This window comes from Maniola jurtina, chromosome 22, assembly GCF_905333055.1.
Source record: "Maniola jurtina chromosome 22, ilManJurt1.1, whole genome shotgun sequence".
Taxonomy (NCBI): domain Eukaryota; kingdom Metazoa; phylum Arthropoda; class Insecta; order Lepidoptera; family Nymphalidae; genus Maniola; species Maniola jurtina.
The window spans coordinates 5532336-5657800 of NC_060050.1; the positions used below are offsets into that span (position 1 = coordinate 5532336).

General features: G+C 36.2%; 10 protein-coding genes across 16 annotated transcripts; 5 read left to right on the forward strand and 5 right to left on the reverse strand.

The window, feature by feature from the left end:
- Positions 1-549: 549 nt before the first annotated feature.
- Positions 550-4512, forward strand: LOC123876890 (inhibitor of growth protein 1). The gene is made up of 5 exons (XM_045923291.1): positions 550-811; positions 1205-1411; positions 1950-2138; positions 2391-2510; positions 2973-4512. Exons 1-5 carry the CDS (start codon positions 676-678, stop codon positions 3293-3295), a joined length of 975 nt encoding a protein of 324 aa, XP_045779247.1. The 5' UTR covers positions 550-675; the 3' UTR covers positions 3296-4512.
- Positions 4513-7055: 2543 nt separating this feature from the next.
- On the reverse strand, positions 7056-15989 carry LOC123876889 (ras association domain-containing protein 8). 4 transcript variants are annotated; one of them, XM_045923289.1, is made up of 10 exons: positions 15719-15989; positions 15321-15431; positions 14866-14990; positions 14279-14467; positions 12815-12968; positions 12155-12271; positions 10384-10586; positions 9614-9728; positions 9296-9422; positions 7056-8686 (listed from the first exon to the last, which is right to left on the reverse strand). In XM_045923289.1, the coding sequence occupies exons 1-10, from the start codon at positions 15788-15790 to the stop codon at positions 8586-8588; spliced, it is 1314 nt and encodes a 437-aa protein (XP_045779245.1). In that variant the 5' UTR covers positions 15791-15989; the 3' UTR covers positions 7056-8585. The 4 variants fall into 4 exon arrangements, with proteins under 4 accessions (XP_045779245.1, XP_045779243.1, XP_045779242.1 ...); XM_045923287.1 differs by having other exon boundaries at positions 12815-13022; XM_045923286.1 differs by having other exon boundaries at positions 12815-13043.
- A 259-nt stretch (positions 15990-16248) lies between these two features.
- Positions 16249-20225, forward strand: LOC123876893 (dynein light chain Tctex-type 1-like). Its single transcript, XM_045923296.1, has 3 exons — positions 16249-16425; positions 16769-16937; positions 17633-20225. Exons 1-3 carry the CDS (start codon positions 16402-16404, stop codon positions 17785-17787), a joined length of 348 nt encoding a protein of 115 aa, XP_045779252.1. The 5' UTR covers positions 16249-16401; the 3' UTR covers positions 17788-20225.
- On the reverse strand, positions 19903-45013 carry LOC123876888 (histone-lysine N-methyltransferase trithorax). Of its 2 annotated transcripts, none has more exons than XM_045923285.1 (13): positions 44064-45013; positions 38730-39963; positions 38215-38406; positions 37238-37575; positions 36258-36803; positions 35520-35693; positions 35068-35277; positions 34383-34544; positions 24781-34284; positions 24481-24704; positions 24274-24401; positions 23581-23771; positions 19903-22846 (listed from the first exon to the last, which is right to left on the reverse strand). In XM_045923285.1, exons 2-13 carry the CDS (start codon positions 39814-39816, stop codon positions 22673-22675), a joined length of 12930 nt encoding a protein of 4309 aa, XP_045779241.1. In that variant the 5' UTR covers positions 39817-39963; positions 44064-45013; the 3' UTR covers positions 19903-22672. The 2 variants fall into 2 exon arrangements, with proteins under 2 accessions (XP_045779241.1, XP_045779240.1); XM_045923284.1 differs by lacking the exon at positions 44064-45013 and adding an exon at positions 42210-43176.
- Positions 45014-48746: 3733 nt separating this feature from the next.
- Positions 48747-51483, forward strand: LOC123876754 (deoxyuridine 5'-triphosphate nucleotidohydrolase). Its single transcript, XM_045923101.1, has 3 exons — positions 48747-49057; positions 50471-50607; positions 51219-51483. Exons 1-3 carry the CDS (start codon positions 48954-48956, stop codon positions 51419-51421), a joined length of 444 nt encoding a protein of 147 aa, XP_045779057.1. The 5' UTR covers positions 48747-48953; the 3' UTR covers positions 51422-51483.
- On the reverse strand, positions 51432-52385 carry LOC123876753. Its single transcript, XM_045923100.1, has one exon. The coding sequence runs from the start codon at positions 52006-52008 to the stop codon at positions 51547-51549; it is 462 nt and encodes a 153-aa protein (XP_045779056.1). The 5' UTR covers positions 52009-52385; the 3' UTR covers positions 51432-51546.
- Positions 52386-53579: 1194 nt separating this feature from the next.
- Positions 53580-57806, forward strand: LOC123876660 (RNA exonuclease 1 homolog). Its single transcript, XM_045922955.1, has one exon. The coding sequence runs from the start codon at positions 53722-53724 to the stop codon at positions 57043-57045; it is 3324 nt and encodes a 1107-aa protein (XP_045778911.1). The 5' UTR covers positions 53580-53721; the 3' UTR covers positions 57046-57806.
- A 722-nt stretch (positions 57807-58528) lies between these two features.
- On the reverse strand, positions 58529-61128 carry LOC123876661 (ubiquitin-conjugating enzyme E2-17 kDa). Its single transcript, XM_045922956.1, has 3 exons — positions 60822-61128; positions 60172-60457; positions 58529-58865 (listed from the first exon to the last, which is right to left on the reverse strand). Exons 1-3 carry the CDS (start codon positions 60863-60865, stop codon positions 58740-58742), a joined length of 456 nt encoding a protein of 151 aa, XP_045778912.1. The 5' UTR covers positions 60866-61128; the 3' UTR covers positions 58529-58739.
- A 637-nt stretch (positions 61129-61765) lies between these two features.
- Positions 61766-66007, forward strand: LOC123876651 (coiled-coil domain-containing protein 174). The gene is made up of 7 exons (XM_045922948.1): positions 61766-61986; positions 62070-62275; positions 62449-62631; positions 63172-63304; positions 63782-63932; positions 64475-64696; positions 65182-66007. The coding sequence occupies exons 1-7, from the start codon at positions 61942-61944 to the stop codon at positions 65940-65942; spliced, it is 1701 nt and encodes a 566-aa protein (XP_045778904.1). The 5' UTR covers positions 61766-61941; the 3' UTR covers positions 65943-66007.
- LOC123876652 lies at positions 65999-79025 on the reverse strand. Of its 3 annotated transcripts, none has more exons than XM_045922949.1 (4): positions 78880-79025; positions 78367-78442; positions 68284-68445; positions 65999-67002 (listed from the first exon to the last, which is right to left on the reverse strand). In XM_045922949.1, the coding sequence occupies exons 2-4, from the start codon at positions 78440-78442 to the stop codon at positions 66197-66199; spliced, it is 1044 nt and encodes a 347-aa protein (XP_045778905.1). In that variant the 5' UTR covers positions 78880-79025; the 3' UTR covers positions 65999-66196. The 3 variants fall into 3 exon arrangements, with proteins under 3 accessions (XP_045778905.1, XP_045778907.1, XP_045778908.1); XM_045922951.1 differs by having other exon boundaries at positions 78887-79001; XM_045922952.1 differs by having other exon boundaries at positions 78367-78446; positions 78915-78994.
- Between the last annotated feature and the right edge of the window lie 46440 nt (positions 79026-125465).

A 125465-nucleotide genomic window follows, 5' to 3' on the forward strand; every position in this document is an offset into this window, starting at 1 on the left:
CATGTGATTTCTACAGAATTTCTATGCTTAGATCACAGATCACCATTATTATAGGTCTTGTTATAAGGTTCTAGTCTAGATGAAATATTACCACTATCTTCAGCTTAGCTTTTTATGTTATCTGTAAATAGCCCCATCTGTCGCGTATAGGTACTAATGTTACCCATCTCGACTGTGTTACCTAATGTGATTTCATCTGGTTTCATTGAGTTTCATTGTTTATGCTCTATGGTTTTGATCAGAGTTTATAAATTCTAGTTTTTATAATGTTGCCAATTTGGTGCTTTGCGTAATTTAGTGCATTTTTTGATATTTTAGTACATTAAAATTAAAAAAAATCATTTATTTCTAGTTAATCTGGGGACACACGACTATTTTTTTAATTTGCCAACATTTACCATGATGAGTAGGTATGCTTCGATACCCTACAAAACCATTCGCATTATTATGGTTTCTTTTCTACTATTCGCTTTTTAAAAAAAAATTTAACAATCTAGTGCATTTTTGAGGTTGGTTTAGCGTATTTTTTTGAATCAGTTGGCAACACAGTATAGTTTTGACTTATGACTTTTGTTGACGGCTTGAGATTGTAATAACTTGTTATTCATTTTGAAAGTAAATTAAATATCATTTCTCAATAAAACGATAATGAAAACTGTGTAAAAATCTATAGCGATGTTGAACCAAACTTCGACGGAAGCTTTGCTTTCGGCCACTTATGTTGAAAATTACTTGGATTGCGTGGAAAATCTGCCCAATGACCTGCAAAGACATTTATCGCGTATGCGAGAATTAGACGTGACTTATAGAGGTAATATGAACAATATCTAACATTTCTAACTTATATTTTACAAATACACAGCTTTCCAAGTAAATTCTATCGCGCACAAACCATAAAATCATTTTGATTTGTTGTGTTGACATTCCCTCATTTAGCCATTTTAAACGCATTTTTCGCCCACAAACGCGCTTTATAGACAAATTCGAATTTATTTTAAACCGTTTTTATCACGGCTTTATATTTTGGATGATTTCATTCAGTGTTATTAAAATATTAACCATCTTTTTTTTTACTGTTTATGTACTAAAAAAAACTATTTTTTATTAGTTTTTCTTCTTGAATTACTCACGTGAGTTTATATTAACGAAATTGTATTAGTAAAAAGTATTTTAATTGAAGTTTTTGTTTTTCTTTTTGTTACAGAATGCCTCCGAGATGCTGAAACACACTTGGCAGTATGCATAGGGACTAACACGGAAGAGCGTCGTCGCGGAAGGGCAGCGATACGCTTACAAACTGCTCTAGTAGCTGCACAAGAGATAGGCGATGAAAAACTACAAGTGGTACAGCTCCTGCAAGATCTTATCGACAATAAGCAACGTTCACTAGATGGTGATCATAAGAAACTCGGTAAGTGCTATAACAGTTTCCATACGATACACATATACTATACACATATCACATATACTATATACAACTAATAACTAATACAACTATTCAAATCTTTAATATTTCTTCTCAGTTTGTGCAAGAGCATGTAGTATTATGCTAAGCTGGGAATTTTTCAAGTTGTGCCACACATAACACAGTTTTTTCTGGTGCTTCTTCTGGTTAGGGCCTTAGCTTAATACCTAAGTGGTGGTAGTGCCCGGAAAACCTACCTATAGCTACAATAATTGGTGATGTGTGGCATGTGTGGATCAGCTGCAAGGACTATAAGCAGATTTAATCAGTGTTCTTATGGCATATGAGGTTGTTCACACACTGAAGACTCTTCCTTTTAATAAATTATTTTAGCTTAAGGTGAAGTCCCATATAGAAGTGTGTTTAAGTGTAAGCTCCAGTGGAATACTGAACGATGTAGCTAGTTTGATGTTGTAAGTGTTTTGTTATTTATTTGTGTTATTCTTTTATTGTTTTAAATAATTATATGTTTTCTTTCTTCCAGTTTCCTGTCTGGAAGTAAATACTAATGGTGCAACAAAGGAAGCATCTCCACCCCAAGTGCCCGAGCCTCGTGCAGTGGAGAAGGAAGTAGTCACACAGCCGGTGCAGCCTCAGCATGTGCCTCCTCCTCCACCGCCTGAGAGGCCCACTGAGAAGGAAAAGGAGAAGACGGAGAAGGATAAATCTGGAGGTAAAGATATTAGGTTTTCTTTCTTCATTGTTGAGGATTCTTACCCCTTTCCATTAGTGACATAATTGCACTAGTTTTATTGGAATAAATCATATATTTTGTAGGAATGCACTATATTGAACATGAGCAAGTTCATACTTCGACTCGCACTTGGCTTATTTTCGGGTGGTTGTGACCACAGCCTTTTTTGAGGGCTGGATCTGCGCCTGATAGACTGGGGTATAGTGTCTTACAGATATGTTTATTGGTCAGGTGAGCGGTGGTCGAAACGTGCTCGGCGCTCGCGCGCGACGGTGGGCGCGGCGACCGACGGCGCGGACTCCAGCGAGCGCGACAGCGAGCGACACACGCACAACACGCAACACAAGAAAGGTATGATAAATTTTTTTTCATCTTACCTATTCGAAAAACTAGCAGGATCCCCAGAACAATCTTCTACAATCCATTGGAGATGATTATGTGGTTATTTACAATTTTCAAAAATGTCATGTAATTGTGTTTTGATATTATTATTAACATATTTAGATAGATTCGACTTTTTGATCCTGTTTGGCCATCACTGCTTTATTGCCATCCCTTTCTTGATACTCTATAGTTAATCCTTCCTACATACTATCCTTCTTATATCTAGTTCTGATCTTTTAAAATCAACACCTTACTTTACTACCTGCTAATCTTTTATAATATCACTGTACCTAAATCTTCTGTACTAGCCATTTATTAACGTTTATATAATGTGTCTTTTAATTATAAATTATTATTTTTTGTATGTATATAAGTTGTTGGTAAATCAAATAAAATAAAAAATACAGTAACACAAAACTTTATTCACAGGCATGGGTAAAAAGAAAAAACGCAAAGCGCGCCAAACAGCGCAGCGCTCAGAGACGCCGCCCGAGGAAGCGGACGCGATCGACCCCGACGAGCCGCGCTACTGCCTGTGCGACCAGATCTCATTCGGAGAGATGATCCTCTGCGACAACGACCTCTGTCCCATAGAGTGGTTCCACTTCTCCTGCGTCTCGCTCACCACCAAGCCCAAGGGCAAGTGGTTCTGCCCCAAGTGTCGCGGCGACCGACCCAACGTCATGAAACCTAAAGGACAGTTCCTCAAAGAACTAGAACGGTATAATAGGGAAAAGGAGGAGAAGGCATAGTGATTGCTCGAGAGGAAGTGAGATGACTGACTGTAATAGCCTCTAAATAGTTTCAATTTTTTGATTAAACTTTTTGTTATACAAGCAAATCTGAGGCACGCTTTATTTTACTCCACGCACTGACAAGGCTGTGCTACGGCCGGATAGTTACATTCATGCGGGAACAGAATGCGATTGTGACAAACAGACAGACAGTAAAGTTCACAGATTAATCAAAAATGATTGATCAAAAAAGCGATGCACCTAATATATTATTTCAAACAAATAGGTAGTCTTATACTTTATTGACACCAATAACAAAATCTTATTCAGAGTTGCTTCTGATGAACAATTTTACAGTTCAACTCTAAAATTGTTCACGTTAAAAGTTTCATGAGAAGTTAAATATGTAATTTAATTACTTAAATAGGTATTTTTTTTTTGTAGAATACCATGAGAAATGAATGAAACCAGGCACATAGCCAGGAAGGGATTGACGGATTTGATCCTTGAAAGTTTCTAATATTATTGTATAATTTATGTATGTGTCGTGTGTATATGGATTAGTTAATTAATTATTATTTATTAGAGAATAAATAATTTCAAAGATTTACTTTTTTATTTATTAGAAACAATTTTATTTTATAACGCAATTAATCGTCAGTTTATTGCAAGAACGCCTTTATTGCAAAAATCTTCAACAGAACATATTTACTGTAGGGAGGTATTATGACGTCATCTCACTTAGCCCCAATAGACTGGTGTCTATCTGACATGAGTATTTATAATGTGATGAATAAAATATTCATATTTTATAATGTGAACAGAGAATTTAATATTTTATTGCCAGAATAAGAAGTGAATATTTAATATTTTGATTTTGTTTTTTATTCTAAGATCATTCATTTATTACATCCCACATTAACATTAATATAACAATATATTATTACACCCTTCTTTTTACACAGAGGTAATATAACCATTTTAACATAACCATACGATATTTTCGCTATACTCCGTCGCCTGTACTTCAAAAGTAAGTGTGATGTAATTTATGAATGTTCCCCTGGCAAACTTGTAAATATAGTATGTTTCCTACGTATTTAGGAAGTTAATGACATAATAATAGTGACTTAAGTACAGCGGATATGTATAACAATTCTGTACAGAAAAGTTTTCTAATGCAGTTGAAGCTAACAGATTTAATTTCGTCAATTTAAATATAAGATTCTAAATTATTTATTGGTTTTCATTTATTCCCCTTTTATATAAAACTGCTTGTCCACTGAGAAGACATATGTTCAGCGGACCAATCAGATTATTAATAGCATAAAAGCTCATGAACTTGGATGAATTCATCCAAGCTCATGAATCATATCCCATACCCTGTCCTGTGGCGTGTAGGTCATAGAGGCATAAAAACACTGCTTACCCAGGTTGAAGTAGCTCAGTGCTCATTTCTTAATGAACTTCCATTAAATAGATACCTCTGCCTAACTAATGCCTACCCTGGGAACGAATCCAGTGCACGTTACTGTTCCGGTCCCATTAGAAAGGTTAAGCTGGAGCACATTTTAATCAACTTTTTCTAGCGCTTGACTGTTTTGTCATTGGAAAGTGAAGACTAGCAAAATATCGTATGGTAGAACGCTAAATCGCTTTCCAATAAAAAAAGGCGAGGCTGAAATTATTTTTAAAAGATTTAAACAAAAACAGTTTATAGAGATTAACGTACCTAATAAAATTACCACGTCAACACATTGGTGTGCTGCGAATTCAAAAGAACACATCTCCACTTCAATGGAAACGCACCCTTAGATAATAGCCTAATTTAAAAACACCTTTCTAGGTATTATAATTTAATAGTGTTTTTAAATACTCTAATTATATCTCAAAGAGGATAATATAATCACTACTGGCCCATCCGTTTAATCGATTTTGATGAAAGGGTATGGATGTAGCTTGCATCCCGGGAATGCAAGGGCTACTTAAATCAGAGTTCCCAGGGATTTTCAGAAACATAAATCCAATCCAACGAAATCGCAGGCATCATTGATGTGGTACAGAGATAGTTTGCATTCCAGATACAGAAGACTATAGATTATTTCAACGAATAGTTCCTATGGCATGAGAAGACGTAGATTTTGTTTATTTTCATTTGATTTCCATTTCATTCATTCATGAAAATCAAATGAAAATAAACAAATCTGCGTCTTTTCATGCCAATATAGTGCCAATGACTTAGACAGGGGGGCCAACATAACGCCATAGGAACTATTCGTTGAAACGATCTATACTTTAATAACGGAAAATTGACTAATTGGTATGTAAATAAAATGACCAAACTTGTTCTAAATTCAGTATATTTTGTATAATACACAAATTGTCTATTAGTAACCATGCAGAGTACACAGAGTGAGATAAGTACAATCTATAAATATTTAGGACTTACAAACTTGTATTATGCTTGAATACATTTCAAGTGAACCGCTAAGGTTGTAGCTCATTAGACCCACCCGGCACTCGACCAGCACCCCTCGCCTCGAGTGGTTAGTATGCGTTGTATGGAGTACAATGGATATACTCTCTCTACATCAACTCCGGAGCTGATCAGGCGCGAACGGCGAGTGGTCACGCGGTGACCACTCATTGTTCGCACGCTTGCCTTGCATTACCCACTTGCCCACCACTCGAGGCGAGGGGTGCTGGTCTGGTGCCGGCTGGCTCTAATGAGCTATGACCTTTAGGTCTCATGTATGTCTATATGAAAATTGTCTATAAAATATTGCAATGGCTTATATTTCCGACTAGATTATTATTAATATCAACACACTATTTCTATATTGCAAATTTCAATTAAGTATATAGTCCGATCAATTTAAAATTATTTGAAAATAGGTACTTTTAAAATATTTTTTTTAGATAATAATTGTATAAAAATTTTGTTTGTACTCATGGCACAATATTATTTTTGATCAACTACTTACCCAATTTATTTGTATCAACCACTACACTTTTTAAGCCAATTCAAACGAATGTCCATGTCCAATGCCAATATTAATTGAACCAAAAAATATACGTAGGCCTCAGAATTCGAGTAGCAATTACGCGAAACTATTGCATCAAAAACCTGTCGCACTTATGACCTTTTTCTATAAACACGCCACACACATCTAACACATGTGCATAACGGTGCCACGCGAATATGATCATTAAGGTGCTAAACGACTTAAGGCCTTTGACTGCACATAGGATATAATTTTATTTTAGGAATTTGGCTTTAGACAGCAGAATACTGATGGATTTAATGGTCAGCTGTGTTGAGTTTTTGTTGGACCAAACATTGGAGGCTTATCTATTTATGAAACTGTAAATACATATTTAAATGCTTCAACATTTTTATGCAATGCACTCATAATATAGTAAAAACACCGTTTATACACGTCTAATTTGACAGAAATGTCTCGAAGTCATGTATAAACTGTGTCGTAAATATAAGAAAGGGCCAAGATAATATCGTTATGATCGTAGAAGAGTGAAAGGATTTGCATTTAGTGAAACTTTACAATATAACCATTTTACTTAATAAATTCTAAAGATTTTTTTGTTAATTTTGTGTAATTGTGTGTGTGTGTTTAAGTAGGAACATCCAATAAAAAGGTCTGTTTTAAGAATATGGTAGATTGATATTTTCATGTAATATTATCCAAATATATGTACTGTTCTACGATCATGACGATATTACTTAAGTACATGATTTCCAAAACTTGATTGTTCCCTTATTAAAATTATATCTCATTTCAATATCACGTCAATATCTAATCAGACGGCAAGATGCGCTAATATATTTCAAAATAAGCACAAAACATAATTTGTGACAAAGATTAAATATGACACTAATTTGAACACAAATCTAATAAATTATCTACTAAATAATAACTTACACATAAATTATATTCTGCGTTACTAATAAACATAGAAACCACCTAATGAATGATTAAATCTTAAAACAAAATCAAGATTTTATTTATGTTCAGCTAAGTATTTTATAAGTCACCATTTTGCTGGGTTTTATCACCAATCACCAAATTATATTTGTCATCTTTATGATTAAGAATCACCATATTGGTCAGCTTTATGATTTACAATAACCATATTGGTCAGCTTTATGATTTACAATAACCATATTGGTCAGCTTTATGATTTACAATAACCATATTGTCAGCTTTCGGATTCACAATAACCATATTGGTCACAGCTTTATGATTTATAGTCACCATATTAATTAGCTGTATTATTTAGTCACCATATTATTGCTAGTGGAGCTAGAAAGTTTCCACGTTTATTAATAAAACAGATTATGCAAATTAAATAACATTAACTAAAATAGCATTCACACAAAATCTATGGCAGTACAATACATTGTAATTATTATTATTTAGACTTTAACCTTCAATAGCGAAAGTTCGCATAAAATATTTTTGTACTGTGCAAGGATTACACATGAAAACATCATATTAAAAGCAATATTTATAGTAAATTCCTAAGAACTTTATTATCACATAAAAAATTTCTTCAAATAATAATAGCTTTCTTCTACTTATTCATTTCAAGCTGAAATACTACTTATTGAAGCAGGGGGAATTATGGAAGTGAGGCAAAAGAAATCTCAATTAAAACTCATTTCTTTATATCTTAGGCTCAAGGCACATTGGACCTGCTAAGTTTACTTCGCAATGTGTAAATGTATGTATTCATGAACTATTTTCCCTCGCATGCAACCATTGTTTTATTATTTTGCTACACAAATTATAAGCACTAGAGATAAAGTGCAGTATATTTTGAAACATTTTAGAAAGGACGCGTTATTTTCCATCGACTCTGCACCAATATGCCTCAAGCCTTAACCGCAAATCACTTTCATAAAATACCTATAAAAATGTCACAATAGTAAATAAAACTGATTAATACTTTAAAAACTTTGCACTCAAACACATTAAATACATTTAAACAATAAAAAAAATTATATAAACTCTTGTTTGCACATCCATCTGTAATAGAATCTAAACTTCTCTTTACAGAAGCATTGTTTCACGCCAAACGGTTCAGAGTTTTGGATATACTGTAATCTGTGGCTTGCAGCCGTGAGCCGTGGTTTGCAGCCGTCTAAAATGCGGTTAACTGCAAAGAATACAGTCCGACAAGGCTCTTTTGGCGCGTAGCCAAAATCGGAACTAAAGCCGCCATCTTGAGAAGAGCACTTGTTGATAGTTCGCTGTGTCGGCATAAAGCTACAGCTACATATATTCACTTACACCCACACACCGTGTGGATTTTTATTAGTCGGTGCTGCGTTTTCTAGTTGCCTCGGTGAACCTATTATCCTACGTGCACTTCCTGCCTTGCATAAACCTGAAACAATGATTGGATATCGTGAGACTCGAAACACATTGCAACGGAGAGTAATAGTACAGTCATTTGGTGCTCAAAGTATATTCGTACTATGCAAAATTTCAGAAAAAACGTGTCGCGTGACGCATCGCTTTTACTCCAGTCGTTTGATAGTTTTACTTGGATAGTTTTCCGGGAGTTTCAAAAATTGATAATTTTATAGATTTCGCTGTGCTTTTTTCAAATTTTACACTTTCCCACCCCATCCATATCTTTGGCGCTGAATATCTCCTTTCAGACTCATTTTAAGATGAAAATTTAGTTATGTAAGTGATATCATATTAAACTAGAGAAAATTCCCAATCTTTTTTGCGTAAAATGAATAGTTTTAGCGTACGGGAGTCGCAAATTTGACTCCAGTACGTGTTTTGACTATAAAACTCATTTCCACACCACCCTGAGGTAGAGTAAGAGTCTGTTAAATATCCATAAAAATTGGCAATTGGACTTTAGATTAAAAATGAAGAAATATTTGCTTCAGGATTTTTGAAATTCCATCCCCTCGTCGATTTTCAAAAATTTCACTGGAGCAAGCTGTGGCGAGTCAAAGTATTTAAAAATAGCAATTACCATCTAGTGGATGTCGTAATTCATCCACGCTGCCCGTGAGACTCTGCAGATTGGCTTCCTTCATCTCCTGAACCAAGCGCTCTACTTGCCGCTTCTTTTCCATTATGGCATTCTCTAGGACACCGACCTAAAATGGATAGTTACGGTATTTTTTAATATCACACTTATATTATAAAGGCGAAAGTTTGTGTGTATGTTGTTACTCTTTCACGCAAAACTACTGGATGATTTTGCTGTTTGGAATGGAGATATATTATACCCTGGATTAACACAATGTGATAGTTTCTGCCGCGTACTGTATTGGTAGTAAATACGCACCTCTCTTTTGAGGTTCTCTGCAGTGAGATGGTTGATTTCAGTGGCGTGTTTTGCTTGCTGTATCTGAGTTTGGAGATTTTCCACTTCTGCTAGCATCGAACGCTCCAGTGCTTGTCTAAAAGTCAAAGACAAAATCATTTATTCAAAGTAGGTACTATTGTACTTCTTTTGATGGTCAGAATTGTTATATTTGTAGGATATGGTGGTGATAATTATTAATTACGTAAACTTAAAACTAAATCTACGAGGGTTCCAAACGCGCCAAAGCCTGAGCCCAAGAAATTCAAGGTGCATTCGAAATTATTGACAGAGTATTGCATTAAAGCCAAGGCTAAACTTAAGATCCCGCTAGACTAATAAAATAAGTCAGAATCGTATTCAAAGGGCCTGTTATCCAATAAAAAAAAAGATTTAGAATAGGTTTATAAAGTCATGCTATACTCCACAGAGACAATTTTAATATAGGGCTCTCTGTTACACAATCCCATACAAAGGACAAAGACAAAAACTTAGTGGGCGTTACCCATTTTGAATCACCAAAAAGCAAAACTGTTTTCGAATTGAATTTCGAATGTTTTGCACAAATATTTTCGAATTGAATTTCGAATGTTTTTTTGCAAACATGACTGCGATTGGTTGGCCATTCAAAATTATTAACGCCCACTGAGTTTTTTGTCTTTGTCATTTGTATGGGACTACGTAACAGAGAGAGTCCTATGCTAACTTCTCTCAGTGGATAGAGTATAATAATTTTTTCGTTACTTTCTTACCTATTCTCCTGTTGACGACTGCTAACAACGCGCTGTTCATTATGTATATCCTCCATAAGCTTCCGGATTTTATTCTTACACTGCAGCAACTCGGTTTCGCAGTTTGCGAGTTTGGATCGCACTAACACTATCTCAGACTTTAACGTTTTTTCATTTTGTTTTGCTATTTCGCTTTCTTCTTCCACGTAGTTGAGCGCTTGCACCTGCCGACATATTATATCCATTATAACACACGTAATAGGTCTTAGGAAATTACTTATTTTGTAGAGTGGGATAGAGTGGGAGTACAATTGTAGTCCCACTCTCCAAAATATGTACCCTACTGTACTCTAACCGAAAATTTTTTTTAGAGTTAGGTTAGATGATTTTCTGGTATAAAAAGTAGCCCATTATGTCTCCAGGATATAAGCTCCAAACTCTGTACCAAATTTCGTCAGCATCGATGAAACTGTTAGGCCTTGAAAAGGTTACAGACAGACAGACAGACACACTTTCGCATTTATAATATTAGTATGGATTTTGCATGCCTGCAATGGCTGATTACATTTTTAAAATTTACCTTTACCTTTAAAATTTTACATGTGATTGTTACATACATGTTTTTCTAGCAAAATAAATGATTTATAATTTATGATTCAGTCGAAATTCGACGAATTCCTACAAAGTAATTCGCTTTCCTCGTTTTTAGTATGTACTGCTAAAATATGGAATAATTATGATTTTTATTTTAATATCCTAAAAATGTGACTGAATGTGTAGCATTTTTGCTAGGTATTTTATGTAGGCCGTAGAGCATATCTAGCTAGTATAAGTTGTATTAGACGGTGGGAACTGTTTCATGAGAACAGAAATCTTAGATGATTGCTTTGTATTGTGTTAGGTCTGACTTTATTCTTAATGTCAAAGGTTAATTCAAAGGTGTACGCTGATTCATAGCAATTATCTAAACAAGTTCATACAAATTACAAAGGACGTAGCAAGGACAAAAACATTACATAGCTTTTTGTATCAATTATGATATAACTAGCTGATGCCCGCGACTTCGTCGGCGTGGATTTAAGTTTTTGAAAATCCTGTGGGAACTCTGTGATTTTCCGGCATAAAAAGTAGCCTGTCACTTTCCAGGTCTTTAACTATATCTACGCAAAAACACACATAGTTCCGTTGCTCCGTTGCGGCGTGATTGAATGGCAAACCAACAAACAAACACACTTTCGCATTTATAATATGTGTAATGATGGCTTCTTCATACTTAAATAGCTATAATTTTAATGCCACGCCATGTTATTTATGATATACTTAATAACTTTTATATTTTTATTATATTTATTTATATTTAATAACTGAACTAAGAGAATAATATTATGTTGCTGTTTAGAATGAAAATTATACTCCTATAAGTAGGTACTTAGGCTATAGGTAGGTAGGTTGCTGGTTCTTCTTGATATGGAAGGCATTCTGAACAAATGGTAAATGCATTTGATGGTTCAAAGTATGTCTTAGTTAAATTAGAAACCTTTCTGTTCCTATTTCATGACAAAACAAATGTTTTGAGAGATTATTTCAGTACACCCCCAACTTCATCTGCATGGATTCAAAAATCCTAAGGGAACTCTTTAATTTTCCAACATAAAAGTAACCTATGACTGTGTTCAGGTTGCAAACTATCTCTGTAACAAATTTCGGCAAAACTAGTTACGCCGGTGGGCTCTGAAAAGGACAGACAATCACATTTTTATATTTATGATATTAGCATGGAATATGCATTTACCTGTTCAGTACTGATACGAAGTTGATTATCAGTAGAACTGATCTGTTGCTGTAATAACTCTACTTGTCTTTCTTGTTCCCGTCCTTTGTTCTCCCAAAAGCCAATTTCAGCATCATACTGCGAGTACAAAATAATTAAAATATCTAAATTCCAGAATAGGAGGTCAGCTAGTGTCAATAATCAATTAATCAATAATCAGATAGGATTAAAACCACCTCTAAATTGGTACTAAATATTTATTATTCTGATAGTCCTTGTTTACAACAAAACTTGAATCTTCTGTCTTGGGGTAAACTTAGGAAGGTGGTGGGACTCATAACAGGGCATAGCCCTCTAAACAAACACCTTTTCCTTATAGGTGTCACCAACAGTCCTCTGTGTAGGGTCTGCATGGAGATTGATGAAACACCGACGCACTTGCTCCTGGAGTGCACGGGTGTGGCTGAACAACAAGAATGCCATTTGGGAGCCAAAACCTCACTTCATGAAGCCCTTGGCATCCTGGGTGGTCTCGGCTTCTGGAGCGAGCTTGGATGGCTGGAGTGAAGACTTCGGCGGGGAGGGGCAACACACGCACAACAGACGGAAACGTTTAAGTGCGGAAACCAGCCCAGAAGGAAGAAGAAACCTCTGTCTTACACTGAACAATTTATTATTTACCTTGATTAGATCAACTTGTTGACTGGACAGTTTCTCCCTTTGATAGTTCACCAGTGACACCAGTTCCCTGTATTGACTGTTGTAGCTCACAGCCTCGGGACTGCGCTCTTCCTCTGGTCTCTCCGTCAGGTTGACAGGAGACATGTGCGGAGGCCTGCGAGTAGTGCGGTTAGGGGACTTTCTTAAAGCTGAGGGCGGTGGGGGTGACCTGTATGGCGGTGGTGGGTCTCTGTTAAATGTTAAAAATTATTGACATTTAAGCGGATATATTGATTAAAGTTAGAAGGGTAGTGATTATACAACAATAATAGGGAATACATATTGATGCAAATAAATTGTAAGTATAATATGATGAAATTGTCAAGTGTTAACAAATAATTTAAACTTTTTTTATAAAATGAGGAGCTAGTGAAAAGAACTTTTTAAGAAGACCTCTTTTAACTAAAACTAGTCCTCTTTTAACTCAAACAAATTTTTTTAATTGCAGTGTCTTCAAGATTCAGTTATGTGGATTGCTTTAATTATTTTTAATTAAAAAATACTCTATGTGAGTTAAAAATATATTCTATAAAAGTGCATTTTCATAACTAGACTCCAATACTAAAGAACTATTACCGCTTACTCTTGATAGATGGGTTTGAAACTAGTCAGGCTTACATCAACTAAATATGTGAGTATAGCCATAGCAACCTATACTCACTAAACAACTTAAAATGCAATCGTAGTCCACCATCCTGTACAATTTTATTTTGTGGACTAGTGTGGTTCTGTATGCCCAGCTCCTCAAATTATAAGTCTCTAAACTAGCATTGATATTATGTATCATCTGTGAAAAATGGCGTTAACTGGTGTAACTGTTATGATAAAAATATAACTTAATAACATGATATTATTGCAAATACAAATAGATATAGCAAACTGAGGATGAGATCAATAGTGGGCTTTGACTTTAAAGAGTTAAAATGAGACAAACTTATGGCTCTGACAAAAATCTGTCTTGTCTTAAGTCTAAGGAAAGTCAAAGTGCATTCTTAAAATCAAAAGCAATATTATTGGGTTGATGATTTTTATCGCCCTAGCACACACTTGTCTGTTTGGACTGCAAATTACAAACGTCAACCTCAGTTTTTTCTTTAGTGTTATGGACTGTGGAGTAACTTATGTTCACTATTCTTTAAGTCTATAAATAATAAAGATTTCAGCCGGACTTCATCTGTGTTGGTGTTAGTTGGCGGGCGTGCTCTGCCTTTTTGGAGTGTTTTTTTTTTTTAAATACTGACTGGAAAGCCCTCTAAGGGGGTGCCGTGCGTATGTCGGCGAGCACCGGCACAGACGGGGTCCATACTTATACAGTTTAACTAACTTGTTACAAATAACTACAAATTTGACATTGCCTAATCTTTGTAAAGCCAGACGAATGAAAAAAAAAGATTTCAGCCTGAGTACTGATAGCTTGATCCTTACCTATAAGGTGGGACATCTTTAAGCACGGGGCTGTTAGACTCTGGGGATTTGGCCTGCTGCACCCCCTTTACCACACCCACAGGGTTCCCGGGGGAGGTGTTATTTACATTGTTATGTGTGGGGGTTGTGTTAGTCCTGTTCGGTGAGCTTTGCTTGTCTGATATGTTTGGACTTGATGTGTTATGACTCCTGGCGACAATAATTAATGCTATAGTTGAGGAAACTAAATATTAATGATCAAGCCAATCTCTCCGGACCACAGATGTTACCAAATCATTGCATTTTTATAACTTTACGGCGTGTATTCATTAAGAAATAAGTTGCAAATACATAGTTTCTGAAACACCATGTAGATGTTCACGGAAACAATGTTTAAGAGATTTTGCTGTCTACATCATTCACTTGTTTTCACACTCAACAATATCATACACACTGTCTTGCTCCTCAAAAAATTGTTTTCTTTTAGTGTAAAGAAAAATATTAAACAGGATGAAAACTCAAAATCGCCAAAAACCGAGATACAATGTTCTTCTTTGCAGATGTTAATATTTGTAATTTTTCATAATAGCCATGTAGTTCACACATACCCATTTCCAATAGGTGATCTAGAGTTATTGGTAGGTTGTACTAGTTTTTGGTTATTGCTGCTGTTGTCAGATCTTCTTAATATAAATTGTATATCATTAGAGTATTCACCCCATTTCATCAGGATCTAAAATTATAACATATGCTATAAAATCTACACATACAAATGGAGAAACTGACAGATTGACATAAATCAACCATGCAGTTCAAGCCTATGGTTGTATAAAACTTGGATTTTTGCATTCAGATTTTTTATGTAGCTACTTCTACTAAAGATTTTTTTAAAGCTACCTGAGAAATGCAAATACCTGAGAAACTTGTAATATACAATGCAAAAGAAAATCACCAGAAATGGCAGTGGAAAGTAATAATACAAGTGATTCTTTTGCTTTTTAAGAAATGAATGGAAGGCAATAGATTTATGACTTTTATGATGAATTAGTAAATAATTGTTTACCTTTAGTGGAAATTCCTGTGGAGCTAAAAGTCGTTCATTATTTCTCCATCTCTCTATCAAAGTGAATCTGCCCACTTTGCCAGTGGCATGAGCCAAAGCAAACACTACATCCTGAATGTAAATAAAAGTATTTTTAAACAAAGGTTATTAACAAGTTCACTTTTATATCATTTTGGAATCTAGGATTTCAGGATAGGAATTCTTATGGATCTAAAATAATCGCCTATTTTAGGACCAAAATAAAAAGAATACAATTAGGAAAAACAAAACGTCATTCGATCATTTTTTGTTGGTTTTGCATTTAATATCCTCAAATGTATATAACTAATTATGCTGGAAAGTGAGATTAGAAAGCTATGCTTTCATAATAATTAGCGATGAGAAAATAATCTACTGACCTGACAAGTCGTGGTCTCCGTCACCCCACAAACAATCCTTTGTATTCCCTCGACCCAGACCTTTAACTCCATGAATTGCAAACTAATGTATCAATTCACAGAACACTTGTGTTTACGACACCATTCTATAATGCAATCAGTCCGTATGCAACTGTTTTTCTATACGAAACATGTGGAAATATAACAAAAACATTACGAATTTGTTACAAAATACCAAAATACGCTGATTTGACCAAACCTCAAACTTCAAAGCACACTGCACAGCAGTAGCACCACCACCAAACTCCAAAGTAAAGAATCGTTCGGAAATGTTGGAACAGATTGTGACAGCTCACATAGATTTTTAATATTTCAACAATGTTATTTGTTTAATCCCTAAAATAAATTATTGAAGCTATGTTTTTTTAAGTTTCATTAAAATACTGCAATGATAAAATTATCTACAATTAAAAAAAAAAAAATTTATCTGCAATTTCAGAACAAAAAATTTAAAAAATAACGTTCATAGATTGAATTTGAAATTATTGGCATTCTCTTTCAAAATGAAATAAGAATGTACCTAAACATTAAACAATATAGTTGTTATTACAATTCTATATTACTGATTTTATTCACACTAAAACTAAGTAGGTAGATAGATACATACATAGTTATAAATTAATTTATTTCACCGTAGTTTAATAATGGCGCAGGAAGACGATGAAGAGGTAGGTATATTTTATTTTTACGTAAAAGACAGACTAAGCATCTAGGTATCTAGGTATTTAGGTAACTTTAATTAATTAAATTCGTTAGTAATTCCTTACTTACATAGAATATTTACCTGCTTTAAGAATAACGGTAACTGGCAAATATTGTAAATATACAGGCTACATAATATTATTTCAGTGTACCTACTAGACAGGCAAGTTTTAGTCGATTGACGTCACTACAAATCCAACATGGCGGATAATATTCTTGAATGACCGTTACCACCAAGGGTTGCTAGGTTCCTACCTTATTCCTACTCTCTATCTGACCTTGATGCTAAAAACAGTATTTTCCTTCCAGGATCTCACTTTTAACGTAGAAGAAGTGCAGAACATCGTACGGGACAATATAGAGTTTTGTCTTGGAGGGAATATTTACAGTCATTCACGAACGCCTCAATGGATCACTGTCATCACAGAGAAGACGCTGTCGAGGCTCAATAAACTAAACAAGCCGTTCAAATACATCAGTAACATACTATTATTATAATGCATCATAATTATTCTTTCCAACGTCGTATTAAATACTAGTGACCTGCCACAGCTTCGCACGGGCAGCTTATTACAATTAAAAAAAAGCCTAAATCACTCAGGAATAATGTAGCTTTCTACTGGTGAAAGAGTTCTCAAAATCGGTTCAGTAGTTCCAGAGTTTCCTTCTTACAAACTTCAAAGTTTACCTCTTTACAGTATGGTTAAGAAGCTGAAATAACCTAATGGTTAGGACGTCGGCATCCTAATTAGCATCCCGGACACACACCTCGAACTTTTCGGTGTTATTACCATCCATCCATCCATCAAACCAACCATCCAGAGGAAACCATCGTGAGGAAACCTTCATGCCTGAGAGCTCTCCATAATGTTCAAGTCTGCCAATCCGCACTTGGTCAGCGCGGTAGAGTATGCCCAAAACTCTTCCCGTTCTGATAGGTGACCGTACTCTGTAGTGGGCCGGTGATGGGTTGATCATGATAATGACATACCAATAAACTCATTTCTTCTTTGCTTGTTTGGTGGCTTTTTGTAGGGATCTCCAGATCCCATATAATCCAATACGCGGTAAATACTAAACTATCCTCCTTATTACAAGTTTGAAACTTTTATTTTCTGAATTGCGATGAATAGAGCCTAGGGGCAACGTACGCCATATCTTATTTGCTTATAGTGAGGATGACGGTGACCCAGAAAAATGGCACGGGTTTGCACACGGCGGCCGCATACTTTTGGGATACTGCCACGGACGGAACTTGTACCGTGCGTTGGGAAAACAAGTACATGTATTGCATAGTTAATATTTGGGCACTAGCGCTACAGCTTTAATTTTAATGTCTATATAATTACGGTTTCCTTAAACAAGTTATAAATAAAACAAAAACATAAAGCACATTTTAGTATTTTTATTTTTGGTAAAATTTACCACAATACAAAATAATGATAGAAATAAATAAAGTAATAAAATGTATAGACAGGTCATAGAACTATGCATTGTAAAATTGGTGCTTTTAAAGCAATATAATATAATTTATAATAACATTAGGCAAAATGGCATGTGTACATTAAAAATAAAAGCATTATTTTAACACAAAATAATATCAAGAGCAGACATTTCTTTACTTAATACAATTAACGAAATTATTCATCACTAAGTGATTTGGTCTTTTAAAAAATATATTTGTAGGACTAATAAAATGCACATGCGCTTAATTTAAGCATGATCTCATTTTTACACAACTCAAATATTAAAATATAAATCGATCGATGATTAACAACACTGTCAGGGTCAAGAGATAAAAACTAGAGGCGTTTTTGTGTCGTGGCGTAGTGATAAACATTGCAATGTGTATAGACGCGGACGTTCTAATAACGGACCTTTAGATACAGAGATAAGAAAATCGTGTCTATCACTCTCGAACCATTAGTATTGGGAAATAGGAACTATACATATACTTGAGATAGGCCAATTCTCAACTACATTACCCGTATTTTTGACCTAGTGGTCTTTTGCAGGGTCGAATACTGGTACAAAATTTTTAATGTTAAAACTGCCAAAACATATCGTTTTATTATGTTAAAAAAGTGGTGTATAGTAACGGTACACCAATATGATAAGTTATATTTTGATCGTTATTACAACGGTAAATTGCCCATAGATTTATCATATCAATGGTAAATGTGCGTTGAGCGAGGATACATTGTACATGGCATACAACATAGATATAGATTTATAATTACCGGTATTAATATATACCGGTATAGTAAAACGACACCTAGAAACCGTTAATGGATATATGGGTATCGTTATTTTGTAATGTTAACATAAAGGTACTTTGGTAATGCTACTAAAAAATACCGGTAATTCTGACCCTAGTTTTTTGTTTCAGTTTGATATACTTAAATGAAACTAATTTCCCGTTTATCGAAGGACTAAATTAAAATATGGGATGTTTAGCTCATGTACAATCGTTGGTATGTAAACTACTGTGTCAATAATTCAGAAGTTATATTTGGGACACATGTTTGTCGTGGGCTTACAACAAAAAAAAAAAAAAAATTTTCCATAGAAACTATTAGCCAATTTCTAGTACTTTAAAAGAAAATGATGAACTCATGTTCCAAGAGTGATAAAATACAGCTACTTATACACGGCACAAAAACGCAACTTCATAAAATATACGGAACGTACAAAGAAAAGAAGTAAAAGAGAAAATAATAATAATTCAGATTAACATTATTTGAATAAAAAACTTATATTAAAAATAGATGTTAATTATAGGTCATATTGATTAAAATTACCTGTACTTTGTTATTTATTATCGTTACTCGATGTACAACTTCTACTATGTTTACTGATCAATTTATTTGTAACATGTATTACAATTAACTAATGAAAATATACTTGATTGTATGGCTATATAAAAATTTTAATTCCTAAAGACTAGTCCACAAGTTAATTGTTTCAAAAATGAGTGCATAAAAAAATAACAAGGTGAAATAATATAAAAAATCCCAACATCCGGTGAACCTAAGACTTGGCTAACACTACAGTACCACTACTTTTTCTTTAATGTGGTAAAGCTAGATTAGACGGAAATTCGACAGAATGGATGAAGCCATAATAATATAAAAATTGTTAAGATTTTTTAAATTAAACACAATTTGACGTGTAAACTCTATAACAAGTATGTCCAGAAGTCCCAACAAGATAAGTAAATAAATTGCATATTATTGTAATTGAATTGTCAAAAAGCAACATTGCTTACAATTACTAGAGTTGCCATTCATCCAGATAACTTATTTAACGTTTTAAGCATTTAATTACACTATAAAATGGACATAACTACTGTTGTAAAATTGTACTCCTTTCGAGGTCAAATTCATAAACCACCGAGTCCTTATTTAGCTTATTTAGAAATGGCAACCCTAGTAACAGTTTCCAGTAAATGAAGTAATCAGTGCAGTTCCAGCTGTACAGAATGTATTTTTATTACTAAAACTATCATTTAAACGGTTTTACTGGTTCACCTATAGAATATGTTAATACTGCTTAATAGATGCAGTTACTGTTCGGTCTTAAACTAGTTTCGCATTCGGTTCTGCATCTAATATTATTATTATTAACTAGAATTGTGAAAATTTCAAAAGTCACTGGTACTTAAAATTTATAAAAACTGTGATGACACTGTGATGCGTTAAATTCTATTTCTCTACACATAAAAATAAAATCACACGAAAACCGTATTTTATTAGAAAATAAAAATTAAAAAATTGGTACTTTTAATATAAATTAATGTTTTAGTTTTAAACTCAAGGCGTGTTGAAACAAATATTAAAGCTAATTATGTGCATTTTCGTGTTAAATCGTTCCGGCCGGGAGTGTGTCGGCATCTCATTTAAACCGTCCGTTAAAACAACCTGTTCTGACCTAACCCGCACACCCAATAACTTATTATGTACATGATGTATGTAATGTTCCTTTAAAGTACACCCTACCGCTATGACTACGATAAAACGATTTGTCGCTTAAACTCATTATTATGACAGATAATTTCTCTTATTTACAAATTAGCTATACAATACTTATTAAAATTACAAAAAAAAAGTAACATTGTACTGTAACTTTGCTACCCTTCATTCGAATGTATTATTTATCTTAATTAATAACTAATTTCCATCTATGTACACGTACGCCGCTATGTTAGTCGAGACTTAACTGATCACAAGAGGAGAAATAGAACAAATGAGGAACAAATATACTACGCACTAACCGTTCACTTATCCCGACTTGGGTTTACGCATATCACATCAATATTAAGCCGCGTCCACACAAAGAAAACTACGTTTGCATATATGTATGCATCGTGTTCCAAAAATTATTGTGTTAAACATAAATTTCCATTAACGTGGAATTCTTTTTGTCCTAAAATTTGTATCCACACAATATTTTTTGGTGTACACGAAACCAAACGCAAATTTTTATTAGAGTGGACGCGGCTTTAGGCGCTGACGATAGCCGCAACAGCCACACCTAAAGCCGCTCAAGAACCTCTAACAGACCTAGCTAAAACGATACAACTTAAAAAATATGTACACAATGTATAAAAACTTATCACAAAATAAGAAATATCTAAGTATATTAAAACCAATATAATATAAAGTGTGTTCGCTTAAAAAATTCTAACCACCAAAAAACCACATACCATACATCTAAAAAGCGGTTAACTGCAAAAATTAACTTTTGAGTTATTGCCAAATTTTCAAAAATATTTCTAAGAAAGAATGCTAGGTTAACATAGGACCAACGTTTTGCAGTTACCAACTTTTTAGACAAACGTTTTAGTGCGTTTTTCATTCGGCATAGGGCCAAATTAAAAACAGCAAACTTTTTTTAGAAACATCAGTTTTCCTAAATTCTCATATTATTTGGTGATAACTCTTTAAACTATTTTTGGGAGTCAGCCGCTTTTTAGACCGTTTTCAGTTTGACCCTACGTAAATAGCAAACATTTAAGAAACATCAGTTTTTCTAAATTAACCAATTTTTAGATACATGCAGATATTTAGATAGAATGGCAGCATTTACGATTGAGATTTTCAAAATGTTGCTTGGCGATGTCGCCATACTCGTTTATACATATAGTTGGATTTCTTAAGTGAACACGCCTTACAATCCAACAATTCTAACACTGGGTAGATTCATAAAGAGATCATAACAAGATTCATGAAAACTTCCGTGACCATTGGCGCTAGTGGCACTAAAATGTCAAGATACGAGGTGGGAATAACGCGATATGTGAATTGGACTTATTGTCTTAATTATGTACATATAAAAAATTGTGCTCGACCCAGTATTTCCTTCCACACCTTAACATTCCGCAAACTCTTAAAATTTCATTTATATTCTTCATCAAACGCTTAGTTCTTCTAAAAATACGTCTAAATCAGTAATGTACTTATTTGATTATTATGCTATTTAGTAATTAATCCGATATATTATATTGTAGTGTTTTTGCTCGGGAAACCTCGTAGACTAAGGCCGCGTCCAGGTTGACAATCGCATACCTTTGTTCTTGTAGACGACCAATGTATAGTCTGTACAAAATGACTTCTCACACGCCATTTTAACTCTATGGGTCAACTGTCATTTTAAAAGTACGGTTCACCTTTAAAATTAGAACTAAAATCGTACTTTTGATATGATATTTGACACATGAAGTTAAAATGGCGCGTGAGAACTCATTTTTTACTCATTATACTGCACATTAGGTCTAACTACAATAGTGCGCGTGATCTTCCATCTAGATTTTCAACTTGCGTTAGACGCACGCGCTAACCACCCAGACGTATGCCTGTACACATGCCTCATGTTCGCTGGCACATGGATCAAATCATGTGGTGCACGCAATAGTGCATGCATTGCTTTAGTAAATTGCGTGACGCATAACCCTTATCAAGTTCAAATACAATTTAAAACACAGTCTGAAAGCACATTAGTGTAGTTAGACTAGTAGTAAGTATTTAGGTACTCCAGCGTCCGTCAATCTAGACGCGGCCCAAAAACACTGCAAAGACGGTAGTTTTACACGAAAAAACGACATATATTTAAGTGACGTAATCACTTCAGTAGTATTTTCATTCAGTACACCGCACTTCGCTCTGAAAGCCAGTATAATTGACACAATCGAATGACTCACTCTCGTATGATTGCTCAGTTGAGATACTTGCGGCACTTCTTCGCGCCGCACGTGCACGGTATTTTGACTTCTTCGAAAGGGAACTTGTAGTCGTAAGTGAGCTCTTCGCCGATGGTGATCCGTCGGAGAGCGAAAATCAGGATGTGCTTGTGGCCGTGGATGTCAACAACGCGCGAGTAGCAATTAGGCTGAAAAAGAGTTAAATTGTAAATACAAATACCCAAGTTCGGGTGCGCGAGTTCGACTAACACTTAGCCTGATTTTAATGTTCCGTAACCTCACAAGGACAAAAGGAACCCTTATAGGATCACTTGTTTGTCTGTCTGTCAATCGTGTCTGTCAAGACCCATTAACGGAATCAAAACCTATAAGGTACTTCCGGTTGACCTGGAATCATGAAACTTGGCAGGTAGCAATGTCTTATAGCACACGCCGAAAACTGTTTTGAGGTTATAATAGCACAAAAAAAATATTAAAATGTTATTTCTTCTACGATGGTACAGAACCCTTTGTCTGTGAGTCCGAGTCGCACTTTACCGGTTTTTTTAATTCATAATAGGCACACGCCTGACCACAATCACATTGAGTGGTGATATGGCCGCAAACGTGCGTTTGCCTGGATGCCTATTGACTCCTGTTTTAAAGATACCCAGATTGTAATCTATACTAATATTATAAAGAGGAAACCTTTGTATTTTTGTATTTTTGTATGTTTGTATTGAATAGGCTCAAAAACTACTGGACCGATTTCAAAATTTCTTTTACCATTACTTAGAGGGATTCTTCCGAATCCGTATAGGCTATATTTTATCCCGGAAAATAGAAAACATAAATGTCCACCCGTGCGAAGCCGGGGCGGGTCGCTAGTTGGTAATAAAGAGATTGCTGAAGAGTATTTTTAAATAGAGTTGTATATACTCACATCACACGAATGGTTAATGAATCTCGCAGCGTTGCCCTTGAGAGTGGCGTCGACGACAAGATGGTCGTCGATGCGGAACATGTAGCAGCCGCCCACGCCGCGGCGGCCGCTCATTGCCTCGTAGTTTTTCTCGCGCTGATCCGCCAGCACCGCGCGTATCACTTCGCCGGCGTACTCGATTACCATGTCGCCTGAAAATAAGGGAAACACCCAATACAAATATTATTTACTCCCATTTGCTCGTAAATTGCTGGATTACAGAAAGAGGAGGGCTTAAGAGGTAATTGGTTCTTTACTGTCCTCACGCCAGCAACTTTCAACGGCTAAAACTATCGACGGCTAAAACTCACTAGGGTTCATATTCATCCATACTAATATGCTAAATGCGAAAGTGTGTCTGTCTGTCTGCTAACTTTTCACAGTCTAACAGTTAACCGATTTTGATGTAATTTGGTACAGAGTTAGCTTACATCCCGGGGAAGGACATAGGCTACTTTTTGCCCATGCGTTTAATCGATTTATATGAAAGGTACAGAGGTAGCTTTCATCCCGGAAATTCACACAGGCAGCTTTTTATTCCAGAAAAAAAAAGAGTTTCTACGGGATTTTTAAAAAACCTAAATCCAAGTGGACGACGTCGCGGCAACATCTAGTACAGTAAAAACACTAAAATTTGTTAGTAACTATACGTACCTTCTTCAATATCTCGTTTGCAAAACAGTCCACGTCCGTGAATGTGTGATCTATAGACGCCCACAGACGCCTTGGAAGTCTCTTTGAGCTGTCTAAACCTCATCGCCGGCGGCAAAGTTGCCAAGCGTCTGAAACAAAATCAAGGATTTGTTTACTAGCTGAAAATTATGAGCATTAAAGAACAATTAATTTGCGTTAAATATAAACCTTGAAATGGAACTTTCTCCCTCTTGCCCACCAAATGGCGGAGGTTCCTCTCTGAAAGGAGATGCCATCCAACTAAACATGTCATGATTTTGTTTCCTCGACACAGGTCCTGTGCGTGCGCTTCCCCACGGGCTCTCCTTGAAACCTTCGCTCAGATCCAAATCATTGTCCCAGCTATTCAACGGACGATCTTGACGTATCTTGTACTTCGTGCATCGATTTGCCTGCAAACAAAGCGCCATTGTAGAAAAATGAAACTTACTAACTCATGAATTTTACTTATAAACTCAAAAAACTCACCCCAGGCAATTGTTCAATTAAATATCTCAAGGCGTTATTATTTAAGCCTAGTAAATGAGCTCCAGATAAAGTAGATGGTAAGTTGTATTGAATGAGCGGCAGCCCGGCCTGTTTCCTGGCGTTCTGCACAGCCTCTATAACTTTTGTCCACAGATCTGTTAAAGACGACGAGGAATAGATGAATCCATCCTCTGAGGACACCTCGTATATGAGTTTTGGGCCATCATCTTTTGGTGGGTCGGGCGCCTGTTTCGGTTGCGCTAGCTTGTTCTCTTGCCCCTTCGCAACTTTAGTTTGTTTCTTCATAACGACTGTCTCTGTGTCGGGTTTTTTATCTGTTAAGGGCCGTTTTAAAACTTTGGTCGATGGATTTGGCATTTTAGTCGGTACTGATTTGTTAGTGTCCTTTTCTATTAGCACTTTAGGCGGTTCAGGTTCTATCACATCTAAACTGGGCAGTGACGTCATTTTCGGAATATTTTCGATGGTTTCACTGCGAGCAACGGCAATTGCAGACGAACCTGAACTTGTGTTTGCTTGTTGCATTTCATTGGATAGTTGTATGGCTCGAGCTGCGTCCCTTTCTTCCTTTTCTCTTTTAGCTTTTTCTATTACTTGCATTCTCTTAGATTCTTCGATCGCCTTTTCAAGGTCACTATCAATACTCTCGTCTTTAATATTTAAATCCGGCATATCGTGACTCACGGGTCTTTGCTTAGGTACTGTGGGAGCTTTGGTGCCGGAAGTCTTTGTGGATTTGCTTTGACCATCTCTATGTAATGGCAGAACTCTATTCATTGGTCGCATTGTCATAGGGTTTACAACGTTTGTCGGTATACCAGATTGCTGAGTAGGAGGAGCCTTTGGCAGAGTTATACTAGAACTGTTCTGGGTTGGTAAATTAATGGTACTGTTGTTGTTAACAGGTATGCAAATCATGTTATTACTACTACTTTGATTTTGTAGTAAATTACTGTTAGCTTGAATTGGAAAGTTCAAGTCCGCTGCAGCCTTAGTGGCGATTTTCGGATCGACCAAATTATTTTGAACGGTTATATTAACAGTATTATTACTCGAATTTACGTTAATATTCATAGGCGCGCTATTGGGTATTGCTTGGAAAGGAACATTGATCATTGTACTACTTTCACTTTTCTGCTGATATGCCAAAGGATCATTAGAGATTCCAGCTACATTATTGTTACTATTATTTGTTACCACGCGTATGTTGTGCTGCTGTGGTACATGCTGGCTCATATTATTCTCGACGTTTGTATTGTTCAGTCTATTTCTCTCTGGTAGATTGATTATTCTGTTGTTACTTTGTGAATTCATCTGCATGAAACCCATTTGGTTATTGCCTGGAACCGCATGATTTTGTTTATCGGTAGTCCCAACTACATTAACTTTAGCACAGTCGCTAACAGGCATTGTTGTGTTAGGCGGTGGCCCCATGATATTTTTTCCTCTTGCTGGTTCTTGTACAAACTTAGGTTGCTCGTTTACTGCCATGTTCGTCCTGTTTATTTGGCTTTCCATATTAGTGATTGGCGTTTGGGTTAAGTTGTTCCCATTCATACTACAGCTGCTCAAATTTATTTGCGAATTATTTGAAACTTGACCCGTCAACATTTGATTTTGATTATTAGTAGTATGAGTTTGTGAATTGTTCATCATCATGTGATTGGAATTCGACATAAGATTAGTTACTTCTGTAGAGTTATTGCAACTCATCAACAAATCGTGACCGTTGAGAGAGTTTTGATTGTTTGCGCCGTAAATAGAGCTGTTATTGATATTGTTCATCATCATATTGTTAGACATATTTGTATTATTTACGTTCATACCATGCATTATGTTTGCATTGTTGCTTATATTCATATTATTACTAGTGTTCATATTTGCACACATTTCAAACGAAGACTGATTGTTAGTAAACTGTGAGCTGGTGGAACTTGAACAACTGCCACTGCACGAATTTTGGAGTTCATTTTTTATATCTGGTATATTAGGCATATGCATCAGTGAATTATTCAGCGATTGATGATTAGCATTAGACATTTGCATAGCATTGTTAAGATTATTATGCATATTCATGCTATTCATTGAATTGATATTGTTCATCTGATGTTGCATCAAATTGTTATGTTCCATCGAATTTCTATTATTTTGCATTTGATTCATGGTGTTCAAATTTTGCATTGCCATAGAACTATTATCGTGTCTGTTACTATGCATATTGGGTATAACAGTTGAACTGTCCAATTGATGACCAAGGCCCATATTGACGTTATTTCCAGACATATTATGATGCATGTGCATATTGTTGTCTGTTTGTTGTCTATTATGCATTTGATTTGAAACATGCTGATGCAAACCCATCAAAGTATTATCTATGTGAGGACGAGTATTTTGTAACTGCATCATGTTAGACATTTGATGTTGGTGATGATGTATAGAATTATCCATTTGTCTATTTTGTTGTTGCATGGTCATTTGTTGATTCATATGCAAGTTGTTATCGATTTGTGAACGGCTATTATTACCAGTCATGTGATGATTTATTTGTTGCATGGAATGCATTTGCTGATTATGTAAAGATTCCATAGATCTGTTATTTGAATGAATTTGGTGGTTAGAATTGTTTATATTATGAGACTGCATGTTTTCCATCATCATTCTATTATTTTGCATATTATTCATATTAGATAACGACTGATTCATGTGCATGTGATTCAACTCACCCAGGTCAGCACGATTCATGTTGTGATTATTTCCAATATTGTGCATACTAACATTCTGGCCCAAGGCGTTGCTGTTGTCTGGTGTGCTTCGATTAGAAATCATATTGCTCTGGTTATGACTTGGCTGACCACTAATAAGATTATCATGATAGGATCTGGTAGTGAGTCCTGGATTCAACTGTTGCATTGATCCGCTATTTTCTACATGACGATTGTGTTGGATCTGTCCATTCATAATATGAATTTGGTTAGAAGACGTATGCTGTCCATTATCGTGTGATATCATTTGCATACTACCATGTGGCAAATTAGATGTGTTAGTTAAATCATGCTGCTGATTGTTTTCGCTAGGCGTATTCATATTAACTCGATTATTAGCTAGCTCTTGACATGACATATTTACATTTTGCATTGAGGTATTCCCAGAATTCATTAACTGTACTTGTCCATGTGACGAACTGTTCGAAACTGAACACATTTGATTTTGGTTATTAGAAACAGTCATTGAGTTTTGATTACTTTGCATCTGCGGTCTAATCATGTTAGACGGAATGATACTTATTGATGGCGAATTGTTCATATTTCCTTGAACTTGGCAACTACTCAACTTGTGTATATTTATTTGATTTTGAAAATTATCATTATGTTTATTTTCATTAGAACCGATATTTTGATAATTGGTTTTGTCATTTTGTGCGTTGTGTTGAGAATGAGATGCCATTATTTCCTGCGAGAAATTCAAGTGACCTCCTTCAGTCTTGGAAAGTGCATTTATCTTACTCAACTTCAATGTTGTATCAGCGTCGAAATTACTATTCATAGATGATGCGGGAGGGTAAATATTTCCCGCTGTAATTTGTATTACATTATTGGAGGTATGAGCAGAGTGATGGCTAGCATTAATACTGGACTCGAATTGATGGATATTATTTAAAGAATTTCCAGTGTTGTTCATTGATAACAAACAGTTCTGATTGTCTTTTCCAAGTTCAGTATGTGCCATTTGCCTTCCAGAAAGCAGGTTATTATGAATATTCATGGCAGAGTTTAATTTATTTTCTGTTTGTGTGTTTCGCCATGGAGTCGGCGACTTAATACTCTGCGTCACACTGATCGTTGGTAGACTGGAACAATTCGAGGTATCATGTAAATTACCACTTATTTCGATCATATTGTGTGAGTTTTCAATCTTCATTGTGTTATTTTTGCTAGTAGATGGTGCAATTGAACTTGATACGATTGGCTGTGACAAAGGTATTGACTGCATAGAAAACGACATAGTATTAGGGATAGTTTGTGAAATTGCCATTACAGGTTGACCTATTGATGATACGAGAGTCACATTTGGAGACATAGAGACGATATTAGGTTTTGAAATGTTAACCCTCTGCAAACTTTGTGTCGTATTTGACAAAGTCATACTGTGTATCTGAGATGTGATTGGATTCAAATTTTGTTTTCCATTTAATATAGTTCCTTGTTGGGATCCAATTGTTAGCGGAGCTGGGCTCATTTGAATAACTTTTGGCGTTTGTCGGTTATTATTAGATTGTTTATCTGGTAAAGGTTGCAATGTCAAATTAGGGACAGAAGTTTTGACATTTTTCAAAGCTTGTGGTGATGACTGAACTGATTGTGCCGTTACAACATTTGGAGTTGATGAAGTGACTACAGTATCACCAACATTGTTCACGACTACATATCCGGTGGGAACCTCGACAATCGGTTCTATTTTACTAGCTTGGAACACTTGTGTGGTAGTTGCAGAGAAACTACTGTTCTGTGCGAGTACGCCTTGCATTGCAGTAGATACGAATTGTTGTGATGACATTACAGTATTCTGTACAATAGTTTCTAAACCATAATATACAGGTTGCGTTGTTGTTAAATACATGCAACCAGAGGGATCTGTAACCATTTCCAGAGTCGGGGCTGATCCTAAAATGACCTGATCATTGCAAAACTGTGGTAATATTGTCCCTTGAGGAAGAATTGTCGTGCCCGGTCCAGAAGTAATTATGGTATTTCCTTGGGACGATAATGCGTTCGGAATTATAGTCGTTTGTCCATTTCCGATACCACTTTGAGGTACCACAGTCCCCGTTTGTAAAGTTTGAGATGTTATATTGCCAGGGGTCAGGCCTTGAATAGTTCCTTGAGGTATTATCGTAGCTCCGTTTTGAGTATGTATGGCTTGCGGTAATATCGTCGGCCCGTTGGGACCCTGAGATATTATGCCTTGTGTTTGAATAGCTCCTTGAGGAAGTATCGTAGCTCCTTGTTGAATGGCTTGCGGTAATATGCCCACGTTTCCCTGAGGTAACAACACAGGTATACCTCCACTAGGCACAGCAACTAATCCGCCAGATTCAGTTTGTTGAATTTGAAATGTTTGAGGCATCAGTCCGCTCTGTGATATAAATTGTGTTGGTCCCGTTTTGAAATCTCCTTGAGGTGCAATAGTTGCGATATATTGCATATTTTGATTCTGCTGTTGAGACAATGCTTCGACATACGCCGACATAATGTTTTGATTTGCAACTGGTTGCACAATAATTGAAGGCTGGCCTGTCTGATTGTTTGTTTGGAGCTGGATGACAGTGTTACCTGGCCCCAATGGAGACTGATTGATCGTTGTAAACGTCTTCTCCAATTTCGTTTGTCTTATTTTGGTGGTTGGTTTAGGAATTGGTCTTCCTCTGCCTCGATTTGCGGCTTGAAAAATTGGTTTTGGTTGCATGTGCGTTGGTTGTTTTTTTGGCGACTTCTGCGGTGTACTTGGCAAGATTAACTGGTGTTTGGTTTGGGCATTCGGCGACGTTAGCCTTTGCGCTGTCATAGCGGGTACAACAATAGTAGGATTTCCTTGAATTTGTGGTCTTATCATAGGCTGAATATTTTGTATGATCGAAGCATTAGGCATTCCCTGAATAGAATTAACCGGTAGAGCGATAGATGATGCACTCGCCATATTAGGAAAATTCGTAACTTGATTCTTGTTTTGGATCATAGGTGTAATATTTCCAGCTTGATTAGAAGGTATCGTCAATACTTGATTATTGGACGACAATACTTGAATTCCTCCCGATCCAGAAAACAAGTGTGCCATATCACTGCCTTGAATTTGCTGAACATTTGCATTGCCAGTACCTGGTTTTACGCAAATATTGTATGGAATCAAACCCTGTTGTGTAATCAATTGTGGAGTCATTATCTTTTGCCCACTAGCCGAACTTGTTTTAGGTGGGAGTAACATTTGCGGTGTTACAACTATCTGCGGTGAAGATAATACTTGTTGGTTGGCAGATACTTGAACATTAGTAGTTTTACTTTGATCGAATATTACAGTGCCTGACTTCATTTGCTCCGTAATCGTCATAGTCATCTCATTCGTTGGACCTGGTGAAGGTGTTTCTACAATTGTACCATTAATTGTTATTTGCCTCGTATTAATAGATGTTCGTCTTGCAGAGATACCTTCTGCTTTTACCGTATTATCAGTTCCGCTTACTACTCCTGCGTGGATTATCATGGGTTGAGCAAATGCACCTTGAAAAGCGTTTTGAAGTGTGGTCAATGTTCTGTTCTCAGGAGATTTCGGATTTTCACTTTCACTTTCACTTGTAGACATCATATCACATGATGGAATATGTCTGTCGTAAGATTCTTTATTTCGGTAAGTGCATTGACATCTATCACACCTTACTAATTGTTCCATCTGTCCAGATGTGCATGAATTGTCGTCTAGAGGCCGCATGACTAACTCTGGTTGGCCACTTATGGAGTTTCCGGCAATAGTCACGGTATATGTGCTCTCGGATCCACTAGCCCTGTACAGAAACTGGTTTGTTTGGCATTTTGATGTGTTATCATTACCTAGATGATTATCTTCAGCACCATCGAGCTGTTGAATCGGCGTGAAATCTTCCTGAGGACTGGTCGGTCGGGAACTGCATGTGCTTTCAGAGCCTGACCAGTCTGCAGCACCATCCAATTGGGAAATAGGGCTACATTGTATCTTTGTGTAAAAATCAATGACGTCAGTGTAGTATCCATCTGATTTATTTTTATCATCTGAAGGAGGTTCTTCTTTCTGTTTAGGTGATGTGGTACGATAATTAAGACCAGACGAATGTGGCGCTTCATTGCATTCATTGCTCGTTATCGTTTCTGGCTTTGCTTTTTTATCGGTGCCATTTTTGTCTAACTCTTTAATTGACTCCAAAGCAGTCTCAGTGACTCTTTGAATAGGGCTAAGTTTGCCAGTAACTGTTGAAGATTTTCCCATTTTGCATCTTTTTATAGTAGATGTCAATAAGCTTGTGTCAAACTTATTATTCCAAGTCAAACTTGTGGACCTTTGCTGTCCTCTTCCAGTTGTTAAGGTTTTAAGATTATGGTTTTGTAAGAGCATCTCTGACTTACTTCTTTTTAATTCTTTGTTACCTGATTCTAATCGTGCATTTAATAATTCATCAATAAAGTCATTCGAGCGAGAATCTGACCTATCATCAGATTGAGCTATGGCTCCATAGAATTCACTTTTTAAATCCATTGCAATGAGATCTTCGTACGACATTAGCTTGGGAAAAATGTCTTGCATAGATATGCCATCTAAAAGATCATGATTGAGGTCTTCGAATATGGCGTCTTTCACTTCGGGTGGGAGAAGATCGGCAGTATTTTGAGGCTCTTCTTCATCTTGTTGCTCTTGCTTGCAAACGTTGTCTAATAAGTACTCAACAACTTGCTTAACAGCCAGATCTTCCAAAGTTACTGTATTTCCAAACTTGATCGGAGACTTATCACTTTTGAGCATGCACACTGTTTTACCAGAGCCAGCTTCTAAGCTCTCGTGCCACGCTCCTATCTCCGCGATAACACGCTCGACAACTTGGATGTCCATGGTGTGATCGACAGTTATATTCACACCAAAATCAAAACCAGGCATCGGCTCTGCAAGTATAAGTTTTGTTTTTATTGTGTACCTCACAATTTTAGTGGGTTTCTTGCATGACCAAAACAGTCGACTGCAAGAAAAATCTACTGGCATCAAAAATTCTTCATAATCAGAGACAGATGGCACTATTTTGCCAAGACTATGGACTGTCAAGGAACCCATCAGAAATTGTACTTTATTTATTTCACTGTATCGTTTCTTTTTCTTATCTAGCTCAACATAAACTGGTCTTGTTAGTTCAAAGTCTGCATCTTTTTGTAAGCTCTTTTTTGGAATGTCTTTTCCATGAGTAGGACAGAATACTCGTTTGTCATCCATAAATGCACAGCTTGCTTTCCTTGCACAGGCATAATGATATGTCTCGCTGCAGTTCTTCGCACAGCAACCCACACTCGCTCCTTTAACCTCACATTCGGCACATTTGATCATTTTTCCTCTTGATATTGCAGAATGAACATTTTGAAGAGAACCATCAATTTCTTCAAATACTTCTGCAGACCATAATGCACAGTTAGCATGAATCCAGTCATTTTGTCCACAATAGAGCAGCCTTCCTTCCATAGCTGGTGGTCCATCGCCAGTACTTTTGCAAAGCACGCAAATTCGCGAGTCAACAACAGGATAGAATTCTAATAGTTCTTCTTCTTCTCGCTCTCCTTCAGATTCGAGTTTGGGCACTAGTTGGTCGAGCGGCCGTTCCACTTGGGCGGTTATTTTCATACCTTTAGTGTCTGCCATTTCTACATCTTTCAAGGAATCAGAATCTTCCAGCTCACCTTCAACTTCTAAGTTAGGTTGAAGACAATTGTTTTCACAGTCAAACCAAGGAAAGGTCTCTGAAAACAAGTCCTTATAAATCGACTGGAGGTCTACACTTGCTGTCCTTTCGATGACATCTTTCATATCATGATTGAAGTCTTTAAGAGAAATGTATTCATCACTGTTTACTCTTTTCTTTATATCAAGCAATGATGGCGACAGAATTCTATTGATATCTTCAAGAGTGGTATCTTCAATAGATATGCTTGATTGCCTTATGATTGCTGGGCTCAGCTCTTGTTCACTGCGAGCTTGAGGGAAGCTCGTTGTGGGCTCTTCATCGTCAGATATCGGCTCATACTTGTCGTCGTGCAGAGTAGTTGGTAACATGGTAGTTGCCTTCTCTGGTTTGTTTTGGGGGGGATTATTTTCATGAACTTCTACACAAGGCATGTTGAACTCTGTTTTATTGTTGTAAAGGCCAGTTGAGAAACATATTTCTTTATTTTGCATTAAGGGCTCTTGGAGATTGACAACTTTATGCAAAGTGTGTGGAATTTCTTCCTTTTCCATATCCACATCAGTCATCAAGGAAGAGCAGTGCCATATTTGAAACGCGTTTGGGTCGTCAAATTTATTTTGCGGAAGATTGTTGTTTCGGCGCCCTCTTGCAGTGTTTCGGTAAACTTTAGTTTCTGTAGTATTCTTCAATGATTCGTCGCCACTGTCGAAGTGTAGTTTTCTAATAGCCTGAGGAGACATGAGCCTGTAGGGTTTATTGGGCACCGGTGTATTCTTGTGGGGTGTCAATTTCAAAAGTGCACAAGCCTTTTTATTTTTAGCAAGTAATTTGAGTAGGTGTAAAAGTCTTCCCTTGAGATGATCAGTGAGCATTTTCCGCCACGGCGGATCATTTGGCATGCACTTGCAGCAAATGTACTCGATCGATGGCGGCAAAGCGGACAGGAGCTGATAGCCTTCCCCGGACAAGCCTTCGCAGCTCGCGTGCACCCATCGCGCGCACCAACCACATTCCATCATCTGTGAACAAACAAATGGATATTATTTAAAAGTTTAAACTTTCAGAATACCTGTAAGTTTTGAAATCATATGCAGAAGAATTTTACATGTTTACATACCTTGCTATCAAAATCATTGTCTCGGTAACAAGCTTGGCAAAGCGGACAGTAGTTGCCCTTTTGACGGAGCTTGAAGCAGGGTCTGCAGAAAGGCAGGCTTCCCACGAACTTATTCACTCGGTTGCTGTCGCAACTCTTGCACTTCAAACATGAACTGCAGATCTAAAAAGATAAATTGAGTGTTAGGAAATACCTCTACCTAAGTCTTGACGGTGTGTGGAAGAAAAAAGAGATACTGGAACGGCTACGCAGCGGGCACCAACTCAGTCATGAGCTTACCCACGGTGGAGATGAGCAATGTAAGGGTGATTTTTATTTTGTACAGTAAAGACGTCAGCATTGATAGCCTAGGTTTTATGCTAGCCTGGTACTATTATTTGTAGTTAATTGTATCAAAAAGGTGCCTTATATTAGAGTGCATTTGCAATAACCAGGTGAGGCGAAGTCAACTACAGAGTGAGGGAATAGAGTGCTCACTAAATGGTGTCTTCTCGAAGTCTATGTCTATACTGCCGGCTACAGCATATTCATTATGCAGTGACCAGCAGAAGTGAAGGAAACTATGAGAGCGAGAGAATAGTTTTCTTTTCAATGGTGGGACAGTGACGATATTTTCTCATTTTACAGACCAGCGCAAAATATTTGAAAGGAATCTTCCCTTCAAAAAAATGGTATAAGAACATACCTGTGGCCAGTCACTGCGATGGTCGGGCGGCGCGGCGGGCAGGCACGCGGCGTGGTAGGGGCGCGCGCACGAGCGGCAGCGCAGGCGCGCGGCCGGGCGCGCGCACGCCGCGCACCACACGCAGCGCGCGCACGTCCACGCGCCGCCGCCGCCGGCCTCCTCCGCGCACCACACGTGGTACCACTCGCAGCAGCTGCCGCATACTAGCATCTGGAAATAGACAAATAAACGAGATTACGATCAAGCAATTCTAACAAGATAGTTTAAAAATCAAAAAACAACTAAAAGTTCTTAAAATATTAACATAGACAAACAGTTCAGTACTTCTGAAAGAAATTATGAAGTTCCACGGGAAGTACCTTACAAGTTAATGAATATAATTGATGTGAATTGAATATGAGTCATTAGGAAAATAAAATAATTCAAAGTAATATTATAAAAAGGAAGTTTACCTTCTCTTTGCCAGCACTTCCACACAAGAAACATAGTTTGGCGATAGTGAAAGGTATAGTGCCGATGAGACCAAAGCCAGAGTTGCACACTTCATCTGGGTCGTAGCTTTCCCAAAAATCGACGCAAATCAATTCCGGCCGATTTTGGCCACATTTTTGAGCGCGTCCTCGGACCTGAAATAAAATAAGAGACATATTATAAAAACGTGAAGATACGGAATGATGACATCTTTTCCGTAACTCAAAAGGAAAAACGGAACCCTTATAGGATCACTTTGTTGTCTGTCTGTCTATCTGTCCGTCCGTCCGTTCGTCCAATTTTCAAAGATAACTATACCAAGTGGGGTATTATATTAACAGGCAGTACCTGTAGATTCTAAAACAGATTTTTATTTATTTTTATGCATAATTTTTGATTTATCATGCAAAATGTCGAAAAAAATACCCGATCACGGAACCTTCGGTGCGCTAATCCGACTCGCACTTGGCCGGTTTTTTGAGTTTATCATGTCATTATGGGCCCAAGGCCCCTAGTCTCCAGCCAAGCTATTCCTATGGTTAAGGTAATGCGGGGGCAGGGGTACAGGCAGCGCAAAACCATGGCATGTGGAAATCTCTACAAGAGATCTAAGTCCAGCAGTAGACATCTATCGGTTGATGATGATGATGATTTAATTTATAATTATTCAGAATCTATCAATATCCAAATCTATATATTATCATAATGAAACAACATACGTTTGTTATATTTGTGAATGGTTTCAAAGTTGATTTTCTTGGTACAATATCCATAATTGTTTCATCCTCGCTTGAATCTTTGCTCTGTTTTGTCACAACTTCCATCTTCCTCTTCTTAGGCTCAGTCTGGACTTCTGGATCATTCTCCTTAGTAGAAACTTCTGGAACAACTTGTGGTTTATTCTCAGAGTCAACTTCAGAACCACAGCTGAACAAGTCTGGGGTGACTCTATCTTTTTCTTCCACAGGCATAATATTACCATCTTCATCCGTTGAGATAGGTTTATCATTCTTCTCTCTCTCTTCTGGAGTAGGGAATGTTGCAATTGGTTGGCCAAGTACAATGGAAGCACTTCTACAGACGTGTTTAACCCTGGGGCCTTTGAGTTCCATTTTCTGGCGTTTGGGATCTTCCGCCTGTTTGGATTCGCCTTTATCTTTCTTGCGGACTTTAATCCTGGTTAGACGACGCTTTCTATTGGTACTGAAATCTTCATTGTTCTCCTCATCCGCTTCTTGATCTTTCTGCAGTTTAGCGTCCTTCTCCTAAGCAACAAAGTAAACATTCAAGAACATGAATAAAATTGTATAATTGTAAAATTGTTCATTGAGTTTTTAATTTTATCCACATTTGTATCCATACTTAATTACAAATGTGAAATTATGTCTGTCTGTACATCTGTTAGTACCTACTCACAACTAAGTTGTTCAAATATTTTATCAAACCACAGAAATAACTTGGATAAGAACAGAAAAATAAACTATAATTTTCTTAAGTTCCACAAAAAAAAATGTTTCTACTTATGTCCTTTATAGACTTTGAAACCCCAACTTATGTGCCTAAAACCAGTTTCATTAGTAAGGCAATAATGCGATGTTGGTTTTAGACCACTAAAATAATGCATTAGGCACATTCTTTTTTAGCGTAATAGCGCACGCCGGTTTTCGATAATTAATAATAATAACTCAACAACTGTTACCTCAGGTTTTTCAATGTCCTCAGAAGATTTCTTTGTTGTTTTTACTGCAAATATGTTGTTCTCATTTTCAGTTCCCAACATATTGAATGCTGATTGAGTAGAAGTTGCATTACTGGCCCCTATTCTTAGGGGGTGGGCTTGCGCTAACGGCCCTGCAGGCTTGGATGTACTCCTCATGTAAGGAGGTAGCATAGCAGTTAATGTGGCTCTTATGTGCGGAGGTACTTGGAAAGCCTTTAGACATAATTTCAGCCAACAAGCTGGGCAACGAGATTTGTTTGTGCATTTCAGAAGCTTCCACTGTTGTGATCGAACAACTGGAGGAACATGGCAGTTACCTGTAAAATAAAAAGAAATAAATTAACATGGAGAAGTGTATTTGCATCAGACATATACTGAACAGTTCATCCATTCTTTTAGCTTTCAACAGTTGCATCATGTCTTATCATTTCATCAAGTCTATATTCACTCTGTCCCGGTGTAAACTGAAGAGTACAGTTGTGTCTACTTTTCTTTACTCTATCCGCGGAAAGAAGCTAGTATAGCGCTCTCTCTATTATGAGAGGAAAAAATCTCAGTAGGCATTAACTATTTTGAGTCACCAACCAATCACAAAAAAAAACTATGTTTTCTAATTGAATTTCGAATGTTTTTTTAAAACTTCTTTGTGATTGGTTAGCTCAAAATAGTTAACACCCACTGAGATTTTTGTCTCTATCATTTGTAAGGGATAGAATAGAATAGAATATTTGTGTTCAAGTAACATGTAACACTGGTTTATATGTTACAGAGAGAGCCCTTTACTACCTTTACTTCTTTCCACTGATAGAGTAAATATTTTGGTGTAAAATCTTTTAACTTTGAATAACATCAAACTTACATGTATAAAAAAGCTAATGACCATACATTACAAGGGAGCAGATGAATGTACCTATTAAGCCAAACTATAGGGTGTTCATAAAAATAAAGTAACCTACCTTCACCCCTAACACAATGTGTGACCACAGGTGACGTCCGCAGCACCATTTTGTCTTTCTTCAGCAACTTGGAGATGAACTTGCGGCACGACTCGCACGAGTAAATGCCAAACTTGCGAGCTTGTCGCACAAATCTGTAGAACCGTACCGCCCCACAGACTCCACATGTCACAGTTGCTGGAGGGTTATTTGCTAAAAATAATATAATTATTATTATTTTTGATATACATATATTTATACTAGCTTATGCCCGTGAGATACCCCTTTTAAACCCCTATTTCACCCACTTAGGGACTGAATTTCAAAAACCCTTTAGAGGATGTCTATATCATAATAGCTATCTGCATACCAAGTTTCAGCCCAATCCGTCTAGTAGTTTGAGCTGTGCGTTGATCAATCAGTTAGTTAGTCAGTCCTATTCTGACATTAGACAGGATTGAAAAGTAATCTTAACTCTACTTAGAAAATAATCCCATATTAAGCATTGGTAGTTATACAACAAAATAAATTCTTACATGAAACTGTTGTCAGTGCAGAGAAAGGTCCATCGAGCCCAGCTGTAGACGGTGCAGGTGTTGTTAACTGCAGCCTTGCCTCTCTTATGATGACCTTTCCACTGAGTAACTGTGACGCAGAAGACTTGTCCTTTTCAGGACTTGCCGGTGGCTGCTTCTCTCCTTCCTCGCCACTTCCTTCAAGACTCTCACTCTCCCAACTCTCTTCAGACTCAGACCCACTACTGCTAGTTGAATTGCTTGCGTCTGAAATGTCCATAAGCTTTCTCATAGCATGCCCCGATCGTTCTTCTTTATTTATTTCCGGAGATTTCAACTTTTCAAGACTTTCCACATTTGAATTTTCATCTGGAGAATATGATTTATCCCTTTCTTCATACGAAAAGAAATCTCGTACTACTTTCCTAGAGCCTGTGCTGCTGATATTAGAAAATGAATTTGTTGTCTTATCTTTGAAAATATTTGAAGCAAGCGAGTGCTTGTCTCTTGCTTTTTCACTGTCATTGGTTTTGTCCAATTCCTCTTCCTCTGGCGTATCCTCGTCGTTGTGAAGATTATTGAAGACGAGTCTCTTTAGTTTTGGTTTCTTGAGGACTTTGCCAGAGGATACACTACTGGGAACTATTGCTTGTTCGTCACCATCAATAAATTTATTGTTAGGCTTAATTACTCGCGAGGAGTGACTGCTTCTCACTGGGAGTACGAATTTAGCTGAATTTCCACTTTCTTTTTCCGTTGGAGAAAGATTTCTGGGTGGGGGAGATGTGCTACGGGTCTCAGTAAACTGTGAAAACTTGTTTGTAGGTTTTGAGAGAGGGTTTAAGTTCTTCCTCAAGTACCCCTCTTGATGTTCCGATGAAGATTTAGAGCTTAAATCTGTCAGCTTTGCAGGCTTCAGTATACTGTTAAATGTAGAATATTCAGTTTGTTTAAGTGAAGATTTCTTTTTGATAATAGAAACTAGAGGTGCATGATGTTTTATTGGAACCTTTTTCAGTGGTAAGAAAATATCTTCACAGCTCTCTACGGTACCAAATGTCACAGTTTTCTTCACTGGTTTTGGTTTATCATTTTTTAGTGGTTCCATTTTATTCTGAGACCTAGTACGGACAGGGGATTTAGCTGAGTCCTTGTCTTGATTATCAGGATTGTTCTTGTCTATACCGTTGGTAGTTTTATCTTCACTGGTTGCATTTGCCTCATTCTCACTGTTGTTTTCCTTCTTTTCTTCTTCCTGCAATATTAATATTAGGCTGTAATGGGGGTTTATTACTAAAAATGAACTGTGTGTATAATCTTAGGTAGGTAACTAAAATGCAAAGTTACCTATAATTTATTTCTTTTATATTTAGCCACTAATACAATTAGCTTGGATGAAAGTCAAGTGAGTCTAGGCCTTAGCCTTTATAATTTTACTTGAATTTTATCTAATCTACCTTCATGACTTTTATCATTTAAGTTTTTGATACTGTATTGATCGAAAATTATGTACCTAAATGATAATAAAGCGTAGATTTCGACTTGCAGCTTGCTTCAGCAGTGCGCGGGCTACAATTACTTGTACAAGACAATGTAATTATAAATTGAATACCTATTTGAAGAGAGCAACTGCCGAGTATCTTGATGATACTTTTCGGTAGGAAGGGCATTCCGATTATGAACCTTTATTATGTATTAGATTCAAATCACTTGAGGCAGCACTTGCCCCTTGTGCAGGAAGTTTATTTTGGTTTTTTTTTCGCAACAACTTTTATCTAATCAAAAATGATCAATGGATCAATCACATTCTTAGAGTAACCCTCTCTGATCTCCATGAACAATCAAAACCGAAAAAGGACTAAAACCAGAAAATTTAAAAGTAAGAAATGAAGAAAACAACCAACCCAAATATCATCAAATTCAATGTTATTGGTTTGCTTATTGGTCTGTGATCAAGTCAATGGTTTTGACTTTTGTATGTGGAAAAAAAAAAACCACAGACAATAATCAAAATTTTGACCATAGAAAAACATTGTCTTTTTTGGGATACAGCTAATTATATTTATTCAGGTGTGCCAACAGTAAGCACACTTGAATTTGATAAAAAAAAAGACTCCTATGTCTTTGGTAGGTAGGTACTTATGTAAATAGAAGAGCTTTATAGGACTGATACATCCAGGGCCGTAAAATAAATAAAATAATCAAAAAAAAGTAAAAAAACGAATTATTTTGATGGGACTCTAAAAGCGTAAATTTTAATTAAAATATTTATAAACCAATAATCTCAATGTGTTTGTTATGGCAAATAAGAACATGTTGCAAAATTATTATTTTCCATAAAATAAAGCATTTGGTGTTAAATAAGATGTTAATTTAATAATTTGGTAAGTACATTTGAATTATTATAAAATTACAATGTGAAACATGTCCAACTAGCTGGTACTATTACAATAGGTACCTAATTAATTTAGAACTGTTCAACTTAGTTATTTTTTTGTTATATTTATAACTAGATGGCAATAAATAAGCTTAATAAGATTATTAATAAGATTGTTAGTGGATGGAATTATCTTAAAATGGTTTTAACAAATCTTTAAAATATCATAAATACCTATCTAACTGAAAATCAATTTTAGATAATAAGATGTATCCATTCAGATAAAATAAATCATAGGATCTAATTACTTCATGATGATTCTACTTCAATAGAATCATTATGTATCTAGGTATCTATCATAACCTAATAATCTATTGTATGTGTCCTTTTGTATTTTATGCTTCATTTATTTTATAATTTAAGTAATTAAAATTTTCTAATTGGATAATTTAAAAACACATAAGATTAGTAAATTGTAAATAAGTATTTTCATTAAAGTCAGATTTATCACTTAATATAATTAGGTGTGTTGTAACAAATTTACTAGTAGATGTTTAATCAGTTCTGTAATTTAAATTCAAAATTCATTATTAATTTTAAACAAAATAATCTTATTTAAAAAACAAACAGCTCTACAAGATGTCTACATGAATTTGGTATTTCTTTGTTTACATGTAATTCAATCAAGCATAGAAGAAAACCATTTTATAAAGTATTTCTGCGTATTTTTTCTAGAAAAACTATTTGAAAGTTATTAATATAGTATGAAAAATCAAAACACTATTTTTGTAAAATGATGAATAGAATAGAACTCTACACTTTGTAGTTTGTGCGTGAAAATTTAGGTTATATTAGATGTTTCTTTAAAGCCAATATTGTAATCCGTTTTAATAGTATGTTCAGCCATTCCTTTATGTGGTGAGTTTAGATGCCTTTGTTGACAACACATATTGTACAGAAGGTTGAATGTCAAAATACGCTTTCGTATTGGCGCTCTACAGTACTCTTGGCGTTTGAGGAGCGCTTTATAGTTATTACGTAAACACAACAGTAACATATCTTCGAAAACATCAGTATTTTATATAACATTCTTGATCTAACAACGTTTTGAAAATGCGCTTTACCTCTTTCTCCCCAACAAAATCATTGGTGGCCGAGCTACGGCTTGCGGAATGGTTCTCAGGAGTAGTTTCATGGTAGACGGCCCCCGATAGGACACTGATACGTTTTCTGTTCTGGAATTTGAGGGGTTTACCGGGGAACCTAGACCTTCCCATTTTGATATGCACGTAAACGAAGGACACTCAGTGTGTTCCCAGCGGTCGCAAGGAAACTGGCGCGCATGCTCGGGCCCGCGCGCTCCGCAACGCCATTCCACTCATTTATGCAATGTGTACGACAAATTACGACGCAGTTCTCTTCATATACACAGTCAAACATAAATACAAATAGCACCCTTCACATTGTTTATTGAAACGAACACTTTACACAGTTTTTGCAAAGGACGACATCATCCATCATTTTAATGGTAGACTGATCGTTAACGCCGTCGTAATGCTTCCATTCAGCGTAGCGTCAACGATAAAACAAAAGAGAATGTAGTAATGCACTCGATTCTATCGCACGACGCATCGGTAATAGTATCTGCGTTTTGTTCCATTTGATAGCACAACCGAATTATTGAAATGAATCGCTTGTAATTTGACAAAGATGGCTGTACGACGCGCTATAACAATAGCGAACACGAGTGATTAACGAGACGAGGCGCGCGAGGCCGCGGTGTGAACGACACCTGGCTCCCAGAGGCCAGTTATGGATTTTGAACCAATCGCGACGTTAATTCGGACCGGTATGAAAACAAACATGTCCGATGTCGTTCGCTACGTCTTGCTCTATATGGTAACTATCTGCATAGACGCGCCACTTCACTCACTCTTCGCCGTTTTTTATCAATAAAAATGTAATGTTTTCATCAATCTGCGCGACTGCTCAGTGCTCCACGGTCATTATTTTATGATTGATGTGATTATACCGAATCGCTATCCGTAGCATTTAAATTGACATGTTTTTGGAGCAGTTATAAATTTTATGTAAGCTTTTAGGGTTTTATTTCAATTAACTCGATCATTTCATGTTTAGTAGGTAATATAGTGTTTTCTTGATAAGTGATTTTAATGTTTATGTATTTACTGAGTCTTCTCAGTATCTAAATGTAATACTTTCAACTATTTAAGGCTTTTGATAAATATATAAATAAATTATTGAAATAGGTGGTAGGTACCTACCTACCACATTAAATTCTTTTTTACGAAATGTAGAGTTCATGAATCGGTACCTACGTTTTTTCATTTATTTACTTATCTCAAAAAATTTATTTATTTTGCAAGGTCATAAATCATAATAGAGTAGGTAGCTATCCATATAAATACCTATCAAAATATAAAATGAACACAATAAATACAAGATAAATTTTCAATACAATAATTATATTCAATACAATGATGATAATTATTATTTTGCTTTATTTAGTTTCTTATTTCATGTAGTAATTTAATTATCTATTAACAGAAATAACAGTATCATACTTAAGTAACTACTCTATACATATTCCTACCTACCTAATTTGTCCTGATGTAAAATATGAAACTGAAATAATAATATTAGATACTTTAGTGCGCCTGCAAGTTGCTATTACAATACAATATAAAATCAGTTCAACGCTAGTGTCTAATATATTCGCGTCCCTAAACGTGTAGGTATAATGTATGTATAGAGCTACCCGCACCCTACTTATAAATGTACCCCTAAACTCTACCGGTCGATCATGCGTAAAGGGCGGAGAAGGGATGCAAAGGGAAGAGCATCGGTACTTTAACCCTAACCAATGCCATATAGCTACGTATATACAAGCTAATCGAAATTTTCGGAAAAAAGCGGCAATTAACGCTTTAAAACCTCTGTTTTAATTCAATACTGACCTCTAGCGTGAGTTACGAGAACATAAAGTTTCTTGCTGAAACGCTTCCTGAAATACACAGAACTAGCATGTCCTCGGTCAGATTTGTTTCCGATCGAAGCGAAACTGTTCTCGGCGAATATTTCAACCGATTTTCACTTTAAACACAAAACTTTTTCACTCCATACACTAACACTCGGTAAACTAAATTTGTCTGTATTTAGTAAACAACAATTCGTGTGTAAATATTGTAGTAAGAGTAATATTTACATCAGTTTCGGGTGCACTGGTGTTGGTGCGTGAAACTGTAGTAGCGAGACTGGCGAGGCGGCGCGCATGCCGCAAGGGACACGGTGTAAATATAAAAATGGACAAACTCCCCTTCTGGGGGCTCACCCGGATGAATCACAGTAATTTACTAAAGTTATTCCTACCGTGCTAAGATTTACAATCCGATTAGACGTAATAAATCGATAGAGTAAGTTTGCACTTTCATTGCGTTTGGGGCCGTTTTTTAAATTTAAGCGGTCTCGAATTTCGATGTTAACTTCCGTGTAGCTCTTAACAAAATATTGATCGACGCGACTCCCTCCGTCTGTGGACATTTTTCACTGAGACCGATTTTAGGAAGGTGGATAATCGCTGTAGATCAGCCGCTTGCTATCCGTATTGTGTCCAAATGTAAGCCAGACCCGCAGAGAGCAGGTAGAAATTTTTTGTGTTATTTGGGACGCATGCTAGAATAGGTAAAAAAAATTAATGATTCGTACCTAACTCTTGAGTCATAACTTTGATAAACATGAATGTTTAAACGGCCAACTGTAAGATTTAATAAAATAAAAGAGTATCACATTAGGTATAGGTCGTTAGTTCGTTCAACTTTGAAAGAAAAAATAAAGTTTAGTCAGAAATTCCATCGATTTTATTAATATTTAAGAACCTGTTGCAGTTTTAACAGAAATATTTTGATGCATAAACACCAAAATAAACTAATTCAAATGCAAATTTAAATTATTCTTATTCAATTAAACTTTTATAAGTGCTTTTGAATCGTCAAAATAATCTACCACTGGTTCGGAATGGCGTTCCTACCGAGAAGAACTAGCAAGAAACTCGGCGGTTGCTCTTTTCAAGTGTTCAAATATAATAGTATATGTAAAATATGCTTACTAAACATATAAAAATAACCATTGCTGTGCCAATCTTGGGGTACCTAACTTCCTACCTATATGACAATTTAGTTCAGTCTGCGTCTTTTTAAGTTTCCATCTGCTATATGCCTATTGCCTACTTACCTACCATTGTCTGTTGAGCTATCGAAACTGTTTCACATAAAGCTTAGTAGAGAGTAGAAGTATCTAGTAGTAGCAGTAGTAATCATAGTTTTCAGATGTCAACAACAAGTTTGATGCTCCGTGATTACAAAGGTACAACCAATCCGGCTCCCAACTTTGATTGTCAACGGTTGTTGACAATCAAAGTTGGGAGCCGGATTGGTTGTATGTTATGACGGGGTGTCTCGGCGGCAGAGAAACAAACTCGAAGTCAAATTAACACCCCGTTTATTTAGTGTTCTTTGTTCATACAGTCGACTTAGTTACTTGGATTATACCGAGCGCGGACCCTAGTGAAGGGTTTAGAGAGCCGGAGTCTCTTCTTCAATCTTTTCCGAGGTCTAACCGGCAGGCAAAAACCGGGTCCGAAGTTAGAGCGGATCGGATTGAAGAGTCGAAACAGATTATAATTAAACGGTCAACGGTATACGGGACCAGCCCATCAGTAGAAAAATTTTGACTTGAATCATTAAAAGGGTTCCGAAACGGCAAGCGGCTTGACGTCAAGCACGTAGTTAGTTTTGTTTTACTTGATCATTAATCAAGCAGCTTGATTAGTTCGCACAGACCACTAGTTCGTCAAGGCTTAAACCAGAAAACAGTACTTTTCTCTTTTCTCGAACACTGTCGGAACGTCACGTCAAGCAAAAATATAACAAGTGTAAATTAAAAATTTATAACACCCCCGACGATCCAAAGTATCTGAGTTTTCCAAAACATCATTTTCAAATAAATAATTATGTATTTAGGCAACGTCCATCTTGACAGCTTGACATTTGTCTATTGACATAATATTATGAACCTAACGGTTATCTAACCTTCTTTTCTACAAGAAAACTAGAAAAGAGCTGATAACTCTTAAACGGCTGAACCAATTTTTTTTGATTATAGCTAAGAACACTCTCGATCAAGCCACCTTTCAAACAAAAAAAACTAAATTAAAATCGGTTCATTCGTTTAGGCGCTACGATGCCACAGACAGATACACAGATACACAGATACACACGTCAAACTTATAACACCCCTCTTTTTGGGTCGGGGGTTAAAAAGGCATCTATCACCGTCAAGTACGTAACTAAATGCTTGATTCAAGCAAAAATCTACGTGCTTAACGTCAAGCCTACCTACATATGTAATACCTATTTAGTTTAAAAAACCTATTAAAACTATGCTCCTGAGAAAAGCATAATATTATACAATCAAAGATTATGTAAATGATAAAAGAGCGTGGATTTGACCTGCAGCATGTTCCGCGGGGCTTCGATTACTTTTGTACATGGCATAATACCTATATCAAATCTTTGAAAAGAGCAACCAGTGGTAGATGCTCTTCGACGATTCAAAAGTACTTGTAAAAGTCCAATTGAATAAAAAATTCAAAAGAATTGGAATTTAAAAAGAATACACGGCTGAGTTTACTGTGGGTTCTTCTCAGACCGTGCGTTTGGAACCCTCATGGTTTTAATTTTAAGTTAACATAATTATTTATTTATCACCATTACATTGTTCAATGGTAGGTACTTACTCGTATTTACTCTACCTATTTTGAATAAATGCTTTGAGTATAAGTTTGATGTGCACTGTATGTTTTTAGATTTGTTGAATATGTTTAGTGTTTAGTAAAAAATAAACGATGATACGAAGCATTATTGTGTATGATTTTCACGTTGAACCTACCAGCGATTTTATAACAATTTTTTTCTAAAACTCAATTGCTAAATTCATAACACTCGTAAGTTTAAAGATTGATGTACTTATTATAACTAATAATTTAGCACTTGGGCGTTTTTCCATATTCAAAGATTATTTATATTTCCCTCCCCTTCGCAAATTTTTCATTCAAAGTAGACGTAGTTACATATAATTTAAACATTCTGCATTTCTATTTTCTACCGAGACTCTTAGTTTTATACGAAAAGTAAGAGGTTTCGTGCGTTTTATAGGTAGGTACTTCTCGTTTGTAGCGCGTAAATGTAAAAATATGAATGGTTCTACTTTAGAAAAATTAGGGTTAGTTAGTAAGTTTAAGGTAGATACCTACCTAATTTTTAAGTAAATTATAACTAAGTACCTAAGTCTTCATAGGTACCTAAGGAACCCTATAAAAATCGAGTGTTTGGTTTGAACGATGTATTTTGAGCCACAGGTTTGAACTGTGTTTTTTACTAATAGTAATACATACTGTAAATGCCAAAGTGTATGTTTGTTGGTTATGTACTCGTTCAATTATGCCGCAACTAAGTAACGGAAGTGGTTTTAGCATAGTTGTAAGTACCTAAGTGTGTCTTAGCTATTTATATCGGAAAATATAAGAGTTGTTCCTGGATAACAAACTCGCGGGCACCATCTAGTTGATCTAGTTCTAGGTACATTCATAGGTACGGTCGGGCTCAGAATTCGACTAGCAATTCCGCGAATCTTGCATCAAAAACCTGTCCCACTTATGACTTTTTTTTGTATAAATACGCCACACACACCTAACGCATGTGCTTAGCTGTGCCATGCGAATATGATCATTAAGGTGCTATTGCTAAGCAACTTACGGCCTTTGACTGTACCTAGTTATGTATATCAATGCATCTATGTGATGAGTATTATTCAGTTTTTGGAATAAAATAATAATTATATAATTATAAATACAAACTTAATTTGTACAAGTTTAATTCGGCCTAACTCACGTAACTTCATGATTTTAATTGGAAACAAGAAGAGATTTAAAACGATCAATAATTTATTTAATAATTTTTCGAAATCGTAAAAGTTTGGAAAGAAAAAAATCTAGTTTTTATCTGAAGGTTGGCAACAATGAAATTGAGTTTTTTTTATCATCTGTGGTTAGGTTAGTGTTAATGTCGTTAATGTTAAAAATGTGATTTATGGTTTTAAGCATGCTATAGACATGCCAACTTCTAGATCGGTGTCTTTGACGGGTTGGATGGTGGCCGTGGCCTGCTACAAAAACTCAATTTACAACAGTTCCAGCTTGGTTCCAACCCAATGTTCCATTACAGTATTCTGTGGCTCTGTTATTAAAAGGATAATTCGCATATAGATCTAATAATAAAGGCTAAAGTGCCGTGTTCACGTAACGAATGATATTAATATTGGATCGAACGCTCAAAAGCACGAAGGGCCACCGAAGGAAATTATTTTTATTATTATTAATATGTTAAAAATTAGATCTAGATAAACACTGCTAGATCGCTATTGTGTGGACACATAATAGGTAAAAATCATCGGCATCAAGTCGCTGCGTGTATACGTAGCTTAAGCAATTTTGTTAAAAAGGCTTTAAAGATCTTGAATTCAAGGCCGAAAATAAATTAAAAAAAAAAAACAGGAGACCATCACATTCACCGTTCGCGCCAAATTTTGACGTATGTTGTACTTGTGATTTTTTAGTTACCTACTTGCTACTTACTTTTGGTCGCTTTCGTCGAGCAAAAATAAGCAATACTTCTTTTTCTCTGTTTAACATAGAAGTGCTAAACTTATTTTTATATTTGACAATACATATATTCATTTACGTAATCCTGGTTTTCAAATTTCTAAAATATCTGAACGCAACGGTTAAGACCATGCCTTCTGAAGTACAAACTGTGTTGAAATTCACACGCCTCAGTGAAAATGCCTTCCCACCTGTAAAAGGCTCTGAAAAAGCAGCTGGATTCGATTTAAAAAGGTACCTATGTTCTTGTTGGCTCACTATCAAAAATAAAGAATTTTAGCTTTTTTATTCTGACAAGTTAGCCCACAACTGCCCAGAAGGAAGAAAGAAACCCTTAACAGCCTAGAAGAAAAAAGCCCATAACTACGATCATACCTGGTTAATGATGCGGTCGCAGTCTAGATGGTAGAAGATATGGCAGTTGCCTATAATAAATTCATAACTATCTGTTTCTACACGGCATCATACTGGAGCGTTAAATTGCTGGGTGGGCACGTCTTTACCGGTAGCGTTTACTGACCATGGCCAAAGCCTCCCTCAAGACCATAACTGAGCCAATCACAAATTATAGAAGAATCTCATTAATCCGGCACTATTTAAAACTAGAGGTTGCCATATTATTGAAACATTCAGATTACTGGATTGTATAAGAAAAATTCATAATCCTACTAATATTATAAATGTGAAAGTTTGTAAGTATGTATGGATGGATGTTTGTTACTGTTTCATGCAAAAACTACAGGACGGATTTGGCTGAAATTTGGAATGACGATAGATTATACCCTGGATTAACACAGGCTACTTATAATCCCAGGAATTCAATAAGTTCCCACTGGATTTTTAAAAATCTATATCCACGGGAATGAATTCGCGGACATCAGCTAGTTACTTACTAGCTGACAAAATAAAGCATTTCACAAATACAAATAAAATGAAATCATTTCATGAAATAAAACTTCATTATTGCACAATGTTCTTGTGTTCCGGTTTTTTACATTTTTTATAACTGTAACATAACTCACAATTAACTAATTACATAGTTTTAAAATAATCCTTAATTGAGATCTGTTTTTATGCAACTTGTAGTCTTTATGTGCTGGTAGCTCCGTGTAGGTACCAGATTATTGGATGTGTTGCTCAATTTAAATGCAGGATTAGTGAGATTCTACTGAATATTCTACTATATTGAACCTAGTCTCCCATGGGTCAGACTATTCAGTATCACCCTATGCCAAAGAGTTTGGCTTCTTTATAAACATATTTCTCATTGCTAAGAGTTGTGACTCTTTTCTATTAGTCACATAATGATAGAAGTTCTCTTAGGATAGTAATGTGGATTCTCAGACTGAGAGAATGAGATTGACTCTTAGGTATTACAGCTATAATCAGATGTTAATGATAGTAACTGAGATTGACAGCTTAGCATGCTCTCTGAGGCACAGAGAACATGAAAAAGCCAAAGTGGGTCACCCATCCAGTAACTGACTTGGGTCAATGTTGTTTAAAATTGCTATGTTATCACACTAAGCCATGCCCCTCTGATAAGAGATTGTCAGACAGTCATCCAAGCAAAGGCTTCATAACAAAATTATTATGAGTATGAGTAACATGTAAAAGTTCATATATTTATAAAAGATCTGATTCTAGTGCCTATGACTATACTGTTTCTGCACGCGGCAAGGAATTGGTAAAGACAGACTTACAAATAGAGTTGCCTTCAGGATGTTATGGCAGAGTTGCTCCTAGATCTGGACTGGCTGTCAAAAACTTCATCGATGTTGGAGGTAAAGAGATGCATTATCTACTAAAAATGCTTAAGCAATCAAGGAATGTGTGGTTTTAGATAGATACTAAATAAATCAAGCAGTTTCAGATTTACTTTTTTTTTATGTTAAACTTAAAATAACTGACTGATTTTTGCACTGCTATTTTGGTTCTTTATTTTGCTTTTCCATCAAAGTGGATGTTTTACAAATGGATATTATTAAGAGGATTTTATTAATGAGGTTTCCTTGAGAGTAAATAAAAAATATAATAATAAGCTTGGTATCATTTGCTGGCTTGCTACCCACCTTCATGGGAAGGACTGGCAGCTGGGTGGAATTGTGGTGAACAGATTTTACTCTGGGATTTTTAGGAGATACTCCGGTTTCCGAACTTTACCATACTTCACGTTTCCATTCAAAATTGAACCTTGAAAGTTTGTTTTCTGTTACAAAATTTAATAGCTTCACTAGTGGCAGAATTTTTTTTTTAATTTTTTTGCGTTTTGTGGGCACAGTTTGTATTGTTTGAACAAACTATAAACTGTAGGTATGTATTAACAGCATAGAAATAAAATAAGCTGAACAAATAAAAATCTTAACAAGTTTTTTTTTTAATTTCATGATTACAGCTGGTGTTATTGATGAAGATTACCGCGGTAATGTTGGAGTAGTGATATTTAACCATTCTGATCAAGAATTTATAATCAAGAAAGGAGACCGAATTGCACAGCTGATATGTGAAAGAATTTACTACCCTGAACTAGTTGAGGTTGCCAATCTTACAGACACAAAGAGAGCAGATGGAGGTTTTGGCTCTACAGGAACCCAATAAAAAAAACTGCTGTTAAGTATTCTTAAGTGTATTGCTGTATTAAAATAAATGTCTTAAAAATACATTTCTTTTGCTTTTGTACTGTCACCTATTAAATAAAGTTCTCACCACATGCTTTTGAAATGTTAGGTATTTGTATTACTGCCTTCAAAATTATCTAATACACTAGAGAAAGTAGTTGTATCTGGAGGAATTATTTGTGGTATGATTCCAGGGTTAGCATCTTTTTTCTTAAGGAATGGTTTCAGCAAGTTTTTTAGTTTATTATCAACTTGCACGCCAAAGTCTGCTTCTGCTTTTTCCACTCGTTTTTCTAGGACTTCCACATTTGTTTGTAACTTGAACACAACATCCGATAAGGTTATAATTTTCTTCGAAAGTATTGTAACTTCATGTCGATAGCGACTAATATCTTCGGTCACGGCATTACTGCAGTCACTGTTTTTTAGTTTGATCATTTGAAGAACACTTGTCAATTCCTCGAGTCTGGTGATCATGTTATCGATAACATCTTGAATCGTTTGAAATCCACTGGTTAGATCTAGCTTGAGATACTCAGCATAATCTTTAGCAACTTCTTGCAACATTTTATTTTTAATTAATTAATAAAAAAGAAAAAGAATTAGACGCCGAAATCGGGATATAAATATTCCAAAACACTGGCTATCTTATCAAATAGATCTGTCACAAGTTTTGACAACCCCGTAAAAGTTATGGGACACAAGTATAAAAGTTTTAAAAATATCTCCATATTGATAAACCGAATAATTCAGCCTTCATTGTATTTTCTACCTCTTCCATCGTAGTAATATGTGAAATAAGTTTTGCAATAGATACAGTCATGACATGATTTTCAAATACCTAGCGAATTTTGAATCATAAATATATAAACGAACGCTTAATTCAAAGCAATAAGGTTGTAATTTGATTATAATTTAAATTTCGAAGGTCCTTGTATGGACCATGAACCTATAAACAGACAGAACCATAGAGTCAGAACCATCTACGTGCATCTACTAGAGTATATCGCTATCTCATTTCGACTGCCGAGCGAGAGCGAGAGATCGCACTTCACTGGGGTCCGATCTCTCGCTCTAATTACTTAGTTGAAGTGGGATAGCGTTAAGATGCATCTGTTTCAAGTAACTTATTACTTCTCTTCATGCCTCCGACCGAAAAAAAACATCTGTGAAAAACTGGCCAAGTGCGAGCATAATATGTATCTGATAATAATGAGCATAATATTAAATGTGTATTTGTATAGATCGTTTCATCGAATAGTTCCTATGGCGTTATGTTGGCTCCCCTGTCTGTTGGGTGGTCATTGGCACTATATTGGCATGAGAAGACGCAGATTTTATTTTCATTTCATTTATTCAGGAAAATCAAATGAAAATAAACAAAATCTGCGTCTTCTTATGCAAATATGGTGCCAATGACTTGGACAGATAAGGGGGCCAACATAACGCCATAGGAACTATTCGTTGAAACGATCTATACTTTTTTTTTTTTTCTTTAAATCTGGCTTTACTCTGATTAGCCAATGTCAAGTTTGTGATATTTTCAAGTTATTGAATTTATAGTAAGTATGGACTCCGTCTGCGCCGGCGCCCGCCGACATACGCGCGGCGCCCCTTTAGAGCGCTTCCCAGTCAGTTCCACCACCAAAAAACACCAACTAACACAAAAACCAGCCACTCTTAACAAAAAAACACTCCAAACAAGAACAGCACGCGCGCCAGCAAACGCCATCACAGACGAAGTCCCGATCTATACTTACTATGTCACGATCACGGTTGCAATCATGAACGTATTATATCTTTAAGGTTGCAATTGGTTGCAATGCTTTGATTCGTGTTTCAAAAAGGTTTCAGCATGAACACCATAAATTCAGCCAAATATTTCCATTTCCGCTAAGATTCCTCTATTTCCCAAAACGTAACAGACTCTTTTTTACTAATTTATTTACGGCTGACCTTTGGATGCACATAATTTTCTTGTTTACTGTGAAAAGTACTCTGTGTAATAAAACCAAAGGACAAAGAGTGGGTCAAAGGGCCAAAGGACCATGAATAGTCCAAATCCAAATCATCAATAGGACCATACATCCTACTCTATGAATAGGACTCTGGCAACACTGCTTACTGCTTAGTAAAATAAAATGTCAAAATAATCCAGGAATTCGTTTTCTGTGGCTAATGCCTGCTGCTGTAGTGAAATAATCAAAAATAATTGTTTTTATTTGTGATTATTATTTACTTAGTACATAGTTTTAATGAATGAAGTAAGACGTTTTTACGATGCTGCCTTCGACAGGCTATTTTAAAGGAATCAACTGTCCCTTCTACGACAGTGGTCTATGCGAGCGGCCCTATTGTCATTTTCGTCATGTTAAGAAAGAACCACAAAATATCGGTAACGATGATGGGATGGGCAGTGGAGCGATGCTGCAGAAGTTAGTATCGGCAGCGGTACAAAAGGTTTTGCAACAAACGGAGACAGGTACTTCTACACCCTCGCAAAATGTTTCCGACTCAGAAAAAAACTCTGGACAGCCCGTTCCATCTAAAGTTACGTACAACCCAACTCCGATAGCTGAACTTAACAAAATAAATAATACAGATTCCGAAAACACTGATGACAGTATTGAACAAAAAAGAAGACATATACCAGTGCCGTACACACCTAGAAAACCAGCCAGTATACCCATCAAAAGACCTGTAGACACAAATGGTTCTAAGCTCTTTACATATTTGCCGCCTGCACAGTATAATCCAGGTTCCGAAACTGCTCAGCTTGATCCCTACACTCCTAAAGGGGCAATAGAGTCTGGTGAGAAATATTTACCAGGTTCAGAGAAGACAATTCCAGAATACAAGCCTAAGGAGACCCAAAACTCTGCAGTTAATTACGTTCCCTCAGACAAAGCTGTAAGCAAGAAAAAAATATTAGAATATAAACCAGCAAAGGTCAAAAGTATACCTTCATCTGTAACATATCAGCCAACACCTAGGTCATTGGTTCCTTGCTTCTCCAGTGATGAAGATGAACCAGATATCAAAAAAAGAAAGCTTTCGAGTGATCTAAATGGCTTAGATGATTTAGGAGCAGAATTTGATATATTAGACCAAATTTTAGATGAAGAAAAAGCAGAAAAGGAAGTCAAAGGTATTTCTCAAAACATCATTGGCAAGGAATCTACTGATAAACTACAAAATCAAAAATCTACTAAGAACACCAATGTATCTGTTAAGTCTGATATAAGCAAATCTGAAAAAGAGAGGTCATCGAGGACAATGGACAAGAAATCAAATGATGAGTTAACAGAACGAACAGAAAAATCTAGTAATAAGCCCACAGAAAGAAAACCAAAATCTAATGATAAGTCCGTAGAAAGAAAAGAAAAATCTTGTGATAAGTCAATAGAAAGAAAAGAAAAATCTAATGATAAATTAACAGAAAGAAAAGAAAAATCTAAAGATAAAGATAAAAAAGATAGAAAATCGTCTGATAGAAAGAGTAGTGACAAAAATTCTAGCAAAGATAAAAACAAGCACGAAAAGACAACCAAATCAGAGGAAAAATCACACACTAGTTCCAAACACTCTAAAAGCAATTCATCAAAACATTCAAAACAGACCAATGATACTGATAAATATAAAGATAGCCGACATTCTAAGTCTCATAAAAGGTCCAAAGAAACAAAAGATAAACATAAGGAAAAACATAAAAGAAGTGCATCAAAAATTATATCTGATGATGACAATCATACCTATGAGGACAATTTAGAAGATGAGTTAAATGAATTATCAGAGTCAGATGAGGAATCTATTGCACTGCAATGTAAAAAAATATTTGAGGAGTATGTTCCAACTGAGAAATCACAAAACATTGAAGAATGCCCTGAAAAATTAGAAACTGGGCCTGATGTTGAAGAATATTTACCTACGAAAAAGAGAATATCTAGGACAATTGATAAGAACATTAAAATATTACCTAAAGCACCCATAAAACCAGATTTTAAAGTAAGTGCTGCGCAAGCTATGGCTGAAAGATTAGCTAAAGTACGTGAATTCCATGCTTTGAAAAGTACTTCTGAAAGTAATAACTCTACAAATTTAGTTTCAAAACCTGATTCCACTAAGCCTGTTTTTTGCACTCCACCTCCCAGTACCAGTAGTTCCAAAATTCGCATTGCTCATGTTCCTTATGCCTCAACAATGCTGACGGCAAAGAAGGTCATAGCTCCTAGTACAATTACTGTAAAGAAAAATGATGCATCCTCTAGTTGCACAATTACACAAACTGTGAAGAAGGGTACTCAAAGAGTTGCTCACATGCCAAGTGAAAAATTCATTGACAGGCCTGGTGTTTTAGAGCCACTTGGCTCAAAAATAGCAGCAAATATTAGATCTACATACTTGAATATGATGATTGATCATTGTTTAAAAATTTACCTATCGCCAACTGATGCCTATGCGCGAGCACAACATGAAGAGTTAGCTACTAGTAAAAAATGTTCCACTGTGCAAATATATAAGAATTCAGCAGTGCTTGCCATCAGCAGGCTTAAAAAAGAAGTTCTCGAGTGTAATGGAGTGAAGAAATCTGGAAGTGACTGTGCAGCACTAAGCAAAGTGCCACAAGGAGCAACGGGCAAATCAAATGTAGTTGGCTCATGGAGTATAGAGAGTAAGATTAAAAGAAATTTTGAAGACCCGCAACAGTTTACAGGTGCAAAGTTTTATAATAACATTAAAAAATGGATCCTAACAGAGGATCAACTCAAAGAAAATGGTTTTCCCAGACCTCATAGCAGTGGTGTGAAAGGGAGGGCGATTATCTATGGACAAAACAAACAAACTCCTCCAAAGGGATATATAAGAACTTGCTGTAGATGTAAAAAGAATTATACTGTGGATAAAAAAGGGTTTCCAACTTTTAAAGAGGAGTGTATTTATCATCCGAATAATAAATATAGAGTTAGGGGTGAGGTTCGTTACCAATGCTGCAGTCAAGATGGCTCATCGGATGGGTGTTGTATAGCTTCAAGTCATGTGTACGAGTATGTAGATTTTGAAAACTTGAAAGGATACGTCAAAACACTGCCTCCAGACAGTGTCATGGAGGATTATGGTGTTTATTCATTAGACTGCGAAATGTGTTACACAACACAAGGTTTAGATTTGACTAGAGTCACTGTGATTAATTCAGCATGTAAAGTAGTTTATGAGACCCTTATTAAACCTTTGCATCCTATAATTGACTATAATACTAGATATTCAGGTATTACTGAAGAACAAATGTCAGAAGTGAAAACCACATTACTAGATGTGCAAGCAACACTGCTTACTATGTTTAATAGTAAAACTATATTAATAGGTCATAGTTTAGAATCTGATTTTAAAGCACTGAAACTCATTCATGATACTGTTATTGATACAAGTGTCTTATATCCTCATAAAATGGGGCCGCCATACAAGAGAGCATTAAGAAATCTGTCATCAGAATATTTGAAGAAGATTATACAAAATTCTGTTGATGGCCATGACAGTGCAGAAGATGCTACTGTTTGTATGGAACTCCTAATTTATAAAGTAAAAGAGGATCTGAAGACAAGATGATAGGCTTAAATGTATTAAAAATTAACACTTCAAATTATTAGTTAAATGTATTTTAAAGTCTGTTATTTAATATCACATTTAGAATTATACCTATTAATGCCTTTTACTGTGTAATTTTAGATTGTAAATGAGTTTTATATATTGCTTTAATATATAGCAATAAATTTATAATAATGTATTCTTGTTACAAAAATGATATATTATTTTCCCTATGGATTGATACTTATCATACTCAACTTTACTCAATATTAGACTGATTAGAAACTGGTGTAGGTACTAATAACATTATTCTCATGATATAATGTCTGCAATATAATGTCAAATTCTTAGTAGTATCCGAGCCACATATTTATTTAACTTTAAGAATAATTGGAGTTGGGTATACTAGCTAGGAACTACCTACCTACTCTTTGTAAATAATTTCCAGAATTTATAAGGAATGAAGTTAATTAAATATAATTTTAAAGGAATGAAGTTAATTAAAACACAAATCTTAAAACCAAAAATAATATTTACTAGAAGACAAACATTATACACACACCTATTTGTAAATGTTGAAACCTGAAACCAACCTGTAAAAGTAGTTTCAGTCTATCTTCATTGGGACATCCATTTCACATATTTTTGTAATATAATAACTGTGTATCTTTTTTGTGTAATTTGCAATAAAATACAATATATCAATAAACAAGAGTGTATTTATAAAAGTAAACATTATAAAATTGCTCATTGCAAATTTAAATAAAAATTATTATTTTTAATTTTTTTTTAAATTTCAATCACAGTACAGACTACTCATATTACCAAAAAATATATCAATGTTCAAAATAAATCATAAATATGATAAATAAATAAAAACATTTTACTCTGAAGATGCAGTGGTAAATAAACGATAGAAGCATGCCTAAGGGTGCCTGTCCACTGAAACAGAGATTTATTCAGGAGACTATGATAACACAGATCTCTGTGGCCTAATAAATTTTATGTCATTTATAAATAATAAGATAAGTCTAGTAAATAAGTTTGCTCCGCTTAGTGGACAGGCACCCTAATGAAAATGAGATGAATATTTTGAGTATGTAATACTAGTTCTATGCTATCAGCTGGTATAGTTAACCCCTAAAACATTGTGATGTGACTTGCAAGATGTGTAAAATGAATAAGTAATGAGTAAACATTTCATTCAATAAGGCAATAGGTAACAATATACACATTGCAAGAAGTCACAAGGCTTAAGGCGCTAAGGAAATTGCAGATGTTCCTAAGCAATACTAAAATATTTTTTACAAAAAAAAGTACAATTCAAATTAGTTAGCATTAATGTGCTATTTATTTCTAACAGTTGTTACATAACAAGTTAATTGTACAGAAAAATAAACAGATATTTGATAATAACATGTTGAAAGCGGAGCTGACTACTATTCTATGATAACTGAATGCAATTTAAATTCCTAAATTTTCGATGTTTACACATTAATGTTGGTTAGTATTATTATAATATTATTCTACTGGTGACATTATTTTCTTTAAAAATTGCTTTCTGTATTATATCTAACTGCCAAAGGCTAAATGGCAGTAATGCAGTTTATGATTAAATATTAATAATTTAAACATGCCCCAATGACTTTGCATAGGTGTAAGCCAATACCAGCAGAGCTTCCCGAACATGTATGTTTCAACTCTGTTATTCCCTGCTAATCAATAAAAGACTGTTCCACACATGCTTTCACACGTTTTTCATATTCCCGCCGATTTTCTTTATAAAGTTGTGCAGCCATAGAGTTCGCTGGCGAGTTCGGGTTGGGGTCACTTAACAATGACTGAAAATACAAATACAAATACACATGAGCACAAGTAAAACTGGTGAATCTATATGAAAAGACAGATATGTAATTTGAAGAGACCAGTGAAATAGATCACAATAATATTATAAAGAAGAAAGTTTGTATGTGTGTGTGTGTGTGTGTGTATGTTTGTTACTCCTTCACGCAAAACTACTGGACGGATTGGGCTGAAATTTAGAATGGAGGTAGATTATACCCTGGATTAGCACATAGGCTACTTTTTATCCCGGAAAATCAAAGAGTTCCCACAGGAATTTTAAAAAACCTACATCCACGCGAACGAAGTCGCAGGTATCAGCTAGTATAATATACACTTGTATATTATTCCAGTGTACTTACACTGGAAGATGTGTGCCATAAAAATGTGTTATTTTTGTGCCAATTCAAAGCACCCCATTGAGCACACTAGGAATTAAAATTGACGCTGTGTCATGGTTTTTATGTTAACAAATGTCTCATCGCTTTATTTAGTTCTGATTATGTTCCCATGATGCACACTGCTGCTATCAGCTTCAAAATGGTGAAGTAACTAACATATGTACATGGGCAAACTTAAACATAAGGCATTTTCATCCTAGCACAATTTCACAGTTAAGGTATCCAGTGTTAAGTTACCATGCAGGAAACTTTAAACCAAATTCTGGTCAAACATGGGTTATAGATACACAGCCTTTTAATTTATGACTTTGGTAGGTGTAAATTAACAAATTAAATGTTAAGGTCCTGAAGTGAGAGTGTCTGTCTGTATGCTCACTTTTTACAACTTATGCATTTCACCTATTTTGATGATATTTGATACAGAAATAGCTTGCATTCCAGGGATGGGCATTGACTATTTTTTCCTTGAAAATCAAAGAGTTTCCATAGAATTCATAAAAAGCTGAAACCCTTGATCGATGTGGATGAAGCTGTGGGTAATTTGGTATTGAGATAACTTGCATGCTGGAGACAGGCATAGGATACGTTTTGTCCTGGAAAGTGAAAAGGTTCCCATAGGATCTTTTAACAACCTCGTCACGTGGAGGAACTCAGGTGCATCATATAATACTTAATTGTAAAGTTTTTTGATGGATAGCTATAATTTACTTTGCAAAAGTCGCAGTACAAAGAGCCATAGAGAAGAGAAGATTATTTTGTTGTCTCTGTTGTATTCAGGTTGCGAGTTGTGATCACTATCCATTCATCACATGGTAAAAGTTTTCCTTGTGATAATAATGTCTGATATTTCCACATTTTGCTCAGTGTATTATTTCTAAAATAGTATAAATGTTTAGAAGTGTACCTGTATTGAGGTTAAAATGGCTGACACATCATATGTAGGACTCCACCTGTTTTGTAATATGTCTAAACAAATGCCCCCATCAGCATATACATTGGGGTGAAACATTTTAGAAACAAATCTGACTGTAGGCGGTTTGTTGGGGTATTCCTCTGTGAATTCAATTGTAAGTTTGAACGTGCCATCCTCAAATGGAGTATCATGTGGTCCAAATATCACAGCATTCCAGATCATAATGTTATTATCAGTGGGAGCACCAGACACACCAGTTGGTGGGTCCTCTTGTAAGCTGGAATTTCAAAAACAAGAGAAATTTGAATACAGTTCATTAAATTCTACAAATGAATATGGTAAGTAGATATTATTTGAAAAACGCTAGAGAATAGGTCCATTGAACTATCTTAGTATTATTTATAAATGAATTTAGTGACTCAATATAAGTACAAGAATGACGTTATAAATATAGTAGGCCACAACCATTTACAGCGCGCTAAGCGCTTGCATGGAAATATAAAAATCGATTTGTAGTTCGTGAATTATGTGGAACAGAATGGAAATCGATGAAGGCGACTATGATGTAACTTGATGAATCAGCACAGTTTCAATGGCTTTTTCCAACTGTGCAAATTGCCTAACTTCCAAAAAATACGTACCGCTTGAAATCTCTCATCAGACGTCTTCTTGCAGGAGTTGACATTTTGTTTCACAATCAATTCACTTCACGGAGAATGGGTAATTACCTACTCAAAAGGGTATAAGTCTTGTGGCTCTCATAGATTTGCTTCCTTGATGAATTTTATCATGTGAGGTCAACTTGCATTTATTTCTTTGTTTGCAAAATACGACGTCGTCACCACCAATAAAAGGTTTGTTAGGATGACCATGAAATTGGCAAAAAAACGACCTATTCACTAGTCACTACGCTAAAGATGAAACTCAATATAATGTTATGTACTCTGTGATGAAACTCAACGAAGAGATATCCGTAATGATCACTACTCTATGGTAATGTCAGTATGTCAGTGCCCAAAGGCCTTAAAGAACTGTTATCCAGGGCCGTAAAATAAAAAAAAAATAAAAAAATCAGTGCCCAAGAAGCGATGCCAAGATCAAAGATGCTATATCGAAAATTAGTACTGCAACAGTCTAAAAAAGTAGCACGAATTTTTATACAGTCTGACAAGGGTCTTGTGGGCTCTATATGGCTGTGGCACTTGGATTGCTTGGATGACATTGGACAGAGAGGCGTAGTTGTAGCACAAAGAAAGGCTGCCAGTAAATAAAATCTACCCAAGTTTAGGGAATATCATGAAAATGTCAATGTTAAAATCAAGTAAGCTTTATCTAATTTTAACTGAAAGAAAAATTAGGAAAGCCGTTCCTGTTTGTGCATCGAAAAAGAATCATAAAAACCATTGATAGGCCAGGTTAGTTCCTATACGCGCCAAAAGATCCTTGTCGCACTGTAGACTATGTACCTACCTATTACCTAATTAATCACTATGTTGATTAGTTTGACTCTGGGTAAAAATTTTATGATTTATCAAAGAGTATGTCAAAGACTATGTAATCAGTCACAGACCACGGTAATCACTAATCAGTGATCACCAAGGAGTATGTAATCACTGCGGGATTTATTTTAATGAAAAATTGTGATTTGTGAAGACATCAACATATTTTAGTTAATTGATTTAGCAATGCTAACATGGAAATTTCATTTATGTTGAATAATATGTTTATCAGTAAGTAGTTTAAAGAAAATATTGAGTTATAATGAACGAACAACCTTCTAAGAAAATTCTGTTCAACAGATCAACAGTGAGTAGAAAGTCTTAATTTTCTTTCAAAATATTTTCCTTATTTATTGAATTATTTAAAGTTGTTATTATTTTTCACATTAGTTACTTAGTCTCAAAGCGGAATTGCTCAAAAAACAAGAGGAGGTGCAGGAAAAAAAACACTTGCCACAGCACAATTTGGAACTTTTTAAGCCCCACCAATCTGCTGAAAAGAAAAATAAAAGTGAAACTCAAACAGAAAAAAAGAGTTTCAGAGAAAAATTAAAAGCTGTTGATGTAGAAGAATTTGAAGCTTGCAGGAAGGCCAAGTAAGTAATCATCTCTCAGTTTTATTCTCATACAAAATACACACACACACACACATAAAACAGGAGAACGCCCACACTGTAGTTGTTGTCTTGATGCTGCAAAGGTGACTCACCTCACACGTTTACATTTCATAAGTACTGTTTTACATTAATTATGATTTTAATTATTGCAGACTAGCATTAGAAAAGAAAGCAGAATTGTATGAGCATTTGGCCGATGGGGCAGGTGACTCACAGCTGGCAGGTCGCTTTCTTGTAGACTTTAAGGGTAAAAAGCAAGAGACAGTATTGAGACCGGAACCTGAACCTGAAGATGAAGAAGAACAGGTTCCATATGAAGATGATCAGGGAGAATGGTTAGTTGATAGTCTCTCTACATCATATTTCTGTGTTGCTACTTTCTCATGTACTATTTCCAGCAGTTGCAGAGTTTTGTCACCCTTGGTGTCACTAAATTATTAGAATACTAGCTGATGCCCACGCCTTTGTTCCCATGGATATTGGTTTGTAAAAATCCTGTGGAAACTCATTCATTTTCCGAGATAAAAAGTAGCCTATGTGTTAGTCCAGGGTATAATTTATCTCTATTTCCAATTACAACCACATCCATCCTGTAGTTTTTGCGTGATAGAGTAACAAAAATCCATACATATAAACTTTCGCGTTTATAATATTAAGTAGGCTTTTTTGTACTATTATTCTGTAATATATGCAATAAAGTGCTTGAAATAAATAAATCAACTTGATCACAGCAACTGGAGATTGCGTATGCAGAGTGGAGCATTCAATTACAGTATCAAACTTCCTAAAAGCAACTAAATCGCTGATCGCTGATGCTAAAAGTATCCCGCTTGCTATGGCCCTAACAAAAACTAAAACCATGAATTCTTTTGCAGGGTGGAGTTCACAGACTTTTTGGGTCGAACTAGAAAATGCTTGAAATCTGATTTGGAGCATTATAAAAAGAGAGATGAACAACTAATGAAGATAGTTACTAATGAAAAACCTCACCAAGACTCTACTGAAAGTGTAAGTATAAGAGTTAACTAAAGGCCTAAATTAATAAATCAATCCTATCTAATATCCTCAGTGCTTAGATCATGAATTGGATAATAATTAGATGTTGCGAAAGCAATCACACTCTAATCAAATTATTTGTTTTGTCTTTAGTTGTTTTTTAGAATAAATCTCTCGATAATCTTTTTACGCCTTGTGAGCTGTGTACCGCGCCCATTTTCTGGGAGAACATTCAATTATTTGTTAAATATATTTGAATGATATCTGCTTTTTCGCAGTGACGCTTTTAATATGGAGTCGTTGTCGCTTCTTACGTGCATATAACACCCGCAAGCGTACGATTTATCTTCACTTTAAAATACCAATGTATGACCATTTGGAAATTTATAATATCTTTCCATTTGTTATATTAAAGCATTTTTTTGTTACTAGTATTATAGCGTTGGGTCCTAGCCCTTTTGAGATTATATAATATTTTAATACTTACAGGAACAGCAGACATCACAAAACTCCGAAAAGCCACTATTAGTGCAAAAGACAAATGACTACCTTCAGTCGTTGCGAGAAAAATGGGAACAAAAAGAAATGGAACTCTTATCAAAGGATAAGGATATACACTATCAAGATTTACTATTCGATGGTCTGTGCAGATCTTTTACTTAACATGATCCATATGTTCTGTTACTAATGTCATTCGTCCGATTGTTTTCTGTATGTCCGTCTTATCGTCTGTCTGTCGAGTCTGTCAAGAAAACCTACAGGGTACTTCCTGTTGACCTGGAATCATGAAAATTGGCAGGTAGGTATGGCACATGTAAAGGAAAAATCCGAAAACCATGAATTTGTGGTTACACCACAAAAAAAATTAAAATGTGGATGAACAAATAATAATTAATTAGTAATTTCAACTTTCAAAGTAAGATTACTATACCAAGTGGGGTAATCTTTTATTACCTGTACATTCTAAAACAGACTTTCATATATTTTTACGCATAATAGTTTTTGATTTATCGTGCAAAATGTCGAAAAAATACGACTGTAGAATGGAGCCCTCGGTGCGCGAGCCTGACTCTCCGCATAGCCGGTTTTTTAATAAACATAAATCTATTCTAATTCTAATTTCTATTGCTATTTCTATTTTCTATTTCTATCATTCTATTTTCTATTTCATTTGTTCATCAGAGGCAAGAATCCATGGCGTCGGCTACTACGCCTTCAGCACAGACGAGACGGAGCGTCGCAAGCAGATGGAAGAACTCCTGAAGCGACGTGACGAGACTCTGAAAGCTCAAAAGCAAGCTGAGGAACTGCGCAAAAAGAGAGATGAGCTCATCGCGGCCAGGGTCGCGGCGGCAAGGGCCAGACAACGCGCCAGGGCTGGATTGCCGCCTGAAGACCCTGAAGGTAACTTCCTTTACTTGAGATAAGCAGATATGCATGGCTTTATTTTTATTCACTAAAGGCGGAAGTGATCAAATCAGAAATGAGCAAAATCCTTAGGACAACCAGAGTAGCTCAAAAATATAAAATAAATAAAATAAAAGCCGGGACAAGTTTGAAAAGCTGAGCGCACTCTGAAATAAATATTATATTCTTTAAAACACCAATAAACTGCCAATCTTGCAGCGGTGATCAAGACTGATTTTTTCAAGTGATGCTGGGGCTGCTGGATTTAGCAGTCCCAGTATCGCTTTGACCGCTGTCGATTTATTGTGATCGCCTTTATCTGCAAAACCCTGAGACATGAGTGTAACTTTTCAAGTTAATGTTTTTCCATAAGCCAGCTCTATATTTCGTGACGTGATCTGCATTAATATTATTAGGAGATTTGGGAGACTCGATAAAATATTACTCTAAAAATGTTTTAAATATTAAATTATATATTACAGAAAAGAAAAAGGAGTTTACCGCATGCCTCCTCCAGTTTCTGACGCAGCAAAGGGACGAAGCGGATAAAAAAGCCAAAGAAGAGGAAAAGAAAGCTCGCGAGGAAGAAGAGAAAGAGAGACAGAAGTTACGTGAAGCGTATGTTCGTGAATGGGATCTCGGAAAGGAAGGGGTTGAAGATAAAGTGAAGAAGTTTAAAGTAATGTCGCAAGAGGAATACGTTGAACAACAAAGAGCGAAAAGAATCGACGAATTCGCCCCGGTTCAAAGTACAAACAGTGATAATTCTATGTATGTGTTTGATACACAAGGCAGGAGAATTGAACCTGATATTGACATTAACAAAGATAAAACTTGGTCAGATGTAAGGCGAATGAAAACCCCTCCACCGCCAGTTATAGGAGATCTTACTGATACAGCAATGAAAGGCCTCTATTTCTCCACGAAAAAAACAGAAGCCATGGTCAAATACAAAAACTTCGTCAAGTTCCAGGAACCAGTTCCTATAAATAATGAATTAAGCGATGAAGATAGTACTATAAACACACAATCTAAATCTGATAAGAGAAAAGGTGGTACCGAATATGTTGAAATAGAACCTCCTTCAACATTTGATTATTATGGTCCAGTTCCTAAGCACAGAAAGGTGGATAAACCCTTCAGTTCGGATTTAAGAGAAGCGATGGCCCAAGGGAACAAAAGCTTAGAACGAAAAGAGAGTAGTAGAAGACTACCACAACATTATGATTTTACGTTCGACTGATTTTTGTTGGTTAATTTTTGGATTAAAATGCATAATATCGTGTTGAATAAAAATCATTATCAGTACAAGATATGTTTTATTTCATTTTATTAAAATCTATAACACTTGATCTTATACATATAGTACTGTGACAATAATAACGAAATAACTAAACTAATATCACGTGAGTATCACAATTCTACGAATAAGGACTAATCAAGTGTTAAAAGTAAAACAGAGATCAATGGTTCATGTACAACAATAAAACTAATAAATTAGATTTGCATGTATTTAAAAGTGTACGTAAGTATATTTAAACATACGAGTATATCAAAGATGTTTTTGTGCATTGTTTTGGAGCTATTTTTTGACGGCAGAGTTGTCTCCGTTGTTACTTCACTATCATCATCAGTGGTAGTTAAAAAAGTAGTTTCAGAACTTGTTGGTGCAGGTGTTTTGTCACTAGCTGCATTGGGACTTGCATTTTGTTGCAATGCCTCTGCTGTTGGTAGCGGTTCGCTTGGTTTCGGAACTTCGCCAATACGCTTTTCAATTTGTTTAACCTCGTGAATATTTTCTACAGAATCTGGAGTTATTTTTTCTGTTGTTGTCTCTGATATTATTTCTACCATCGCTTCTGTGCTTACTTCACCCATGTCATCGTTTGTGGATGTAATGTCTGATAACATAATGTTGTCTTCTTTCATTTCCTGAAAAGTGACCATTTGTTCATCTGACAACATTATGTGTGTTAGTTTATCATTACTCATATCAGTGTTTTCATTATTAAGTTCATTGCTCTCCAACGCTGATATATTAGTGATGATAACAGTTTTTTCATCACCAGAAGGTATGAATTTTACTGTGTTTATTTCGGTTCTTTTCCTTATGCGGGTAGTTCTCGTTTTCGCGACTAATTTGGCAAGGATGTTGAACGCTTCGTTTTCTCGTTCGGTATTTGGGCCATTGCACAAATCTCCGCGGCAGGGACACGTCATTTTCCATGATTTTGTTGAGTTACAGAAGAGCGGGTAACATTCATCTTGGTAAAGTTTTACGCAGAGTCTTGATTCTACGTATGCTGAAATTGAAATTGAAAGTATATTAAACACAAAATGTATTAGTATTACAGTTTTTAAAAGAGGAGGGATGGGAATAACCATCGATTTTGGAAGCGTCCCCCCTAATTACTACGTGAATAACATAATAGTGTAGGGGATTTTTAATATCTACGTGATTATTAAGTAGTTTATAGGAAAAGGAAAAAACACATTATTATGTAAGTAGTTGCTTTGATCGGAACCTTTTTAATGCTAGTTGAGGTCAAACCCGCAAGTGGATAAATGTTGGTCAGTGGGTCGCATACGTCGCATAGGAACTATTTCAATAGGAACAATTTTATTAGCGGATACACACACTTTAAACAATGATTTATTGACTGTGGCTTATTCGTTGTCGTAAATGTTTGTAGAATAATTTGTAGTGTAGTCTAGTGAAGTGTTTCTAAAAAAGAATACCACGTAGGAGTATTCAAAACCTTGATCCTACGTAGCATTCTTTTTTTTAGAAACATCAGTTTCTAATAATTAATAAAATCTAGTAAACCGAAATAGGACGGCAGGAGCTTGTTTGGTGGCACTGTCGAATAAACCTGTGGTCCAGCTGTGGCTGTGGACGCATGCAGGCCGATGGATTGGATTAGGTCAATGTATACAGAAGATTATTACCTACTAGAGAATGCCCGCGACTTCGTCCGCGTGGATGTAGGGTTTTGAAGATCCCGTGGGAACTATTTGGTTTTATTATTATTATTATATTTTATTTTATGGCGCGGAGCTGCACCAGGTGGTCGCCAATATCGTGTGGGATTGAAGAGACACGAGAACGGTTGGAGATAGCTGAGAATTTCGAGCAGCTTTTAAATTTGGGTAATTTTATAACTATTTGGTTTTAAGAGTTGCCTATGTCAATAACATGGACGCAAGCTACCTCAGTACCTTCATACAAATCGGTTGGGCGGATGGGTCTTTAGGAATCCCGTGGGAACTTTTTGATTTTCTGGGATGAAAAGTAGCATATGTCCGTCCCCGGGATAGAAGCTAACTCTGTACCTTTCGTCAGAATCGGTTAAACTGTTGGGGCGTGAAAAGGTAGCAGACAGACAGACACACTTTCGCATTATAATATTACAGTATGGATTGTAACCACGCACCACGCACAAGGCTCGGAGGACGAGTGACTGCGCTACCACGGACGATACTCTTCCCATGGTGCGTCGTTGGTGCGGGCTGGTCCGCCCCGTGGGAAGCCGGTATGAGAGAAGACACGTGCCAAGTAGTGATGATGATGACCGGATACTAACGAGGTGAAGTAGCGACGACAGCGCAGTGGGGCAGGTCGGGCTCGCAGGCGGTCACGTGGCTGGCCGATGCGTCGCACGCCGGGGCTCGCCGACTGCGGTGCACTTGCTCCGCCAGAGGCCCGCACCAGTAGCATTTCCTTGTCTCTTCGGTTACTACGGCAGCTAGAAAAAAAAATGCAATAGGTAGGTATATTCCACGAAAGATTAAAAAATCGGTCAAGTGCGAATCGGCCTCGCACACGAAGTGTTCCGTGCCATCGTACAACAAATAACACTTTTTAATTCTTGATAATTTTTAATGGCGGTCATTTCGAAATCATTACTTTTTGTTGTTATAGCGGCATTATACATACACATTCAGTGAAAACACTCTACCTATCACGACAGCCCGCTAACAGACAGACGAACGGACGGACAGCTGAGTTTTAGCACCTAATTAGGGTCCCGTTGGCAGACATTCCTTTGAAAAAGAACATTATTGAGGGATCAGGCACGCAAATTTCCTCATGATGTTTTCTTTCACCGCTAAGGCGTTAAGGTGGATGCGACGGGTCTGCCCGCGAAATTCAAATTTAATTTGGTTTTTCGCAATTTGTAAACTAATACCATAACGTAGGCTTATGGCATTTTAATTGCGCCAATGGCAGTATCACCCTCACAGGTTTATATAAAAATCTTTACTTGAAAGGGTCCAGTTTAAGAAATTAGCTCTAGTATCGACTAATTTGTGAGTTATAGTCGATACTAGAGCTAATTTCGCGGGTAGACCCGTCTCATGCCCCTTAAGCGAATGATACCTATTTGATTGCTTAGAACGCACATAATTCCGTAAAATTAGAAGCCGTGGCTGGGATCGGACTCCAGATTCCCGCTCTATCGTGCAGATAATAATGTTACAACCTTTTAAGTTCAGTTCCGCCGTTAAAACCATCCGTTATTTTAAAGTTGAGGTATTCATTGAGTAAAAGTACCTATTAATCCATATCCATACTAATATTATAAATGCGAAAGTGTGTCTGTCTGTCTGCTACGTTTTCACGGCTCAATCGCTGAACCGATTTTTAATGAAATTTGGTACAGAGTTAGCTTACATCCCGGGGCCGGACATAGGCTACTTTTTATCCCGGAAAATCAAAGAGTTCCTACGAGACTTAAGAATCTATCCGTTAAACCGATTTATATGAGGTAGAGAGGTAGCTTACGTCACGGAAATTAACTTCGGCAAACTTTTATCCCGGAAAAGCAAAGAGTTCCCACGCGATTTTTAAATAAACCTAAACCCACGCGGGCGGAGTCGCGGGCATCATCTAGTATACCATAATACAACAGACTGTAATTGTTAAGTAAATGGGTAGGTAATAGTAAATATTGTTTCTCCGTTTCTCTCCACATTATACTTACTCCGGCAATTGGTTTCTGAGGTTAGATAGGTACATAAGGACCTACATAAGGTAATATTTGGTTAAGCATTGGGTAAACGCAAATTAGAATTTAGTTTAGTTGGCAGTCGTACTAGATATACTTACCTCGTTAGCATTTGTTTAGGTTTGTTAATAATATCTAAGTAGGTAGAAACTTTGTTCTACGTCTACGTACCTACTTACCTATGGGTAGCTACTTACCTACCTAGTTTTATTTGTGTTGAAATCATTGAAATTAAACAACACTAGCCTTTCGTTCACATGGATTTTAGATTTTTTTATCTGTAGCTTTGCTTTCCTGGGATAAACGTCTAGTTCTGTGCCTTTTCGGGTTAGTTTGGATAAAGGCATTCGGTAGGCACCTACTTATGCCTATTTTCATAACTATCAAAGCTGTTAAATAGGATTAATATGTATTACTAGCTGATGCCCGCGACTTCGTCCTGTGGATTTAAGTTTTTAAAAATCTTGAAAATCCCGGAAAATTGATTTTCAGGGATAAAAAGTAGCCTATGTCACTCTTCAGGTTTTTAACATGAAAAAATCACGACGATCCGTCGCTCCGTTGCGACGTGATTGGAGGACAAACTAACAAATAACTAGTACAGTGTCGCGTTTATAATATGGGTAGTGATTGTAAATCGAACCTTTGAAAAGAGCAACCACCGAGTTTCTTACTGGTTCTTTTCGGTAGGGAAGGCATTCCGAACCAGTGTAGTACGTAGTAAGTACTTGGTAAAGTTTATTTGGAAAAAAAAATATTTTCTATTCTATTCTGCATTTGGTTTCCCCTCCGATAACTGAACGGAAAGCGTGGAATCGCAAAACTATAGGTAGAATAGAATAGGTATAGGTAGAATACATAATATAATATCCCGTAACATTGTTGAATTCCCGTTTGCTTGGTGTAGTGTTATATTTCGTGGTTGTTATTTATTCAGTTAACAATGAACGTCGGTTAGTGCCATCATTTATTCAGCGTTGCGAGAGGACCGTGTGTTGATTACTTTCCATAACATCGCGCAGGGGAAATAATTCTATACGATGTCATTTCTACATGTAATAAATGTTTGTTTTGGAGATCCCTGTGAAGTTTCTATATTAATCATCATATTATAATCCCCGACCCAAAAAGAGGGGTGTTATAAGTTTGACGTGTGTATCTGCGTATCTGTCTGTGGCATCGTAGATCCTAAACTAATGAACCGATTTTAATTTTGTTTTTTTTTTTTTGTTTGAAAGGTGGCTTGATCGAGAGTGTTCTTAGCTATATAATCCAAGAAAATCGGTTCAGCCGTTTGAAAGTTATCAGCTCTTTTCTAGTTACTGTAACCTTCACTTGTCGGGGACGTTATACATTTTTAATTTACTACTACTTCATTAAACAGTAGGTATCTTAGATATTTAAGGGGAAAGCGCAACATCCATATAAACTCGAGAAAATTTCAGGATGTCAAGCGGAATAATGTACACATATTGTTTGGTTTGAATAAAGATTTTTTTTAAAAAAAGCTCAACATAGGTACTCAACGCACGAAGTCTATTAGACACGGCAGGACGTGATATAGAATGCGCGCATAAATGTGTAAGATTTGTATCCTAGTAGGTACGTTTATATTTAGGGCAAACGACGGCTATCGTCAGCTAGCACATCACACTAATATTATAAAGGCGAAAGTTTGTATGTGTGTGTGTGTGTGTGTGTGTGTGTGTGTGTGTGTGTGTGTGTGTGTGTGTGTGTGTGTGTGTGTGTGTGTGTTACTCCTTCACGCAAAAACTACTGGACGGATTTGGCTGAAATTTAGAATGGAGATAGATTATATCCTGGATTAGCACATAGGCTACTTTTTATCCCGGAAAATCAAAGAGTTCCCAGGGGAATTTTAAAAAACTGAAATCCGCGCGGGCGAAGCCGCGGGCATTTTCTAGTGAGTTAATAAAGTTTTAAAGAAAAGTCACCAAGTGTCCTGATTATGGCAAGATCAAGATTCATTTATTTAATATCAAAGTTCTTAAACTATTTTAGCACCATAACTTATCCTAAATGTTATTTTTATTTTATAACATTTTTGTAATTTATTATTTGTTAATTGGTGAGCCCATAACAATATACAATATTACAACTAACTAAGTAGGTATGAACGTATTACAGTGGGCTGACTTCCTCCATTCCTAAGTACTACTTAATTAAATGTGTTAGCATGGTGCGCTAATGGTGAGATTTAGAGAGCGTAAGTCAAAGTAGGTATAGATTACTATCTATACCTACTTTGACTTTGGTACTTACTCTATATTATTTACTAGAAGTAAGTACCCATAGATTTATATATGATACATATGATAGATTTTTTAGAGTAGCCTTTGTAAGTAGTTTTTAAGTTCGCTTGCCGATCACCAACCAATAAAATAGAAGACAATGGCCGGCGTTTGCCCTAAAAACGTAGTTGTAAGACTAGTGTAGACGTAGGTATTCTTTTTCCGTTCCATTTCCAAAAGGATGAAAAACCTACGGAACAGAGATATAAAAACGCAATCTGTATTGCCTTTTTTTACTTTCTTTGTAGTGTTTCACATATTGCGGTCGCCACACGTACGACTATAAATTTCAGCTGCTTTATGGTCTCTATGCTGAATGAAATATGAAGTAAAAATGCAGGAATGCAGGTGGATGCAAATAGAAAAATTATTTTTGTTTATGGTTATAGCTACCATTTAATTGAACTCTAAATAAGGGTTTTCATTCTGCCTGAAATTGCTACTCTGCTCTTGGATGTGTCTTGGACGAATTGAATCGCATTCGTCAAATATATTGTACCTCTTACAATTTCTAGTCGCGTAGGTGTTGTTTTGTTTCAATGAAATCCATACTATCCATACTCCATACTAATATTATAAATGCGAAAGTGTGTCTGTCTGATTGTCTGTCTGTCTGTCCGTCTGTCTGTGTGCCACCTTTTTACGGCCCAACAGTTTAACCGATTCTGACGTTTGGTATAGAGTTAGCTTATATCCCAGGGAAGGACTAGGCTACTTTTTATCCCGGAAAATCAAAGAGTTCCCACGGGATTCCTAAAGACCCATCCGTTTAACCGCTTTGTATGAAATTTGGTACCGAGGTAGCTTGCGTCCCTGTAATTAACATAGGCAACTTTTTATCCCAGAAAATCAAACAATTCCCACGGGATCATTAAAAACCTAAATCCAAGCGGACGAAGTCGCGGGCATCCTCTAGTGTGTAATAATTAAAGTCTTAAAAAGTAATACGAATTAAAGCTCAGAAAAAGCTGTAATTTGTTTGAAAATCGCTTCAATCTTAGTTGGCGTCGAAACGGTCAAATATCTTATTTATGGAAGAACTTCACTAATTTGCGAGAAATCCAATTTAAAGCGGACAGCGAAGACACAGAACTCTATTTTAGGAGATAGTGTAAGCACTTGACGTTAAAGTAGGTACAAGTTTGTCCTTTGAATGTTTTATAGAAGCACGGCGCCCCGGCTCGAGGGAATTTAGCACTTGGGGGATAAATTGTACAAGCTCGAGTCGCGTGTCTCTGCCGTGTAGGGTCGCATTGCTGCCCGGAAAATGTAGTATTTTTTTCTAAAGAGTTAGCTACTCAAATCTAGAAAAATACAGAATCTTTTGTTTCTTGCATATTAGGTAATCCCGTAGCCGCATCCTATTTTAGGTATCGTTTGACAATAAAATTAGCTGAGGTATGCCCTATCTTTCTTTGAGGCATGCCCTATCTTTTTAAAGAAACTTCCTGTTGGCATGGGTACCTAGGTTTAATTATCTACTTAATAAAACTTTAAAATCAATAGTCATTTTATATTAAGGTTGATTCAGGTGACAAGACAAGTTGTGAACCCTTGAAGAAAGTTTTAAGCAACAACAAGAACAACTACTTGTACATATCCAGTATAAGGTAGCTATAGAATCATAATTATGGCAAGTTAAAATATGTTAGACTTTCTGGAAGCCCTATCACACTATAAACTATTAGTCATGACATGAAATGTAAACATTTTACTTTGTACGTTAGATTTATTTATGAAACACAAGCAAGAACATACGAGTACTTGCTCACGTCGCTAGTTGGTTCCGAGTCAAAAAGAGCCAGAGATTTTGTTAAGAATTTATGTTTCAAATACTTTATCTACCTACCTAAATATTTTTTGTAGAAATTCCTCTTTAAAATAATCAATAAAGTCCTACTCATCAACACAGTTTAAGATATAAGATCCCACCAAAAACATTTCATGTAAAATGTTGCCAAGACTCACAAGTTCATAATGCTTTCACTGTTAAAAAGTTATGAGATTTCTAGTAGAGCCAAGCCCCTAGCTGAGCTTAGAATTGCGCTGCCCATGGGACCTATCCCAAGTCCAAAGTATATAGCTCTTAAATGCTCTTGAGTATATCACATTTATAACAATAAAGAACAAATAACTCTACTTACAAGCTCTGATTTTACAAACCCTAAATCTTGGTTAAAAAAGGACGGCTTGGCCGTTTAATGTTCGTGGTACTTTTATCTGATATGACATTTAAGCCCGGAATAGCTTGTGCGACAATCATGAAGAATAATATAAATTAGTAATTGTCGAACAAACTATTCCTTATGACCTTAATATTATAATATGTTATGACATGTAATAGTTTCACGAACATTAAACGGCCAAGCCGTACTTTTTTAACCAAGATTTAGGGTTTGTAAAATCAGAGCTTGTAAGTAGAGTTATTTGTTCTTTATTGTTATAAATGTGATATACTCAAGAGCATTTAAGAGCTATATACTTTGGACTTGGGATAGGTCCCATGGGCAGCGCAATTCTAAGCTCAGCTAGGGGCTTGGCTCTACTAGAGATCTCATAACTTTTTAACAGTGAAAGCATTATGAACTTGTGAGTCTTGGCAACATTTTAAATGAAATGTTTTTGGTGGGATTTCATTTCTTTTTGGCAGGTGCCCTAGATTTTTTTTTTGGATCTATTTTTTGTAGGTACCTACATCATTTTCATGGCCCGCTCTCTATCGTTACCTCTTTTTTTAAAAGCTTTTATTCCACTTGCAATGTATGTAACTATGTTTGTTTGGGTGGAATCTTGCAACTCAATTTTAAAGCAGATATATCAAATTTCAGTCTTTTAGGACTTCAGGAAACACATTTTTTAAATGTACAGACTGGGAAAAGTTTATTTTCCTGTTGTTTGAATGAAATCCCTAGCCTACATACCAAATTTCAGTCTTCTAGGACTTAGGGAAGTACTTTAGAACTTTTGACTAGAGGGGTTTTGAATGGCAATAAATCTGAAACCATAACAGGTAGAGAATTGATACTTGGTACGTTTGATAAGTCTGTCAAGGACATATTATCCTGAAAATATCAGCATTCTAGCGATAGACTTTACAAATAATTTGCTTCCCCCATACGTGGGAGTGGAGGGGGAAAATTTTGAATTTCTTAATTTTCCTGTAGTTTGTATGCAATTTCTAGTGTACACACCAAATTTCAGTCTTCTAGGACTTCGGGAAGTACCCTAGAATTACAGACTAGAAGTTTTGACTGTCAATAAATCTGAAACTATAAAAGCTAGACAATTGATACTCAATGCGTTTAATAAATCTGCCAAGGACATCTTATCCTGAAAATATCAGCATTCTAGCGACAGAATTTACAGATTTGCTTCACCCATAAGAGGCGTAGAGGGGGGGCATTTCCAATTTCTTAATTTTCCTGTAGTTTGTTGTCAATTTCTAGTCTACATACCAAATTTCAGTCTTCTAGGACTTCGGGAAGTACCTTAGAGGTTTTGAGTAGAGGTTTTGATGATCATCAGTGAGGGACGAAATCGGCGTATTTTAGGTATCAATAAATCTGTAACCATAAAAGCTAGATATTTGATACTTGGTATATTTGATAAATTTGCTGAGGACACCTTATACTGCAAATTTCAGCTTTCTAGCGTCATCCAGACCGAAGTTATGACGAGTCGAAAATACGGCGAAACACTTCGAGAAAAAGGTACGTAGCGCCCCGGCCGCCGTTTGGCTCGTCTTGGCGGGGGCACTGCCGTGCCCCCTGATACATACTTATAATTAGTTATAAAACAATTATTAATTTATTAGGTAATCTTGTATATTGTTTAGTTTTATTTTTTCAAAAAGGACTGTCACGCATAAGTCTCTACTATACGAAAGGAAACAGGCAATGTAAAGGACTTTCGTACGCATAGCTCACATTCCTACCTCCTTCTTAGATTACAGGCTCCAGCGGAAGCCGGCTGTAAATCTAACATTATTTGTGATGCTCTGCCGGCAAAGGGACCGCTGTGTGTATATTTATGGAGCTATTGATATTCACGAGGACTTATTTCCTGCATGGAAATCAGTTTTCGGATCCTTTGACTAGATATTGACAAATTACACATTGAAAACAAAATTGACCTCAAAAAATATTCAAAATTCAATTCGGATTTTTTTTTAAAAACATTCAAAATTCAATTACAAAAAAGAACTTTCGTTTGTGATTGCTTGGTGACTCAAAATGGTTAGCGCCCAGTAAGATTTTTGTCTCTATCATTTGTATGGAATTACGTAACAGAGACAGCGCTACACTAAACTTCTTTCCGCGGATAGAGTATAACATCAGAATTGGCAATTTTTGAATAGTACCATTTTTTTTCAATGTTCTAAATAGGTACAAAAATTTTATTTTTTCATATGCCTAGCAGTTAGACTAACCCTTCCAAAGAAAAATCAAGATTGCTGTACCTGAAAATTAAAGCGGTTACTAAGCAAGATAAAGGCCCAGCCCAGTTATATTTCCAGTATATTTCCTAGGAAATACCTAAGGACGAGTATTTATATCTTCATTTAATGGTTTTTACAGAGACTTACTTTTATAGGACCTTGAAAAAAAAACCTTTATGATCTCAACGATAGCTATATAAATACGTGCAATCTCACAACATTTCTTTTCAGCAATTCGTCATTTTATGTGTCTCCCATGTATAATTACCCAAATGCACTAGAAAGAGGATAACTTTTGTACAAGACCTTTCTTTCGTCATCATAAGTAGGTACTCAGGTATTCATTCTACCTATTAATTCAAATCATTTCAATAAAATTATACCTGAGTCGTGGGAGGAAACACATATGCTTTGAAGGTCAAAGAAATTGAACAAAAATTTAACGACACATTTTCGAATGTTTCTTCATACCGCGACCGATGGAAGTTATGAAAATAACCATGTTTGGAAAGCATTCGAGCAAACGACATGGATATATAAAATGTAAATGTTATATTTAGAAATTACGTTATTTTGAAGTTTAAATGAATGTAGCTACCCATTTATAGCTGTAAAATAAAGGTATTATATGATGTAAAAAAGTATTGCTGTAGTAAGTAACACCAACCTATCGCCAGCCCAAAACTGAGCACCAGTCTCTTTTCAGAATGAGAAGGGTTTAGGCATCGATATAATATATAGGTTTAGGTCATCTGCCAGTGCCTAAGCACATAGTATGGTATTATTTACAAGTTTTAAAGCAAATATTATAAAAATATCTTTAGCTTTTTACGAGGTGATAATTTCAAAACGAATTATTTTTCATTATTTAAGTAATTGTAGTGTGGAAATACATATTTTGAGGATGATAATAAATGAATGGACAAAACTTAGTTTTTTTTAATGATTTTATAATTTTCCTAAGACCGACTAAGCAATAGGTAGGTAACAATATCACTATTAAATGCCAGTCGTTATTATTATGGATGACCTCATTTCTATCCATTTGTATCAATCAAATTAAGTTGCGACTAAGCGTTATTGATTTTATTATTATTGATTTCAGAACACAGACATTCTACGACTTAGTACCTAATCCTAGTATACACACTAACTACTATACACCTCACTTAACAACTGTCTGCTGTTAATTTGAATGTGAATTCAAAATTCGGCACTTATTTACCTAACATATTTACGAGACTTGGCTCGGATGACGTATGCGCCGTTTTAACTGCAAAAAAACTGTTTGACGCATATTATGATCAGACATTTCATTTATTGGCTGGTTGAGTGTAAAATGGAATGCTAAATATTTAAGGATTTTATTTTTACATTTTAAAAAGCAAACTAAGGCGCAAAAAGAAGGCATTCGGTTTTGCTCTCAAGGTAACTTTGACAGGTACACATACATTTTACATGTATATCGCTGCACAGGTACTAATAGTACCTATGAAAGTATCTATTTATAAATCCTATTGGCTATTATTTACTTATTTACTATAGTATTATTATTATTAAGGGGTAGGTATTATGTTCAACAAATATTTCCGATAAAGGGACAGCTCTTTCATTCGCTAACTGGATGGTTAGGTAATCGAATTTTTCTCCACATGTTTAAGGAGAATTCTTTTTTCCCTGCTACTATTATCGGCTCAACGTGCTCTCCGAGGCACTGAAGAAAAATAGAAAAAATAGAATGAATAAGTCTAATTCGGACCTCAACGTCCCTTCACCCATTTATCTTGTTTCAGGGGAACTAAGTATTGAGTGAGTCAAAAAGATTTACTTGTGCTAATAATAAATTACTATTATCATGCATTATATTATATAATATCGTATTATGATAATGTATAAAACTCAACTCACCACTGAGCATAATGAAAGTAGGAAAACTCAGTAGAAGCAATCTCGTTGTTGAACCAATTAACTTCGTTCCCGCCATCTGATATTGGAAAAGCATTATAACAGTAAAAATATGAATTAGTTATTTTAAAGTTTATTTAAATATCTAAATAAGTATTTTTTTTGGTTTATTTAAATTCTGTTGTTCAACAACGTGATGAAAGTATCTACTTAATCAAAAATAATTTTAGTAAAAATAATTTTGTGATTAAAATATAGTTTGACCCGAAAAATAAAGCAATAAAAGAAGAGGACCTTTTAAGCATTAAGTAAAAACAGTTACAAATTGATGGCTTTAATAAAATTTTAGGCATAACTCTCAATATTACTAAATTTCTGGTTTCATTTTATTTTGTTTTATACAGTACTTAGAAGTATTATTAGTTAGTTATATTATTAGTAGTAGCACAATTTTTTTTTTGAAAACAACATTAACTGTCAGATTGTCTTAGTAATTAAATAATGATAAAAATGTACCTTTTATGTTAACAGATTCAGTTTGATAAAACTCGAGTTATCAATTCACGGTTATCAATATGACAATGGGACGCCACTGCACGCGACGCTACGCGCCGACTGCACCGCGCGGGCGGCGTAGCTCGTGCCTCGTAGAGGTGACGTAGCGTACATATAAGTGACGTACCTACGCGTTATAAATAACAGGGACATCGGATGTTACAGTCTTCATTAATTGTCGCAGGTACCTTGTAACTTATGAATCAATACTTATTTTTACCCGACTGCGGCAAAGCCAAAAGGTAGGGTTATGATTTTAGCAGTCTTTATATTTATGTATGTATGTTTGTATCCAGATTTATTGTATTCCACTGTAGCGCCTAAACTATTGGGCCGATTTTGATAAATGAGATGTCAATCGATTCCTCGTAAAGGTCCGGGTGACATAGGCTATATTTTATACGAAGAAAATTGACCTAACGGATGCTACATCAAAAAAAGTAGAGGTCTTTTGAATATTTTTTTGCTATTATATCGAGTGGAATGTCAAATGAAAGAGGAGAAAATTCTAAGTTTTACATTAAAATATACCAAGCGACTGAAATACAATTTTACTATAATATTTCAGCGTTTATTAAGACGTTCGTTGTCGAGTTTTAGTTTTCAACTTTATCTTTTATTTACAGGTTTTCTATGCCGGCCATGATGTTGATCATGATAATAAATTTTATTAATGAGGTATTTTGGCTCTCCATCACGGGGAATAATAAATAGTACCAACTAATAGGTAACAATTCATCGGTAGGTACTAAATATCAGTCATAATATAGCATCGATTTTTCTGTTAATAGGTAACTGAAATTACTAAAACTAGTCGCGTGGATCAAATAAAATGAATTTTTAATGCTGGCGGCAATAAATAGTTTTAATTGGAATAGTCTAATGGATTTATAAATAAAAAAGAGCACACGGAGTGTTCGATAATAGTATGGAACCCGTTGAATATATTATGATTTTAAAAAGATCAAAGTTTGTGATAGATATCTATTTAATACGAGATCTTATAGATATTAATTTAATAGATATGACTCGATTTATTTATAAAATATCGTATGAAAAACTCATATTGTGTCTGTGGTTCGCCAGATTTCATTAAAAATTCACTTCAAAGTTTCAAGATTAAGTATGTAAGTCTTGAGCCTATTTAGCATTAACAGGGCTCCCTCCGTCACTCGTTTCATACAATCGTAGTTCCAATTTCATTTGAATATTAAGCAACCAAAGTCCATGAAATTTTGCAGGCATATTCTAGAAACTAATATCTGTGTCTGTGGTGTTTTAGATTTTTCTAAAAATATGTAGTTTTAAAATTACAGGGGCTCAAAGATTTGTATGAAATTTTTTAAGACCGCGTAACTTTGAAACCGAATATTTTAACAGAAATCTGGAAAACCACAGACATAGATATTAGTTTCTAGAATATGTCTGCAAAATTTCATGGACTTTGGTTGCTTAATATTCAAATGAAATTGGAACTACGATTGTATGAAACGAGTGACGGAGAGAGCCCTCTTAAAACTACACATTTTTCAGAAATCTGTAAAACTACAGATACAGATATTATATCCTACAACGTATCTACAAAATATTGAATTTGATTGGTTAATATTCTAGTGCTACTAATATACTCTTGAGAAATTTTAAACATTTTTAACCATAAACCACGAATGTGTATCTTAAATTACGTACTCACTTTGTAGTTTCGTACCTACCTTGGCGGCTGGCGCACTTACGGCGTGACAGTTTATTATAGTTTACAAAATATTCAAGTCCTTGGGGGTAAGTTAGTAACCTGCAGTTCACAGATATGCGATGCACGCGGAGAAGTGAAGTGGCCTAATTAGAATCCTCTGGAGCGACGCCAATGTTTTGAATTACGAGTATTATCCTTAATAATAATAATTAATGAACTACTTAATTCATATTGTATTAAAATATTAAATACATTTTGGTGTCATAACTTTTTCTCCCTGAGTGTAACTTATCAAATTAACGTTAACTGTTTGTTCTATCATTAATGGCCGATTCACACTAATTGCGTATGCAACACGAACACGTGACATGTGCGTAGTGACGCGCGTGAACCCATAGACGTAACTGCACGCATAACGTCTACGTGAACGTTCACGCCACGCAAGCGGTAGGTATGCCATGTCTCATACATTACAACGCAATGGCACGCGCTACGTCTACGCTTACGCAATGCTTTGCACAGCCTGTGTGGACGAGCTCTTAGTCTAGACACAGATGTCAAATTATTACCCTATCCATACATAATATGAAACAATAAAATATCATCCAAACCTGCGCAACCAAAGAACGTCAGCCGCACAATAGTCCTATTCACGATATTTACTGGTGCCATGCAAAACTACGCGACTACAACGCGATTCAATCCCGTCTGCAGTGTGAGACGCACGCGCTAGTGATTTAGAGATTAGCCAAAATGCACTAACAAATAACCTTCGCGATTCGCACTGTAGTCGCGTGGGTATGCACGTATAGATTCGCATCGTAGACGCTCCCGCATCGCATCCCGCATTCCTCATTCATGTCGCGCAGATGTGGCCGTAGCTTTAACGTTAACTGTTCATGTGGTAAAGTTAAACTAGAAGCCCAAGCAACTTTTCTAATAAACTAACGTGACACGTGCGTCGAGAACTTGCAAAATCCTTTTAAAAATTGTTTTTGAACTTTACCTATCGTGCTTAATTTTTTTTTACTCAAGTGGATATACCTACTCGTTGTATTTAGAGAGATACATTTGTATTCCCACAACGCTTTTATTCTGTTATCATTTTATGTTCTTAGCGAAAATATAACGGCACGAGAGAAATACAGAAAAGAACATACTCCATATAAAATATTCAAACGCTCGCAATTCCTCGTTTCCGAGATGAGTTAAACTTTATGGCGGAATATATGGCGATACAAAGTGATATTTATGTACGTGTTTAAAAAAGGTAGTAAATATTTTAGTTATTCTTGAAGTTTTGACGGGAAAATTAGGTACGTAAATGATATTTTTCATAAAATCCTAATAGGCACCTATCGCTGTTTCTTATGAACATGTGAAGGTATTTTTTTTAAATCCCGTAATAAGCCTTAGTTTTAGTGGTGTAAAAAGTACGCAACTTAAGTCACTTTTTACATAGTCCTCTAAATGCTTGTGAAAGTGTCACCAAAATCGTTTCAGCTGTTTCCTAAGTTACTTATTATTAATCCGGAGTAATTTTTAAAATAGGATGTTTGGGCACAGATTAGATAAATAGTTACTTCGTAACTCGTAAGTTTGGGTTTTAATAACGTAGAAATAGAAAATATAAACTTAAAAGACCCTTATTTCGAAATCCCCGGCCAATATTCATTTTATTCACTCATAGGTACAGATAATATGACATTCGTTGTACATTTTATAATCATCGATTGAATTGAATCGTATGCAATTTATTTGCATTGACCATGAGGTTCGCATTGATTTTATTATAGAGGGTGGCCGGCGTGGCCTCATCGCCCCTCGCTCACTGTTGACATGCCAATAAAACCTAGGAGCTATGCCTCATACATTTAGCACTTTGTATTGTGTTAGTGGAGCTTGTCTATTTTGAAATGACGCGCCCCACCACCGCAATTTACACATCTAAGTCAATAAAATTATGTAGTGGGGCGCGTCATTTCAAAATAGACAAGCTCTACGCGTTTATGTGTTTTCTGTCTTCAACATTTTCTAGATGGGTTTAATAGAATTTGCTTCCGATAGGAAAGCGGACTTCAGGTATATATTAGGTATGTTTATTTATTTATATTACATACGGTAGTATATTTTGTTACCTGGGATTCCGTATTGCTTAGCTGTAGGTTAAGTTTGTCAGCGTTAAAAAAGGAACAAGCATTTACTTGTTCCTATATTTTGAACTCAAAATACTATTAAATTACTTTCAGTGTTGTATGAATCAAAGTTTTGTGACTAAAAACTTCCTGTTCCATCGGGAAATGGATGAAAAGTTTTGTAATAAAGAAAAAGTTTTGTAAAGGACGCAAAAGATCCAAATTTTTTTCTTTTTTTACCTAGATAGGGTTTTTGTTGCTATATTATGCTATAGTTAATTGTTTGGAATTATAAATAGTTTGTCAGAAACATTTATTTAGGTAGGTATACCTACCCATGTTGTGTCCTCATTTTTGTATTACTGTAATAAGAAAATTATTTATATGAAGTTAGAGAAAATTTTTGCAATAGTATTATTATTAAACTAACAACCCGTTCCGGCTTCGCATGGGTGCAATTGATGAATGAAAGTGTTATTTCATGAAAATCTTGTTTATATCGCTGTGTACTAACAATTATGAACGAAGACAACTAAAAAGCGAAAGACAATTGATTTTCTATATAGGTATTGTGTAAGCTATAAAGTGGTTAAAAATCTACCAACTCTATCAACGGTATTTGTGAAGATCTCATAATCTCAAATCTGGGCTTCATAGCAAGAACCACGAAAATGTTTAAAAACCCACATAGCTTCATCCTACTGTATAGCACTTTTGTACGGACGGTGCTGGAATACTGCTCAATAATTTGGTCCCCTTGCTATGCTGTTCATTCTAATAACATTGAAGGCGTTCAGAAGAAATGCCTGAAAATACTCTCCTACCGGTGTGGAATCTCCAGGCAAATACCGTCCTATACTGGTCGTCTTACTAAATTTAACATGACTCCCCTCCATATTCGCCGTAAACGACAAGATTTGCTAACCCTACATAAAATACTACATTGCAATATAGACTCCCCCACTTTACTTTCTCAGATAAACTTTAATGTTAGATATGTAAATCGTAAACCAAAAACTTTTATACTGGAAACTTATAAAAATAACACCTCATTTTATAATCCTGTTATAAGAATGTGCCGCTCCTATAATAATATAACAGATATAGACTTAGATATTTTTGATCACAGATTTAATATCTTTGCTAGAAAAGTAGTTAAAATAATTAAGTAAAATAATAGAATAACATTGTTATTTCGTCGAATTCTTAGGTTATTATTTATTGTAGTATAAGTGTACTTATTAAGTGTTTATATTAAATTTAATTTATTAATATTAAATAATAACTAAGCGTGCCTAAAAAACCATAGTCATGTTGTGCGACTATATAGGATTACAATAAGGTCAAAATGTAGCAATTTAAGAATTAAGTTAAAGTAATTATTGTAATCTGTTTTGGTTGACAATAAATAAATAAATAAATAAATAAAAGATCCTCGTAGCACGTAAACTCATCCATACTAATATTATAAATGCGAAAGTGTGTCTGTCTGTCTGTCTGCTACGTTTTCACGGCTCAACCGCAAACCGATTTTGATGAAATTTGGTACAGACATGGGCTACATCCCGGGGAAGGACATAGGCTACTTTTTATCCCGGAAAATCAAAGAGTTCCTGCGGGATTAAAAAAACCGAAATCCAGGCGGGCGAAGCCGCGGGCATCCTCTAGTGGTTTAATAAAAACTGTAATAGGCCTTTCAGGTTAGCTCGCTTCCATCTTAGACTGTCTCATCACTTACCACCAAGTGAGATCGCACTCAGTAACGAAGTGGTGACTTATCAATAAAAAATCTCGTCGAGACCAATCTATGAGACAAGAGTTTTTCAAATCCAATGGTATGAAAGTCGTGTTAATAATACAGGTCTTTTCGCAAATGAACATCAAGTTATGACGAGTGTTATGAGTGGCGGAGAGGCGAAGAGGCGTCGAAGCGGCAGGCAGCTAGGGCGCCGCATTGCAGCGGTCTCCCGATGCACCGATGACCTACATTGTCACAACAACCGCACAATGTCTACAAGAGTTCACAAAGATCAGAACAAACGAGCTATGTATTTTTAGCTTGACTTTCAGGTCAAGTTGGACGCCTAACTTACTATTATTTTTTACTAAATGATGCCCGCAACTTCGTCTACGTGCACCACTGTCATGATTAATGTTGAAGGTATTTTGGTTAAGTTATAAGTTAAATTATAAGTAACTAAGCCCTGCCTTATGTACAATCCATTTTGCTTTTATTGATAGTCTTTAACGGTAAGTAACCATAACGTAACTTTAACCGCCTTTTAGCAGATGGCAAAATTTTTAAACAATAGGTACTAAAAAAGGTAGTGCCTCAAGGCTCAAATCTTACCTAATAATGATGTGGACAAAACTTAAACATCTCAAGCTATTTGTCAACAGTTTAACTTGTAAAACTCGAGAAAATTGCTAACATTTTTTTGTTAACTAAAAATTTTTAAAAATTGCTAATTACTTGCTTAATTTTGCACTACAATTATTATTACTCGTACCTATTAGTAAATTACAGAAAAATAAACAGCAAAATACCAAAAATCTTGAAAGTAGTTTATATAATAATCTAGTTTAATATTTAATATCTTCTAACAATGTCTGCGGCAAGTACATTAACTACAAGCGCGATCCAAATTAATTATGAGGCGGTATCAGGCTGTCACACAGTAAGCTCTATAATAGAGACAGCTGTTCCAAACTACGAATAATTCCATATTACCCCAGCCGTTCATATCATGAAAACTGTGTAGGTATACTTATTACATAGATATTATATATTATTATATTTATATATTATAGCTCTCTCAAGGCCCCTTATCCGGGGGTTCGATCCAGGGTCCGATACACCTCTAATTCGGAGTTATGGGCGTTTTTAACCCCCAACCCAAAAAGAGGGGTGTTATAAGTTTGACGAGTGTATCTGTGTATCTGTCTGTGGCATCGTAGCTCCTAAACTAATGAGCCGATTTTAATTTAGTTTTTTTTTGTTTGAAAGGTGATTTGATCGAGAGTGTTTTTAGCTATAATCCAAGGACATCGGTTCAGCCGTTTGAAAGTTATCAGCTCTTTTCTGGTTACCGTAACCTTCACTTGTCGGGGGTGTTTACACTTGTAAATCAATTAAATATCACTTGCTTTAACAGCGAAGGGAAACATCGTGAGGAAGCCTGCATACCTGAGAATTCTCCATAATGTGTTCATAGTTTTCAAGCACTGCGTGTTACTGTTTGTTAATACAAATAAATAAAATAGGTGTGTGAAGTCTGTCAATACGTACTTGGTACAAACCTTCTCATTTTGAGGGGAGACTCAGTCTCAATAATCAGCCGGGCATGATGATGATGATACGTATTACAGGCTTTTTATTATTATATTAAATACTGCGATGTTGGCGCAAGAAGTAGAACACCGGATGTAGGCAAGTAGATAGCGAAGAAAGAAGTATTGTCACACGATACCCCACCACAAGCGTTACTTTACGGTTGTTTTATCTCTAAAACGGTTGAATACACAAACGTCTCTTTACGCTTGAGAGCGGCTTTGATTTTTGATACTTTATTCATATCTACTACCACTACCTACCATCCAATTTATGAATAAGACACGGTTACTGAAAAAGTAGTGTTTTAGTTATCGCCAAAAATGTGGAAATTTTCAAAAACTGATTTTTCTAAAAAGTTTGCTACCAACGTACCAAGTGCATTCTTTTTTAGAAACAGAAGTTTTTGAAAATTCCTATATGTTTTTGGCGATAACTCAAAAACTTTTTTTGCAGTTAACAGCTTTTTTAACCGACTTCGAAAAAAGGAGGAGGTTCTCAATTTGTCGAAATCTTTTTTTTTTTATAGAGATAGGACGACAGAAATAGCGTACGCAGCGATCAGCTGGGGTAAATCAGCTAATTTACAAAATCCTGCCATATAAATATCTATTAGGCCCCGCGCAAACGAGGGAATATCGTCTGCGGAGGGCAAACTTCAGTCATCTTTTACTATGGTTTATCGCCGTCTATCGTGTGCGTTATGTGTCCGTCGTCTGCACAGGCTCTTACAGTCGCCGTGCAGTGTAGAATGCAACAATAACTGCAGGATGCGCTGTGACGCGACGCGAGTGCAGGACATCCGAGGTGGACCGACCTTGTCAGCTGATCTAATAATATTGCACTGCGTCACACTCGCGACACGCTCCGACCACTTATTTTATTTATCTGTTATTTGTGTTTAGGGTTCCGTAACTCCAAAGGAAAAACGGAACCCTTATAGGATCATTTCGGTGTCTGTCTGTCTGTCCGTACGTACCTACTCGCAGGTATATTCATCAATGTCAAAGAAATGGAATGAAGATCGAACGTTTTTCCACTAAACTTTTTAAATAAATCTTGAGGCGCTTCCCTTGCCAAATTGTACACCCCTTTAACAATTTTTTGCCCATTCGCTTGATGTATTGCTATTAGTTATCATTCGTTTACACCACTTTACATGATTATTTATATAGATAGATATTCCTGAATTCTTCATCTATATGATATACTTATTCCCATTAAATTATTATGATTGTATAAAATTAAAAATATTATTGTATTGTATTGTCATTCTGGAATCTGGATAAAAGAAAAAACTGACTGACTGATCTACCAACGCACAGCTCAAACTACTGAACTGATCTGGCCGAAATTTGGCATGCAAAAAGCTATTATGACGTAGGCATACGAAAGGATTTTCGAAAATTCAAACCATAGGGGTGAAACAGGGGGTTGGTATAGTCCACGCGGATGAAGTCACGGGTTTAAGCTAGTACACTAATATTGTCTTACTAGCGCCCGATACCTACCGTAACTTTTCCGCTTATTTTTACAACTCTTTGCTACGAAAAAACCGGCCAAGTGCGAGTCAGACTCGCGCACCGAGGGTGCCATACTCGGGTAATTTTTCCGACATTTTGCACGATAAATCAAAAACTATTACGAATTAAATTTAATAAAAATTTGTTTTAGAATATACAAGTAAAGCCCTTCATATTATGATACCCTACTTGGTATAGTTATCTTACTTTGAAAATTGAAACACATTTTAATTTTTTTTTTAATGATGTAACCACAAATTCACGGTTTTCAGATTTATTCCTTTACTTATGCTATATAAGACCTACCTACCTGCCAAATTTCATGATTCGGAACGGGAAGTACTCTATAGTTTTTCTTGACAGACACGACGGACGGACAGACAGACAGACAACAAAGTGATCCTATAAGGGTTCCGTTTTTCCTTTTGAGGTACGGAACCCTAAAAATGAGGCAGCCCTTCCGAAGTTTACTTCAGATTACTAGCTTAGGATATGATGTCCAATATACCACGAGAAAGGCTTGTAAAGTTGTAAAAGGGGTGTTCAATTTGGCAAGGGGAGCTCGCGCCGGGATTTATTCAAAGGTTAGGCGGGACGGCGTTCCATCTTCATTCCGCACACCTCCGTGACGCTGCTGCTACGGAGCGGAATAAATGGCTCTATTTGTATAGATTTGCAATCTTGACGGATTTGCCTATGAGGCGGTATATGGTATGAATTATCAAGTTATTGGTAATATCGCAAGTTTGATTGGCGTTATTATGACGTCAATAAACACAAGTCAGCGTCGTGTAAAGACGCATATAACTTAAAAACCCCCGCCCATTGCCCCCGCCACAAAAACCTCTATAAGAAAACTAGAAAAGAGCTGATAACTTTCAAATGGCTGAACCGATTTTCGTCGATTATAGTTAAGAATACTCTCGATCAAGCCACCTCCCAAACAAAAAAACTAAATTAAAATTGGTCCATTCGTTTAAGAGCTACGATGCCACAGACAGTTACACAGATACATACGTCAAACTTATAACACCTCTCTTTTTGGGTCGGGGGTTAAAAAAGGGCTTCTCTTTGTTTACGGAAAATAGAAAGCAAGAAAATAATAACCGTTGTAATATTCGATTCTTTCTTTTAACATATTTATTTACCCGCACCGTCTGTATTGGATAACTTAAAAAATTGCAAAGACTATCAGAAATAGTAAAAATAAAATATGTCCTATGAACTTTATCAGAAATAAAATGTATGAATGTTGAATAGAATCAAACGCACTGTGCCAGAACTCGTTAAAATTGCGATTAAATTTGCTCTGACCATGAGGTCCACAATTATTGTGTTAGAGCGCCGACCAACGCCCCTCGTTCACTGTTGTCACGCCAAGAATATAACTAGAACTGTAGAGGTCCCTTTTATTTTTTGCTCTAAGACCTCTTTCAAACAAGAACTTTTAAACGTGCGGTATAAAAAAGAGTTGCAATTAATCCAATAATTGTTATACAGTGCCAGAAATGGGATATCAGGCAATACTTAATCTGATATTATCTTCCTGTAATGAGTGCCCACATAATTACGCCGCGATACTTCACCGTCTCCTGCTACATATTATCACTGTAACAGTGTGACTGTAGATACAGTCCCGTATCTCGCTGTATACTGCAATTTCTTGTTATGTCCCGTATCTCACTGTATACTGCAATTTCTCGTTATGTCCCGTATCTCGCTGTATACTGCCATTTCTCGTTATGTCCCGTATCTCGCTGTATACTGCCAGTTCTCGTTATGTCTCGTATCTCGCTGTACTTATACTGCAATTTCTCGTTATGTCCCGTATCTCGCTGTATACTGCAATTTTTCGTTGTGTCCTGAAGTCTAATGAAACCCTACAGTATATCGTCGTATCTATGTACCACACTTCGTCGTTCGTGTCATGCCGTGTCTTAAAAAATGGTATATCTCACCATGCTGTCCTCTCCCTGGAAAGAGCGACGGAGGGACGGCCCCCCGTAAGGCAGAAGCTTAAAAATATGTAAACAATTTCAGTATCCGGCCTGTTAAGCACCTTTAGAATTTAAAATAGAGATTTGGTATAACCGAATCAGCACCATACAGCTTTTCAACGCTCGCCTAAATGGTATTCAATCGAATGATGCGTGCACGTGCACGCTTGGTTTTAACGCAACGTTTTTTAGCTCCCGTGTGAACGAGGTAAGTAAGCGTGCCAAGTTTTCATTTTCCGCAGACAATGTAATTTTTCTTTGTCCCTGCCCTAAATTGACAGAAATAAACGAGTTTATAAGCTGAATTTTAAACAAAAGACTTGACGAATGGCGTTGTGTTAACTTACCTAAACTGAAGGGTTTGCTGGAGTCTAACGAGTGTTTGATTACATCTCGATTGTAGCGCTTGTACCTTCAATTCTTTGTTGCTAGCTGACTCGCCCCGGCTTTACACCGGTAGCTTTGATTTTAATGGATTTCATATTAAAAGTAGCTGACCCATCCAGTTTTGCTTTAGTGGAATTTTCGAAAACTAGTGAGGGAGTGAAATTATCAAAAATGCTGAATCACGTATTTTTAACCAAAGCCCAGATACCAATTTTGGTGAATATAACTTAAAAAATAACGGTCTTTATACAAACTTAAAATTAAAAAGTTATTTAACAAAATCTGTAAAAATTGTCCATCCCATCTCCCACTGTCCCGCCCCTTCTCTTATCTCGAAAACCACCGAACCTAAAACTTTGAAAAAATTACAGAAAATAGTTCTTTACTTGAAAACCTTTATGAAGTGTATGGTCTTAAAATAACAATACGGTAAATCAAACACAAACAAACGTACAAACTTATAGAAACCTCTCCACGCCAGTTTTTGGTTTAGAATTTTTATTTTATACATTTAAACGTGCATTTCCAAGTGTACCTATATCTTAGCTTTAGTTTACGAATGGCCACACGGATCGCACTACTACGAAAATTTGAAGACAAAGCAAAGTAGTGCTGTTGTAACCTGGGCAGTTTTGACTTTGCACACCCTTACGCTTTTTCTGCAACATATATATTTTGTCGGTTTTCCATTATAGAAGCTCAGAGAATGGAACGATGCTCGTCAAAGAGAACTAATTTTAAACTCCATGATTAAAACCGGTGTTCATTTCGTATGACACGATGTACTTTTATCAACGTTGAAAGGACAAAATTAAAAGACAAATTAAAAAACGTACTTATATCGTCATAGTATTATACTGTAAACAAGCAAAAGGCCAATGACGCACGCAATGTATTTTTCAATAGGTATAAGGTTTATTTAGAGAAACTTCAAGCATAGCTCTCATCATCGCCCATACATTCAATGCTTATATTATTAAGATATAAGAGAAAATACACCTCTAACATCTGAGTTTTTAAAATCCGTGATTTTCATTGCTTAAAAGTCCGAATCACTTACTAAAATGAAAATCCTTGTGTTGTAGGCATACACAAATATGATGGCTTCAAGCGGACGTTGGAAAAGTTTTAATGATTTATATGAACAGTTTTGTGCTTCAGCTAAAACCAGATGTTTCATTGAAATTTCAAAGCATTAAAAAATAAATAAATGCACAACATTTAAATTATTTCAACAGCAATAACTTTAATCAACTGTATTCAATTACTTTCCACTTTTATTTCCAATAAGTATTCTAAAAATTTCTCGTAGTGATAGAAATAATGTTAGATTTAATTTACGAAGGTGCGATCTGGATCTTTATTATCCTAGCATTATTAGCAGATGTGGATATTTTTCAAAGGTTCTCGACGTCTTTTTTCTCAGCCGCAAGATCTCTAGACGATTTTATACTACTTAAGCATTGTTAGAGAAATTTAAGATGTTTGTAAGTACGGTTTGGCATAAGCTCATAGCTTCAAACATCCTTAAAAAATTTGGAATAAAAAATATATCTGATATACAAATATAACAACATAAAATGATAGGCAATTGAAAGAAATGAAATGAAATATTTTAATATAAATCCTTTATAAATCATAAAAAGTCTGAAGAAGATACGAAATGATTTGTCGCGAGGTAGTTTATTTACTTACACAAATTTCCTCGCCATGATTGGATGAGGTGGTGCCGGAATGACGTTAGTGCCCTCGGAACTGCGTAAATATTGTTAAGAGGGGTCTCTCCGTCACTAGCTTCATACAAACGTAGTTCCAATTTCATGAAATTTTGCAGACATATTCTAGAAACTAATATCTATGTTTGTGGTTTTCCACATTTCTGTTAAAATATTCAATTTCAAAGTTACGCGGTCTTAAAAATTTACATGCAAATCTTTGAGCCCGTGTAATTTTTAAACTACATATTTTTAGAAAAATCTAAAACACCAGATATTAGTTTCTAGAATATGTCTGCAAAATTTCATGAACTTTGGTTGCTTAATATTCAAATGAAATTGGAACTACGATTGTATGAAGCGAGTGACGGAGGGAGCCCTGTTAAGGCTTCAGTTTTCTTAACATGCTAGCTTTTTATCACGCTAGGAAAATGTTGACACAAATCAAAAAACACATACCTACCTAACTTACTAATGAAATGCACGTTGTTTTAAATACATGGCTTATACTCGTACCTGCAGCTGATGCCCGCAACTTCGTGTTATTTGGCTCATGCACATCACACTATCACAATAATCATATCACACTTCAAACTAATATTATAAAGGCAAAAATGTGTTGTGTTTGTTAGTTTGTGTTACTATCCCGGAAAATCAATTTTTACATTCGATTTCCTATCCTTTTAATGAATTTTCGCCCATAGATAACTTTAGGCACACCTTGATGGCGGACATAGGCTACCTTTTATTCCAGAAAATTAAAGAATTTTCTCGAGATTTACAAAAAGTCCACGCGGATGAAACTCATCTACTTGTATAATAATATTATGTAGTACATAATGATTAATGAATCAAAATGTTTGTAGAAAAATGTTACAAGCAGTAATTTTACGTAAGTAATTTAATATTATATTGCGGTTACAGTAAAATATAATAAAACTCAATTTAGATTTTGTAATCTGTTTTCTGCAGTGTTAGCTCATAGTCATGACAGTGCAGCAACGGAAAAATTATTCTATGATGGATAGTCGCTCTGCAGACTAGCGTGCTGCAAAATAGATGAATGACTTGCATTTTGCTTGCAAAGTAGATAGAAGTTCTATAACAGAATCATTATATTATTATTATATTTCATATCTATACTATATATTATTACAAATGCGAAAGTGTGTCTGTCTGTCTGCTACGTTTTCACAGCCCAACCGCTGAACCGATTTCCCGGAGAAGGATACAGGCCACTTTTTATCCCAGAAAATCAAAGAGTTCCTATGGTATAAAAAAAACAAAATGCACGCGGCCGAAGCCGCAGGCATCCGACAACCACGACAACCATGAGAAACACGTCAGCTATGACTGACGCGACAGCCACCACTGCCATGTCAGCAACGACAGCCACGTCAGCTACGTCATCCATGACAGACACGACAGACATGACAGACAAACAGACAGACAGACAGACACGACAGACACAACAGCCACGTCAGCCACAACAGACATGAAAGCCACGACAACCAAGACAGCCACGACAGCCACGTCTGACGTCAGCTACGTCAGCCACGTCAGCTACGACAGACACATCAGCCACGTCACACACGACTGACACGAGAGACACCTCAAAGAATTGAGCAATGTGTAAACTGTATCCAGCAGTGTATGCTGTGTACGTTAGCATTGGACAAATATCAATTTAATATTTAAGCTCTAACCAAGTTGGTTCACAGCTTTGACCAAGATAAAAGAAAGTTTGACAGCTTGTGGTTTCCTGAGAGAATACTTGCACCTGTGATTTTGTATGATGCACTATAAAGTAGGTATATTATCGCCTTTCCTATTACTAAGCCTCCGCTGTCCGTCCGTCCGTCTGTCTGTCAGCGGGCTATAACTCGTGAACCGTAATAGAACCGAAGGTAGAGGGTAGAAATTTTCCCGGACGGAGGACTGGAGGCCTTAGTGTTAGGGTTCCGTTGGCACCCGTCGGGTACGGAACCCTAAATAAAAAAAGCCCATTTTGTTTATTTCCAGAATAAAATAATCATAGCACTCCTTAACGAGCAAACTTTACATGTACACGTCTTTGGTGTCAACATGTTTTCATATTTCGGTAGCACCTTCTAAATGAGAGTCGCTTTGAATGTCCGGTTTTGGCGTTGTAATGCGAGAACACATTATGAGCTACATTATCGTCATTATTTATTCAAAAAGGTCTCTCGGCAACAAAATAAGCGACCCGGTCGATGCCAACAATCGTCGTTCTTACATTATTTTGCCAACAATCGGCGTTCTATACACATTGCCTAAATGAAGTTTTCCAAGAGCGTTTCCCAGCGTTTTCATACAAACGTACTTTGGTTCTCATTTAAATAAATAATTTTTTTTTGTATAAACTAGTCTTTCAGTAAAAATATCTAGTTTTAAACTTTATTTCATTTCATTAGACGAGCAAGGAAAGATTGATCCTTGAGCCCATGTAACTTTGAATGATACAGACTACGATATACTCAATGAATAGATTGTATACTTTGGTAACTTCGAAGAATCTGGGGGGCAATAATCTGATGTTTTTGATCCATTTCGCGCGAAAAGCTCTCGCAATCGGCTTGGGTAGAAGCTAAGTTTGTATAGCCTTTGTTTACTTGACTGAATGCCAGATTTTTTATTCTTCCTTCAATCCTCTTTGATAGGTTGAATAGAAATAAGATTATTTAATATAGCGTCAGGCCGTGGCTTCGCTCGCCGAATGTATCTCTCTATATAAGTATAATGTATCGCGCTCTATTCTTTGGGGATTCTGAAGAATCCGCCGTTATTTCTTATTTACAGAAGCTCTGTGCAAAATTTCAGTTTTAGCTGGGCGTTGATGTGTCAGTCAGTGAGTTAGGAATTTTCTTTATATATATTTTCATTAACATGTGTACATATATACTGTATTTACTATAACTATAATATAATGCACCTAACCTATTCACCATGAAACCTATTCAAATCTACCCATTCACGACAAAATGGAGTTATCAACCGCACTAAACGGAAACAAGGAACAATTTGCACGGAAAGCGGTCGTACGTGAACATAATAAATTCATGGATAATACTGAGAAATTGCTTTAATCAGCACATAATGCCATCGAGTAACACCCTCCAAGCACCTCGTAAAACACACATAAAATATTTTCGTGAAGAATAATATAGGAATCTAATGTTTTTTTTGTATTCCCAAGCTTGGTCTAAGCTAAAAGCTTTCATATCACATGAAATTCCCTTAACAATTTATATTATTAACCCCCGACCCAAAAAGAGGAGTGTTATAAGTTTGACATGTATATCTGTGTATCTGTCTGTGGCATCGTAGCTCCTAAACCAATTGACCGATTTTAATTTAGTTTTTTTTTTGTTTAAAAGGTGGCTTGATCGAGATTGTTCTTAACTATAATCGAAGAAAATCGGTTCAGCCGTTTGAAAATTATCCGCTCTTTTCTAGTTTTCTTATAGAGGTTTTTGTGTCGGGGGTTTTTTAAATTTTAAGTTATCTAATATCATAATACATAGATGATGTATCTTTATCTTTTTCTATTAAAGTATGTTGACGAATGAAATGCCAATAACGTTAATTTTTGAACACAAAAAGCTCTCTTTTTCAGTTGGTTTTGAAAATAAGACCTCCACTTATACGTACTTCGACTTCGTGGTATAATACACTCGCTTAATTATTTAGCTACACAAGCCTTCTTAGGCTACCGTCAACAGAAGGTTCTAAATAGATTATTCAAAAAAATATATTTCCATCATATTATATCTGTTTATAAACTTACTTTGTTGTTGTGTTGTGTGTTTAGTTGTAAGTATTTGTTTTGTAGTTGTGTCCTTTTGTAATTTAGATTACAATAATTATTATAAGGCCACGATGAGGCCGGTGTGTCTGTGTATGATAAAGTCCCATAAAATTAAGATCCATCCATCCATCAGCCTGTAAGCGTCCACTGCTGGACATAAGCCTTTCCAAGAGCGCGCCACCAAACACGGTCCTCCGCCTTCCTCATCCACCCGCTCCCCGCCACCTTCTTCAGGCCATCGGTCCAGCGGGCTGGAGGTCGTCCCACACTGCGCTTACCGGTACGCATTTTTAATTATAATGATAATAATTAAAAATAATAATAGCTATCTATTAGCTATGTGGCTATTACATAGATTACACCCTATACATTTTTGCACCCCAAGGAATTGGTAACATATTTCGTACCATACGAGCTTTATTTTCCTAAGTTTTGCTCGAGGTAATGAAAATACCTTGGAAGGTGGGAAATATTTCACCCTAACGAATATATTCGTAGGGAAGGGGAGCACGTAATATGTTTACGCAACCGTTCTTGTGGTGATTGGATGAGGCAGTGTCGAAATAGTATTAGTGCCATCGGAATTGTGCACGGAAGTGAGTAAATTGTATCATTTTCGCATTAACTTATTGGCTTTTACAAGCACATCGCTACGTGCCAAAGTCTACAGCAATATAGACCGTAGACGGTAGGTACCGCTGTAGAATTGTAGTTAAATTATACATAGTGTAACTAGAATGCAAAAACGGAGACAGGTGACTGATGATTACTAATACTATACCACAAAAAAAGTGCGAAAAATTAATACAAAATCGTGTATTTTCTAAAAGTTCGCAATGTTTTGCAAATAAAACATCTGACTGATACTAGAGGCAGAAGAGGTCAATGCACAATGCGTAGATATATTAAGTGCCGCGGGTACAATGCCGCATCGTAAGCGGGGCATTAAGGGAGTTTCGCACGCTATACATTACGGGTTTGAAAAATACTATATTACTAAAACTACAAGTATAAGGCAAACGGTTATCGGTATAGGGTTTTGTTCACAGTTACAGTTGTTGGTTGACAGATTAAGGCCTTATTCGCACGAGAGCTTTTTTAACGTCCGTTAAAAAGCGTTCAAATAGAGCAAATGCATTCCCAAGTATCTGTTCACACGTCAACGCTACGCACACTTTGTATTATCAGTGCAACGCCGGGTTTTAATGCAACGCTTTTTTAACGCTCGTGCGAATTAGGGCTAATTTAGAAGTTTATTATATACTTACCCAGAGTTTTTTATTACCCAGAGTATTCTGCACGACAAGCTGTCGGTCTCTGCCTTGTCATTTGTCTAATAGGTAGATATACATCCAAATCTTCAATACTCTATGATTCATAAATATTTTTCAGCTATGTATATGTGTAAAGTATATTTTAAGTTTGTACATATAAATCCAAAAGGCTTTTAGTGAATATTGAGTAGGTAGGTTACATTTTCTGAGGCGATTACGGGGAAGTAATCCGATTACGATTTCACAAGAACTGTCCTGTAAACACATTGCCGCGGGATATAACCTACCAACTTACTTTCAATATCAAGCTCTAGGTATAGGTTATACTTGGCGTTGCAATGCCACAGGCGCACCACCTTGTAATTGTAAGTTGATGGTAGCTTTACTTTTAAGTTTACGTTATTAATAATTATTACCACTACATCACTATCTTACAAAATCCACAATCGACAATATAATAAGATAAAGATAATTTCAACTGATTTGAATAAATGATTTGAGTTTGAGTATACATAGTGATTATATGATACGTTTTTTAACATTGAAATTGATTTTATTTAAGCACATAAAGGTATTCTTGAAGTAAGAAATGTACCTACCTAAGTAAATTTCTCAATTATTTTCTACTTGAACTCTTATTTAAAACAATTCAAATCAAAGGATTAAGAATGTGGCAATAAATCTGTTAAAAGAAACTCTTACAATATTTGGACCGTTTGTCGCCTCACGATATTTATTGCTGTCCCCAAATAACTGGAAACTAAATGCCTGAGAGCGAGAATTTCAATTTTAATTTCAACCCTCCAACGCCGATACAAGTGGCTTAATACAAAATGAACACGTTTTTTAATCATGAGTTTAAAATTGGTTCCCTTTAAACGAACTGTGCACTCTTTTTAGTTAAACAAAGAAAAACAGTATTAACATTTATCCATTTGTAGATTGTGTGGACTAATTGCATGTTTATAAAGTGCAAGAAATTCAAATAAAATGTGTTCTCTTATATATTCTTGTATAGTTTTTACCCTGACTACCTATACGTGTCTGTGGATCGATCTAACGTTTTAAGTTTTGAACTGTAAATTTTATTGCATACATTCGTATTTATAATGCATAACTTGTTTTTAAAAACCTAGATCCACGCGGGCGAAGCTGCGCAAAAAGGCTAGGCAATAAAGCAAGCGCAGCGAGCGTGATTTTTGTTAATATAAAGAAAATATTTTAAATATGACTTGAATCCAAAAACCCCTCCCTCTCCTCCCTTTTCCTCTACCTACGGTCACGATTAATACCCAATTCAAGGGAAAATCAATGCTCATGGGAATACGATCTCATTTATCTGTAACATGATATTTTTCCTGCTATATTATGATTGATTTGGATGACGATTCTTTGAGACTCCATTTATAGGTGAGGAAAATCTTGTTACGTTATACTTTTAGTAAGTATAGATCTCTTTCTACTTAGTTTTTTTTCAATAGCTTATTCCCACAACTTCTTTCGCGTAGATTTAAGTACGTTTTTTATAGATTCCTTATGAATTTTTCAAAATCCTTATTCTGAAAATGAGTAAGTAAGAAGTTATCCTTTGTAAATGCTTCACTCTTTGTGTAGATCGTAATTAACAATCACAGTTTTCATTGTACCCGTTTATTTTTACATTGAAAAACTTGACTGTTAATTTCTAAAACGTAGTTTTCATTTAAATTGCTGTCTGATTTCTTTGTTCTTCAGAAGTTCACGTTTTGCTTTTGCTAAATTTAATTTCACTTCAACGAGAGTCGGCTACATACAGATTATAGATACGGAGTCCAAACAAAAGTATATAAATGCAAATTTCAGAAAAGCGGAGACAGGTAAGTAAATCTAGGTTGTGTGATCTACTCAATTTTGCTACATACCTACGCTATTTGTTGTAGGCAGGTACCTACTTCAGTATCTTTAAATCTTGAAATTGGTAAAAGTTTACGTAATTGATTTAATCTATCTAGCAATCACTCAAAATGTTTAGATGAATAAATATGATAAGTATTGTGTGTGCACTGCTCAACATCCCACTGCAAAAGATGCAGGAAAAGCCAGCAGCCAAATAAGCAATACGCACTTACCACCATCCAAATTCTTCTACTGATAGCTACAATATCCCCGATCGCTATCCATGCTAATGTAAATACAATTGTGAATCTGTGTGTCTATTTTTTTAAAGCATCGGCTTACGTTTGACGACAAAGATATATCTTTAAGTGATGATGAGGTGTAGGTTGGCGTGCGTTTGCCTGGAAGATGCGCCTTGCAACTTGAAAACACTCAAATGATACGTGGCAGGAAACACACCCGCTTTTTACGGCTCATCCGTCTAACTAACTGATTTTGACGTTTGATACAGTTTGCATTGACTTGTAAATAAATGTACATGGGCTTTTTATCCCGGAAATCAATGAGTCCCACGGGTTTTTTTAGATCCACGCAGACTAAGTGGCAGCATCATCTAGTAAGTAGGCTATAAATTATATCACGAGGGCGAAGCCACAGGCAAAAGCTAGTTTTATATCTTTTGAAATAGGCTTGAATGAAGAGAGGTGTGAATGAAGCTTTTGTTTTAAGCAACTTGAAAAGAAAAGATCTGTATTGTTCATTCCTCAACTATCCTAATTGCGTAATTAGTGCTAAAAGGATTTTATGTTTAACTAGACGATACCCGCGGCTTCGTCCGCGTGGATTTAGGTTTTTTAAAAAACCCGTGGGAACTGTTCTTTCCGGGATAAAAAGTTGCCTATATCAATTTCCGGAACGGAGGCTACCTCAGCACTAAAACATTCATATTAAACGGTTAAACGGATGAGTCTTTGAGTTTCCCGTGCAAAACTCTTCGATTTTCCAATCTAAGAGGCTACTCTTAGTAGCCTATGTCCGTCCCCGGGATGTAAGCTAACTCAGTACCTCACCAAACCATATTTAAATTGTTGAGCCGTGAAAAGCTAGCAGACAGACAACAGAAAGGCACACTTTTGCATTTTATAATATTAGTATGGTAAGACAAAAAAGTTTAGGTACCTGTAGAGAAAAGTATGGTTGGGTGGAGTAGGTATGGTTTTTGAAAAGTAATTTCGAGAGGAGTAGGTAAGTAGATTTTATTATTCGATTACGTCATGTAAAAGCTTAGTTGAATAAAACATTTATACTTAATCTATTGTATGAAAAAGTCATAAGGCTGGAACAAGACTTTGTTAAGTTTTATAAAGTAAAATTCCAATGACATTTGTAGTGTAACATATACCTACGTCTTACCTAATTATAAAATGATATAGGTAGGTATGTAAACACAAATTAATGTGTTACGCCTCGTAAAGGGTTTACAGCGAAACAAAGGCTTTAACTACTTGAACAGCTCGGGAAGTTTTACTGCAGGAGACGAATTTTATGTTCCACGCAAGCACTTCCAAAACTAATTACTGTGCGGAATTATGGCAAGTATGCTGGAATTAAGTTCGTAGTTAGGATCGTAGGACGAGGTTTTTACACAGCGAATGTTTAGCAAAGATTTGCCGAATATTCGCCAATGGAGCCACACCATAACCACTGAACAAAACCATAAAATTGCTTTTCATACTCGTACGACGGAAAAACATTTTTGTGTTGTGTACTCTTACGCAGTGTTTATTAGGGCAGAATAATTGCGTCATAACCAACCCCTGTATGATTTAACGTTGTACCATAACAATTTATATGACGTGTAACATCTAGGTCAAGTTTCACTCGTACCTGAAAAATTGTCCTTGCGAAGATGACAAAAGGATTCTCAAAAGGTTCCTTGACCCAGAAAGGTCTACAGTTTGTAAAATGTGTATGCAAATATACCGTCATGCTAAAATCTTCCATACTAATATTATAAATGCGAAAGTGTTTCTGTTTGTCTGCTAGTTTTTCAGGTCCGTCCGTGTAACCGATTTTGACGAAAGCTACAGAGATAGCTTGCATGCCGGGTATAAGATAAGCTATTTCTAGTCCCGAAAATCAAAGAGTTCTCTGAGAATTAAAAAAAAATGAAGGACCACATGGACGAAGTCGCGGGTATCATTTAGTGCAATTGTATTTTTAGTATTTAGATAGCCAGTCAGTCAGTCAGTGAACACTGGTCAACACATTTCTTATGTGAATAGGTACGATTTCCAAAAATCTTTTATTAACTTTGTTAATTTTTAAAAAGCTATGGTTTTTCTTGTGGTCAACATGCGTTACATGATACATTCATTTCTACCCCAGGACTCTACCTTGAAACATTTTTGCTAGAAATCAATTTTATTATGCCACCTCATGAGAGGTTGGTATGTACCTACTTAATATAAATAATAAAGTGAAGGTGGAATACGTTTGAATAGAAACACTCGTATGTGTAGGTACGATTTTCAAATGAAATTTATATTTTCTGTTCATTTCGGACGGAAATTATTTTTGGTCTCGGAAACATTTCATAAAGCTCGTGTTTCAATTTTAATAACAATCGAGGTGGAATTTTAATTTAACTAACGTTGATTTGCATATTAAATGAAATTTAAAATAACATTAAAACCTGCAACATAAGTTTATATTCGGAACTGCCTTTCTTATTTCTTTTCACTGAGCGACGTAAATCGATAGGTAAGTTATCATAATTTCTTTTAAGTAAATGGATGAAACTTTGGTAAAATGCTGATAACAAACGCTTGCTGGGTATTCCTTTCAAAACCTTTTTTTTTGTATCAAAGGGACGGTATCTTTCAAAAAAGGTTCTCTTTCACCTTGAGTGTTTGATCTATATATTTATTTCTTTTTGATCCATGAAATAAAATACTTTTATTTATGTAAGTGCCTTTTCAACCGACTTCATGTACAAAATATATATTTCAAAAAAACATTTGCAATACCTTCACACAAACGTCATACATATAATTAATTATATTATAGGTAAGTAGGTATACTTGCCAATAGATTCATTTGAAATCCAAGCAGTAGCAAACCATCATCAAGTAGAATATGCAGCAGTGCTGATCTTGCTTGTCGTAAGTGCGTTGGTCGTAGAAGTGGAAAAGTACTGTGCAAAAGAGACCGCGTACAAAGGAGCTCAGCCTGGGTCCCAGGGCACAGATTTGATTACTTAGTTCCTAACTTTGGGGTAACGCACTCCAGCTTAATTGTGGTAAGTGGATGGATGAGGCAGGTAGAGGATACGATTTTGGGAAAGGCTGTGGACATCAAATAGTTCTGTTAAGCTGAAAATAGTTATTATAATGATCCAAATCCAAGCAAACACGCATTTCAGGAACAGTTCATACACTTACAAAACATTAATATGTATTATTGTGTATGATTGCGTGTATGCCAGCTGCGACAACTTCATGAATATCATATACTCTCTTCGAAATTGTTCAAACTGAGTTTCGTACAGACAGATTATTCGACAGATTATACGCTTGTGACTCACTTTGAATAATTTCTTTTGGGATAATTAAAACTTATGTAATTTCCTTTAAGCGTAGGGCACACCGCGAGCCAAAATGGCTCAGCTTATTGAGCATAAGCTCAGAGTACCTAATATTAGGGGCATGCATTTTTTCGTTTTCGGCGGAACCTACACATATGACCTAAGCTGCCTCAGCCTACCTCGCATACGCTAAACTTCATAGCGTAGCTTATAATATGATCACTATGAACTAAGATACAACAATATTAGATAATTAAAAAAAAAGCGGAGCAATCTTAGCTTGCAGTGTCACTTGCGCTTTACAACGTAAAATGTGATATCGATAGCACGTGTAAAAGACGTTATTTGCAATGTGAAATTGTCTAAAACTTTTAGCTCTATATGTAAATGGGCTTATCATCAAAGTTATTTATTTTGTGCTTACTTCAGATTCTACCAGAGTTTAGGATTTTCACAAGGTGCGATTTGTTGTCGCAAACGTTACTTTTGATTTAACCCTATTTCATCCGTACGTACTGAATGCTCACTTAATAGTGACCATTCAGTACGTAATAATAACTCAAGTTAATAGCTTTACTGGTAGCTGTAACAAGTTTGATTTGCGTTAATTTTGTGGTAACTTTTTACCCGAGTTTAGAATTTCCACAAGGTGCAAGTTTATGTACCGACAATTTACCTACATTCCTAGTTTCTCCTTTCACCAAAGGTTGCCTGGTGGAGATTGCTCTAAGAATAAGGCCACCTTTGTATACAATTGTTTTTAGTTTTTTCTGTTTCTTCCTATTGTGGAAATTATTTCATGTTTTGTGTGCAATAAAGTTTTTATCTATCTATCTACTACATAATATTATGTTTAAATAAACAAGATATCATTCGAAAACGCAGATGCTTTAACAAAATTAACTGTAACGTACGTTCAAAACGATTGACGGTCGTTCATTACGTTTTACGGTATCACGAAATACCTAATTGCAAGATTAAACAATGAAATTAACTAAATAATTAAACATTTCACTAAAGTTATCTGTCTATTACTTTTTAGAACGTTGTTAAAACGTGCCAGAAATTGAGCTTTAGCAATTCGTACCTCTTCCATTTTGTAGGGAATATCAACAGTAGGTAGAGCAATTTAAATTTTACGAAATACTTAAGATTAAATTAAACTATAGGTAGCTACATAAGCTAAAGGCAACCGGGGATCGACATATTCCGATTTCCACATTGCTTCTTTCGCTTGGCAGGTGTTATGTATGCGACGCGTTACAACGATAAAAAGCCTAACAAAAGCAGGCAGACATGTAAACATTTCGAAGGGCAAATGTAAAAAGCCAAATTCTTCCGGCTAGAGCCGGATGGTTGACAACCTTCTGTAGCCTTGTTTGGTCCGTCCTTTACTCATAGGAAATCCGTCACGTGCTCTGATGCTTTCGCCTTTCTCTTGACCTAAGTACTTACTTGTTGTTCTATAAACACACTTTTACAAATAATATTATGACTGAATAAAGTAAGCATGTCAGCCTGAGTAATAGAGGATAGATTATACTTTATAGAGGCTATTATATATAGAGATTATATAGAATTAAGTAGGCGACGTTCTAGGATGATGCGTCACAAATGCCTATTCTTCCGTAACAATACATTCTCCGGAATTATATAATCTTGAACAATAGAATGGAACATATTGTGGGTATTGTTCAGAATTATATTGTTTAACAACCTATACCTACTGACGTAAGTAATAAATATATACTCCTGAGTCCCAACATTCTTTTCCAGCGCCAAATCTTGAGAGTGTCTATTTTATTCTTTGTTCTCCCTCACAGGGTCCACATAATACAGATTTGGTAAGTGAAAGGGTACAGGCGGAATCGCAGCCAAGAGCTGCTTTTGAGGACATTAAGTTGCTCTCAAGTACGGTCCGTTGCTGTGATTTTGGCAAGTTGCCATCTTGTATCCGTTTTGTAAAATACGATGAACTCTGTACTAATTGCCGGGTAAAGTTCAGCTATATGCAATCACGATGTGCCAAACATTTTGTTATTTAGTCAGTGTTTTGGTAGATTTATGCTCGAAGTTTATAAAGTTGTACGTTGGCCAGCTGTGCCGGAGTGGAGTGGTAAAAATCTCAAAATCATTGCCAATGCTCAATTTCAATGCCGAACATTGTGTTTTATTACTCATAATATAATACACACATAACTGCGCTGACAGTCCATCAAAGGTGCATGGATTCTACTTTTTTATATAAATAGTGAGCAAACCAGTAGGCAGGTCATCTGATGTTACCACCGCCCAGGAACATTTGCAGCACCAGAGGAACAGCCAATGCGTTGTTGACTTTTCAGATATTTTTTGATCTCTTCCTTGATTGTTGATATCTATTACCGAGTGGGAATACTGCCGAAGAGATTTGATTCCACAAATCCACAGTTCAGTTTGCATGTGCGTGGACAAAAGATCTAGCACAACGGGTAGTTGAAGTGCGTCAGGCACCTAAGTGGTGAGCGTAAAATTGCCTCCGGTGGCTTTGGCCATGAAAATAGTAGGTAAAATTATTTATATCTTTTATATCAGGTAATTTAAAAATAAGTCGGATGTGCCCCAACTTCAAGAAAAAGGAAGACTATCTCTTAGAGCTCTGTTATTACAAGATTAGACCAAGCTGGACACTGGACAGCTTTGTCTGTTCTTTAGTAATTAACAACCGTTGACATTGCATATATTTAAAACGATCTTTATGTTGTACTTTTAAATGTCCAAATATGGTCCAAATATACAAAATACAAAGCTGTATTCTGTACATTCATTTTGCCGCTAGATAAACATCGTTTCCGCCGAAATGGATTGTCACTTTGGCTGACATATAACGGACATTCCCAAAATGTTGCCGGCTTTACGAGCGCTCCCTTGCGCCTTCATCACTTGTGACAGGTAATTCTATGAACTTTTGCCAATATTCCCCATTATGTTGAAAACTACTTTTCTGTATGCTTAGGCTTAGTATAAGATTTTACATTTCAACGTCGATAGAATTCGACCTTCGAATACGCGAAACGCAATAACGTCTACGTAAAACAGACCCAAAAGTCAAGTCTACTAATCGCCTTCTCGTCGGCGGCGGTGGGACAAGTTCCTTACCATGTCCATTTGCTTACGTTTTGTCGGTGTAGGTATAGCTATGTGAAAAGTTTGAAGGTGTAGACTGGAAACACGAAAAAATTAACTTATTTAGCTAACTAAATACCACCATCATTTACCTATAAACCACACACTACGCTTATACAATGCAATAGGTACCTGTAGCTGCAAATTACGTAAATTGTCAGTAAATTCGCACAATCCTGCGATACAATCAATATTTGAACTCGTTACCTACTCAATTAGCAGCGGATTACCTAAATTTCCAATAGTTGAATATTAACCAAGGTAGGTAACTACTTATAAAATCAATTTTATTGAAAATTACCTATATTTAAATAAACTACCTACTTTGAATAATATTCTTTACAATTTGTATTATAAATATTGTTTTGCCTACACCGAGTCGTATCAGATATCCGAGTAATTTCAAGGTGAATTTCAGCTTATGTGTACTACCAAGATGATATTGGGAATATCTATGATATCGTACAAAATACCTACTTATGGACAAGCTTTTAAAACTCAAGAAGCAAGAGCTTTTAAAACTCAAAAAAGTAAACCCGAAACAATAAAAATTCAAACGTTTTTTTAGTAATATGGCAATGTGGGTACAATAATAATTATTTCATTCGATTCCTCGTTAAAATATACCTAATATGCAGGGAACAGCTGAAACTAAGGTCGTGACCCATTTCACTTGGCCGTGCTCCACGAGAGTGGAGACGGTCTTTAAAACTCTATAATATTATGAGCTTGGCTCGCTCCGTAAGAGGTACCCATTTTAAATTTAAATTACGATCTCTATCATGAAACAAACAAAAACCGCTCAAGTGCAAACTGGACTCGCACCCGGAAGGTTCCGTATCATCTTACAATACTACTACCTATTATTATTATTATTATTTTAACTTGCATGGCGGTCATTTTGAACCATCTTGGAACATTAAAAACCGACATATTACGTAGGTAGGTACATAATAATGATGAGCTCCTTCAAAACTCCAAAATAAATAAAACTTCGATTATTATCTTCCCTTAAGTACACTGTATCCCCAAAGATCGATAGGTTATTATCGTCTTAAAATATTTGCTTCAATATAACGTTGTAAACCTGCCTAGCTGATAAAATCTTTATGAAGAGGCAAGTATACCAAGAATTCACCTTACTGTTTAATCATTGAGAGAGTTCTACAGGGGTTCTGCAACAATTATCTAGTAGTAAAAAAAAGTTAGGTGCTATTATAAGCAGAGTAAGGTTAAATTCTACGTCCATGGTACCTTTTTTTTTTATCGCTGGGGAATGCATTTACGCATCCCTCCCCGGAAGCCAGCCGTAGACCAACCAGCCAGCCAGCCATCTGAGGGAGGGTATGTGGGACTCACCGGTCGAGAGGCGACAGGAATACCCACTAAACCCCAGCGGCGCCCTTGCGCGTCGCCTGGTGACTGGGTCACGGGAACACCGAAGCAATCAACCGCGACCCAGCCAGCGACATCGGCCGAGGCCGATCCTCCTGCGGGGACCCACTCGCGAGGCCCCCTAACTCCACGTCTGAGGCGCATCAATGAAGTGCGCATCCCGACCCGGGGACTCAACGGGCGACAGCAGACCAATCACCCGGAATCCCCTGCCAAGGCGGCAGGCGGCGATCCCACCCACGTCGCCTGCGTCCCGGCCTTCGCCTTCATCCACTGTGCCCTCTGCTAGTCAGAGGGACACGCGGAAAAACCTCCCCCCTGCCAGGTCATTAGCCATAGCCAACAATATTCCCGAAGAGAAATTGTTAGCCATGTTACCGGGGTGCACCGGCCCGAACACTGCTCTTCCCCTCGGATGACTCCAAAAGGGACCAGCAGCACCCAGGCACACTGGAAGGTTACTTGGCTGGCACCCCACGTTCATGGTACGTAGCAAAAATAAATCAACTAAGTAGGTAAGGAAAACTAAATAAAGAAAACTATAGAATAACTTTTAATGATTGATTTGACAAACAAAAGATTAATTGCTGAAAATATTGGCAGAGTTAATGACACCAGTTTCAGACAAATAGGTATCTACTGCTAACGCGAATAAATTTTGTAAGTCTTCCATTGAAATTCGGGGAACAATAGCTTACTGAGATCGAAAGTTCGGTTGATCTTTTTCTAACTTTTTATATGGTTTTCCATTAGAGTCGAAAAACGTCTTGAATTTCGACGTGAATTTCATTTTAACTTGATAATACAAGATACTCGTAAAAAAAAAACCACAAAAACCTAGCATCTTTCACTGAAAATTTCGGTGAACCAGGGATCTGAGTATAGAAACATACTTACCTACTTGTTTATACTTATTAGGTATCAGTCAGTCTGTTAACTTTGAGCTTAGAAATAATTTTAATTTAGTTAATTAATGGATTGAATCGTTTTCAGGGAATTTAGCAGATATATCTATATTATCTACCTGCTCATTGAGATGAAAGTTATTTCTTCTACATTCTCTTTAAGGTTTGATTAATTTGAACCAAAGGTTTAAATACTAAAATAATAATAAGTATACTATTATTAAACTAACGATGATCGCTCAATTCAGAATAATTAAATCCAGATCAATTTTGTTCATCTTTTTTTTTATTCAGATACAAGTTAGCCCATGACTGCAATCTCACCTGGTGGTAAGTGATGATGCAGTCTAAGATAAAAGCGGACTAACTTGGAAGGGGTATGGCAGGTTTTTTTTACTAAACCCATACCTCTTTGGTTGTCATCATCATCGTCAATCGATAGACGTCCACACTGAACATAGATCTCTTTCATGGATCGTCATGGATTCTTTTTCATTTGAGAGACTTTCGCCTTTAATAATGCAGATGCACTTAACAAACTTGTAGTTCTCGTGTAGTTGCAGTGTCACACCTCTCATGGGAATTTCACGTGTCGAAATAATAAAACTTCAGTTGCAGTTCTGTTCCGCAACACAACTACAATATTGTGTAGGCATTTTCAGCCGCAGATTCTTTTGAGAAAGAAGAGAAAAGGAGTGTGTATCACATAGGCACTCAAATCGTTCTTTAAGATAAAGAGGAGTGGAACGGAACTTTTTTCATTTTCTTAAGTACATTTTCATCTTTAAATTGCTCTACAATGGTGCTTAAGCTAACAATCGAAGGCATTTGTAATCACAGTTAAAAACCTTTAAGGCCGCCTTTACACTATGCATTTAGTGGCGCGACATTAGTTTCGCGACATTACTTTCGTAACCACTCGCACGTGTAAACGTCGACTTTCGTAATGCGTGTATTACTTTCACGAAACTAAACTACTTTCGTGCTCAACGCGATTTTTAGGGCTCCGTACCTCAAAAGGAAAAACGGAACCCTTATAGGATCACTTTGTTGTCTGTCTGTCTGTCTGTCCGTCGTGTCTGTCAAGAAACCTATAGGGTACTTCCTGTTGACCTAGAATCATGAAATTTGGCAGGTAGGTAGGTCTTATAGTACAAATACAGGAATAAATCTGAAAAGCGCGAATTTTTGGTTAAATCATGTTAAAAAAAATTAAAATGTATTCCAATTTTAAAAGTAAGATTATATTTTAAGATAACTATACCAAGTGGGGTATCATAATATGAAAGCTTTACCTGTACATTCTAAAACGGGTTTTTATTTATTTTTATGCATAATAGTTTTTGATTTATCGTGCAAAATGTTGGAAAAATACCCGAATACGGAACCCTCAGTGCGCGAGTCTGACTCGCACTTGGCCGGTTTTTTTATACGAAACTAGTGTCGTGCAACTAATTGCATAGTATAAACGTGACGTAAAATGAATCAATACGACTAGCGGACCCTATAGTGGTCGCGGTAGAGCTGAATTTATGCCTGTGGCTTTGTAAATTATGTTTCACTTCATAGTTTCATTGACGGGGTATTTTGTTTGGGGCAGTTATATTTAAATGTTCAGAATATTTTGATGTGAGGGAATATAAATGAAATGCATATTGCTCGCTATTAAAATGTTGCTTGTTCGTAAGCCCTAATGAAGGTAGGTATTCACTTTTTTTCTAATAGGTAGGATATTAGTTCCTTTTGACCCCTCGGGCTGTAGAATGGTTTGTGAAAGATTTCGTTTGCATACCTATATACGTTTAAAGCCGTAATAGGCTATCGCGCCTACATTTGCCTCCTCTTCGGGAGATTGGGGTTTGTCTTCGGGCACGCATCTCTAACTTTTCGGAGATATGTGTGATTTAAGCAATTAAATACCTAGTCGTATAATTGCTTGATTGGTGAAGGAAAACATTATGAAAAAATTTAAATTCAATTAAATTCAATTATCTTTATTGCGAATTTGGATTAGTTTAAAGATCTTATTACTATTGTTGATGCTAGAGAGTTCTTCATAATGCTCTCAAAGGCGTCTGAAGTTTGCAAATCCGCACTTGGCTAGCGTAGCAGATTATGGCCTAAAACCCTTTAATAAATGGCCCCATAGCTGATCATCAGTCATCAGTTTTCATAATCTTAATAAATATTTAAGAAGGATTCGCTGATGCCCACGACTTCGTTACCGTGGATACAGGTTTTTAAAAATCCCATGGGAAGTCATTAATTTTCCGGGATAAAATATAGCCTATGTGTTAATACAGGGTATCATCTATCTCCATTCCAAATTTTAGGCAAATCCGTTCAGTAGTTTTTGTATGAAAGAGTAACAAACATCCAGACATTGATCCAAACATCCATCCATACATAAAAACTTTCGCGCTTATAATATTAGTAGGATTGTAGGGCAATAAGTAAGTATTTCGTTTTTAGAAGTCATTTCCAAAACGACTAGGTACACAAATAATATAAAGCTAAGTAGTGTACAAACATCGCAGCTTCCTGAGCGCAGAGCATCCTCGCCTGCTTTATTGAGTTTCCGCTTGTCCGCTCTCTGCATTCATATCCTGCTGTTTGCACGACGCAGCGTCACTGTAGCCGCTTCTCATGGAAATGATATTGGAATAGCTTAAGCAAAATGGTTCCTGTCTAAACGCATACTTGATATTGAGCAATGGGTACGCGACATCGTGATAAGCGAATAATATGCTTACACTGATGAGCAAAAACATTGAATCCGAATGTAAATATGGACTGAAGAGTAAGAAATGATTGAAAAGTATGAACCAAAAGGAGTTGTTCTAGCGTAAGTACTCTAAACTAAGCTACGCTACTTCTTTCCTGTCAATTTTGTTTAGTTTAGATACTATGTAGGTACCTACCACAGAACCTATTCGCCACAATATATGAACGGATCAAAGTAAAATTTAAATGAAATAATTTGCATAAAAATAACTTTATGCATAAATCGTACGATGAGCATAAGATACGAATCACCCCCTAACGTGAAATGATTGCGCGTTCAGAGGGAAGGGTCGGTTGATGAATTTAGCAGATTTTCCCGCCTAACCTAATACCTATTGCGAATTTAAACAGATAACGAAACATATTCCTGTTGAAGGGATATCTTGTATCTACCAATTTATGTTCTTCATAATATTAAAGTCCAAGCCAACAAACAACAACAAAACTTAAAATATACTCATATGTTTTTATCGCGACATGCTTAAATAAAACCAAGACATAATTACCTTATATTTTACGTTAACCACTAGCATCAACAGAGGCAGGTGTCTCAATATCCATCCGTACACAATTAATATAATTATTATTATACCTACAAATTATGTAACCATAACTCGAACCTGTAAAGACCACGGAGTAGCAAGTTAGAGTAACTTCTATAAATACTTCTTGTGGAAAGCAAATTAAAGTGCCGAATACTCTATAAACAGTCTATATTATCAAAAAGTAATTAATTACAATAAAGTATAAACGAGTTCAATGGCAGACATTTTGACAGAGAGCAAACGCTTGCAACAGAGGCGCCACAGACATAAACGGGGTTGCCAGTTAACTCTTCAGGTTGAGCCTAACTTTTCTACATCCCCCCTTAGGCTCAACCCCATTTTCCGGGTACAGAAATCTAGCTTTTGTTGTGAAGTGGCTTTGGTGAGGGCATCTGCAACCATCGAGTCTGTCGGGATGTATTGCACGTCGATTGATCCCCCCAGCACTTTGTCTCGTATGAAGTGATGTCTCACATCGATATGCTTGGTACGGGAATGATAACCATCGGACCCTGAAAGTTTAATACAACTTTGATTATCACAGTATATCACCATAGGGATAGCTTCTTTCTTCAACTGTGGCCAAATATCCTCCTGAAATTGCTTTAGCCATAAAGCTTCTTGTACACATGATGATAGCGACATGTACTCTGCCTCCGTTGTTGACAGAGCCACTGTAGGTTGACGTTTAGAGTTCCAACTGATTGCTCCACCCTGAAATAAGAACGTGTAACCTGTGCATGACCTCCTGTCATCTTCAGAACTGGCCCAATCCGAGTCGCAGTACCCATGTGTCATATTTTCATTGGGACATCGCTTATAACTCAGTCTATAGTCTTGAGTACCCTTTAAATATCTCATGACCCGTTTCAGTGCAACCCAGTGTTGCATCTCAGGCTTGTTATTAAACTTACTTAGGGTGTTTATTACATAGCTTATATCCGGTCTAGTGATTTGTGATATATATAACAAACAACCTACTATTTCTTGATATGGAATATCAAGTAGGATTTTATTTTCATCTGAATTCTTATGTAATTTGGTATTCATGTCCATCGGGGTTTTGACAGGTTTACAGTCAGACATGCCATATTTGTTTAAAACTTCCAAAATATATTTTTTCTGATCTAAATAAATTATTCCTTTCTCTCTGTTTCTCTCAACACGAATTCCAATGCAATAACTTAGGTCTCCAAGATCTTTCATTTTAAATTTACTATTCAATTCTTCTTGAATAAACTTCTTTGAACTTACATTATTTGTAAAAATCAGCAAGTCATTATACTATATATAGCTCGATTACCACTCACTGACTCACTGACTCACTCATTGACATAATTGTTCTCCTAGAAAGAGACGGAAAATGATATAAAGATGTAGGGGAGTTGTGTTTGGATTCGGGAACCCTCTGGGGAAAAATTATGACATTTCAGAAAAACAAGATGGCGGCTGAGGAGATTTTTGCAGCTCCGTTGTTTTCCAACCGATTTCGTCGAATTTTACAAACTTTGAAGAAAGTAGTAAACGATTAATGGGAAATGTCGAAAATATTGAAAAAACAAGATGGCGGCCGAGCCGGAGCGTTTTCAAAATTTTCATTTTTCGACCCCGAACCGCGGCGCCACAGATCCCAAACGGGGTAGTCAAGGATAATTATTTTTTCTGGTTTCGCCCACGACTATCCTGTATTTTGACAGAACGAGAGTGGTTTTTCAAAATTCAAGATGGCGGCTGTCATGGCGGCCGTTTTGTTCGAGGTACGAAAAAACGCAATTTTAAAATTCGAATATCTCAAAGTTGGCAACATCGGAGCGGATCGGATTCTATGAAGCGGTTGTACGTATAGACTGGAGGTATAGATCGGTGTGAAAAAATTACCCCATTTTTTGGGAAATTTCAAGATTTTCGGGAAATTGTAAAAAATCGAAATACGCACTTTTAGCAAAATCCGAGTATGAGTGATTACGTGTTTTGCTCGTACAAATGACATTTGGGTATTTTTGTCACCGGAGACTGGCAACACTGGAATTTATCAAAGTAAAAGTGATTTTCGACGTGGTATTTTTTCAGGGGCGATCGTTTCACGTGGGTGCGAGCGAGAGGAAATATTGAAACGTCGTCGGGCGCGGTATATCCTGTAGTTAATAGGAAAATTATGAAACCGTGTAAAATCTTTCTGTGAAACGAGTTGGCGGCCATTTTGTATTTTTTTTAATTTTTCGAAATTTTGACCACGTTTTTGAGGCAGTTGGCAACATTTTGGAAAGTCAGTATGTATGAATCGATTGTGTATCTCGGCTTGCAGTATGGAGATATGCAACCGGTGTTGCCACTTTAGGGGAGATTTTCGAGATTTTCAACTAAGAAACTCCTGTAAAATTTTGTATGAAAATTTTTTTTTTCACTGATGGTGTCAGATAGAAAACAAAAACTTAGTAAGCCAAAATTATGGAGAGAGCTGATGATTGAGGATATCGGAAACGGGTGAAGGGCCCGCTTAAGGTATTGAAGATAGGTGGGTGGTGCTCGAGCAAATGTCATTCATGACGTCATCCAATTGCCAAAAAGCTGGAAAAAAATTCAAAATGGCGAAGAAAAGATGGCCGCCATACAAATTTCGCCGGTGTCCAGCTCGGAGGGTATAAAAGATGGAAGTGTGGTTTCTTGGCAAGAGATGATCAAGGTCCGAAGGTCTACTCGATGAATAGAAAAAAAAATCAAAATGGCAGAATTTATTTTTACATACATTTTGTATGGCGAATATTGAATGTCTCATTCTCCTAGAAAGAGACGGATAACGATACGATAATGTAGGGGAGATATGTTTTGGTGCGCGATATGAGTAGGGAAATATTATGACATTTCAGAAAAACAAGATGGCGGCCTATATGATTTATGCAACTCTTTTGTTTTCCAACCGATTTCGTTGAAACTCGCAATCTTTAAAGAATGTAGTAAACGATTAATAGAAAAAGTGGAAAATTTTGGAAAAACAAGATGGCCGCCGTATAAATTTCGTTGATGTCTATCTCGGAGGCTATAAAAGATGGAAGAGTGGTTTCTTGGCAAAAGATGATCAGAGTCCGAAGGTCTACTCGGTGGAACAAACCCCGCATGCTCGCGGACCACTTTAGTGGTCCGCGCACCCACGCACCCTACTTTATTAACCTCAACTACCCCTTTTTTACAAAAAATGATATGGATGTCGTTTTCAGAGTTTTCCAGCGTGCTAATTTTGATAACGACATTTATTTTAAAATCCAAGATGGCAGACATGCACTTTTAAAGAATTAAATTGATATAGGTGTCGTTTTATGGGGTTTTCGGGGTAATCTGTGTATCTTAATAAAAAAAATCGGTTTAATACAATATAGTAAAACCTAACCACGTCACGCGAGCTGCTTTAGCAGCTCGCGCACCGAGCAAAACACTAGTTATACTATATATAGCTCGATTACCACTCACTGACTCACTGACTCATTGACATAATTGTTCTCCTAGAAAGAGACGGAAAATGATATAATGATGTAGGGGAGTTGTGTTTGGATTCGGGAACCCTCTGGGGAAAAATTATGACATTTCAGAAAAACAAGATGGCGGCCGATGTGATTTTTGCACCTCCGTTGTTTTCCAACCGATTTCGTTGAATTTTGCAAACTTTGAAGAAAGTAGTAAACGGTTAATAGAAAATGTAGAAAAAATTGGAAAAACAAGATGGCGGCCGAGCCGCAGCGTTTTGAAAATTTTGATTTTTCGACCCCGAACCGCGGCGCCACAGATCCGAGACGGGATAGTCGAGGATAATTATTTTTTCGTGTTTCGCCCACAATTATCCTGTATTTTGACAGAACGGGAGTGGTTTTTGAAAATTCAAGATGGCGGCTGTCGTGGCGGCCATTATGTTAGAGGTACGAAAAAACGCAATTTTAAAAGTTAAATATCTCAAAGTTGGCAACATCGGAGCGATTGGGCTTCTATCAAGCGATTGTACCTATAGACTCGAGGTATAGATCGGTGGGAAAAAATTACCCCATTTTTCGGGAAATTTCAAGATTTTCGGGAAATTGTAAAAAATCGAAATACGGGCTTTTAGCAAAATCCGAGTATGAGTGATTACGTGTTTTGCTCGTACAAATGACATTTGGGTATTTTTGTCACCGGAGACTGGCAACACTGGAATTTATCAAAGTAAAAGTGATTTTCGACACGGTCTTTTTCACGGTATCCCCTTTCGCGTGGGTGCGAGCGAGAGGAAAGATTGAAACGTCATCGGGAGCGGTATATCCTGTAGTTAATAGGAAAATTATGAAACAGTGTAAAATCTTTCTGTGAAACGAGTTGGCGGCCATTTTGTATTTTTTTTAATTTTTCGAAATTTTGATCACGTTTTTGAGGCAGTTGGCAACATTTTGGAAAGTCGACATGTATGAATCGATTGTGTGACTCAACCGGCAGTATCGAAATATGTAAACAGTGTTGCCACATTTGGGGAGATTTTCGAGATTTTCCCCAAAAACTCCTCCTGTAAAATTTTGTATGAAATTATTTTTTTTCACTGATGGTTTCGTATAGAAAACAAAAAAAAAATCGAGGAAAAATTTGGAAATAGCTGATGATCGAGGATGTCGGAGACGGGTGAAGGGTCCGCTCAAGGTATTGAAGATAGGTAGGGGGTGCTCGACCAAATGTCATTCATGACGTCATCCAATTGCCAAAAAGCTGAAAAAAAATTCAAAATGGCGAAGAAAAGATGGCCGCCATACAAATTTCGCCGGTGTCCAGCTCGGAGGGTATAAAAGATGGAGGTGCGGTTTCTTGGCAAAAGGTGATCAGGATCCGAAGGTCTACTCGATGAATAGAAAAAAAATTCAAAATGGCGGAATTTTTTTTCCCATACATTTTGTATGGCGAATATTGAATGTCTCATTCTCCTAGAAAGAGACGGAAAACGATACGATAATGTAGGGGAGATGTGTTCGGGTGGGGGAGGCGAGTAGGGAAAAATTATGACATTTCGCAAACTTTGAAGAAAGTAGTAAACGGTTAATAGAAAATGTAGAAAAAATTGGAAAAACAAGATGGCGGCCGAGCCGCAGCGTTTTGAAAATTTTGATTTTTCGACCCCGAACCGCGGCGCCACAGATCCGAGACGGGATAGTCGAGGATAATTATTTTTTCGTGTTTCGCCCACAATTATCCTGTATTTTGACAGAACGGGAGTGGTTTTTGAAAATTCAAGATGGCGGCTGTCGTGGCGGCCATTATGTTAGAGGTACGAAAAAACGCAATTTTAAAAGTTAAATATCTCAAAGTTGGCAACATCGGAGCGATTGGGCTTCTATCAAGCGATTGTACCTATAGACTCGAGGTATAGATCGGTGGGAAAAAATTACCCCATTTTTCGGGAAATTTCAAGATTTTCGGGAAATTGTAAAAAATCGAAATACGGGCTTTTAGCAAAATCCGAGTATGAGTGATTACGTGTTTTGCTCGTACAAATGACATTTGGGTATTTTTGTCACCGGAGACTGGCAACACTGGAATTTATCAAAGTAAAAGTGATTTTCGACACGGTCTTTTTCACGGTATCCCCTTTCGCGTGGGTGCGAGCGAGAGGAAAGATTGAAACGTCATCGGGAGCGGTATATCCTGTAGTTAATAGGAAAATTATGAAACAGTGTAAAATCTTTCTGTGAAACGAGTTGGCGGCCATTTTGTATTTTTTTTAATTTTTCGAAATTTTGATCACGTTTTTGAGGCAGTTGGCAACATTTTGGAAAGTCGACATGTATGAATCGATTGTGTGACTCAACCGGCAGTATCGAAATATGTAAACAGTGTTGCCACATTTGGGGAGCTTTTCGAGATTTTCCCCAAAAACTCCTCCTGTAAAATTTTGTATGAAATTATTTTTTTTCACTGATGGTTTCGTATAGAAAACAAAAAAAAAATCGAGGAAAAATTTGGAAATAGCTGATGATCGAGGATGTCGGAGACGGGTGAAGGGTCCGCTCAAGGTATTGAAGATAGGTAGGGGGTGCTCGACCAAATGTCATTCATGACGTCATCCAATTGCCAAAAAGCTGAAAAAAAATTCAAAATGGCGAAGAAAAGATGGCCGCCATACAAATTTCGCCGGTGTCCAGCTCGGAGGGTATAAAAGATGGAGGTGCGGTTTCTTGGCAAAAGGTGATCAGGATCCGAAGGTCTACTCGATGAATAGAAAAAAAATTCAAAATGGCGGAATTTTTTTTCCCATACATTTTGTATGGCGAATATTGAATGTCTCATTCTCCTAGAAAGAGACGGAAAACGATACGATAATGTAGGGGAGATGTGTTCGGGTGGGGGAGGCGAGTAGGGAAAAATTATGACATTTCAGAAAAACAAGATGGCGACCGACGTGATTTTTGCAACTCTTTTGTTTTCCAACCGATTTCGTTGAAACTCACAATCTTTGAAGAATGTAGTAAACGATTAATAGAAAACGTGGAAAATTTTGAAAAAACAAGATGGCCGCCGTACAAATTTCGTCGGTGTCTATCTCGGAGGCTATAAAAGATGGAAGAGTGGTTTCTTGGCAAAAGATGATCAGGGTCCGAAGGTCTACTCGGTGGAACAAACTCTGCATGCTCGCGGACCACTTTAGTGGTCCGCGCACCCACGCACCCTACTAAATTATTATCCTAATTTACAAAAAATAATATGGATATCGTTTTCAGGGTTTTCCAGGGTGCTGATTTTGATAATGACATTTATTTTCAAATCCAAGATGGCGGACTTACATTTTCTACAAAAAATGGAAATGCCTGTCATTTTATGGGGGTTTTCGGGGTGAATTATGTATCTTTATAGATCAATTTGGTTTCATATAATAAAGTTAACCTTACCACGTCACGTGAGCTGCTTTAGCAGCTCGCGCACCGAGCAAAACACGATGGCCGCCGTACAAATTTCGTCGGTGTCTATCTCGGAGGCTATAAAAGATGGATGAGTGGTTTCTTGGCAAAAGATGATTAGGGTCCAAAGGTCTACTCGGCGGAATAAACTCTGCATGCTCGCGAACCACTTTAGTGGTCCGCGCACCCACGCACCCTACTTTATTAACCTCAACTACCCCGTTTTTACAAATAATAATGTGAATGTCGTTTTCAGGGTTTTGTAGGGTGCTGATTATGATAATGACATTTATTTTGAAATCCAAGATGGCGGACATGCATTTTTTAAGAAAAAAATCGATATGGGTGTCGTTTTATGGTGTTTTCGCGGTGAATTTTGTATCTTAATAAATAAATTTGGTTTAGTATAATAAAGTTAACCTTACCACGTCACGCGAGCTGCTTTAGCAGCTCGCGCACCGAGCAAAACACTAGTCTACATATATAGCTACAAATAAATAGTTATTTACTTCAATTTTATGATAAATACATGGATCTAGTTTTGACTGCATGAGACCCATACTTTTCAATGTATTACTTAATTTCTTATTCCATTGGCGGCTGGCCTGTTTGAGACCATACAATGATTTAAGCAATAGACAGACCTTGTTCTTGTCTTTCTCATATAGAGGTGGCTGAACCATATAGATTTCCTCATCAATATCACCCTGAAGAAATGCTGAGACAGCGTCCATTAAGATCATGTCTAAATCAAACTTAGCTGCTATGGCAAACAGATAGCGTAGAGATGAATAACGTACTACCGGAGAAAAAACTTCATTGTAGTCTATACCTTTTCTCTGTGAACATCCTTTGACGACTAGTCGAGCTTTATATTTCACAATTTCTCCTTCTTCATTTGTCTTTGTCTTAAAGACCCACTTACATGAAATAGCACGCTTGTTTTGAGGTAGAGTAGTTATTTCCCATGTATTATTCTCCATTAAGGACTTGTACTCCTCATCCATTGCATTTTTCCAGTGTTGGGCTTCACTACTGGACAAAGCTTGCTCGACAGTCAAGGGATCTGAAATCTGTGATATACAAAGAAAATTTTTACCACTTCTGTCAACATTTTGTCTGTTTCGTGGACGTAAACTGATTTTCTTTACATAGATCTCATCATTACTATCTTCACTAATATTAGGATGGTATGTCTTATCGTTAACATCTATAGATGTCTCACACCTATCAAAAGAAGTACTTGGTGATGATGGGCTTTGTGGGCTATCATGAACCGACGAAGAAGTTTGTGGGCGCTCTTGAACCTCTTCCCCCTCTTGAGATCCACTGTTGGAATCTGAGGTTTCTACATTGGATCTCAGAGGAATTGAAATAAGCTGTGGTACTGATTTCTGTTCATTAGTAATTGCAGTCTTACTGTTTTCTATGAATATCACATCTCTACTAATTATAGTTTTTCTAGTTTTAGGGTCATAGAGTCTATACCCTTTTGTGTTGTCACAGTAACCCAAGAACAATAACTCCTGTGATTTACGATCCCATTTCAATCTTTTTTGTTTTGGAATGTGAACCATAGCCTTTGATCCAAAAACTTTTAAATGTGAGATATTTGGTTTCTTACCAGTCCATTTTTCATAAGGAGTTACCTCAGCTAGAACTCGAGATGGTGATCTGTTCACAATGTAAGCCGCAGTCGCCACAGCTTCAGCCCAATATCCTTTATGTAGATTTGCATCAAAGAGCATACATTTAGCACGCTCCACCAGTGTCCTGTTCATGCGCTCCGCTAGCCCGTTTTGTTCTGGTGTGTACGGAGTTGAAGTTTGGTGCTTGATGCCGGAATCTGCTAGAAAATCACACAATTCTTTATTACAGTATTCTTTTCCGTTGTCTGTCCTTAATATTTTAATTTTCTTTTCTAATTCATTCTCTACTTCAATCTTAAATTTTTCAAATGTAGACTTTATATCCAACTTGTTCTTCAAAAAATATACATACACTTTGCGCGAGTAATCATCAATGAAAGTTATGAAGTATTTAGCGCCACCCAAGGACGGGGTCTCCATCGGACCACATAGATCGGAGTGTACTGTTTCCAGCAAAGTGTTAGCTCTAGAACCGGAGTATGGAAACGGAAATCTCATTTGTTTTCCTTCACAACAAGGTATACATATAGGATTTTCATTATTTTTAGTAATAGTCATCCCATCAGCACATAATTGTAATTTTTTAACATCAGCCATGTTAAGGTGCCCCATTCTTCGGTGCCAAGTATGAGAGTCAGCCTGGCTCTCATTGCAAAAAGTAGCACATACATTGCCATTTAAAATGTTGAGCTTATACATGTTATTTACCAGTGATGCTGTTGCTATAATTTTATTATTAGAATTGAAAATGTTACAGCCATTGTCAGTGAATTCTACTTTACAGCCGTTTTTGGTCAGCTGGCTAACTGATAACAAGTTAGCGGCAAGTTCAGGAATAAATAAAACATTCCTCACCTGGATTAGATGCTCATCATTGCATATACGTGTTTGAATATTTACATTACCCATCATTTGCACGGAGACAGCATCACTGTTTGCTACTAATATCTTCTGAATTGAAGGTGGTTGCAAATCATACATCCAGTCCTTGCGCCTTGACATGTGCATCGTTGCACCGGAGTCAATATACCAGTTGTTTTCATCTATGGAAGTATAGGCTGAAAAAATAGCTGAAAAAACGGTGTTATTAGTATTCTGTTTCTTGACCTTACACTGACTCTTATAATGGTTGTAGCCATTGCAGTTATAGCAGCGGGGCCCTTTTCCTTTTGGCTTTTTGTTTTTAGACTGATTACTATTATGTGCATTTTGTTTACTCTTTGTGAAAAATACAGAAGACTCGGAAACTTTCACTTCTTGTAAGAGTTTTGTCTTAATAAAATCCGACGATATTTTAACGCCGGAGCTCTCTATGCCCATGATCATTGGCTTATAGTTTTCTGGTAAACCGGCTAGCATGAGTGTACCTAGCCATTCGTCGTCAACTTTGAACGAGATATTTCGTAATTTGTGGGCTGTAGTCATTATTTTATTGACGTATTCTTCAACGCTAGCACAACTATCCAAGGAAGTATTTATAAGGTCTTTTAACAGTCCTACTTTTCTTGACAGCCCGGAGTCCTCGAATACATTTTGAAGGTTTTTCCACACTTCGCGAGCTGTTTTTGCATTTTCTATGTGTACATAGTTCATCGGTTCCACCAACAAAATGATTTTGGACTTAGCTTTGATGTCTTTCTTGGGGTCGACTTCCGTTGTTTCGGGATCCACACATTGCCAAAGATCTTCATGCTCCAAGTATGTCCTTACTGCGAACTTCCACGTGTTGTAATTTTCTCTTCCAGACAATTTTTCTAATTGTAAGTTGTTCATGCCGGAGTTTGCCATACTTGCATGAACCTATGAAATTACCACGCACGCGGTTTTTTATACTGTCGATACTTTTCGATAAATAACGCGAATAGACTGTAAAACTTTATAGGTATATGGTTGCCCATAACCTGTGGAAAGCAAATTAAAGTGCCGAATACTCTATAAACAGTCTATATTATCAAAAAGTAATTAATTACAATAAAGTATAAACGAGTTCAATGGCAGACATTTTGACAGAGAGCAAACGCTTGCAACAGAGGCGCCACAGACATAAACGGGGTTGCCAGTTAACTCTTCAGGTTGAGCCTAACTTTTCTACACTTCTAAATGTACTTTTCTTATTATTCTATATCTATAGGTATACCTATTATGTGTACATAAAATATACCTTTTATTATGTATACATAAAAGAATAAACTGACTGACGGACAAATCAATACACAGACATTTGTATTTTTGTATTTTCAAGCTCAAGGGTCTAGAAAATTTAAGTTAACAGGGCTCTCTCCGTCACTCGTTTCCACTCGTTTCATACAATCGTAGTTCCAATTTCATTTGAATATTAAGCAACCAAAGTCCATGAAATTTTGCAGACATATTCTAGAAACTAATATCTGTGTCTGTGGTGTTTTAGATTTTTCTAAAAATATGTAGTTTTAAAATTACAGGGGCTCCAAGATTTGTATGAAAATTTAAAGACCGCGTAACTTTGAAACCGAATATTTTAACAGAAATCTGGAAAACCACAGACATAGATATTAGTTTCTAGAATATGTCTGCAAAATTTCATGGACTTAAGTTGCTTAATATTCAAATGAAATTGGAACTACGATTGTATGAAACGAGTGGAAACGAGTGACGGAGAGAGCCCTCTTAAGTAACGTTTTTAGGGGCGGGGGTTCTCGTCAAGTAACGGGTTGGGATCACTGATTGAAGCCCACAATTTCTTTTAAGGTACTTTTTTGTATGTTTTTGGATGGGTCCTCAGTCCTCACGTAAGAAAAGCCAACTGAATATCAGTCACCAGATGCTGGATAAACATTGCCAGCGAAGCGAGTGTATTTTTTTTTATTTTAGTTTTATAGAAACGATAGGGGCTTTCAACAGTGGTTCTCTTACTCAAAATATTTTTGCCTAGTTTTTGATTTGGGTACTGAGAATTTCCCAAGATTTTGAAGCCCTTTTACACCTGAAGATCGAGAAGTCCTTTATTCCATCCCAGCGACTCGCCTAATCGCCGCAGGATCGCTTGGCTAAGCAATAAGCACCATAAGCGCATTAGACGCCGTGCCCGGCAACATCTGCCCGCGGGACAAATATTTTCATAACATCTTTTACAGTATTTTCACTGCTTAAATAAACTTTTTATTTCAAATGACTTGAGAGTCTGGATAGTTGGGTACCTATAATAAATTTTTCATTTCATTTTTATATCAGGAGCGGGACTACGATCTTAAGATAGAAATTACAATTAACTATCTGTTAATTGAGCGATAAGAATAATTATATTAGGTAGTCATTACGTTCGCCATTTCAACTTTTCAAAAATAGTTTAAATGTTATATGCACGTGGTAATCTTAGGTAAAATTAAATACGATATTAAGAAAAATCATAATCCTCAGAAACCTTGAGCCTTGTACGGCCGTCGTAACACTTGCGTAAGCACATTATTCGGTCCCTAGGAACATCTGCCACGGGTCAAGTCATTTCATATTATCTTTCACTGCCTTTTTATATTTAACGATTCTTTTTTAATACCGCGCCTAATATTGAATCACTTTTTCTGTTTTATTACTTGGACTGAACGCGTCTTTCATTTTATTTATTTATCTCAAATATCCTATACTATAAAATCTTCGGATTAAGGTGATGCGGGGCTATTCCGTCGGCGGGGTTATTCCAACTTTTGCCTGTAACTTTTATACTTTAATGATTTATCACTAGCGGCATCTATGAACGGATAGCGAAATTTCTTTTTCTAAAATTGACATTTAGATGGCGCTGCTAAAGCGTTAACTGTTTGACTGACAGTCATGTTTGTTTAGGACGCCATTTTTGACAAGTGTAGTGAAAATTAAGCTCCACGGATTTGGTATCAAAAGTGAGTAAAATTTATCATTTTCTATGGTTTCTATGGTTAAGGGACAATTTAAGAAACAGGAAATTATTTTGTGCTATTCAGTTTTATTTTGCGCTTTGTTTTTACGGAGATATTTGATGCGACATAATAACCCCTCAAATTCTAAGATGGGGGCTATTCCAACAAAAATGATATGACATAATAGCCCCACCATTTTAGTACGGTATTAAAAAAAGTCAGTGATGTGCTAGTGTCGATAAAATAATGATGAATGTTTATATGGGGCTCATACAATCTGATTTACAGTTATTAAATATTGCATTTTCTAAAATTTATAAAATATAATGTATTTTTTTTTACTTATTTGGGGAGCACTGTAATGTATTAGCGAAATAAAAATAATCATTTTAACTTTTACTAGCAGAGTGGAACGTTTATCGCTGTCACTATGAATGTTGCACAAAAATGATAAACGTAACTGCTCGTTACGTTTCACGCGATGGCCTCGCAGCCGCCGCGTCATTGTATCCACAAATATTATTATAATATTGTTGTGGCTTGATCAATAGAATGAATTTGCTATAAATGGACACAAGCACGCGGTAACACGCATCACGGCGTCATGATTCAATTAGTTCGACTGTTATAATTATTTTGTATAATATAATTTGGATTGTACCTACGCTACTTTTCATATTATCATGCCATATTTATTGTTGTAGATGGTTCGTCATTACAAACGGAAAAGAGAAAAGACGTACTCAGAACTTACAATTCAAAAAGCTTTAGAAGATGTGCGAAGCAATAAAATTACAAAAATAAGAATAGTAAGTATTTAGTCGGGTTTTAGTTTTTGAACTTTATCTTGTTTACTTACTGCAATCTTAGATACCTACTTACTAACCTATGTTCTCTTATTAAGGTGAACTAAACACCTCTGCCCGACCTGACCCTTTTAGTTCGCCTTAAACTTAAAATTTAATTAGGTTTTTTATGTCTTAAGTTGGTAGAATTTAAGTAAGTACTTATGCTCAACAAATTAAATATACGAAAATCACTATGACATGGCTGTTAGTTACCTCAAATACTTTAAGATGTTTGTTCATTACTTCATGTCTCATAAAAGGTATAGTGTTATTTCGTTATTAAGAATATTAAATTTAAATTCAGAATATTGTTTTAAAGACTACGTAATTTAAGATAGAAACTATAAAATTAAGACTGTTTAGTAATTTAGTTACTATTTATGTTACCCTGTTTTAAGCGGTACAGCGATATAAGTTCTGAAGACTACTTGATTTGCCTCATTAGATATTTAATAATAAATATATTAATTTTTACGTAACCTATCTAATTTTGTTTTTTTTTTTTTACTATCCTACAAACAATTAACACTTCTTTTTTAATACACTGACTATTGCTACAAGAGTACTTGGTGTTAAAACTCCTACTATCAGCCGTTAAAGTAAGACAAAACTTTAATTCAATAATTTGAAACTGATTAAAATTTATCGAGTTATTCGGCACATCACTAGCATGTATGGAGGCGCGGCGTAATAGCCCCATAATTTACAAAAAAAGATTTTAAAGGAATTTGAAACCTCCTACCTTATTTTAAAACTTAGAATAGTATGTATTCCGCTGTGATTCTTATGTACCACTAAGTATTACCTAAATAGAATCATAGATGGCAGAGACACAATCAAAAGTCGGAAAAGCCCCGCAGCGGGGCTATTCCGCCGTTTTCCAGAATTCAAATAAAAATTCCTGGTTGTTACATATAGGCATTGATTTTCTACAAAAGTAATACAGTGTAATCATTAACAGATAAATGATTTTTATGATGCACTTACTCATTTGTTGTTATTGCTTTCTTTAGTGAAATAGCAAAGATTTGAATTATACACGTCACTTTTTTTAGGCGGAATAGCCCCGCATGACCTTATAATAACCTGAATAAACATAAAAACCAAGTTCCTGTCGCGTTTTTTATACCTATGCAGGTA

What these genes read in the sequence shown, in the direction of transcription:
- LOC123876890 (XM_045923291.1), top strand. Translation starts at nt 676, where the DNA reads ATGTTGAACCAAACTTCGACGGAAGCTTTGCTTTCGGCCACTTATGTT. An exon ending in ATTAGACGTGACTTATAGAG is followed by an intron (nt 812 to 1,204) that starts GTAATATGAACA and finishes TTTTTGTTACAG; the next exon opens with AATGCCTCCGAGATGCTGAA. An exon ending in TGGTGATCATAAGAAACTCG is followed by an intron (nt 1,412 to 1,949) that starts GTAAGTGCTATA and finishes TCTTTCTTCCAG; the next exon opens with TTTCCTGTCTGGAAGTAAAT.
- LOC123876889 (XM_045923286.1), bottom strand. Translation starts at nt 15,790, where the DNA reads ATGGAGTTAAAGGTCTGGGTCGAGGGAATACAAAGGATTGTTTGTGGG. An exon ending in CACAGGAATTTCCACTAAAG is followed by an intron (nt 14,991 to 15,320) that starts GTAAACAATTAT and finishes TTATAATTTTAG; the next exon opens with ATCCTGATGAAATGGGGTGA. An exon ending in TTCGTATCAGTACTGAACAG is followed by an intron (nt 10,587 to 12,154) that starts GTAAATGCATAT and finishes ATATGTCGGCAG; the next exon opens with GTGCAAGCGCTCAACTACGT.
- LOC123876893 (XM_045923296.1), top strand. Translation starts at nt 16,402, where the DNA reads ATGGCGCAGGAAGACGATGAAGAG. An exon ending in CGCAGGAAGACGATGAAGAG is followed by an intron (nt 16,426 to 16,768) that starts GTAGGTATATTT and finishes TTTTCCTTCCAG; the next exon opens with GATCTCACTTTTAACGTAGA. An exon ending in CAAGCCGTTCAAATACATCA is followed by an intron (nt 16,938 to 17,632) that starts GTAACATACTAT and finishes ATTTGCTTATAG; the next exon opens with TGAGGATGACGGTGACCCAG.
- LOC123876888 (XM_045923284.1), bottom strand. Translation starts at nt 42,362, where the DNA reads ATGGGAAGGTCTAGGTTCCCCGGTAAACCCCTCAAATTCCAGAACAGA. An exon ending in ATCGCAGTGACTGGCCACAG is followed by an intron (nt 34,545 to 35,067) that starts GTATGTTCTTAT and finishes TTATCTTTTTAG; the next exon opens with ATCTGCAGTTCATGTTTGAA. An exon ending in GGAGAAAGTTCCATTTCAAG is followed by an intron (nt 24,402 to 24,480) that starts GTTTATATTTAA and finishes ATTTTGTTTCAG; the next exon opens with ACGCTTGGCAACTTTGCCGC.
- LOC123876754 (XM_045923101.1), top strand. Translation starts at nt 48,954, where the DNA reads ATGCCTTCTGAAGTACAAACTGTGTTGAAATTCACACGCCTCAGTGAA. An exon ending in GCTGGATTCGATTTAAAAAG is followed by an intron (nt 49,058 to 50,470) that starts GTACCTATGTTC and finishes ATCTGATTCTAG; the next exon opens with TGCCTATGACTATACTGTTT. An exon ending in AAACTTCATCGATGTTGGAG is followed by an intron (nt 50,608 to 51,218) that starts GTAAAGAGATGC and finishes TCATGATTACAG; the next exon opens with CTGGTGTTATTGATGAAGAT.
- LOC123876753 (XM_045923100.1), bottom strand. Translation starts at nt 52,008, where the DNA reads ATGTTGCAAGAAGTTGCTAAAGATTATGCTGAGTATCTCAAGCTAGAT.
- LOC123876660 (XM_045922955.1), top strand. Translation starts at nt 53,722, where the DNA reads ATGCTGCCTTCGACAGGCTATTTTAAAGGAATCAACTGTCCCTTCTAC.
- LOC123876661 (XM_045922956.1), bottom strand. Translation starts at nt 60,865, where the DNA reads ATGTCAACTCCTGCAAGAAGACGTCTGATGAGAGATTTCAAGCG. An exon ending in CTGATGAGAGATTTCAAGCG is followed by an intron (nt 60,458 to 60,821) that starts GTACGTATTTTT and finishes TTGAAATTCCAG; the next exon opens with CTTACAAGAGGACCCACCAA. An exon ending in CCATTTTAACCTCAATACAG is followed by an intron (nt 58,866 to 60,171) that starts GTACACTTCTAA and finishes TTGTATTTTCAG; the next exon opens with TCATTGTTAAGTGACCCCAA.
- LOC123876651 (XM_045922948.1), top strand. Translation starts at nt 61,942, where the DNA reads ATGAACGAACAACCTTCTAAGAAAATTCTGTTCAACAGATCAACA. An exon ending in GAAGATGATCAGGGAGAATG is followed by an intron (nt 62,632 to 63,171) that starts GTTAGTTGATAG and finishes ATTCTTTTGCAG; the next exon opens with GGTGGAGTTCACAGACTTTT. An exon ending in TCAAGATTTACTATTCGATG is followed by an intron (nt 63,933 to 64,474) that starts GTCTGTGCAGAT and finishes TTTGTTCATCAG; the next exon opens with AGGCAAGAATCCATGGCGTC.
- LOC123876652 (XM_045922949.1), bottom strand. Translation starts at nt 78,442, where the DNA reads ATGGCGGGAACGAAGTTAATTGGTTCAACAACGAGATTGCTTCTACTG. An exon ending in TACTTTCATTATGCTCAGTG is followed by an intron (nt 68,446 to 78,366) that starts GTGAGTTGAGTT and finishes TTTTTTTTCTAG; the next exon opens with CTGCCGTAGTAACCGAAGAG. An exon ending in TGTCGTCGCTACTTCACCTC is followed by an intron (nt 67,003 to 68,283) that starts GTTAGTATCCGG and finishes TTTCAATTTCAG; the next exon opens with CATACGTAGAATCAAGACTC.